A 140,768-nucleotide genomic window follows, 5' to 3' on the forward strand; every position below is an offset into this window, starting at 1 on the left:
GGAACTTCAAAGAATAGGCAGTAAGAGTGTGCCATAAAGGCCGGGTCTGCGAACTGTCTGGAATTCGGTCCTTAATGAGTTTACAACTGTCCAGCCCCAATTAGGCTATTCCACCAAAGCCCTTTCATTTGTTCATTTGTTCTGTCTGCCTCCGATAAAGCGGCTGCGGAAACAGCTCTTTTATTGGCATTGCCTCCTCTGCCGTAGATTCCGGGCTCCATGCAGACTTCCCGGGGACTAGGCCCTCGCCCCTGCTTTCGGAGTGGGGTGCGGTGGGCTCGCCCGCGGCTCCCAAAGCTCCGGCCCGGCGAGGAAGCTGGGGATGCAGTACCAAAAGGCGGCCAGCAGATGGCAGTGTGGCTCCACGCAAGAGGCTTCCGAGCCGCCATCTCCCGCCTTCGCGACCCTGGGGTAATTCCTAAGATGTCGACTTGACACGAGCCTTTCTGGAATGAGAGCCCCAGATTTTAGTGAACAGCCACCCTATATTTTCAGTGCTGCTCACTCCTGGCTAGAAGCCTCTCTGGGAAACAAGGAATCGGAGGGAGCTTGCCCGACCCTCACCGCTCACGCCTCCCAGAGCGTATCCCGAGGGCCCAAGGCTGCCCGGCTGCAGCTGTCCAGGCGGCCGCGAGGCTGCAGCTCCAGGCGCGGGCGCGGCTCCAGGGTCGCCGTCCTCAGCCGGGACAGGCCTGACACAGCCAGGCGCCAGGGAGCCCCGGCTGACTGACGGACACTGGAGGAACGCCTGCAGCCCCCAGATCTGACGACCTCCCCAGAGGGTGTGCACAGGGCGTAACGAGGGCTCACTCCGTGACCACGAGTCCCGCGGCCGCCCCGGAGGTCCCCGAACCCTGCGACCTGGGTCAGGGCCCAGCGAGCCGGAACCCAAGACAGAGCCAGGACCCCGGGACTGTGCCGGCTTGAATCGAGGCAATAAAATTAGGCGGTGAAAATTGGGTGTAACGTCAATCTCGGTGTCTGTCCACTGTAGGTTCAGGGGCCGGGCCGAGTTGGCTGGGAAGGAGAATCCCGGGGGACAGACCAGGAACTGCTTTAGTTATTCTTTTAATGTGATGTTTAATATAACGATCACACCGTAGCACCAAAAGTGTCGCTCACGGCGTGGAAGCCGCCCGTGCTGTCTCTGGCTGCGGCATGTCCTCCGCTGTAGAGGAACCGAGGCTGCTCTGGCGTTTCCTGCTTAGGAGGCCAGAAGGGAGGGGATCCCAATCCAGGCCCAGCCTCTCCCGGACCCCAGGCAGGGAACACGCTGCGGGCTCCTCGGGTGCGAGCATAGCCACGGATGCCGAATGGTTCCAGAGTGAAAACGCAAAAGCAAACAGAGAACCATTCGAAGCGCCCCGGAGTCCTGTGAACACGCGGCACAGTGCATTTATTTGGGTCGTAATAGTCTCCGCCAAACCCACAAAATGTTTACGACCCGCATCTCCGTGCTGTACATGCTGTAAAACTGGGGACTGGATTTTGGCTGAAGTCTCTCCGGGGTGTTTCTTCTCTCTCTCTCTCTACACACACACACACACACACACACACACACACACACTCTCTCTCTCTCTCTCTCTCTCTCTCTCCTTTCTCTCTCTCCCTCTTTGTCGCTCTCTCGTCTCACATATATGTATATATATACGTCGATATTACAGACACATGCCTTCATTATATTTCCGTATATAATTTCCCAACATCTAATTGTAAGAAGGGTTTTATAGCCTCCCCAGGAGTCAACCGTGGCTATGTATCCAAGCCGTAGATAGCTCTGTTTAGGCAACTACAAATAAATTGTGAAGTCGCAGATCTGAGGATGCAGAGAAAGCACAATTTGTGTAACTACAAATAAACGAAGTCACAGATCGGTGGTGACCGCGTCTCTCCACTGATCACGGAGGCCTCAGGTAGGTGCAGGCCGCCAGGGTCTCCCAGGCCTGGATGGACTGTCCAAAGGCGCCTCCCCTGCCCTTCGCAGGCTAGTGGCTGGGAGGCTGCTTTTCCTCTGGGAAGCCTGGGAGTGGCTTCCCCGCAGTGGGTCTTCACCCAGGCAAGACCCCGCACCAACTCAATCTCATTTGCACTGTTGGGGACGGGTTTGTCTTTGCGCCCAGGCCAGGGATCACTCACTAGGTGGGAAACAGATGCAGTCCCTGAGAGAGGCACGGGTGGAAACCTTAAGAGAAGTAATTCGCCAGCCACTCAAATCTCTAGAAGGCGCGATTCGCTGCCTAGAGCTGACTTTGCCTTCCTAATTCAATTTAAATATTGGACTATTTGGTAACAAGAAGCAGGGTGAACACACTGTCAGTAGGTAGGAAGGAAGCTCAGGGACAGCAGTGGAAAATGTCTATCTAAAGATAGCTCGGCTGATTAGAAACCCACCTACATGTGCCTGCTTCAGGCCGAGGGTGAATGAGTATTCCTGTCAAAATTATCTCACATAACCTAGGGCATTTGTGTCTTTTCAGTCAAATAAGTAGAGAACCAATGAATAGAGAACACGCAATTAAAGAAGCCTTATTGAAAGCCTGATTTTATCCGACCTTTTCGTTTTAAATCAGACCACAGAGGGCAGGAGGGGAGAGAGAAGCCTGGAAACGAAAGGGAGGTTTCGGTGTCCGCAGGACTTGGCCCAGTTGGCTGACTTGGTTCCAGAAGGGCCGAAGCCTTGCGGGCAGTATTCAGATCCTCCTTGGCCGGGGCAGAGGGGCAGTGCGTCCTGCCAGAACTTCTGGACGCGCGCCGGGCAAAACCCGGGCAGGGATCAGCTGGTGGCGAGGGAGCCCAGCCCTCCCTTGGCGAAGTGCGTTCCTTCCCACGATCCCCGAAATCGCTCCCCTCTCGGGCTGTTGAACTGGGTAGGTTCTACTTTAAACACCAGTGCTGTCGGCTCCTCCAGCCGCTTGAGTCTAGACAGACGGCGACGGCGGCGGGGGCCTTGGTCTTTTCTCTTTGCGTCTTGCTCTGTGTCATCCCAGGAACAATTTATTGGTCTAAAGCGGTCTAATTCTGCCTCTTTGATCTCCTAGCCTTCTTGTTTGCTTCATCTTCCTTTAACTTTCTTGGATTTTTATTTCCTTCCAGAAGGCGATGAGATTGGGATTATTTAAGTTTTTTCTTTTTGTCTTACTCCCTCTATTCTCCAGCAGAGACACGGTATCATCTGATCCGCCATAAAGGGCATCTCCGGATATCGTCCCCCGCCCCCCAGGGCTTCTGTGTTCCCGCAGGAGACAGCCCAGGGCCCACCTGCCCCAGCAGCCCCCGCCTTCCCACTCAAGCCCCGGTGGTTCACTGCGCAGGAACTGGGGCTCCCTGGCATCCCGATCTGAACCACCACTCCACCTTTTGTGTTCCCGGGACCCCCTGAGAGGGTGCGGTAAATTGGGGCGGCCTGGACCCTCTGAAAGTGATGGGAAGTGCTTTGTACACAAGGAACTAAACTCTATAATTTACAGAAGAATTTCCGGGGCAATTCCATTGTAAGGTCGGGTTTATGGTGTGTAATCGAGCTGGGCAGTAAAAGGTGGTCGGGCTTCCAGCGCGGCCTGGGCAGTTTATGAGGCATTTAGGGAAAGCGTTCTCCCCACCATCCTCCACCGAGCCGTGGGCAGCAGGGGCTTCAGCTGGTCCAACATGGTGCAGGGGTCGGAGGCCTGGAAAGGTAGGAATTGGAGTCCTGGATGGAAGGGACTGAGACCAATGTGCACTCAGCTCCGTGTGAGCTGGTACTTGGATAGGTGAAGCATCCACAGCTGGGTGGCCTTTGGGGGGTGTTCCCGTTATTTGTTTTTGGTGTCTTTAAAAGAAATGGAAGTCCACAGATGGTTGCGGTCCCCAGACGCCAGAAGCCTTTCTCCAAATCGGCTCTAAAGCATGTATTGTTCCTAGGCACCCAGGCCCACGAGGTGGAGGCCTAAGGGTGGATGAGGCGAAGGCTGCTGGAAACCTTCCAGTGTTGGGAGTGCCTGGAAGGGTGCTGGCCTGAGATTTCTCCAAGCTAGGGAAAATAGCCCTGGCTCCCGTGCGCCAGAGGGGAACTAGAAGTTGTGGCAAGGACAAAGGAATCTTTAGCCATTTATTGGTCTCTTGGAGCCAGCCAGGTGCCCAGGAGCGAAGGCGTACTGCCTGCAGCACTACAGCGTCCGGGAGGAGGGAGGGGAACCCCACGTTAATAAATCTGTTGGCAAATGAGGCTCATTAATAGATAAATATTTCACTGCTTCCTTTAGGGCGGATAAACAGTGTGCCGCCGATTAAGGAAAGGAAGCTGGAAGACGTTGACTTTATTCGAACCACATGGTTCCACTTTGCGGTGGCATTCTCGCTGCAGCTGCCAGCGACGCTGCGCCTTTCCCTTCGGGATCCGAGTCCAAGTCCGGCCTGTCGCCCACCGGCCCTGGGTGAGGGAAGACTTGGGCAGAGTCGATCTGCTCATAGCTGAGTCCTGTCCACAAGGCCACCGCGGGGCAGTCTGGTGCGCGGGGACAGAGACCCTACCAGGGGCTCGGCAAGCGTACAGGAGAGGGACGGGGAGGATCCCCAAGCTTGGTCCAGGGCTCACTAGCAGGAGTGAGGGGGCTGCGCGGAGCCGGCGCCGCTCGGCGTCCGCAGACCCCAGTGCCCGCATTGGCTGCCAGCTGGGCTCCCCTGCCGAGCCTCTGGGTCTTTTTCTGCAGGACGCACCAGGCCCGCCGAGCGCGGGCGGATTCGTGGGCCGCATATTTGAGCCTCTTCCCCTTCCATTCTAGGCGGCCGCGGGCCCCGCGGAGCGAGACCACCTGTGAGGGCTGCTGAGATTGGCGGAGGCGGTCATGTGGGCGGTCACGTGCTGCGGCGAGCTCCGTCCAAAAGAAAATGGGGTTTGGTGTAAATCTGGGGGTGTAATGTTATCATATATCAAGCTACCTCGTAAAACCGACACTGAAAGCTGCCGGACAACAAATCACAGGTCAAAATTATGAGTTCTTCGTATTATGTGAACGCGCTTTTTAGCAAATATACGGCGGGGGCTTCTCTGTTCCAAAATGCCGAGCCGACTTCTTGCTCCTTTGCGCCCAACTCACAGAGAAGCGGCTACGGGGCGGGTGCCGGCGCCTTCGCCTCTACTGTTCCGGGCTTGTACAATGTCAACAGCCCCCTCTATCAGAGCCCCTTTGCGTCGGGCTACGGCCTGGGCGCCGACGCCTACGGCAACCTGCCCTGCGCCTCCTACGACCAAAACATCCCCGGGCTCTGCAGTGACCTCGCCAAAGGCGCCTGCGACAAGGCGGACGAGGGCGCGCTGCACGGCCCGGCCGAGGCCAATTTCCGCATCTACCCCTGGATGCGGTCTTCAGGTAGGCGCAGCCGCTAGGCGGGCCGGGCGGGCGGAGCGGGAGTGGGAGCGGGGAGCGCTGCGCTGGGGAGCGCAGAGCGCGGGGCCGGGAGAGCGGATCCAGGCAGTTGCGAGCCGGCAGCGCCGTGACTCCCGGCGCAGCCTTTCTGGTTTTAATTAGAGCGGAGGCGCCATTGCGTGGAGCCCATAGCATTGTATGTAAATGAGGCTCATAAAACTTTTTATGGCCAAATTAATGGGTTCGATCCTCGTAAATTTATTTAACTCCATTTGCCTTGGAATTTTAACATTGAGTTTGTTCGCTGTTCTCTCTCCCTCCTCTGTCACCTCCCTCCCTTTCTTCTTCTTTCCCTCCCTCCACCTCCTTTTCCTTGCAGCCCGGCTTTTCTTTCTTAAAAGCTGGGAGATCCAAGCCCTCCAGGGCCTCTAATGCGACCCTGTGCCCTGGGCCATTTCAAGATGGGGGTGAGGAAATGAAGACAGAGGGTCGAGGTGCCCTAGGAAGGTCCTGGGGATAAGGGCTCAGGCTGTTGGGAAGGGTCACCCACTTGCCTAGCAAGGCCTGGGAACAGCCGGGTTCATCTTTGAATGGCAAAAGTGCAGCGTCTCCCGCTTGCCCACACTCTATATTTACAGTTTCCTTTGTCAGGGGAAGCAGGACATTGTGGACGCTTAGCTGGCTGGAAAGTGAAGTTGGGTTTCTGCGCCTTTGCTCATTACAGAGCTGCCTGCGTGTCTGGCCCTGCAGTTGGGGTCTTTCCCTAACACTCCCGCTCCTCCCCTATCTCTGTTCGGGGCCTGGGGCAGAGGGGGATGCCCGCCTGGAACTAGGCCAGGAGGAAGGTGCGGGCTCTGGGACAGCAGCCTAACGAGTGCCCTGTCTGCTTGTCTGTCCTGTGTTCATGTATCTGCATGTCTGTTCTCAGGACCTGACAGGAAGCGGGGCCGCCAGACCTATACGCGCTACCAGACGCTGGAGCTGGAGAAGGAGTTCCACTTCAACCGCTACCTGACGCGGCGCCGCCGCATTGAAATCGCCCACGCGCTCTGCCTCACCGAGCGCCAGATCAAGATCTGGTTCCAGAACCGCCGCATGAAGTGGAAGAAAGAGCATAAGGACGAATGTCCTGCTGCCGCCGCAGCTCCCGAGGGCAACGTGCCCTCTGCCGCCGCCAGCACTGCCGCGGACAAGGCCGATGAGGAGGACGATGATGAAGAAGACGACGACGAGGAGGAATGAGGGGCCGAGCCGGGGCCCTTGCTGCACCGGACAGTCGGAAAAGCGTCTTTAAGAGACTCACTGGTTTTATTTACAAAAATGGAAAAAATAAAAGAAAATGTAAAAAAAAACAACAACAAAAAAAAAACAGAAAACCCAGTCCCCAACCTGCATTCTACCCGCCCCATCACCCACTCCAGCTCCCAACTTTTCTGGACTGAGCGGCCACAGAGACTAGGTCGCCTTGGATTCCCTCGCCTCTGACGACCCCAACAGGCACCCCCAATCCCAGGCCAGCCGGCCCCGCGCTGGCGCGGCCAAAATACTACCTAGCACAGGCCTCCGCTTGAGGCACCCCCAAACTACCTATGTATCCAGCCCCAGAGGGCCTCCATTCCCAGGAAGCCCCTATGTATCCCAACACTGGCAGACACCCAGCACCACCCTCCCAGACCCGCAAGAACGTGAATCTCAGTACTACCTACTCCCCTAAAACTACCTATTTCGTGCTGGCTGGCTTGCCTGCTACCTAGTGCCGACTGCTCCCAGGCAAGGCCCCTGCTGCTTATAGCTGGCAGCCTTTGGGGTCCCTGAGGCTGCCCTGAGAATGTGCTGAGGTCCAGGACCAGGGTATTGGCATCTATTTAAATTGAAAAATAATATATTTATTCCAAAAAGCATTCTAAGTGCTGCACCCTAGAATCCCTCCTTTTCTGGCTTGGCACTCAAAGTTCAGGCCCATCACCCCCCACTTCTGGAGGGGAATGTTCCTGGGCTGGCTGCAGACCTCTGGGTTAGCTTCTGCTTAGTAGGACTGTGGAGATGCTCCCAGCTTCAGTGTCCTTTCCTCTGGCTCCTGTATCTTGCTGTTCAGCTGTGTTAAATATATACACCCTGACGTTTCCTATAATAGCAAATACTGTATATTTGAACAAGATTTTTTTTGGTCATTTCTATAGTCTTGGAGTTCATTTGTAGGGCAGTGTCTTGACTTGGAAAGGATGTGTTATTGGGGTGACTTTGTAGCATGGTGTGTTGTCTTGCACTAACTGTAGTGAGTGGGGAGGTCCAATGCCTTCCGCAATGCCCTTCATCCCCGTGTTGTCCTGTATCTCCCTCAGCTCCATCCTGGGGTTCAGGGAAGGCACACTTCCCAGCCCAGCTAACTGTGTTTTATGTAACAGAAAAATAAAGATGCTTGGTGACAAAGAAAAATGTGGACTGCTTTATCTAGAGGGGACGTGAAAGGGGAGGTGAGAATGGCTGGAGGGCAAGAGGCAGCGTGGAAGCAAAAGTGGGGTGGCTGTCCTTGTGATGGTCTAAGTGTTGGGTGCCCATGTATTGGTGTCATGTCTCTTTTTATGTATTTTATATGTGTATTTGAGTATGTGCTTATTTTTTGTGTACGTATCTGTGTGTGTATTTTTTCCTAATTCCACAATGGCGTATATTTTAGTGTCCATAATTGGGTGCATGTGTTTCTGTGTGTCCATAATTGCGTGCCATTCTGTGCCCACAATAGAGTGTATGCCCTTCCCTGAGTGCATAATTGTGTATGTGCCTTTCTCCGTGTAGAGACGTTTGTCTGGTTTTTGTGTGTGCGCTGACATCTTCTAGATTCCTTGAAAACGGAATCTTCAGTAGATAGGTTATATTCTATGAACCTCCCTAAAAACCTTCATAAATTCCACGGGGAAATTTCAAATCCACCCTTTCGTCTAAGACTGCGCAGTGGGTTTGGAAAGGGGCTTTACCGAGCGACTGATTTCGGATTTCGCAGGCGCCCTGAACCCAGCCCCAGGCTAGGAAATGGGATTTTAAGGCCCCCACCCCGCCTGCAGCCGAGGCGAGGGCGCCCCAGGGTCCGGCACTGCAGTAGGTGGCGCAGGGAGGGGCTAGGACCGCAGACCCCCGCTGGGTTGCACTGCCAGGGCAGGGGCAGGGGCGTCTGGGTGCGGGGATGAGGCGAGAGGCGAAGGGCGAGGGGTTGTGGTGGCAGCTCAGAGCATCCTGTGTTCTGCCGGTAAGACCTTGTCTCCAGTCTCCTGCCTGGGTTGGGCCCGCTTCTTAGGGCTCTTTTAATAAAACCGGGCCCAAAAGGGTCTATAAAACCTGAGGCTCCTAGTCGGGGCGGCCTCAGTGGTAAGATGGCGCCGATGTAAGAGCTGCCTCCTCTCAGTGATGGGGAAAGGGTCATAAATCCGTTGTTGTTTATGAAAATTTACAACTTTGCAATACAACTTTATGAGTTGTTCGGCCCTTCCATTGGCCGCTGTCGGTCATGTGGATGGGAACCGTGAACATGAACTTTTTTATAATTTCCCTTGCGAGAATAGAGCCGCATTCTTTTGCTCCGCTCCATCCTGCCTGCTTCGGAGCTCTGTCTTCCAGCCCGGCTCGGCTGCGCTTTGTCCGGCAATGGCGAGCGAGGGAAAGCCCAGGCCAAAGCAGGCCTGGTGGCTCCGGCTGGAGGTGGGGCGCGCCCAGTTCCCGGCGCGCCGTGGCGGCAGCTTTGCAACTCACAACCTGGCTAATTTCCTGCGTCCTCTGGCACCAGGAAGGAGGACAATTCGTCTCTCGGGCTGCCCAAGCGACAGCTGTCAGAGGGGCAGGAGCTTCTGGGAGCCGCCATCTGAAGGTGAGACATGTGGGGAGGAGATAGGAGCAAAGGTGGTGAGGTGACAGCCGGCAGCGGCAGCGGTGGGAGAGGGTACCCAGGGAGGCTTTAAGAGGGGCATACTCCCCCTCACCCGTACTCACCCATTCACACCCCATCACACACTACAGCCCAAACACGTCTCTCTCTCTCTCTCTCACACACACACACACACACACACACACACACACACTCCCTTTCTCTCCCCTCCTTGGCTCGCCTTGGTAGTAAGTACCCGCCTTCCCTCGGCCCTCCGTGGCACAGCGCCCAGGCACAGGGCAGCAGCCTTTGGGTCTTCTCTCTCCCCTTCCCCAGGGACCCCTTGAAGCCCAAAATGAAGTGGCCCGCACTCTGTGTTCCCCGCTAGCCCCTTGGGTTTGGATTTTATTTCCATTCATGGCCCAATTTGGTTTTGTTGGATTCTCCAACAAGAGACCATTCTCGACCTGGGAAGGTGGGAAGAGGTGAGGGCAAAGTGCATTAATCCACTGGCATTTTATTAGCATCATCACAGTACTTTCTATTCCGTGGGAAGTGGTTTCAGAGAGAAAGATAGAAGGGAAAACAGTCAAAAACTTACTAATTCAGCCAGAGTTCTCTGCTCGTTGCCGGCTTCCCTTCGCCCAGTTTTTCGATGAGAGAGGTGTCTGAAGCGCTGGGAGAGGGGAATAGGTGCGTGGGTGGAATTCTGTGTTGGAGGAGAGGATGGGGTTAATTGGGTGTTACTTGTTGGGAAGTTTCGGTGCAGAGGACGTTATGGTGTTAGCGCGGGTGGCAGGGACCCGCAGCTAAGGTTGAAAGAAGGACGCAAATCGAGTCTGGGCGGTAGGGGGACCCCCCCCTGCAATCCACCTTGGCGCAACGGACTGGCGACCGCACTCCCCACCTCCCGCGAGCGGGGAGAGGACTGTGGAGCTGCCGGGGAGGAAGCGCGGAGGGTGCTGCTGGCGGTGGCTTTGCTTAGCGCGGTGGCTCGAACTGTAGCTCGGCCTAGGTGCGCATCAGACCAGATTTGCCCCGGGAACTCCCCTTGACAGAGACAAGAAAGGAGCCCTGTCTTCTTTTTGTTTGTTTTTGGTTTGGGTTGTCGTTTCCCCGTCTTGAGACAATATCTTGGTATGCATTAGATAAATAGGAAGGGGCTGTGGATGTTTGGGACGTTCCTCTGTGCTCTGGGTGCGCTCGGGGCGGATAAAGCGGCGTATTTGCATCCTAGGGCCTCTGGCTTCCTGACTGCGGCTGCCGCGGGCCGATTATTTATTGCGACCGCGCTGGCGCTCGCTGCTGCCACGCTGTGGCCGTCGCCGGGACCGGCTCCAGCCGCAGCCCGCCTCTTACAGCCTGGCGCGACTGCTGTACGGGCCCCTCAGAGATTTCCAGCAAGCAGGGGAGAGGGGGACGAAAGGGGACCTGGGGGGCGATCACCCAGAGCCTATTTGGCCGGGAAATCTCCCTGCCTCGGACACCCCTGACCGGAGTTGGACGCCGGTATAGACTCGGGTCCTCCCCCCACCCCCACTCCAGCACCATGGAGACTGGTTGCACAGGCCGCCTGGCACGTTACGGCTGCTTCTGTCCAAATTGCGCGTCCCAAGGCGCCCTGGGGGCGCACGCTGGTTCAGGGAACGCTCTGGCTTTGGGACTGTGAAATCGGAGAGACTACCTGTAGTCCTGAGGCCTGTGGGCCTGGCTGCCCTGAGGAGGATTGGCTATGGCAAAGAAGGCCGGCTTTGGCTCCCGGCGAGGGCCTGTGAAGGGCAGAGGCCGCACCTGTGCGCTGTGGGCTGTGGCCTGGCTAGCGATCTGGCTGGACTGAGGTGGCCTTCAAGGTCCCACACCTACATAATCCCAGGCCACCGTCCAGGCTGGCGGAGGTGGAGCTGTTCAATGGGCAGCCAAGGCAAGGGCAGACACTGGGGCCCAGCTCGCCATCCTACCCCCTCTTGAAGAGAAACTGAAAGGTAAGTCGCTTTCTGCGTGGCTTTGGCAGAGAAGAGAGAGCCCTGGGGTGGCCATTCTCACCACTGCAGGAGAGGCTCTCTGGAGGGTGTGGGGTTCCTATTCTTGCTGGAATGTCTCTCTCTCTCTCTCTCTATATATATATATATACACACACACACACATATATATATATACACACACATACACACACACACACACACCCCATGTGTGCATATCCGATAGGAAAAATAAATTGGTCAGCTGCCAACATGATATGCACTAACCTTGACTAACATGTAAAGGTTCCAATGTAATGTATATTTTTCCATCTTAGTGCCTACAGAAGCTAGAAATATGTTTTCTGGCTCTTAGCTGAGAAATCAAATTCTCTTGGTAGTTGGAACAATGATTAGATCGAGAATCCTGGTCAAGACATGACAAATAATAATCATAGTAAATTGACACCGACCCCAACACTGTGTGGGACATGGAGGAATGCAAAGGAAATCGTCAATGTAAACATTGATTGACATCTCCAAAACAGTTGTTTTCATCTTAAATAATAACTTGCTTAAAATCACTGTTGTCTGATGATTTTGTTTAAGAAAAAAATAACACAAACATGATTTTCTTCAAGCAGCTATTTTTTAAAGTCTCTTTTAATTTTTTGACTCGAGTTTTCATTTTCACCTATTGAATTATTTCCCTGAAGTAATGAGTGGGAAATGTCCAATTCTATCCGCCCAATTCCATCCTCTCATTCGAGGCCCTTCTTTATCTGCACAGGAAACCCTTTCCAGGCTGGACTGACTGGGGAACAGGCACAAAGCTTCCAGGGTTGCCCCCATTGCGGGGCTAGCAGCCGCCTTCCAGGAGTGCCTCTTGGGCTCTGTGGAGGTCGACCTTAGGCCAGTCCTTTCCCAATTTTTTTCCTTTGCGGGAGGAGAGCTCACCGAAAGAATCGAAAAGCAAAGAAGACTAAGTCATTACTAGATTCCTACCGGAACACTGCCAGTTGCCCCCTCCCCACTAAGTTCTGAACCCTGAGAGCCTGCTCTGGCCAGGGTTTTACAGATTTGTAAACAATCTCCAGAAATCCATCCAAATCACGTAGTCTTTTTTCAATCTCCACGGAATTGAGGATTTTAAAGCTAATTCAAGGGGTTTTACAAGCCCAACAAACACAGTTGTAAAAATGCCATTGGGCTGCTATCGCATTTTACAAAACGAGATTGATCCATGTGCTGTAAAAGTCAACTATCTCGAAGGCACACCTCTCAGGCAAGAGTGAGCAGCCCAGGGCAGGCTTTTCCTGTCCTGTCTGGGGACAGCTAGGCCTGGGACAACAGTGAAATCAATTCAGGATTTCTGGAGCCAGTGGGACAACATTCCCGGTTCTGGAGCCACTGCAGGGCGGCAGCCCTCCGCGGTCCCAGGAAGAGCAGTAAAGGGGGCGGCCCTAGGACAGTGCCGGCTGTCGGGAGCCCCGGAAACCGAGCTCATCAATTATCCCCGCGGCCTTGGGCCCCGCAGGGCTGCCTTCTGTGCCCAGCTTGGCCAGGGCCCCTGCGCCTCCTGCGCCTCTGGAATGAGGACAGAGAGATTCCACACCTGGATTTTTATCTGCCTCAGCTCTGAGCGGTTCTCCCCGCGGATGCCAGTTCCCAGGCGCTGAGTAGGGAGCAGGTACCTCGGCTGGCTTAGGAGCCCAGTCTCACGGCCGGCTGCTGCTCTATCGGTTCTTTCTTGTGGAAACGAGTGGTTTCTGGCCTCTCAATTCCCTGGGTTCAAAGGTGGGATGGAGACGCCCAGCTGGAAGGGCTGCTTTAAGACCAGGCAGGCTCGGGTTATTGAGCCCTTTGGGACTCAACCAATATGTGTATGTGGAGAAGGGAATGGGTGGGAAGAACCTACGTTTGGCTGAGTCCTGGTCAGCTCGAGGTGAGCCTTCAGCTCTGGCCTGCGAGGCCCAGGTCCCTGGTGAGAGTAGAGAAGGAGAGACTAAGGGAGTTCACCGATTCCTAAGGCGCAGGAGTGAAGCGCAGGGAGTTCAGGCCTGGTTTTTCAGAGCCCCGGCTCCAGCTCAAGAACCCGCACCCACGAATAGGGGAGCGCTAGGGGAGGGGCGATTCGGGGCCGTGCCTGGAGTGCGGGCCGGCTGGGAGCAAAGCCACCTTTGTCACCGCCCCTCCTGGAACGGGACCTTCAGGTTTCCTGTTTGGAGGAGGAGGGGCGGGTAACCTGCAAAATTCAATAAAGCAAAAAGGGGAGGAGGAAGGAGGGAGCCTGGTGGGGCCTTTGCGGCGGCCCCAGCGCTAGTGTCCCTATTCTGGCCTGATCTCTTCGCCCCTGAACGGGCCGTGCCCGCCACTGGCGTTCGAGAAGAGAGCCGGGCCGGCTGGCTATGAGCGCCCATTAATCTGCCGGGCGGGCGGCGGGCGGGCGGGCTGGGGGCTGTTTGTAACTTTGCTGCCTCGGTCGCCGCGGTCCCCGGGGAGCGGGCTCCGGCGCTCGCTCCCATTGGCCGCTGCCGCGTCAGCTGGTGCGATTTGCTGCTGTCGCTTTTGGCGTTCGGCCATCCAGAAACAAACCAGTTCGATGACTACTAATAGTTATAGCCAGATGTACTAATACACAACAAATCACAGTCCTGCAGAGGGGCGCGCAAATGAGTTCCTATTTTGTGAATCCCACTTTCCCCGGGAGCCTGCCCAGCGGCCAGGACTCCTTCTTGGGCCAGCTGCCCCTCTACCAGGCCGGCTATGACGCTCTGAGGCCCTTCCCGGCCTCTTATGGGGCGTCCAGCCTCCCGGACAAGACGTACACCTCACCTTGTTTCTACCAACAGTCCAACCCCGTCCTGGCCTGCAACCGGGCGTCCTACGAGTACGGGGCCTCGTGTTTCTATTCTGATAAGGACCTCAGTGGCGCCTCGCCCTCGGGCAGTGGCAAGCAGAGGGGCCCCGGGGACTACCTGCACTTTTCTCCCGAGCAGCAGTACAAACCCGACAGCAGCAGCGGGCAGGGCAAAGCACTCCATGACGAAGGCACCGACCGGAAGTACACGAGCCCCGTTTACCCTTGGATGCAGCGGATGAACTCCTGCGCGGGTAAGGCACGTCCCAAGACAGTAGAGGGAGAGGGGAAGGGAGGCAGGAAAAGAAAGAAGGAGGAAACAGAGTAGAAAGAGGAATAGAGAGAAAGGAGAAAAGAACCAGCAAAGTTTCTTCAGCTTCTTAATAGAGAAGAAAAAATCTGCTCCCAATGGGGCAATCAGGCCATGGCAAAGGAAGGGCAGGACCCCAGTGTCCATGTAAGGCGACACCTTAGGGGAGGATGGGGACACTGCCACAAATGCGAGACCCATGACAGGGACAGCCTGAAGAGAGAGGGAGGCTGGTGGGGAGGACTGCCTTGTTCATGCATCCTAGGTACCCTGCTCAGCTTCCCAAGCCAGAGGGCCTTCTGCACTGCATCACTGATAAATATCTTTTGCTTCCCAATCTCCTCTCCTTTTAGCCCCTCAGATACTCATACAAAGAGAGGTGGCCATTTGGCCTCTTCCAGTGTCTCCCCAAAGCCTTGGAGGGCCACAGCCCCAGACTCAGGATTTTTTCTCTCTCTCCTCCCTCCCCTCCTCCTCCTTCCACTCAACTGCTCACTCTTAGCCAAGTTCTGCCTTCTTCTGAGCCCATGCCTGAGCTTCATACACCTGTATTGGAGGGACCCCCACCACCTTTGGGCATCTTTGGCACCAGATCAGACAGTTACACAATCCTACACTGCCAGAAATCCTAGACTACCTATAGCTGCATCTCTTAGACTCTGGTTTCCAAAGACTTCACAGGAAATCCCAAAGACTCCTAGGAATTCCAATTCCCTAGGACAGAGCCTAATGCAGATTGTTAAAATTACAATGTTTTGCATTAAAATCCACTTTATCCCTGGTGGATTTCTGCATTTCTCAGAAGGGTCATATAATTTGGGAGAATGTGTAAAGATTTGAGGAGGCTGACCATTTTTAACTTTCCAAAAAATGTGTTGAGTTCTGACATGGCTGGTCACAGTAGCATCCTGAGAGACCACTATGAATTCAGAGTGTGTACACTACTTACAGGGTTCCACACCACTCACCCCCAGACACACACACACACACACACACACACACACACACCCTGCATCCCCACAAAAACACGACTTGGGTGTCCCAAATTAAGAATGCCCATTCTATTTTGCTTGTAATGGTTTTCCTATGAGGCAGATTTTTCAAAAACAATAAAGTCCAACCTCAAGTCGTTTTAGGTGGAAAACATCTCGCTTGGTGTGAAATAATCTCCCATCCAGTCCGCTTTGGGCCCCAGATATAGTGGGAGAGGCTGGAGTGGACGCGGGGTGGTTTTCAGGCAGGAGGCCCCTTGTGGGAGGCACTGGGCTGACTGGGTCGGCTGTCAAGACCCTGGCTTACCGGCGACCGGCCATTTCTGCCCGCAGGTGCTGTGTACGGGAGCCATGGGCGCCGAGGCCGCCAGACCTACACACGCTACCAGACGCTGGAGCTGGAGAAGGAGTTCCACTTCAACCGCTACCTGACGCGGCGCCGCCGCATCGAGATCGCCAACGCGCTCTGCCTCACCGAGCGCCAGATCAAGATCTGGTTCCAGAACCGCCGCATGAAGTGGAAAAAGGAAAATAAGCTCATCAATTCCACGCAGCCCAGCGGGGAGGACTCAGAGGCAAAGGCGGGCCAGTAGACCCCTGGGCAGAGACCAGGCCAGCGCTGCAACCTCCTTCGGCTTTGCCCCCTTGCCCTCGCCTGCTCCCCAACTTTTCTCTCCGCCTGCTCCCATCTGGGGGCTTCTGCAGCTTCAGGGGAGCCCGGAGCTTTGCAAGCGTCTGTGCATTTATTTCTTACAAAACAAAACCTCACACACAGCCAATACCAGCGGTGGAGCGGGGCGCACTGCACACACACTGTCCCGCTCCACAAGGCTGCCCAAACCAGCTCCGGAGCTCCGGGGTGCGCCCTGAATGCGTCCGGAGCTCCTGTGCTAGTGCCTCTGCGCTCCCCGACCTCGGGACACGGGGCTACTAGGGAGGAAAGAGCCTTGGGCCGAGCCCCGTTTCTTGTCTGGGCGTCTCTGCCTAAGTCCCTCGCCAGGAGATCCCGAAGGGCATCATCAAATCATCTCTGGCCGGTGGAAAGAGGGGGTCTAAGTGCTGGGTCCCGGCGTTGTCGCGGCCTCCCAGGGCGCCTCCCAGAACAGGAAGCTTGAGGAACAAAGGGGGCCCCAACAGAGCCCAGTCTCTCGGCCCCGCTTGCGCAACCGTCAGTGGAAGAGAAGCTGCCTCAGATGAGGCGAGCTAACCTGGGCGCGAGTGGAACAGTACAGTCCAGGGACCGTCTGGGCTCCCTCAGGCTCCCGGCTCCGGATTCCCGCTCCCTGCCTCCGATAGCGCCCGCGTCGCCGCCACAGCAGCGTTCAGGACCCAACGAGGGGCCCGGGGCCATGGGAGCCTCCAGAGTCCTGGCTTCCAGAGGCGCCAGGGGCGCCTGCAACACCGGGCCTCCAGTGCAGAGACTCCACTTGCCTCTCAGCTGTATTTGTGATTTACTTGCGTCTTTCGGAGCCTTGGAAAGTAACTACGGGGATACTAGGCACTGCCACGAAATGCTTCCATTATCGCCCTCATTTTACTCCTGGAGGTCTAAGCAAGACCCCAGTAACCCAGCCCGCGGATCCTCAGACCCCAAGCAGCCTCTGTGGCTGCAAGGAGCCTGGGCCCACTCGCTGAGTTCAACGAGAACCCTCCAACTTGGGGCCCGGCTGGCTCGAGGAACAAGACCCTGTGATGAAGATTTTCCAAGCTGGATACGTAAGCAAATCAAATAGCAAACTAATGACACGAAAACCATACTCACACGAAAGAAAAATCGACTACGGTTATAAAAGTGTATGGAATTTGACCTCGCTTTGGAGAAACACTACACAAAAGCTATCTTTAATAGACGCCTGTCATTTAAGAGCGGCAGGGACACTGTCCCTCATGCGCTAGCAAAAACAGAGCCGTAATTGTAGCTGCTGCTGCTGCTGGCAGGATTTATTTCTCCAATTGGCTAAATGGCTTTCCCCCTTCCCCGAAGGTGGTATCTGTATTTTCAAAATTCAGAGCTGCCGGCAGGATGGGCAGAACCGACCCCAACCTCGACACAAAAATAAGAGGGGCTGCAAAACGGGGGAAATAAAGTTGTTGTAAATAAAATGCAGGTCACCACCTCCTCCCAATCCTCTGCATCCTCGCCCGGCGCGCGATCGGCAGCTGACGGCCTAACAATTGGTACATCCTAATGGAACTGCGAGGGAAATGCAATAATTTTGCCATAATGGGCTGTAACCTCAATTCGACCCCAGCCCTTGCAACCCCGGGTCGGAAGCGGGGCGATGCGCCCTGACTCCAGCGGGTGGCGCTCGAGTCCGACTGAACGGCGGCAACGGGCGGCGGGCACGCGCCCGGGGCGCGCGCGCCAACCCTCTCGCCTCCACCCAACTCCCCCATTAGTGCACGAGTTTACCTCTAGAGGTCATCAGGCAGGATTTACGACTGGACAACAAAAGCACGTGATTCGAAGTCGTACCCCATATTTGGGTGCCTACGTAGGAGGGAACCAAGTACATGTCCCAGTCATTTCCATAATTCATCATAAATTGTGCAAGGGTGCTATAGACGCACAAACGACCGCGAGCCACAAATCAAGCACACATATCAAAAAACAAATGAGCTCTTATTTTGTAAACTCATTTTGCGGTCGCTATCCAAATGGCCCGGACTACCAGTTGCATAATTATGGAGATCATAGTTCCGTGAGCGAGCAATTCAGGGACTCGGCGAGCATGCACTCCGGCAGGTACGGCTACGGCTACAATGGCATGGATCTCAGCGTCGGCCGCTCCGGTTCCGGCCACTTTGGCTCCGGAGAGCGCGCCCGCAGCTACGCGGCCGGCGCCAGCGCGGCGCCCGCCGAGCCCAGGTACAGCCAGCCGGCCACGTCCACGCACTCGCCTCCGCCTGACCCGCTGCCCTGCTCCGCCGTGGCCCCCTCGCCCGGCGGCGACAGCCACCACGGCGGGAAAAACTCCCTGGGCAACTCCAGCGGCGCCTCGGCCAACGCCGGCAGCACCCACATCAGCAGCAGAGAGGGGGTTGGCACGGCGTCCGGAGCCGAGGAGGACGCCCCTGCCAGCAGCGAGCAGGCGAGTGCGCAGAGCGAGCCGAGCCCGGCGCCGCCCGCCCAACCCCAGATCTACCCCTGGATGCGCAAGCTGCACATAAGTCATGGTAAAGCCAGCCGTTTTCTAAATCCACGCGACCGCGGGGACGCGGCTCTCGATCCCTTCTCTCTCCTCTGCCACCCTCTCCCAGTCTCTCTCCTGGTCTCATTTCTCCCAGCCCTGCGGAGCCTCTCCTTGCTATTCTCCTTCTCCTGCCTTCTTCCTTCCTCCTCTTCTTTGAAAACACTCTGCGCTCACAAATAATGGGGGAATCGGGCGCTGGCTGGGCCAGTTTAGACATTGAAAGGGGAAGGAAGCAAAAAAAAAAACCCCTCTGAACCCCACGCCTTAGAACGCGCTCCTGGGTCAGGCCAGCCGAGCAAGGCACAGAGAGGTAGAGGATGGCAGTAGGAGCCGTGAATCGGGCTTGTCAGGGCGGATGATTTATGAAGAGGGCTACGCTGGGGAAACAGCGTTACTAATTAGAGCCCCGGAAAAGGGGCTTGGGGGGAAAAATCGAGGCGAGAGCCGGCAGGATTCTGAAGTTTGGGGGCAGGAGGGAGACAGAAGGAAAGGGAAGAAAAAGAAAGCAGGCGCCCCAAGCCTGCAGGCTGGAAACTGGAGGCGGCTCGCGGGACTGGAACTTTGAGGGAGGGTGACCCGAAGGCCACTTGGGCGCTCAGGAAAGGGCCGTGCTTCCTGGGCTTCTGAGCAGTGGGCAGCCTGGGAGGGCTGTACCTCCCGATCGGGGCGCCCGGGGCAGGGCGGAGAGGGCAGGAGTGAGGCCATGGAAAGCCGGAGTCCTCCGGACACGGCCCCAGCCTCAGATGGGCGGATTGTTCCCAGGGTCCAAATCGTATTGTTTTCTCTCTAGAAAGGAAGAGGGAAGGAAATTCGGGAGGGGTGTGAGGGCTGGTAGGGAGAACTTGTTGAGCCTTTCGCCTGGGTTCCCTACTCAGGACACAAGCTTGTCCCCCTGGCGGACTTTGGAAGCCAGGGGGTGAGGAGTTGGTGGCTAAACCGCTGACTTTTCTATTGCAGACAACATAGGCGGCCCGGAAGGCAAAAGGGCCCGGACGGCCTACACGCGCTACCAGACCCTGGAGCTGGAGAAGGAGTTCCACTTCAACCGCTACCTGACCCGCCGAAGAAGGATTGAAATAGCCCATGCTCTTTGCCTCTCCGAGAGACAAATTAAAATCTGGTTCCAAAACCGGAGAATGAAGTGGAAAAAAGATAATAAGCTGAAAAGCATGAGCATGGCCGCGGCAGGAGGGGCCTTCCGCCCCTGAATATCTGAGCGTTTAAAGTACTGAGCAGTATTAGCGGATCCCGCATAGTGTCAGTACTAAGGTGACTTTCTGAAACTCCCTTGTGTTCCTTCTGTGAAGAAGCCCTGTTCTCGTTGCCCTAATTCATCTTTTAATCATGAGCCTGTTTATTGCCATTATAGCGCCTGTATAAGTAGATCTGCTTTCTGTTCATCTCTTTGTCCTGAATGGCTTTGTCTTGAAAAAAAAAAATAGATGTTTTAACTTATTTATATGAAGCAAGCTGTGTTACTTGAAGTAACTAACAAAAAAAAAGAAAAGAGAAAAAAACACACAAAAAGTCCCCCTTCAATCTCGTTTAGTGCCAATGTTGTGTGTTGCACTCAAGTTATTTAACTGTGCATGTACGTGGAAGTGTTCCTGTCTCAATAGCTCCAAGCTGTTAAAGATATTTTTATTCAAACTACCTATATTCCTTGTGTAATTAATGCTGTTGTAGAGGTGACTTGATGAGACACGACTTGTTCGACGTGTAGTGACTAGTGACTCTGTGACGAAAACTGTGACTCCAAGCGGTGTGTCCCTGCGTGCCTTTGTAGGACCCTTTGCACGAACTCTGGAAGTGGCTCTTATAAGTGCAGCTTCAGTGATGTATGTTTTTGTGAACAAAGTTACAAATATTGTCCAAGTCTGGCTGTTTTAAGCAAACTGTGATCAGCTTTTTGTTTTGTTTTGTTTTGTTTTTTGGTATTTGTTTTTAAGGAAAAAATACTGACTGGAACAAAAAATAAACTTTCTATTGTAAGTTCTCTTGGTCTGGTTTGTGCCAAATAGTGAGTGGCTCTGTCTGCTTTTCTGTCTGTCTGTTCAGTCCTGGAAGCCCGTAGGTCTGAGGCTACCTGAGCAGATGACCTGTGCAGAGAGACCTCAGACCAACACTGGCCCATCGCCTCCCTAACTCTGACCCATCACAAAGTTCAGGGCAGAAGGTGGGAAAAGCTGCAGGCGGTTCCAAAGCCCGAGGCCACCCTGCCCGTCTCTGAGGAAACCAAGTTAACTTGCTGGGTACAAAACAGAGAGACAGAGTCAGAAAGAAGGAGAAAACGTGCAGGGCTTTGTTAGCTGCCCTCGGGCCACACAGACCCTGCCTCTTTCCTAAGGCTGTCCTAGGCCTCCACTTGCTGGACACGCTGCTCTGCCTGGCTGTGGTCCCCAAAGCCTCTGCCCTTAACCCATCCCAGCACCCTTTCCCCACTCTTCACCCTGGACCCAGTTGGCTTCTTTTGCTACAATTAATTTGCTACAAATGGAAGGTACTTACCCCATCCTAGCTCGATTGGGAAACTCCTCAGAGCAGCTAAAGCGCAACTAGAGATTTGCACATTTACCGACTGCTTACACTGATGCCGTCTTTCCTTTTAAAAGTTATAAAACAGTAAACTTTATAAGCCCCAGTTCCGGCTATATGACATTTGGGTGCCAAATGAATAGGGTTTTGTCTATGAATTAGATCGTAAAATCATCCATAGCACAGACAGATCGGCTCACTGGCTATAAAACGTCACGTGGGGCCATTAAAGTAAGTTTTATGGTTTTGGGGAGTTGACATCCAACATTATATACCACATAACATATAATCTCACTAACGCTGGACTCCATTTGACTCTTTTGCAGGCTACGTGTGCTGCCTGGCCATTCAAACTGTCAATTTTAGGTCCAGAAGTGTCCAAACCACAAGTTCTCAAAACTCTGAAAAATGGCTCCCTCCGAGTTAAGGTAAGCTCGCCTCTTGAGCGCTTTCAAGTTTATTTGTACTTTGGAAAGTTTCTTCCTTGCTCTCTCTTTCTCTCTCTCTCTTTCTCTCTGGTTCAATAACTTTGAGGCTGCCTCTGAATTCGAAAAGGCAGAGCAAACTTTCCCCCTGCCCAAGAGAGCAGCGCCAGGAGCCAGCTCTGCGGAGGCAGGAGGGTGAGCAGCGCCTGTGACCGCGCCGCATCCTCAGGCCTAACTTTAATTGCTGCACAACCGCGGATGTTAATGACTTCCGCTGCTCCCGCCGGCGTGCAAAAAGATGATTTTTGTGTGCGAATGGGCCTGTGTGTAGGGACCGGGCAGGGCCGCAGCCCCAGCCCTCCGCGCAATTGCTGGGCCGGCCGGGCCGGCTTCTGGGGGTCCCGGAGCCTTGAGGTGGGGGCTGGGAGACAGTGGGGCGCCGGCCGCGGGCGGCGGGCGCTGCGCTGCGCTGCGCTCAGGAGTTTGAAAGAAAGGCCCGGGCAGGGCCGAAGCAGACTCTGGCGGGATTCCTTACGGGGCTGTGGCAATATGTCTTCGGGGCCGGGGTCTTTGGCAGAGCTGAACTGAGGCGGCGGCCTTCGGGGTTTCAGCCGGAGAGTGGCAGAGGCCGGCGAGGCGGAGGCTGCACCTCCAGGCTGGGCCCCTGGATTGCGAGGTGGAGCTTGGGCTGCTAGCGCCCACCGGACCCTGGGGACCGAGGGTCCCCACCCTTCTGGGGGGTGCTCAGCACCCCCTCCCCCGCTCCCGGGACCAGGCCGTGAACCCTGTTTGCCTGCACGTTCTTTCTATTTCGGTGGGACTGTTCTCACCCGCCTGTGAGTCTGAAGCAATAAACTTTATGGCCGGATTTAACTTTAGTCTTTGAATCCTCAGGCTAATTGAAAGGGGTTAAAGCGCTTTCTTTTCTTCCGCCTTGCCTTTCTTCTCCCTCCCTTCTTTCCTTTTTCTCTCCTTCTTTGTAGAATTAAAACATCTACGCACAGGACCCTCAAAAGGCAACTTAGGCGGCCCCTAGATCACATTAAAGATTGGAGAAATTCACTCCCCCTCAATATACAGGCGAATTCTCTGTTCCAAACTGTGCTCTAAAGTTTGGGGGGAAATTGAGGTGTCTTCAATGCCCAACTTAAAAATCCCCAGAGCCATTAGGTTGTTTTTCCTGACACATCATAAACGGTAGTTTAGGAAAGAAATTGGTCCTTTGTCAGTAGGAGATTTCCGCCTTTCTTTTGTTAGCTGCTCTTTCTGTTTGATCCCAGGAAATTTACATAATCTATGATTTCCAGAACAGTCTCCACAATTGCACCAATGGGTGAAGTAAGGTGAAATAAGTTTATCCTGGGTACAGTTCCATATTGGCTCCAGTCCCCTTCTGGCTCCAATCCTCCATATTCTTCAATGGCAAAACCCAAACCCAGTAACTGGGGACTATGTGGCCTGTCCTGGGATCTTTTTCTGTATGGGTACCCACAAAGGGACTCGGTATATTTCCCCCAATCCTATTTTAGAAATTAAGTCAAATTCTCCTACTGCATTCAGATATGAAACCAAAAATAGGATCTGCTTTTCTCCTTAAGAGCTGGGCAGTTTTTGGCGAGTATTAATTGGTAAAGATACCTATTAAGTGCTTAAAGTGAAAACACTGAAAAGTATAGATTGAAATTTCAATAAAGTTTCTTGTGCAGAGGCCACCTATACTCAACATAAGTCCAACAGATGTCCCCAAAGTCAGATGTCCCCAAAAAAAAGCCTAGAAAGTTTTTTTTTTTCCTTGAAAAATCGAAACCCTCCCACAAGCCCTACTTCTCATGAATTGTGGCAAGGTGAAGAGTCCTGAAGTCATTGTGTGTAACCTATGAAATGGACATTGGTATTTCAGCAGTCAAGAAGAGGTGTCCACATCTTAGTGGGAACAAGAATATAAACTCTACATGGGTATGGGCTCTTTTTCATAATGTTATGTGTCTGTGAGAATACTGGATTCTTTGGTTTGCTGCTCTGAATTTTGGGCTCCTTATTGGAAAATATTGGGTTATGGTTCCATTTTAGTTACTCATTTGGTGATCTTGCTTGAGTGATTTCTTGGTGAGTGAAATTAGAAGCAAAAAAAAAGAGAGAGAGAGAGAGTGACAGGGATTCTGACAGTTTAGTTGGAGTAACTCACACAGAAAGTGTCCACACTACCTTCATGGCTATATTCCACCTTGGGGTGTAGGAATGAGCAGAAAGCCTGTTGAAGTCATATCCAGCACCACATAACACAGAGAATGTTTCCAAAGAATGAGAAAAATTACAGGCTGTAGATATTGTCAGCTTGCTTATTTCTGTCTGTTTTAATCTTCACAAAACTTAAGTAGAATTTAAGGGAGTAGGACAACCCACATGGCCACATGGAATTAAATGACTTTTCAAAAATACAGCATGCCGTCAGACCTATGTATTATCGGAGAGTTTTTTTTTTCTTTCTTCCTATTTTCATAGGAAGCATAATAAAGAGGATGGCTGGTTTTCTGCTCATTCTGTAGATAAGTTATTTCTTTTGTGGATTCTTTTGGGTTGTGCTTTCAGAGGAACTTACTAAGAAAAAATATTTCTGTCACTGAGGGCTTTATGAAGACAGCCAGCCTTGGCCAGTGGCAGAAGTGTGTCTGTGCTTCTCCTCGGCAGCAATGTGCAGGGGCTCATTTGTTTCCACAAGCTGAAGAGACAATATTCCTGAACTATAAATACAACAGGAAGTTTCTGGTCACACTACTTACGGGTTTGTTAGGGTTTCCATGGTCTAATTTCACAACATTATGCCAAGATTCCTTTTCTCCTGCTCTTTCCCCTGCTTTTTTGTTGGCGGCTCTGGGAGAGCAAGACAGAATTTCCTACCAAAAACAGAGTCCTGTTCATTTGTTGAGATTCTGAGAGTATTATATCCAAATAATTGGTGAGTGGAAAGCAAATCACATCTTAAAAGATGGGCAATTAAGGAGGAAAACAATCCTTTTAATTTAAAAGATGCCCTTCTCAGCCTCTCCCCTGCCTTGGCTGGGGGTCTGTCCATGGCTTGCCCACCATGGAGAGTGCAGAGCATTATGGGCTCCATCCCTTTGGTTTCTAAGAGGAATTTCCTTCTAGTCAATGGCAAAACTATAAACGGGGCTCCCAGTCAGGGCTGAGGGGGTCAGCCTAAGCTCCCACCCACATAGGGGAGGGGATCCACAGCCCCAGCCATTCTAAGCCTCAGAACTTGAAGGTCTGCCCAGGTTTGTTTTGTTTGGTGTTTTTCACAAATAAATTTGTTCTTTTGCTACCAGGTCCCCTCCCCACAAACCAGTCTTTTCAATAATAATATTTGTTATGAAGGTTATTAGATAATTATTGCAATTTTGTGAAGCAGCCCTTGCTGGAGGTGAAGTCTGTCATCGCCTAACAAATGACGCCCGCGCAGTTCACTGCCGGGTTAAGTAAATGCAGAGAAGATAAATCTGCACACCCTAGGAATCGCCAGCAGAGCACGCTTTAGTACAAGTTCACAGTCAACTCACCCGCCTGCGCCAGCTCTCCCAACAATTAGGGCTGCATCTTTAGTTTTAAATAAAGGGAAAAAGTGTCTCTACCTCCCATTGCCTGCTTTCCCCCATCTTCTCTTTTCTTTCACTTTTTGCAAGGTTCTCCCCTTCTGCTCCAAATTTTCCTTGTAAAATAGAACTATGAGTGATTTCAAGTTAATCTAGTTCCTAGGTGCTGAGAAAAAGAGGTTGTAGGCTGATTTAACAGGAAATACAGTCACAAACACACAAAAACATCCATTTCACCCTCTAATTTCAAATGGCAGTGGCAGAAGCAGGGCATCCTGAGATGCTAGGGGGCCTCTTCCCCCTGAAAGAAGAGGCTCAGCTTTGTGTATCTTTGTGGTTAGTGCGTTACAACTGCAGGTCAAAAAGTTGAGGGTCAAAAGTTTACATTGTGCAGCGCTCTTAGTCATCTCTCCAGACAGAGTTTGATGTCAATGTTAGAGCTGTGATCTTGACTATCAGCACAAAAGATAAAATGGCTCGGAGTGACGCGTGTATCACGGTATGGACTCCAGGTGAACCCTAGTGGTTGAATGACCTCAATTACAGAGGGAAGGATAGAAAATTCCTCTTTTCAAGAGTAATACATGCTGTATTTCATCTTGAATTATTGCTCCCATTCTGAGGGAATAGCAGCAGGTAAATAGGCATAGATTACTGAAACACCAACACCTTAGGTGTTGGAGAACCAGGAGTCTGTGGGTTTGTCACAAAATAAAAATGCTCAAAACTCATCTGTGGAGCTTTAAAAAGTAATGTTGCAAGTTTCCAATATTTCATTATGCCTTCAAAGGCAACAGACCAGTTCAGGAAACCTCCTTTGTTTGAAAAGAGGGATTTTGATTGGCCAGTTTTTTGTCTTTTTAGTACATATGATGACCCCTAAAGTGTGTAAGAACAAATGCAAACACAGGCACTTCTTGCAAAATGTAATCTTTGCAGTTTTCAAACACAGAATATGCTTCTTCTGAAACTACAGTTCGCTGAATGCAAAGGGTTATGAGATCTGGGAAGGGGAAGGAAGTGAAATCCCTCCTGAAAACAGAGGATTCCCCCCTTCCCCCCTCCACCACCACCATCAGTGACAAAAAGCTTATTGGTGCCATGAAAATGTTCCTGTTTGGAAATTTTTGTTATGTTTACTATTAAACCACAATTGAATGTAAGAGAAATGCTACAAGCTATAAGTGAAAAACTGGACTGTAGGGAGTGCAGAAAGGTGTAATCCACAAATACCAGGCCACTTTGTAAGACCACCACACAGAATAGAATATTTTCTATTCTTCAGAAAGTGCTTTTTAATAATGCCCTTGGAATTAAAAAAAAAAAAAAAAAGCCAAGGAGAAGGGAAAGCAACCTAAGGAGAAGGGTGGGAGAGCAAAAAATAAAGAGAATAGCGTATTAAGGAAGCTGACTGGAACCATGCCTCATGTGTGAGTTGCAACTGAAGAGCTAAACAATATTTTATTTTTCATACAGGTAGGAAGGCTTTAAGTGTTGGTGCTGTAAGAATCTATTTTCCAGGGCACATATTTCCTTTATCTGTGAATTGACCTTCAGGGGATCAATTTGGGAAAACAGAGAAGAGAAAGGTGAAATATTTTCCCTAGGTTTTTCTTTTTTAACTTTGGAGATAATTCAACTACTCAGAATGTAGCTTCTTGCAGGAATGTTTAAGATCATCCCAATATATTTTGGTTGATTGGATTTAACAGTGCCAGGTATATTCAGTGGTAAAGTAAATATTTCCCAAACACTGGCTTCATGGAAGTAATCAGGGTGCTTCTGTGCAATGTGTAAAGTTTTCACTCTGGCCAAGAGTTAGAAGCCAAATGGGGGTTTGCCAGATGAAACAGAAGAAAGGAAACAACTGTGGTGCTTGCTGTTGCAGCAGTGAACATTTCACCACATTTGGGCTAGTTAGATGAAGAAAACCAAAACCCCCTCTAGGACTCACCAAGGCAATTATTTGTCTCTTTGGGAAAAACCTTTTTATTGTGTGTTTTGGTTAAAAACATGTGACACACCTTAGAAACACACCAGCTTCAAAAACCATAGATACCTCTTAGCCAGTCTTTAAAGTAAAAGAAAAGGATACTTGCAGAAGTTATTGCTCTTAGAGTGCTTGCTTCTTTATTTGGAGGATTTTGAATCTTGGGCCTGTCAAACAAACCCAGTTAAAATTCGTGTGTAATACCAATATGAATGTCAGTCCTCATCCCTGGGTTGTGTGCATTATTTTAAACTACTACAAGGAAATTTCCCCCAAACAATTAATTGGTCAAATGGCTGGTAAAGTGTTGCTCCTCTCAAATTTTGTGTCTAGTGTAGGTGGTGGGGAAGCCCTCAAATGCATTTTGAAATTCTGCCATTCCGCTGTTCAGCTCGAGACGCATATCTGATAGAGAACAGTCTGGGGGACTCTCGCTCTAAAGAACAAAGGACAAATACAGTCAATACATTCCATAACGTTTACATTTCCTTTGCCTTTTCCCCTTGGTTTTTCCTGAGAAGGAGTGACCTGGGCAAAGCACCCTGCTCGCTAAAAGACACTGTATAGACCTTTTAGAAGCGCAAAGTCCAAGGCCGAGGTGAACTTCAGGTCAGTGCGTCTAACAAATATGAAAATGTCGGCTGGTGAAGGGCGCGCCTTGTGATTTAACAAAGACTGTCAATGTGTAAGATTAATAAGAAACAAAATGCACACGGTGTCACTGTTCGGTCACTTTGAAATTTGGGACAGGGTTGCATTCAAGAGGGAAGGCTGTTACAAATATATTCAAAATGATTCAAATCAGATTCAAGCCAAGCTGCAAAACACTGCCTCCCTCTCACCCTCCCTCTCCCTCCGACTCCCTTCACTCTTCATTTCCATCTGGGATTCGAGGACATGAAGAAAAGTTATTTCACCTAATGGGATTTTAAGAAAGCTTTTGTTGGGAATATATGTTATCCCTGCACGTGGAAATGAGCAAATGTGCTTACCAGTTTCCTAAGGAAAGGATAACGCTTTCACCCCAATTGAGACTGGAACCAGTTGACGTGCGAGGATTAGCATGCTCACTCTCTGCTACATTTCAGGGCATCCCATCTTTTCTCGAGCGAAATGGTGCTGGTAAAGTTCAGTTTGTTTATTAATTGAGTTAGTTTCTTCCTGGCTTTACTTTGGTGTCTTGGATATTGTGTAAAGGCAAGGGGTATTTTTTGAAAAAAATGTTTTTCAAAAGATTATTTGATTCAATGGAATGATGCTATGGTTTGCAAAGGGAGATTGAGGAAGGTTCAGAAAAGGTACTGAGATTGTTTATTACAGCCATAAATCTTGCAGTAAAATGTCAAAATGTCGGTGTGTGAGATAACACTTGGTGGTCCTGGCTCCATTTGTGTTTATGATACGAACCACAAAGACAAGTTACAGGCCTTGGGGGATTCTGTGTAAGCCCATCTTCCTAAAGTAATAGAACCACACAAAACACAGGCACAGTTAACTCGTTAGGGTTGACCATATACAAAATGTGCCTATGTCTCGTTAATACTTAAAAACAGAAATTTGGTAGAAGGTTCTGAGGCTAAACAACATGAATTTTGTGGTTTAGTGTCTGTAAATATTAAACAGACATGGTTAGGACCCTAGTACTCAAGGCTGATGACATGAGGAGGAGGAGGGAAGGTTTCCTTGTCATGCTTTTTGTTCCCCCTGAAGCTTAGAGGGTTCAGCTTTGTAATACATATTATGTATGTACATATTATTTATATTACATAGTACATAACCTATGTGTATATCATTTTTTCTTGCTAGGGAGAGATATTGGTTCAGGTAGATGTATCACAGGCTAATTTATTCCTCAAGTCTAGAGAGGATGGCTAAGGATTACACTCAGTGTTGGTTTCTGTCTGTGGCTCAGATTTCACTAAAAACAAATTTTCAGGGTGCCTCATGTGAATGGACAGCACTCTTCACACACATATACACACCCACTGTGGAAAATCTCTTTGTACCACTTCAGGGTGATTCCAGTTAGAAAGCTAATATGATCCCCTTTTTAACCTCTTTTCTTAAATTAGTTTAAAGATTAGTCTCATATAATAAGCTTTATGTGGCTAAGCATTAAATTACTATCCATCAAATGGATATATTCCAGCATTTAGTAACTCATATGAGTAACCGATATAAATGAAGATAGAATTGACATTCCTTTTGAAGTGTCTCCAGGCTTAGGATATAATTTTCCTTGTCTGCATTCCAGACTCAGTTGTGAGAAGGCTGTTTATACTGCTCTTTGAAAAATTAACTAAGGTGCACCAGCTGAAAAATCCTTGCTTTTGCATGCCAATATGAAAATATTTTTAGAATGGTGACTATGCTAGTTTGCACTGCTTTAATCTAGGCTGAAAAGTAGAGGATCTAGATATGTCTGTTACCCAAAAAAGAAAGGAGGAAAGTACACAGTACAAATAAGGCATCAGTATTTACTTCAAAGATTTAGGTAGAATTAATAAGTAATTTATTTGTTAATAATGGCGTAATTAGTGTACCCATCAAATTTCAATTACCAAATGGCAGGCAACAGTCTCCTCTCCCTCCTTTCCGGAGCTTCTGATATCGTTAATATGCTAATTTTCAGCAATTCAGAAATTATAGACTGTCTTGTAAATATAACTCTAGCCTCAGATACAGTCTGAGAAAGTAGGATCCAAAAGAGAAAACATAAAACTCTTAGCTGGAAAAGACCTATCAGCGATCAGACCCGGCATGGTGTTTATTCAACCTTTAGCTTGTTTTTGTTTGGGGATTGTTCTGAAATAGGAAGTTATTGTTTTCAAAGCTCTGTTCTGTGGAGGTGTTGCTTCTATCCATTCCCATCGTTGGGCCACCTTCTCTCTCACAATCGCACCTAGTAAACGCGGGCATATTTAGCTCCGACATCGACAACTCCAGTCAAATTAGATGCTATTAGGAAGGTTCCAATTTTGCTAAGGAAAAAACGAAACAGATTGTCCCTGAAAGAAGGAAAAAATGAAAAGTGCCCATCCAGTTATAATGGAATGGCCTCGCTTTACATCCTAGGGTCGATTTCTCTCAGCTGCCCGCCCACCCCCCCACCCTTTGCAGCTTCTGCCAGCTTCTCAAGGCAAGGGCTCTCAGGCCGACAAGCAAGGAGCTGGGGGTGGGGAAGGGAGACCTTCGGCTGAGAAAATACTGGTGGCCTCTCTGGGCCTACATAAAAACCAGGATGCCCCTCGGTCCCAACGCCCTTCCTTCCCCCAGTTAGCCTAGAACCCCTGAAGGACGCGAAGCCTGACTGGGTTGGGCCCGAGGTCAGCGCTGAGTCGCGGCCGCCAGACTGCCAGAGGCCTAGGCCAGCAGTAGGGCAGGCAGAGGGCTCCCGAGAGGACCTACAGCCCGGCAGGACCCGAATTCCCAGCGGGAATCAAAGTTCGGGGGCTGGGGTCCAAAGCGCCCGCTCCCTCCCCCAGCCCAGGGACCGGACAACAGCATCCATCACTAACCCGCGCGTTTCCTGATCCGGGTCTGCGCGCGCGGTGCGCCCATTGGTGGGGGCGCTGCACGTGGGGCACGGGGCGGGGCGCGCGCCGGGCTGGGGAGGAGCGGCTTGGAACTTTGGTGGCGGCTTCGGCGGGAGGGGGAGGGGGGAACACTTGACAGCGGGGGGAGGGGAAGGGCGCAGAGGAAAGGGGGATGGGAAGCGAGGCAGGAGGGGGAGGGGCCTCGGCGAGCCCAGAAAAAACGACAACGCGAGAAAAATTAGTATTTTTGCACTTCACAAATTAATGACCATGAGCTCGTTTTTGATAAACTCCAACTACATCGAGCCCAAGTTCCCTCCCTTCGAGGAGTACGCGCAGCACAGCGGCCCGGGCGGCGGAGACGGCGGCCCGGGCGGGGGCCCCGGCTACCAGCAGCCCCCGGCGCCCCCGACCCAGCACCTGCCGCCGCAGCAGCCCCAGCTCCCTCACGCGGGCGGCGGCCGAGAGCCCTCTGCCTCCTACTACGCGCCGCGGGCCGCCCGCGAGCCAGCCTACCCCGCCGCCGCGCTCTACCCCGCTCACGGGGTTGCGGACACCGCCTACCCCTATGGCTACCGCGGCGGCGCCAGCCCCGGGCGGCCGCCCCAGCCGGAGCAGCCCCCGGCGCACGCCAAGGGCCCAGCGCACGGCCTGCATACGAGCCACGTCCTCCAGCCCGGGCTGCAGCCCCAGCCGCCGCCGCCCCCGCAGCCTCGCGCGGCGCCCCCCGCGGCTCCGCGACGCTGCGAGGCGGCCCCCGCCACCCCAGGCGTCCCAGCAGGGGGCAGCGCCCCCGCGTGCCCACTGCTCTTGGCCGACAAGAGCCCGCTGGGCCTGAAGGGCAGGGAGCCCGTGGTGTACCCCTGGATGAAGAAGATCCATGTCAGCGCCGGTACGTGGCGCCGCTGGGGAGGCACGGGAGGTGGGTCTGGGTTCGAGGGTCGGGGTCAGGAGGGAGAGGCTCAGGGGAAGGGGGCCTCGGGAGGGGAACCCCCATCTGGCCTGGGCTGCGATGAGATGTGGGTATGTGCGCGCCAGCCAGCCGCCTGATCCCAACGTGAGAACCCTTTTGTACCCAGGGTCCCTTTATCAGGAGATTTACGAGACGCCAAACTGTTAGGGCAGTAATTATAGCCCCCATAAATTTAATTGCCCTGGCAGAGGCTTCAGGCCATGTGTCTTTGAAGCTTTTCTTCAGCCCCAATGCCCAGCACCATTCTTTATGGCTCTCGGGTGTTTCCCGTTGTCAATAGCCTGTGAAACATTTTCTTTGCCGTTTTTATGTATCTTGCGTGAACTTGGGTGTCAGGTTATTATATAATGATGATGTCCAATTGCTCTTCCCCACCCCACCTTCTCTCTCCTCCTCCTTTCCCTCTCTTCCACTCCCTCCTCCTTGGCCTTCTCTTTCGGGGTTCTGGGTGTTCAGTCAACCCCAGTTATAACGGAGGGGAGCCTAAGCGCTCTCGAACCGCCTACACCCGGCAGCAGGTCTTGGAGCTGGAGAAGGAGTTCCACTTCAACCGCTACCTGACCCGGCGGCGCCGCATCGAGATCGCCCACACGCTTTGCTTGTCCGAGCGCCAGGTCAAGATCTGGTTTCAGAACCGGAGGATGAAGTGGAAGAAAGACCACAAACTGCCCAACACCAAGATGCGATCCTCCAATTCGGCCTCGGCCTCTGCCGGCCCGCCAGGGAAAGCACAAACTCAGAGCCCGCACCTCCATCCCCACCCCCACCCGGGCACCTCCACACCCGTTCCCTCCTCCATATAATCTTCTAGAGACCTTGACCAGTTTCTATGCCTAACCTCTCTTCTCCTGCTGCTTTCCTCATCCACCCCTCCCAGTCTGGACCATAATAGACACCAAAACAAACCCAACTTGGTGAAAAGGATAACCAAAAAGAAGACATTATCCGGGTAAGAGTATGTGCTGGTTGCCACCCATGAGAGGACAGTTGTCCAGGATGCTGGCTGGTGGAACAACCTGCTGGCCTGAACAAGGCTGCCAGGTGTCAATACCTCAGAAGAACTACTTGGTATCAAATACTTTTGAGATGGCTACAGTCAGCTAGCTGGACGGCCCATGCTGACTGGGAACATATACTTGTATCTTTGTTGAAAGCAGAAGAAAACAGACCCTTTCCCCACCTTCCTTACCTCTTTCTCCCCCATTAAGGCAGCTCATCCAAGCTTGTATTGAACTGAATAAATGAGTAGACATTGTGGACTTCACAAGATTATTTAATTCTTAAGATGTGTAGACCTTGATGTAGGTGTGACATGTTAGTTTCCCTTACTTGCATTTATTTAAGATACTGTCACAGAGACATTGTTGTCCCATTCTGGGTCATGTCTTTGGGGAGAGGGGAGTGCATTTAGACTCATGTTGAACTGTACAAATTGTGATGTGGCTGTATAGAAAGCCATGTGCTAAGAATAAACTCCATTTAAAAAAACGTTAAAAATCTAAGATTCATGTGTTTTCTAAGCTTTTCATTAAGGAGACAAAAATCCTCTGGATTGACATACTTGACCTTGCATGTAAAAACTTTGTAGATGGCTTGAGCTGTGTTCACTTGGATTCTGACTACTCACATAATTTGTGTGTGTGAGAGAGTTGTGTGTAGGTATGTTCAACTTGAGCTGAACTCTTGTCAAGCTTGGCCTACTGTGGAAAAGTTCCAAAGAACAGGAAGGCTCTTGAGCTCTGAGAGGGTTCCTCTTCTTCCCAAACTTGGCCAGGCTTTCAGGCTTCAAGTCTCTGTAAGGCATAGAAACGTGTCCTTCCCTGCAATGAAAGTTGAAACCATGCAGTGCTGTGGGTCCAGGAGTTTCTGCAGCTGTTCTACACACTGAACTCTGAGTACACTTGGAAAGAAGTGGTCTCTTTGGTATTTATTGCACCTTCACACTTAATCTGCCTGTTTCCCTGGAGGAAAAAAAAATAGTTTGTGCAAAGGGTTGAGATTACTTTTGTTTCTTGGCTGTTCTTAAGGTCCTCTTCACTAACTGCAGCCTGGGAATTTTTGTTTGTTTGATTGTTTGTTTCTCTTTTTTTGAAGAAAGAGCTTTCAAATAAACTGAATTTTCCAAGTACACTCTCCAAAGTTTATTCTGAGGAAAGAAAAAGCATAATATACCCCCAAAGTTCACCCCAAGCAAAGTAGACCTGGGATAGTTTACTGCTGGAAAATAGCCAAACTCTGAACTGGGGTCACTTTCCTCAAATGCTTTGTGACTTTTTCTGCTTGATTCCAGAGATCTAGATCCAAAAGGCTGAAAATCAAAACCCATTTCTCAATCTCTATAACCCTAGTATTTGGTTATTGATTTACATTTGGTGCTTACTACAGGAAGTCCCCTATAATAAGATAGCAAAAATCAGTGTACACTAGCCCCAAAATATTAGACCTGTCACCTGGCCTTGAAAAAATGCAGCTTTTAGATTGTGTAGTAATTTTAGCATAGATGAGAGTAGGTGCTCACCTGCCTCTGCAATATCAGAGAATTTTAAAATACATTCCTTTCTTTAGTGGTAAAACTCTTTAGGCAGTGTCAGAGCTGGTACCCCTTTCATCCCTGCTGCCCTGTGTGTGCTACAAACAAGGGTGATCAGTTCTGTACCCACAAATCAGATTTGAGAGGAAAGTGATAGATACCAGTCTCTGAGGAGCCAAGAAAATTAGGGAGCAAACAAATACACATTTACCTTCCCAAATCAGGATAAACCTGGCATAAAGTACATTTTACAAGGTGTGAACGGGTGCCAGGGATTTCTGGAGGCAATGCGACTGCTGCTGAAACTTATTAACCCTCCCCCTACTACACGTACTTGTAAAACGAAATTAAATCATGCTGAAAATAGCAATTTTCCCAGGAATCATTAATCACCTCATACAATAAATACTTCTTTGTAATTCAACAGCAATTCTGAAAGGCATTCTCTGGGAAAAGTCTGTGGAGGAGAGAGGGATCTTCCTGCAAATAATGTGGTCTCAGGCAAAGACACAGAATCTTGGCTGTCTGCTAAAAAAAAAAAAATTGCCTAGACTCCTTTGGTGGAAATTGAGTGTCGAGCTGCAAAATCTCTAATGGCAGACTATCATCATTTAAGGTAAATTCTTTTATTTCTCCTTTGTGGGGAAAGAGGGGTATGGGAACATTCATTAGCTTCATGCTGGAGGCAGTTGTATAAGGATAAAGGGGATGACTTTCTTTCACTTGCACTTATAAGTCTATCCAGAAAGGGAAGAGAGAGGATTGAGATCATTTTTCTGATATTCTGGGATAAGATGGCATTTTTGTCCCAACTGTATTGATTATTAAGGTACAAAACCAAGATTATCAGAAATGGTCCAAATGATTGTCATTTCTTCAGTGTTATGTTTTGCCTGTTTCACATTGGCTTTTAAGGGAGCTTGTTATAAGAGATTAGAAAATCCCACTTTGTGCTTCAAAATCATGCATTGTCTGCCCTTTGCTAGGGCAACCATAAGAGTTCACCCAGAGGACAAATTTTCTATCTCATTAATTGTTTTTTTTTTTTAAGCAAACCCTATTGGCCCCTCAAACCCTTGACCTTTAAAGACAGTATTTTGTGTAAGCTCTCTAATTCTATGAAAATAACCCTTACACATGCTCTCCTCCCTTTCTCCCTCCCTCCAATCTCTCTTTCTCCCTCCCTCCAATACACACTCATCTGCTTTAGTCACACAGCCAAGCTGTGCATGACTCCGGAGATAAAAGTTTTGTCAACATCTGAAATCAACCTAAATCGGATAGGAGACACTTTAATGGTCACAGTTTGAATTAAGTACTTAACACTCTCCCCCTTGAAGAAAAATGGCACTTTGCAGGCTTCCTTCCCTAGTTTTGCTGAAATCTACGATATACCCGGTGTTTTATTACAGCAGGAATTCAACTGTGACAGGCATAGTAGAGTACTTAATACCCAGGATGAAGCTCATGGGAAGATTACCTAGATAGATGGGGGAGGAGGGAAGTCCCTGTGTATAGCATCTCCGACTTCATACGCAGTTGTCCCAGGGTGCCCCATTCCCCTACATCTCAGCCTCCTCCCTGTAGGGTGGGGTAGGGTGGATATCACTATCTTTCCTCTGTCCCCCGTTTCCCTAAGCTTCCAAACTCTGCTGCTCTCCTCACTGTTGCCTTCCCCCTAGCAGTTCCCACATAGAAACAGATCAATGACTCTTTAGAATGGAAGAGAAGAAAAACCCAAAGAATCAATGTAGCAAAAAAGCCTGGGGCTTCTCATCTGAATGAGTGGGTTCTGTGCAGGCAGTAGGTTGTCCTTGGCACTCCTTTGGTCTCTGCATACCTAGACACAGTCTTGTATTGAAAAACACAGGCTCACCTTTCTGAACTGCTGCTCCTGTTGCCCCTTCTCTATATTATACACTGGCCCAAGAATAATTCTGCTATGTGTTTCAAAGAAACACATGGGCTGGAAACAATAGGAGGAAGAGACGTGTGTTCTGTTCCCTTGATGGTATGAGGGAGGCTGCTGTGGCTGTCTTGAAACCCTCTAGTCTGCAACTCACAGAACTCTGGCACCTTTTCTGAAGACTCCAAACTTATAGGACACCCCCTCCCTTTCAAGCCAGCTCCACTTTCTCTGGGATTGATTCGTCGGGTTGAAAGAGATTCCCAGATTGAAAGATTGTCCAAGGTGAAAGAGACCTGGAGGCCATTTTGGTTCAATCTTGTTAATTTACAGATCAGAAAACTGAGGCAGCTGAATAATCCTCCCTCTATGGTTCCTTATGTTAATGAGTGTGAGGGTGGAATGCAACCTTTAGTCTTACTCTAGAGAGCAGTAAGGTCACAGGCATCTTTCCTCTTGGGAAACTATTCTGCCAGGAATGGATGTATCTAAGCTTACACTTGACTTGGATGGCCACAGGTGTGTACAGCCAGAGAAGAATGATGGGTTCTTGCCTCATGTGCCATCGAAGCTGCTTGGGGAGATTTTTGTAACCAAACCACTCTAGCCATGGAGCTCAGACAGGTGGTCTGGCCACTGGGCTCAGGAGGGGACAGACGTCAGGGTGCCTCAGAGAGCAGTGAACTCCTCACTGTCCACAACGTTTATAATCCCATAATGACTAATTCTGTCATGCTTGCCCTGCTATTTCCATGGTGGTGGCTTGCCTCGGACCAGGGCAAGGGTGAATGCGCTCCGGAGGCCTGCAGAGCCAAACAAGGACCCTGGTTGCAGCTGATAAAGGTGTAGCGCCTGTTCGAGGGAGATATTGAAATTGTAATCTTTGAGGTCACGTGACTCATTAAATAATTAATGCAGATCGTCAGGAATGGATCGGAGTCGTCAGGGCCTCACTAGGAATGAATCTCTCAGAAGTGAGACTCCAACTTCCCATTTGATTTTTAAAAACACACACCCTCAGATTTATCTCCAGAAGCTTTTAACTCCTTCAGGAAGGCAGGAGAGAATCCTTCGGAGGGGAGGACAGAGCTGGCGGGCCCTCGCCGGGTCTTGGGGCTTTTTCCGCAGGGTTTCTGCGAGTCTGGGGAGCGCGCAGCGTCCGGGGAAACGTGAGTTCGGGCTTGGGTTTTCTGCGGTCACATCCTGGCTTTGGTGATGAAGTGGGACGGATGCGCAGACAGTTGGTAATATTCTGATTCACGCTGGGGAAGGCTGCAGAGATACCACAGGACGGGCGCGCGGCTTTGTTCAATTTTCCCGGCGTTCATAAATCACCCGCGCCGGGCGAGTGAGGGAGCAAGCGAGCGCCAAAAACGCGGAGAGGCCACGGCGGCGGCGGCGGCGGCGGCCATTGCAGAGCGAGAGACCCGGGCAGCATCTCTCTGTGACTCATTAGTCTGAACGATTTATGGGGGACAGCAGCCATGAATATTAGACTTGGGGATAAGGAAAGAAAAATAATAATAACCATAATAATTACATACTCCTAAGTGTCGCGCAGGGGGGTGGTGGATGGCAGCATAGTGGATCTTTCTGGGGTGAAATTGAGAGTCAAAGTGCAGGATGGATGAGTACACACCTTGCTCTAGGTCATGCCAGGGGCCCCTTTGGGGACACAGATAGCAAGTTTGAACAAGAGAAAGGGGGCGCAGCGTGGATCTTGAGGCCTTTTCCTTTGGTTTGTGGGGGCTGCGGGTCGAATGGTGGCAGAGCGCAGCTGCCCATGTGCGACCACTTGTTCAACGTGCTAGGGGGCTCCGAAGCCAGGGGTCAGGGGACTCCTCAGCTATTTGATAGCGCCTCTTAGCACTATCTACAGAATTGCAAGGAGGCAGACAGACAGTGGAGGGCTGATACGGGGCAGGCTGGGATAAGAGGAGGTTACCTGGGTCTGGGTGAAGGGGGAGTGGGGACAGGGCTAGGTCTGTAGACGAAGAGAGCCCGCAGAATCCCAGCGGAGTGCAGAACTTCTCCAAGCCAGGGTCCGGCGCGCGGATGATTCTTTGCCCCTTCCCTAGCGTCTCCCACAGAGCTGACTGCCTGCTCTTTGCCCCTTCCCTAGCGTCTCCCACAGAGCTGACTGCCTGCTCGGTGGTCATTTGTTGGTTAGAGGGCAAGAGAGGGTTGCAGATATTGTGAGGGACGAGATTTGAGTAGAATCAAGGCATCAAGTCGGCTTGTGGCCACTGCGCAAGGCCAGGCTGGAGCAGGGTCCCTGAGCAGGTATTGTACCAGCCGGCGCCCCTCCCAGTTTCCAGCAGCCTTAGTTGGCCTGCTCTGAGGGACTAAGCACTGCGATAGTCCCACCAGCTCATTAGGACCTAGAAGGGACCTACCCAGGGTTAGATAAACCAGAAGATAAAACCTCCCAAGACTGCCTCTGGCCAGCTGACTGAGCCCGGGTCTGATTTCGCGCCAACAGAAATGAACGCTATTAGTGAGGTTCCAGGAGAGTCCGTGATTGAATGCTCCCAGACAAGGCTTCCTTTTGTTAGGAAAAGAAAATAAAGCGAGCATTCACATTCTCCAAGTTGGGGTGCCTGAGGAGAGCTCTCTGAAAGCAGCCCACACCACCAGCAAAGCTGCTTCCACCTTCTCAGCTTCCTCTCTTTCATTTTCTTTCCTCTCCCACCCCAACCCCCTCCCCCAAAAAAGAAAGAAAAAGGAGAAAATGTGGGTGCAGAGATGGAGTATGTATTTATTTTACAAAAATAAATCACCATCTTCGGGCCATTTGTAGACTGGAACATTTCGAGCAATGAGTGCACCGCATGGACGAGTGCCCTGGCGACTCCTTGGTGTTCGCGTCACCCTCAGGGCCACCTTGGCGCTCACAGGAGCCCCGCTTCCCACTCTGGGCCTCCAACTCCCTTCTCTCGCAGCCGCCGTTCACCCTCTGCTGTTTATTTGTCTGCAGAGCGCCTGGACACTGGAAAAGGCGATTCCCTGAGCGCCCGGAGTTGGAGACAATTCCTAGTTCAGATTTAAACATCTTTCTAGGTAAGCGCTGCTCCAAAACTCTTCGCTGCGTGGGACTTTGCACCAGGGGGGTTGGGAGGAGTTGGCTCTCCACGGCTCCTGGCAACCGCGGCCTGTTGAAAGAGGTTCTGGTCAATATTTAACTTCAGAGGAGTTTGGAGTTGGATTCCTTTAAGCTGCTTGCCCTGTGAATGCGGGGCCTCAGGCAGACAAAGAGTCTACCCCAAAGCCAGCGATGGTCAGAAGAAGTGGTTGCAGAAGGCAAAGATGGGTTGTGGAGAGTCAGAGGGGGTGTGTTTATTTCTTTCTGCAAGCCCCGAACAAACCACTACACTGAACTTCAGGGCAAAAGCAAGTAAAGGCCATGGGTATGCGCGCCGCGACCGCTGCGTGGGCTGCTCTCCTTGCTGACCGAGGCGACTGCGGAGGCTGGGAGTTAGGAAATTGTCGCCAGTCCCAGCTCAATGTTGAGGAAAACTTGTCTCACCGCCTTGCAGTTTCTTAGATCCTTTTGCCTTTTCTCAGGCATGAGAAAGATGCTGTGTTTCTAACCTTTGGGCCTTTGCAGGCAGCCGGTCTTCTCCCTTCCTTCATCAGGGCTCATTCTCGGTTCTTCCTACGGGAAAAATATGCTCTTCTATGTCTTGGCGTTTTCTTTTCCTATGTGGAACAAAGGAAAACTCTTTTAAATTCTTTTCAAGTTCTGACTTAATTTGTTCTCTTAGTTTGGGATGCAGGGAGGTAATTACTGTGGTTTATTACCTTGTAAAAGATCCATAAATTACATGCCTGTTTGGGGGAGGGGCTGCTGGAATAGCTTTCAAAACCATGGTATGAAGGAATGAGTTTGCTTTGTTCTTTCAGGAATTACTTATTTTTAAAAAGTTTTGAGATTTTGATTTTTATTCCCTAGGCCTCAAACTTCCCTTCAATTTGCTCCCAAATAGATATCAGGTTGTTAATTAATTGCAACATGATATTCAGTGGTGCTCTAAGGCTGATACGGTGCTCTGGATACAATTATTATTTTTTCCGATAGAAGGTAAACAGAGCAATAGTCAAGCTGGGTTACTTTCTCAGCTACTGTATGTCTGTTTATATCAAATGTAGACAAAACGTTTCAGGAATTCGTAACTCCGTGTATATGATTTCCATCTCTGCAAACAACAGAACAATTGCATGTGTAAATAGTTGCAGGAGTTTGGGGCTGTGTGTATAACACAATATACACATCCACATGTGTCCAGAGAACTTGGCTCATTCGTACTACACTTGCACTCACAGGAAATATCTCATCTTAAATAAGAATCTATCATACACACACACACACACACACACACACACACGGTGGGCTAAGAGAGCCTTGCGTGATGCTGAGTAAAAAATCCACTAGATTTAAGTAATGGGACAAAAATGTTAAGTGAATTTTTGATAGAGAAATCAGATTACAGTGTTTGAGTACAGATATATGTAATCTGCCAACAGCCTTGCAAATATTGACTAACAGTCTGTATCCCTGATTGCCTACTTTTTCCAAGCCAACTTTCCCCCTATTTTGGCTCTGCTGACTAGGACCACAGCATGAGTCCCAGCCTAGGCCAGGTTAGAGGCCAGTGAAGTGAGTGAGGAGGGACTGGTAGCTGGATTTTTAAAAGGCCTGTAGCTTTGCTCGAGGAAACTGGATTGCAGAGTGGCAAAGGAGAACTGTCAGCTGCTGGTTCCCCAGATAGGCTTCCCAGGCCAAGATCTCTCATAGAGAAACAGTTTTTTACCTCAAAAGTTAAATGTCTTTTGACTTCTCAGATTTTTCCCTTCTCATCCCACCAAATCACCCATTCCTACCCCAAGTCATTAATGTTAATCGTTAAACAGCAGTTGGAGCATTAACTGGGATGTTAGCAGCCCTGTGGAGGCCCCAGGCTGGAGCTGAGAGATGCCTCTGGGCTTTGCTGGCATTAAGGCATTTCTCTGAAGCAGTACCAATGACTTCTCTCATTGATTTATGGCTTTATTTATTTATTTATTTATTTATTTATTCTGAGATGTAGGTAGTCTCGCTGTGTCCCAGGCTGGAGTGCAGTGGTGTGATCTCAGCTCACTGCAACCTCTATCTCTGGGGTTCAAGTGATTCTCTAGCCTCAGCCTCTCGAGTAGCTGGGATTACAGACATGTAACACCATGCTGGGCTAATTTTTGTATTTTTAGTAGAGATGAGAGTTCGAGACCAGCCTCCATGTTGGTCAAGCTGGTCTCAAACTCCTGACCTCGTGATCCACCTGCCTTGGCCTCCCAAAGTGCTGAGATTACAGGCATGAGCCACTGCGCCCGACTGACTTATGGCTTTAAGAGTTTTGATTTGCTCAAGACTCTTCCAAGAGTTTTGAAAGGGGTCCCTTCTCATCTTTGAGTTGATGCCTCTGCAGAAACTTGAGGGTGGGGAGGAGTTTGCCAGCAACACCTCCAGGTCCTTTTCTGGGGTATCTGGAGAGCTCATTGTGAATTATTGGTGAAGGGGATGAGGGAGGTAGATAGCAGTAAGCATGAGAGGAGTGAGTTCTTGGGGGACAGGACAATGCTTTTTGGAAACCAGATCTTGCTCCTGTCCTCTATCCCCCAAACCTGAGAGGCAGGTTTTCACTTTTACTTCTTACTTTCCAGCTTATAACATAGGAGCTGGAAAAGTTCACATGGAGGTTTTCTTCCAGCTACACCACAGATTGAACCTTATTGAAATATTGTCACCAGTTTAGGCCAGGACTTGCTTTCAAGGGATTAGGTCTCTTCTTTTATTGTCCTTCTGATTTAGATAATCCATGATCAGGTTCTCTTATTAAGGGCCTTACATTTTCATCAGACCCCTTCTGTTCCTCTGCAAGGGAGGAGTGAAGGGGAGGAATCATGCACAGCTTCCTGAAGCTGCTACAAGTGAGTCCTCACACTTAGGTATAGCCAGCTGAAGACCCATTCTCCAGAAACAAAAGAATATGACCTGAGGATCTTGCTAGCCTCACAGCACTCTCAGAAGTTCAGAAACTAAGAACAGGAAAGAGAAGATTTTTAGACAGCGCATGAAACAGTACTATGCTGAAATCGGTGGGCAATGTCACCAGGCAGAAGACAGGAGTAGGGGTGAAACTAGGGGTGGGGGCAGCTTATTCGTTTCAGTTAGGTTCCTACTGAGCACAGTTCTCTACTGGTTTTCTCCTCAAGATTATTTTCAGAGTTCTGAAGGGGGATCTTTCTCATCTTTGAGTTGATATGTCTGGGGATGGGGGCAGAATTTGCTGGTGGACACAGAATTGTCTTGGAAAATGGGTGGACAGACATGCCTGTAGAGAGGGTTCCAGGTTGCCTTGTTAACTCAAGGCACTCCAGTGAAGGTTGGTTCTTTTTCTTATTTTTTTTTTGTGTGTGTGTGGGTCTCTTGCAGATCAATCAGATCATTTCCTCTGATATTTTTCATCTTTAGAAACCTATAGTTTCATGTATCACTCAGCTGTGCACTGAGGAAATGCTTAAGTTTGGTCAGGGCACTAGGTTTCTCCAGATTTTGCAAAACCCGGACCACCACACTATAGCCAAGCACATCTTTCCTCGTAGGCTCCCATTGAACAAAACCAGCTGGACTTGGAGGAGATGTTTTAACCTTTTGTCAGGTAATTATGGGCCTTTCTGGTTTCTCTAGTGGCTGTGGTGTATGGTGTGGGTGTTAGCAAACTCCATACAATGGCAGGCAGAGAGGAAGTCCGCTATCCAGGCCAGTTGTTTCTGGGCCTGCCCCTTGCCTTTTGATATACTGGCCGGTGAGCCAGAGGAGACTGAGATAGGTGCACGGGTGTGCAGGATCCAGCTTGTCCGAGGGTGGGAGGCTGTAAGGAAAGTTAAGTGGATTCTAAAAATAAGAATAGCATTGCTGTACCCTTGTGTTTGGAGTGTGTGTAAAGAAGTATAAGTGGAGATAAGCTGTTTTGTATGGTATTCATGGGGGGATGGCCCCCAGCATCCTATTGCTTAGACAGAACTCTTAAACTCAAAATTGCTGGTTGAGGTCCCCCACCTACCCTCCCTCAAAGCTAAATATTCTGTTTGGAAACCTAGTTCCTTTAGTGGTTCCCTATTTCAAATAAAAGGATTTAAGTTGACGTATGACCACGTGAGCACATAATACAGCGCATTATTGTGGCATTTGGAGCGGAGACCCAGGCAGGCTTCGCCTGTGATTACGTTTTCTAGATACTCTACAGAGCTGGAGCTTTTCCCCAACCCCCACGCACCCACCTCCTCCTTCTCCTTCCCCTTCTCCGGAGAGCATTCTCTGAGCAGGTTGCAGTTTTCAGCACTCATGGAGTGGTTCTGGGAGAGCTAGCCGATGGAAGTCGAGGCCATACCAGGAGGATGGAATTTATTTTAAGGTATTTCCGCTGATTGTTCATATCTAGAGTGAGTTATGACTGTGAGAGACAAAGGTCAGGCGAGGAGACCCTGGCTCATGGACAGGACCCTCAGCCTGTCTCTTCCTTTGTTTCTCTTTTAGAACTGAAACCATTTGAAAGATTCCCAGTAGTGCCTCAGAAGTGTTAGGGGTGTAAATTAGGGGTATTGGGGGGCTACTAGGTGGGCCCAATGGCCCCCAGTGCAAGGGTGGCTTTGTCCACTGCAGCTGAGCAGGGCTGGAGTCTCAGGAACTGAGCCCAAGGCAGAAGGAGGGTCCTGAAGCCCAGTGCAGGCCGAGGTGGCCCGGCTTGCAGGGCTAGACTGCCTAGGAGGGGTGGGGGATGGGTGGGTGAGAAGGGGAATCTCTCCCCGGATGGCAGTGTTTTCAGGCAGGGGATGGAGGGTTAGGGCTGACCTGAGCAGCCTGAGCAGCTGGAAGAGGGAAATCAATGAGGGAAATGTGCAGACGCGCTGCCATTTTATTGATGATGCTTCCAGACACTTTGTTTAGTGCCAGATTGCAGAGCATGCTTCCTCACAAGCTGGACCCAAGAAGTCAGACCCGAGGATCTGAACCGGAGGGCCTGCCATTGTTTCCCTGAGCACCCTCTGCCGCAGAGGGATGAAGAAAGACATCTCAGACCTAGGAGAGCCTTGGGGTAGGGTGAGCTTGCTGGATGCCCTGAGGCTCCTTATTCTAACATTCCGGAGACAGAGTAAGGAGGGAGCCAGGATTAGGTTTGGACTTCATCAGTGTGTCTGGTCTGGGCATTCCTTGTATAGCCCCAACTGGCTGGAGAGTTCCAGAACTGGCCAGTGGGAGGGAAGTCCTGAAACAAGATTCCTCAGGAAGCGAAGGCAGACATCTCTACAGCTTCAGAGCTCCCAAAACAGAGCTGTAGCCAGGGTGGAGGCAGATGAAGTTAGACTGCATGTTTCCAGATTATTGGGAAAGCCCCAGCTAATTGGGCTTTGGGGACCCCACACTCCTGGGAAGGGTGGAAACTCCCTGGAAAGGTACAGGAAACTCTATTCTGCTCCTTGGAGTAGAGAAATGGATGCTTATAAGGAGTCAGAAGTCGGATTTGTCCCTTTGACTTCTTAAAATATAGATTATTTATTTCTGTACTTGAAAAAAAAATCAAATCAGGCATCTCCTACTTGAGTGGGATTTACTACCCCAGGACGAAAGGGCCCTTCTGCCCTCCCCAATGCCGGCCTCGGCAGTAACTGTGTTTAACTGAGGCCCTTTCAAGTGCTCTAAAACACCCCTTGGAAATAAAATGTAAGCTTTAATTGCTGTTCAATTACTTGTCAGCATTTCATATGATTTATGACCTAGTTCTGGCGCATTTTTGACCCAGTTAAAGACTCATAAATAATATAGTTTCGCTAGAAAGAATGAGAGAGGGAATAGAGGTTTGTTAGAGGCATCTTTTTATTGTCGATTCAGTGCCAGTAAGCTGAATAAATATCTAAGGATGGACTCTGGCTCTATATAAAAGCATGCACAGTGAGAAGCCAAGAGCCACATTTATAGAGCTCAGATTCGTTTTTCCTTCCATGAAAGTGCTAAAGTCAGTCCAATATATATAATGCTAAACTATTAGGTATCAAAAAAGGCCGGTCCCCTTCTACCTCAAAATGGCAGCTTCACCCTCACAGGCAAGTACATTTCCTGAATAATTTTCCTCCCCTTCTGGGATTTTGATGCCTTTTCTTGCCGGCATTATTCCTCACCTTCCTCCCCGGCTGCATAGCCTTTGAACCGCCAGAGGCCCTCTCAGACGCCTTCAGGAGCACACCCCCTTGAATGGTAGAAAGGCACCACGGGCACCTTTGCTGCTCCAAGTATTCTTCTAGTGCTGAGAAAATGTTTTCTTCTAGTCCTCCCTGGATGAGAGATGGGGAGCCACGGGGATCTGGGGGAACTGGTGGAACCAAGGGGTCCTCTCAGTAAGGAAAAGCTCTGCGTTTTTGGTGGAGCCGGGCGAACTGCTGCGGGATTTGTCTAGAAAGGGCTCAGCGGCGGCGGCCAGTAATTTCTGGAGGTGGAAATCAACAATCGGTATTTTATCTTTTAAAAAAACAAACACCAATAACAAACCTACAAATAAAAACCTTCCGTCAGTATAAATTATTATTTTAAAATCATCTCGCCTACGCTTGCTCCAAAGCCAGTCCTTTGGATTTCAGCAGAGCGGCTTGAGACTGGGGCACCGACCATCTGCACGCCAGGACGTTGGACCTTCGTCTTGAGGTCGGAGCCCCACTTCTACCCGCTGAGGCCCGCATCCCGGGAGCCACCTATGGGGCGGATAGAGGCCCTGGCCGGAACCGAGCTTCTGCCCCAGATATCCCTGGGCTCCCGCACCTCTTCAAGTCGGGTCCGCGAATTTTGCCCTGCAGGGTCTTGGCGCCAGCGAAAAGGTATGCATTCCAGGCGCCCCAGCCCTTGCTCCGGCGCCCTCGGTCCCCTTGGCTCAGAGAGTTCCTTCGCCGGGCGGGTTTTCACGGAAAGCTGGCCTTCCCGGCAGCTGGCTTAGCTGAGAAGGCGGTGAGAGTCGCGTCAGCAGTTTGGAGGAGAAAGTGCGGGTTGATTATTGACCCACGCCTTCTTTCTTCAAATGCCACATCCGATCGGGCTGGTTTGAAGAGAAAATGCCACCGAATGGATTTTTGCAGCGGCTCTCACCTCCTACTCGGCCGGCTCCCCCTTTCAAGTTGCGCTGCAATATGCCATAAGGAGCAAGTGTTTGCTGTTTTGTGCTCTGTTTACAGCTTTGGGGCGCCGAGTCATAAATCTTGCCCAGCCATAAATGACAAAAACCATTGGTATGCATGAGGCCACCCTGGCCCGGAGTGCTTTTTGATTTCTCCCTTTTCCCCTGGCTTTGTTTTTGCTCTAAGGTGACACTTTGGCTCCTTGACAGTTTAAACATACTACTTATATTTTTAACACCTTCCTTTGAGAAGGACCCGCCGTTGACACCTTGGGATTGCAGGAAATCTCCATTTCTCTCTTTTTGCTACACTCATACCCTTGCAGAGTTTGCTTCTGAAGCTGGGGAGCTAAGGAGGCTTTGGGAGGACAACCATCCTCTTTCAAGTTGTGGCAATATTACCAGGCAAATTCGGGCCTTTCTTTTGCCCAGCTCAGCGTTACTCCATCCTACTAATTAGGAATATATATATATACACACACATAAAATGTAGGAATCCATTTGAGAAACCATGTATTCCCCTGCCGTGTGTGTGTGTATGTGTGTGTGTAGATATATATATTTGGAGTCAGAGCTTTATCTGTCTTCCCTGTGGGTAAGCTGCATGTCTGCACTGTGAAATGGGCACACGAGCCCTGCGATTCACGTTTCTAAACACCCTTGTGTGTTCCTGAGCCCAGAGCATCCCATTTCACTGCTGGAACAAGTGTCTGTCTTTCCCAGGGTACTTCCCTCCTGGCTGCTAGGATGTTAGGTGTTTCTGCCTAAAAATATAACCGAAGAGAGCCCAGGTGGCTCTTGGGGGTCTCTAGAGAGCCTTATCCCAGCTCCCCAAACCCCGACTCAAAGATCTGTTTGGGGATGGCAGGTGAAGTAAACTGGGCAAAGTCTGGGAAACTCACTTCTCTTGGTTCTCTTTCCCCTCACCGCACAATTGGAAGTGTCCAGGGCAGAGGAATACGTGGTTTCTCAAACGGATTCCTAAGAAATAGAGCCCAGCAAGAGAGCCCTTTTGTGAGAGCTGTTTGTCCTCATTAGCATAATTTTCCTGGACTTTAGTGACGCCTGGGAGTAGGCGAGGGAGGGAGTTGGGGGTGGGGGGGAGGCTGCCCTCCTCTCGCCGCCGCCGAGCTCCCCTTCTCCCTCCGGTCCCTCCCCTCGCTTCAGCCCCATCCCCCACACCGGCCCGCGCTTCCCCAGCCGCCTTGGTCTCCCCTCCCGCCCGCCCCAGCACCCCCCACCGCACCCCCAGACCAGACGCTGCTCCGCGTGTAATATTCATAAGAAACATACCCAAGTCGGTGCCACTAGCCCAGGCAGAGCCCGGCGCCGCGCTAGCGCTTATCTCCGGGCCGCGGCTGCTGCCCTCGGAAAGGGCAGGGGGCGGGGGTGTGGGGGAGGGGTGGGTGGGTGGGGTGGGTGGGAGGGGGGGGTCCAAGCCGCCCCAGTCGGCCCTGGGCGAGCCGTGCCGGAGCAGCGAGGCGGCCACGCTCTGCGCAGCGGCGTCCGGGCCTCGGGGTCTCCCGCCAGCCTGCCGTCTCGGCTGATGCTGAGGGTCGGTGCCCATCCTGCGCCAAGGGGACCCGGCCGGGCCGCCGAGCCGGGCCGGGGGCCGGAGCGGGTGCCCGAGCCTCAGCCCGAGCCTGCGCTCTCGGCGCTCGTCAGAAGTTAAGGTAAGCAGGGCCGCAACCGGCCGCTCCCGGCGCTGAATGGCGGAGTTTACGTCTCGGTGATTTATGGCTGCAGACTTAAATCTCGGTTCAAGAAGAGTTCACAAGCCGGAGCTTCCTTCCCGGCAGTGACTGATACCCTTACACTTCGAGTTCAGGCCGCTTTCCCATCCCCGCCCCCACCTCTTGCCTGTCCCCTAGCCCAGCCTCAACTTTTCTGGGTTGGAGAGGGAAGGAGGGTAGGTAGGAGACTCGGGGCTCCGGTCCGAGGAACCTGCTCAGATGTGGGGCAAGGGAAGGCTAAGGAAGTGGAGGGAATGGGAAGAGAGAGCGATCTCAGAAGGACAGAGGTTGAATTTGGGCACATCTTCCAGAGAGACAATAGGGCTTGCTTCCTGCACTCAATGTAGCCTCTTCAACTCTCTTTCGGCTCTTGCACCTGGGGATTATTGTCCAGAGACGGATCTTTGTAGAGAAATCTCCCCTCATCCCCAGCTCTTGCTTGAGGGTACAAAGCAAAGTTTCCTGGCTGGCAATTCTCCAACTTCTTTACTAGGTTGCAAACTTTGGGGGCTGGGTTGGGGTGAGGGGATGTGTGAGCTCCAAGGTGGTGGTCTGCCAACCTCAAACAATAGGGAGGATTTTGGTGGGATCTCAGAGTCAAATTCATGTGTTAAGTTTGTGGGGGCTGTTGTATGCTCTTTGATTTTCACAGATATTTTTGTTATTTTGCAAAAAATGCATAACTTGATAAAAAGGCTTAAGTAAGTAGCAGGCTGGTATAACCTGTGATAATGGATTTGCAAGTCACTAGAAATATTGCATGTGCAAAGTCAACTTAATTTTGTTTTATTTAATATCTTGCTGTTCGAGTGTCTAATTTTCTTAACCTGATTTTTTATTTTACACAAGCTTGGTATCTAAAAAAATTATAATGCAGACATTAACACTGCCAAATGTAATAAGAACTGTTTTCAGTAAAAGAAAAGGAAACTGATACATTAAATTGCTATTCAGTTTTAAGTTTTATTTTATCCTTTATTTACTTTCAATCATGATATGTGTAGCTTCCTATTTCCAAAAGAGAAACAATGCTCCAGGGCTCATGATCACTGACAGTAACTCTGGATAAGGGATGCTGTAATTTTTAATTGAGGTTCTGGAAAATTCATTGTGCCTGTTTTGCAGATGTTGGTCAGATTGTTGGCTTAATAATGAAACATAAAGGAGTCCATTATTAGCAATGAAATTATAATCATCTTCTGGTAGATGCAATACATTATCTTTTTTCTATTTAATAAAGCATCTAATATTCCTGGCAAACTTGAATAACTCTGGCACTCAATATACATAGTTGGGTTGAATGAAACCATTTTCTTTTGAATTCGTTATAATTTTCTTAAGTGGTCGAAGGGACTGACATTCTGAGTGTGTGTGTGTATGTGAATATTTGAAACTCACATGGAACTTTTCTGTGCTGAGAACTAGAGGTTGACCCTGCAATCGTTGAAAACAAAAAGAAAACAGGTATAACTTTTGCAAACTGCTTTCTAAATGAAAGAGGGTTGAGAAGGTTTTCAACTGCTTTTTAGATTTTCAGTTATCCTTTACCTGGTATTTCTGAAGCAGGTAAATAGGCCAAGTAACAAATATCAACAACAACAGCACACAAAGATCAGGAAACTCTGGCAGGATTTTATGGCTTGTGGTTCCATCCCTCGTCCGGAGCCAAATGACCCCCATACATCAAATTACATAGCAGTTTCTAAGACAGAACCTATTATCGTTAAGTTGGAAGGAGAGTTCAAGCCGTGGTCATGGAGATGAACGCTGGTTTTTCAGGTTCCTGGTGGGTTGTTTTTTTTCTCTAATCCATCATGTTTTAACAGGTAGAATTTGATAGTTGCCCTGAATAACAGCACCTCAGAAAGTCCAAGACAGGAGGGTCTGGGAACCTTCTGTAACTGAGGGAAAGAAGTGAGGGTGGCTTCCTGGAAAGTGCCTGAGAAACAGGGAGAGGAAAGGAGTAAAGAAATCTCTAGGATTTGAGTTGCAACTTGCTGGTGGTGGGGGGGTGTTATTGTTGGTCCCTCCCCCTAAACACACACACAACACACACACATGTAATGTGTGCCACCCAAAGTTTTCCCTCCCCCGCTTTTTGGCCACGAGGGTCCATTTGGAGGAGATGAATCATATCCCCAACAAGGTGAATAAACTGTCTTACAAGCTCAGCTTCTGAAATCCAGCATGGTTGGATGGGGCAAGTTGCCTGAAATTTTTTTTGTGCAGACCTCTCTTGGGGGCAGGAAAGTCTAAGAAGGAGCTGGGTGGGAAGTTACCCCATCCCAGGGCTCTTTTGGCAAACATCAGTCCTAAATCGGAGAAAACATTGGCAACTCAAGCTCCCCTTTGCCTCAAGCTCCCCTTTGCCTCTTCGCCCTTCCCAAGATTCCCAGAGTGGAGGAGTCCTGGGCCCTCTGGAGGAGGCCAAGGAGCAGAAACTGTGACACCCCAAGTTTCTTCTTCCCTGGAAAAGAAAACTCCCAGCCTTGTTTCTTTCTAGCCTATCAGGCCTTTCTCCTTTTGGACCCCGGCTTCTGAGAGTCAGCTTCCAGCCCTCACTGATTTTCCTTCTCTCTCCCCGGAAAATCCCCCAACTCCAGACGCAAGTTAAGCAAATATTTGTAGCTGCCAGTAAATTCCAGCGGTTTTTTATAGCGCGGCTCCCTGCGCCTGGGGCCAAGTCGTGCTGCTAAATATTGCTGACCACTTTTTCTTTTATGGCTTTCATGTCACTTAGCTATTGAGAGTAAGATGGATTTGCGCGGAGCCCTCACCGCGCTGCGCTTCTCGCCCCCGCCCGCAGGTCTGCGCGGGGCGGCCATTGGCGGCGGAGTGTCACGTGACCGCGGGGGCGTGCCAATGTGCGCCCTCACGGGTGTCAAACCCCTGTCAGAGTGTGCGATCAAGATCGTGAAACAACGCGATGCAAAAAGCGACCTACTACGACAGCTCGGCGATCTACGGTGGCTACCCCTACCAGGCAGCCAACGGGTTTGCTTATAATGCCAATCAGCAGCCGTACCCGGGGTCCGCCGCTTTGGGCGCCGATGGCGAGTACCACCGACCCGCCTGCTCACTCCAGTCGCCCTCAAGCGCCGGGGGCCACCCCAAGGCACATGAGCTGAGTGACGCATGCCTGCGCACCCTGAGCTGCCCACCTGGCCAGCCCCCAAGCCTGGGCGAGCCGCCCTTGCCCCCGCCACCGCCCCAGGCCGCGCCCCCTGCCCCACAGCCGCCTCAGCCCCCACCTCAGCCCCCTGCACCCACCCCTGCCGCGCCTCCGCCCCCCTCTTCTGTCTCCCCCCCTCAGAATGCCAGCAGCAACCCCACCCCTGCCAACGCAGCCAAGAGCCCCCTGCTCAACTCACCCACAGTGGCCAAACAAATCTTCCCCTGGATGAAAGAGTCTCGACAAAACACGAAGCAGAAAACCAGCAGCTCCAGCTCAGGTAAAAGAGTGCCTTCTGGAAGAGGGTCCTCTGGCCTGGCTGCGGTCCCCAAGCTACTGCCCACCATATCCGGCACAGCCTAGGAGCCATGGAGCGTGTCTGGAATTCACTGCTCCCACACCACTCCCCAGCAAAAAGGTTTTCAGAGTCTTTGCAACTTAGGGAGGTGATAGGCCTCTGTGGGCTGGAAAACCCCAGAGACCTGCGGGAGTCTCTCTGGACTTCTCCAAGGGCAAGTAGGGTCTAGTGTAGTTGGAATCCCTTCTTGCTCCACTCTTGGAGTTAGGACCTCTGTGCAGAAACAAGCTGAGCTCCACTGTCCATCTTTTTAGCACAGCTCTTCTAATGAAACAGTGACATCCTCCTCATGCTGAAATGTGGCAGAATAAAAACAGGCCTAATCACCCTCCAAGTCAGAATCAATGCTTTGCCTATAATCAGAGCCAATTTTTGCTCCAGCAGATGGAGTGGCTGCCTTACCTCTGGGAAGACCCTACTCAGACTTAGTACAATGAAAGCAGCCAAAGATCTCCTGGGGGAGGGGGATGCAGACTTGTCCTCCTAATGGGAACCACATGGGCCTCTTGGAAGTAGGCTCCACTAAAGGAAAGGCCCCAAGCCTTAGGCATCTTAGCATTTTGGTTACCTTTGCCCCTGCCTTCTCCAGTTGCCAGTGCCCTGCTCTGAGCCTGAGCATCTGGGACCTCCAGAGCTAGGATTTAGGGGGTCAGGGAAGACAGAAGGGTACAAGATTAGTGGACAAATGCTGGGGCAGACTGCTTGACAACATAGGAAACCCTAAAGAATAGAACCTAGCATGAAGGGCCTAGGCCTCCCCACCAGAAATGAATACCTTCAATGGGATCTCTTCCTTTGGGCAGAGAAGGCTTTCCAGTTTGAGGTTTCCAGTCTGCCCATCTCTTGGAATGGGCAGGAGAGACTCTTCCTGGGTAGAGAGAAATAAGTGGCCAGTAGAAGCTACTGCCTAATTATTGTCAGACAGTGTGGGAGGGAAAGAAGGTTTGAGTGTGTACATTAGGTTTCCCACATTTCAGTTACTGTGAAGGGAATGGAGATGCTGAGACCGGCCCACAGGGAAGCTGTTGTCTGATAGGCCAAAGAGACTAGTAAATGTCAGAAAGTTAATAGCTCTAAAAAGAAAATCCAGACCAGGAAGGCAAACTAGGGGTGCTACTTCTCTGTCCTTTCCCCAAGAAGCTTGTGATTGCTCCTTGGCTGAATGAGGGACTACCACTGTTTTACCCACCAGGAGAGAAGATAGCACCTAGTTCCTACTTCTCTCTGGGCCCTGACAGAAGGAGAAATCTTTGGGGCCTGAAGGAAGGAGGGGCCGGGCTGGGTCAGGGGCTGGGCGGGGCCGCGGCAGGCCCTGACGCCGCTCTTCCTCTCTCTGTCCTCGCAGGCGAGAGTTGCGCTGGCGACAAGAGCCCGCCGGGGCAAGCTTCGTCCAAGCGCGCGCGCACTGCCTACACGAGCGCGCAGCTGGTGGAGCTGGAGAAAGAGTTCCACTTCAACCGCTACCTGTGCCGGCCGCGCCGGGTGGAGATGGCCAATCTGCTGAACCTCACCGAGCGCCAGATCAAGATCTGGTTCCAGAATCGCCGCATGAAGTACAAAAAGGATCAGAAGGGCAAGGGAATGCTGACGTCATCGGGGGGGCAGTCTCCAAGTCGCAGTCCTGTGCCCCCTGGCGCCGGTGGCTATCTGAACTCTATGCATTCGCTGGTCAACAGTGTCCCGTATGAGCCCCAGTCGCCCCCGCCCTTCTCCAAGCCCCCCCAGGGTGCCTACGGGCTGCCTCCTGCCTCCTACCCTGCGCCCCTGCCTAGCTGCGCACCCCCGCCACCCCCACAGAAGCGCTACACTGCGGCAGGGGCGGGCTCAGGGGGCACCCCCGACTATGACCCGCACGCTCATGGCCTGCAGGGCAACGGCAGCTATGGGACCCCACACATACAGGGAAGCCCCGTCTTCGTGGGGGGCAGCTATGTGGAGCCCATGAGCAACTCCGGGCCAGCCCTCTTTGGTCTAACTCACCTACCCCACGCTGCCTCGGGCGCTATGGACTATGGGGGCACCGGGCCGCTGGGCAGCGGTCACCACCACGGGCCGGGGCCTGGGGAGCCGCACCCCACCTACACGGACCTTACCGCCCACCATCCTTCTCAGGGAAGAATTCAGGAAGCACCCAAGCTCACCCACCTGTGATGGTGGGCTCGGGGCTACGCGCCAGGAGAGTCTCCTCCACCCACCTTTTTGCTTTGGTTGCTTTTTTTTTTTTTTTTAACGTTCTTCCTGCCCTTTCCTTCCTTCTCCGCCCCCGCACTCCGTTTCCCGGTTTCCCCGCTCTTTGGTAACGCATTTTTATAGTTTATGTGACGTAGCAATCTTGGTTGCTGGAATGGCTGTATCAGTAGCGATATTTATCTCTTCCTGCCCCTCGCTAGGCCACTGGCCCTGCATCCTTTACCTTCTCCACTCTTTGATCAGAAACAGGGTATATGAACAAATTTTCTAGTCGAGTTTTCAATGTGAATTTGTTCGTACATTATGGCTCCCGAGGGGAAGCGATTACTTGGTTTTTTTTTTTTTTTTTTAACATTTTTAGTTTTTTTTTAATTGCACTTGTAAAGAGAAAAAAATCAAAGGCGCTTTGAAACAGGGGCTCCCTGTGCAAGGATGACTAAGTGTACGTCTTTCGTGTGTGTATGCTGGTGAACAGTCAGATTTATTTATATTTTTTTTGCAAGCATTGAATAATCTAAGTTTTAAATATTATTTATCCCCATCCGTATTTATATTAAAGAAATTCTGTGCCCTGATTATTCAAAAGGGTTCTTGGACCTTTTGTTCAATTGTGTATTGGCGTACATAGAAATTTTTTTTATTTGAAAGGGAAATAGAATTCCTTTAAACGGTAATGATGCAATAAAACCAGAGAAGATACAGCTTTTGAAAACAATGACTTAGGTTTGAATCAGGCAAAACTGAAAAAAATAATCTGTAAACGCGAAAAATGCTAGATTTGTTTTGAGAGTTCTACATTCCTTGCTGCTCACATTCTGAGAAACAAAACAAAAAGAAATAAAGTTTTTATTCTGAATAATATCCTTGTTAAGAAGAGGTTCTTTGGCCGAAGACGTGGGTCTGCGTGGAATTCAGGCCGAGGCGAGCCGGCAGAGTAGGCCGGGCTCAGCAGCCCTCCGGCTCCAGCACCCGGCCTGGCCAGGCTGTTCGCCTGGAAGTTCCGCGAATTCTCAGGATGGCGGCTGGGGCGCCAGGCGGCTGCGGCAGCTCTGGTAACGCTGGGCAGCCCGCTCGCTGGGCTGTCTGGTTTGCAGCTGCTGCGGAGGCAGGCCGAGGGCGCTGGGGCTGCCGAGTGCTGAGGATGGAGGAAACAAAGGCATCCCAGCCCATCGCGCAGCGGGAGCGCACAGGTGCCCCGCAGCCGGGCCGGGAAATAACGCAAGGCAGTCTTCTGCTCCACACTCTTCCTCGGGCCAAAGCTGACCAGCTATTGCCTAAATCCCAGGATTAGACAGCCGCACAGAGGATGCTGAGCACTTTCTGGGAGCAGTCGGACTCCTGTTCTCCCCTGGGAATGCTTCGCAGTCCATTATCGTGTCAGGAGGAAAGAATGGTTCCTAAAATCTGCATGCGGAGCGAAACAGTTTGAAAGGGATTGAGGCTCACCCGGGTCTCCAGCAAACGGAGGATTGAGCTGGGGAGAGTCACCCTGAGCCAGCTCTTCCCGACTGCCTAAATCCCAGCATCAGCTTCCTACTGAATGCAGTATTTGGCATTCTCTGAATTTATTTCCTCTCCTCCTTCCCTCCCAGCTTTCTTTTTATGGCCCCAGGGGGAGGGGGGAGAGCAAGGAGATCGGTATCTTTGAAATAAAAATGCAATTTAGAAGTACTTTTTTCATTTGATGCTACAAGAGCTAAATATTACATTTCCACTCCTGGATTTAAGATAGGGCTGCCTACTGACTGGCTGGTAGAGGCGAAATAAGGCGCAGTAAAGGGAAATATTTTAATCTTCAGATTTAAGGATTCCTGGAGAAAGGAACCAAATTCAGAAAATGCAAACCTCAGACCTGCCTCCGCATCATCACCCCCTTCAGAGCTAGGAGTGAGGAACCGCTTTCACCTGGGGATCAGGAGCATCGGATGTGAGGAATAAAACCCTGTTCTCCCTGGATTGTATCTTTCAGAGGCAGAAGTGGAAAATGTCGCCATTTTGTTTGCAATCCAAAATATCCATCATCATGGCCTCTATCTTCCCCCTGTGAAGCTCCCTCAGATGACCCTTAGAAGCAGGCACTGGAGCCATTTCTGGGTATCTGCTGGGTCCCATCAAGCTGCTTTTAGAGAAACTCCTCACGGTTTAAGGAAAAGGCTCAGAGGATGTAAAGCCAGGCTGCTGTTTCACTCACACCCAGAGGTGCTTTCTCCATATCTGTCCTGAGGCTGTTGATAGATATACATAAATCCTTTTTAAAGAGTTTGGGCTGTGGGAGAAGTAGATTTGCTCCCCACACCTCAACCTCTGTGCCAAAATATGGCGCACCTAAAAATGCAGAGGCTGCACAACCAGGCTTTGTGAGAACTAGAGCTTCCCTTTTGGTCATGCTGACCAGATACAGGAGTCTTCTTTTAAGAATTCAGTTTAGAGACACGTGTAAAATTACCTGGAAAAATAAGGAACAGCTGGGGGAGAGATCCACCTAAGGATGAAGATCTTTTCAGGGATACCACTATTTGAACCTATTTCTGAAATCTACTCTTTAACTGAGGGAGGGATGGTTTGGAGGCGTCCTCCTTCCCCCAGGGCTAAGGTTTTAAAATGAGTTTCTAATATGATTTCCCATATCTTACTGGTCAAGATATTCATTTTGGCTTTCAAAGAAAATATTGATTCACCCCCCAGTTTCCTAGATATTAAAAAGAAATCCTTATTAAAATATCTCAGGGTTAAAGTAATAGATTTGGGAAGATTTCAGTGTTGAGTGGTCAAAGAAAAGGGTTTCTTCCAGATGGTATTGGAATTAAGGCGGCTGAGGCGGGCCGAAAGCTCTCACCCACGCAGCCCCTGACAAAGCCTCAGAGATACGAAGGCAGCGCTGCTCCCTCTCTGCACCTCCCTTCCCTTAAACCTGTAATATTTTCTGGTAAAAGCAAATGCCAACAGCCACCATCCCAGAGTATGCAAAGCACCCTTTTTAAAAGCAGCCCTATAACCCTCTTCACTGCCAAAAAATATTTTTTAAAAGACTAGTTTTCCTTATTTACTTGCGTTTCTTGCTCTCCTCTTTGCTCGGCCACATTTTATCTTGGAAGGAGCTGGAAGCTGAAATGTGTTCTTAAGGGCTAGAAGCTGTCAAGGCTTTTGGTGAGCAAGATTGATCGCGCCCAGACTTCCTTCGGAGCTTTGTTTGGAATAAAAGCAAGAAAACTGAAAAACCTCACATTTTCCAAAATAGCATCTCTATCTGCAAGGCAAAACTCTGGGCTTGTCAATGATACAGGCCACTTTATATCTGATTTCCACCTCAAACCCTCTTTGATGCCGGCCTCAGAGATGGGGTCCTGTCTCTGCTCCTTGGTTGGCCTTTCTTGTTTTCTACGTAGATTTTTCTCTCCCTCCATCCTCTCACTCCCTGGCCATCAGAATGATTTATTTTCCTGCCACTGATGCCTGCCGGCCTGGGGGAGTCTGATCACTTGGTCCATTTCAAAGGAAGCAAAAGCGAATACCCATCCTTAGGGTTTGGGGGGGGCGGTGAAGAGGTACCTCCAGATCTGTCTCTCAGCCTCCTACCCTCTTTCTGGCTTGGTGGATTTTTTAAAAGTTATTGTTTGGAACCTAAAGGTGTTATCTTTTGAACCCTCTAGCACCGTCCAAGATGCGCTCAGTCTCAAGTCTCTGAATTGGAAAAAAGAGAATGAAGGAGAACGAAAACCTTTATAATTCCTCCTTGGGTCGCCTCCTCTCCCCGCAGTGCTGTTTCTCACAACAGAACCCGGAAGCAAAAGTCCCGGTGCCCAAGGATCAGGAAGGTGTGGGAGGCAGTTCAGGCTGCCAGGGAGCATTGGCTGTATCTGAACCAACCCCAGCCCTCAACCAGAGAGACAAGGACAAGAAGAAGGGTAGAAAAAAAGAGAAAAGGAGTGAGAGAGAGGAACAAGCATCTTCTCTTTCCCTGCTGGTAACTTCCAACAGACTTCCTGGAAATCGGAAATACTCACCGCACCCGAGCCCTACGGGTATGAAACCCAGAATGCCAGGAGCCGCACGCGCCTGCTCGGGGCGGCATTTCTTTGGCTGGTCGCCGCCCTGGCTACGGGGATTTGGACACATGGACCTGGGATTGTTGTCTCGCTTGGCACATGCATCTTTCTCCAGCCACTCCTGAGAAGTTGATGGCGCAGGAAGGTTGGGAAGCTTCGAGAGCCTCCTCCCGTTTTCCGCTTCCCGCCGGAGCCAGATGCAAAGCTGCGTGGAATAACCCTGCTAACAATGGGCCGGGGGCGCAGACTCTGGGCTGGACACTGGGAGGGGGGCGAGAGGCTGCGGGGAGAAAGGGAGGCGGACAGAAGAGAGAGGGAGGGAGAAAGGGGGAGAAGAGGAAAAAGAGGGAAAGACAGACAGGAAGGAAAACAGAGACGAGAGAGATCAGTTTTGAGATCCAGGAACCGGTTTTAGGAAAAGTGAAAAAGGAAATGAGAAAGAAAAGGAGGTACCCCTCCCAACCAAACTCTTTCTTTTCTTCTCTCTTTTCTGTCTTCTCTCTCTCTCTCCATCTCTCTCTTCTTCCCTCTCTCTTTATTCTCCCTCTCTCATCTCCTCTCTCCCTCTGTTCCTTTCTCCTGCTTTAACAGAACTTATGTGGCTGGGATGCAAGGCCCTCGGGTGTCAAAACTTTGAAGATTAATGGATTACTTTGTTAATGACTGCAGGCGTCAGACTGAGGTGCTTAAATGATTTGTGAGGTGCGAGGCGTCTTCCCGACAGTCCCAAACAATGCACGGAGTGTGCGGGGGAGGCAGAGGGCAGCCGCTGGCGGGACCGACAGCAGGGCTCACACTCACACACATTCACACACTCACACACACTCCCAGGCACACACACACCAGATCCTTGCAGATCAGGAGGTGCGCAGGCAACCTCGCCCCCACGCACTCCGGGACATCCCCACTCACACCCACATATATGTATTTTGCCCTGAAAAAAGTGTAAATAAAGCCTCGCTGGCCCCCAATGAGGCGTTCCTTCCCGACTTTTTTGGATCAATCAAACAGACAGTGGCTTCTTTTGATTAAAGCCCAAATTGTCATTGGGCAGAAGCAATCATGTGACAGCCAATTCGGTCCAATTTCAACCTTGTCTCCATGAATTCAATAGTTTAATAGTAGCGCGGTCCCCATACGGCTGTAATCAGTGAATTAGAAAAAAAACACCCCAGCAGCGATCTTCTATGATAGATTTTTTTTTTCCTCTGAGCTCGCCTTTTTCCTGGGCCTTGCCCCCCCAAAGCCCCTCCAAAAGAGGGAACTTTTTCTCCGAGGGGGCTCCAAGGAGAAGGCCATGAATTACGAATTTGAGCGAGAGATTGGTTTTATCAATAGCCAGCCGTCGCTCGCTGAGTGCCTGACATCTTTTCCCCCTGTCGCTGATACATTTCAAAGTTCATCAATCAAGACCTCGACGCTTTCACACTCGACACTGATTCCTCCTCCTTTTGAGCAGACCATTCCCAGCCTGAACCCGGGCAGTCACCCTCGCCACGGCGCTGGCGGCCGCCCCAAGCCGAGTCCCGCGGGCAGCAGCGGCAGCCCAGTGCCCGCCGGCGCCCTGCAGCCGCCCGAGTACCCCTGGATGAAGGAGAAGAAGGCGGCCAAGAAAACCGCGCTGCCGCCGGCCGTCGCCGCCGCCGCAGCAGCAGCCACCGGCCCTGCTTGCCTCAGCCACAAAGGTCAGTCCAAAGACTTGGCCCCAGGTCCCCGGGATCCTCTTCCTTCTCCGGGCTGCGCCGAGAGCGGCTGTAGGGGGAGGGGAGAGTGGGCTGGGAGAGAAGGAGGAGAGGGAGAGATGCTTGGTTGCCTTGTCCCTGCCCCTGTGGGCTCAAGAGTGGGTTTGATGGAGAGGAAAGGGGATCCTGCGCTCTACAATGAGACATACATATTTTTAGGAAGTGGGGGGAAACTTTCCCGAACTTGTGTAATGTGGGATGATTTATTTGAGTTGGAACTGACCTCCTCTTGTCTAGTAGTCCTAGAGTTTGGCTTTTTGACAGTAATGAAGAGTGATAGATCGCTCTTGCTCAGCTAAGCAGCTGATGCATTAATTATAAATTGTGTTGTGGCTGATATAAAGTTTGCTCCCGTATGAAGAGGTTGAGGGGAGCCAAAGGCATGAATTCGAGAGAGGTGGAGGAGATGGGGTCTCCCCCGGCTGGGCTCCCAGGAAAGGCAGTACAATAGCTCTACTGCATCCAGGGGCGGCCATTTTGTTGCAGTTGATCTTTTCTGCTATATTTATTCTCCAGTGGAATAACCCCACTCGGACCCCTCCACCTCCAACTGTGAGTGTGTCTCTTGTTGGTTTCCCTTTCCGCAGAATCCCTGGAAATCGCCGATGGCAGCGGCGGGGGATCGCGGCGCCTGAGAACTGCTTACACCAACACACAGCTTTTAGAGCTGGAAAAAGAATTTCATTTCAACAAGTACCTTTGCAGACCCCGACGGGTGGAGATTGCAGCGCTGCTGGATTTGACTGAGAGACAAGTGAAAGTGTGGTTTCAGAACCGGAGGATGAAGCACAAGAGGCAGACCCAGTGCAAGGAAAACCAAAACAGCGAAGGGAAATGTAAAAGCCTTGAGGACTCGGAGAAAGTAGAGGAGGACGACGAAGAGAAGACGCTCTTTGAGCAAGCCCTTAGCGTCTCTGGGGCCCTTCTGGAGAGGGAAGGCTACACTTTTCAGCAAAATACCCTCTCTCAGCAGCAGGCTCCCAATGGACACAATGGCGACTCCCAAAGTTTCCCAGTCTCGCCTTTAACCAGCAATGAGAAAAATCTGAAACATTTTCAGCACCAGTCACCCACTGTTCCTAACTGCTTGTCAACAATGGGCCAGAACTGTGGAGCTGGCCTAAACAATGACAGTCCCGAGGCCCTCGAGGTCCCCTCTTTGCAGGACTTTAACGTTTTCTCCACAGATTCCTGCCTGCAGCTTTCAGATGCAGTTTCGCCCAGTTTGCCAGGTTCCCTCGACAGTCCCGTAGATATTTCAGCTGACAGTTTTGACTTTTTTACAGACACACTCACCACAATTGACTTGCAGCATCTGAATTACTAAAAACATTAAAGCAAAACAAAGCATCACAAAACAAAAACCCCTTTGACCAGGTGGTTTTGCCTTCTTTTATTCCAGGAGTTCCTATTTTTATTTTATTTTCTTCTTGAGCTACCCCTTCCCTCCTTTAAATGTTGAGGATTTTCTGTTTAGTGATTCCCTGACCCAGTTTCAGAGCCATCTTTTACAGATTATTTTGGAGTTTTAGTTGTTTTAAACCTAACTCAACAACCTTTTGTGATTTCCTGCGAGCAATATATGAGGCCTGCAAGAAAGTGATCATATAATTGTATCTTCACTTTCTTTTTATTTTTGTATTACATTAGGATGCACTGTCATGCATATTTTTTCATAGAATAAATTCTCCTTTGCTATAAGTAGCTTTCTTATTTTTCTCCCCCTCTTTTTTCAAGGCTCATATGGTTTTTCTTTTAGTCTAACTTGGTAAATAAAATTATAGTCACAATTTATCTTCTTTTTTCAATTTTAATACATTTATTAAGGTGGCATGTTCAAAGTCTTCAATGGACAGCAACAAAACAGAAAACAAAAAAAATGGCTAGGGCTTTTAATAAGTGTTTTTGCTTTTTTGCTGCTTCTTCTTCTCCTCCTTCTTTTTAAAGGGAATAGATCTGATTTTCAATGCACAGGTTCAAGCCATAGATTTAAATTGGTAATAGAGACAGGATTGGGCAGTCTAAGATTTGGGCCAAGTCCAAGCTCTTGAAAGTGGAGAAATAAAGTGCCTACAGAAAGCCCCAACTCCAGGAACGAGTAACATGGAGTTTCTTCAATAAGCTACCAGTCTCCAGGTCAATAACTACGTTATCAACAATTCATTTATTTATACACTTTTGTTTCAAACATCTACATGTCAACCCCCTCCCCCATATATCCCTCCACATTTTCAGTGTGGTTGATTAATCTCCCAGCTGTTGATGGGTTCAGGCAAAACAGACCTAAAAGATAGAGAAAACAAAAAATAAAACAAAACAGTGATTACTATCTGGAAAATGCACCCCAGAAAAGGTTCTTTCCAAACCTGTGGTTCAGTCACTCTAGTATTCTTTTTTTTTTTCCGGGTCAGAAAAATCAATATTTCACTCTTAAAACTGTTTACATTGCTAATAATGGATCACTAAGGCTTCGAAGTCAGCTTAGCATGTTGAGATTTAAAATGGTGTGTTTCTACACCCTAGGTTATAAATTAAGCCAGTTTCTAGAAAGAGAGAAAAGCACTTTAAATGAAATATCAATAAAACGTGATCTAGGGTGTGTCACTGGGTTGTTGCTTTTTTCCCCCTCCCTTAGGTATCCCCATGTTTATTTTTCCCTTTCTGAGCTCTGTTCTTACTTACCGTGAGAAAATGCAGCATGTAAGCAACATGCGTGTGGGGCGGGTTAATTTAAGAACCCAGCTCTTATCAGTAAAGGCTTGAAAGTTCCAATGAAAACGCGATGTTTCTTCGTAAATTTGCTCCCTACCTTCCTTTGCCCCTTCCTCTACTAAATCCCAGTCGCGGCGGCGGAGTGTAGGGACTAAGGCTGGTTTCCGGCCCCAAGCTCAGCGCGGAGCAGGGCGTCCCGGCCGCGGCCAGGGCTGCGCAGCTCCTGGATGCGATTCGTCCTACGCTCATAAATCAAACGTTTTCTATGAATGAGAATGTCATAAAAGAGATCAATTGCAGGAACACATGCACAAATAAAAATCCTCTTACGTATTTGCCGGGGATCCCCGTCCGAAAGCATTAAGTTAGAAGGCGTTTAGTCATAATTCATTTTTATTGCTCTTTTAAAACAACAGCTTGGCTGAGCTGCGGATGCCACGAACAGCTCAGGGCCTCGGCAGCGTTTTGTTTCTTCCTTATTCCTTCCCATTCTAGTAAAAGCCCTGAGAGAGGCGTTTTGAGCCAAGCAAATCGCTTGCAAGCGATCATTTTAATCGTGACCAAGCTTGCCTTTCACCCACTCTTCCAAGGCGTTGTAAGAGACCAGCTAGAATCTTCGGGCGCTGACCTACTTGCCTAGAGGGCCAAGGGTCTCCTACTCCGTGGAATGGCCCCCAGGATTTCTTGGGGGATGGAGATTGGGAAAGAATCGAGCTACAGAAGCCTAAGGGCTCAAGGCCAGGGGAGGCTGACTTTGTGTGCCGTTCCCGGAGAGCGGCGCTCTGGGCTGCTAGCCGAGGCATAGCCGGCCCAGCTGCGAGCACCCGGCCTGCCGGGAGCCGGGAGCAGTAAACAGAGGAGGGCGGCCGCGGGCCTGTGTGCTAGTGCAAGCTCGTAATCCCAAGAAAAACACTCTACCCAAGATGCCCCCGAAAAGAGGCCAGGAGAGAGGAAGAGAGGCTGAAGGAGAGCAGCGCCGAGACAGCGAACTAGCAGAGGAGGGAGTGCCTCCAGCCGGGGTCGGCTTTGTGGCAGGCGCCCTGCAGCCGAAGGGGTCCTGAAAACCCAGGCTGAGGAGGACAACCAAGGTACAGGAATGAGGCAACGAGGGAAAATGTACCAACTTGCTCTCTCAGGCTTGGAGGGAGGAATACTCGCACAGCCTGCACCTACCTCTTCACGTCCTGTCCCCTCCCCCACAGGAGTTCCTTCTCTCCCCGCTGCGGGAAGCTGGCGCTCCCAAGGAAGCCGCCTCCAGGATGACCACCTTGCCTTTCCCCTTCTCCAAAACCAGGATTCCCAGGAGCTGAAACTGGGGCAGGGGTGACCTTTCCTTCCTGTGCTCCCTCTTAACCATGCTTGGGATGGATGCAAGTCACAGAGAAATACCATTCCAAAAGGAAATGTTTGGGGAGAATGTTTCATTGCTACTGAGGGAGCCCAGGGTCAAAGGTCTGCATGGGTTTTCCTTCTTGAGGGGACAGGTTGGGGGGAACTTCAGTAGTGAAGAAGAGAATACAGAAGACTGAAAGGGTGACTAACATATTTGAAATGTGCCTGCCTTGAAAAAAAAAACTTCCTTGTTCTAACAGGGGAGGAAAGGCTGACGGTGAGTGGAAACCCCAGACCCACATATATTCCTCACTATAAATTTCATCTGTCTGATTCCAACTTTGTACACATGGTTGGAGTAAAATTTATACAGCATTGGCTGCAAAGCTTCTTGCATGATCTCTCGATTTCTCCTACCCAAGATTGCATCAGTTCTTGATCTGTTTGGGTTTTTCTCTCTACAAGCCCAGGGTTAACGTGAAACCTCATACTAAACAACAATTAACTACCCCATCAGCCTCAGGGTAGAAGGAGGGTGATGGGGAACAGGACCCCTGGCCTGGGATGACACTCAGATTTGCACGTGTCTTTCTAGGCAAAGACTAGAAGGTTCTCATAAGCAACTACACAGTCCGTTGGAAAGGGGAGGAGGTGTCGTTGGGGTAAAGTGTTCTGTCCACCATCAGCCATCTGTCCACCGCCACTCCCACCTGCCAGTCCCCAGACCCACTCCAGACATGCAGCACAATGAGGGGGGTTATAAAAGGAAGCTCTCTCTTTCTTTTAACGTCCCTCTCCAGAAAAAGAGGAATGCGAGGGGAGTTCAGCGTACTTTGTTGGAGCTGTGGACCGGCCCTGTGAGGCCCACGCGGGAGCACGCAGGCTCCTAGGTCTCCGGGAGCCGGCAGATGGCCTGCAGCACACGGCCCGGCCCCCACGCTGGCCACGTCATCTCTCTCCCCCGCCTCCTACCCCTTAAAATCCGCCAGCGTCATCTCTCTCCCCTGCCTCCTATCCCTCAAAATCCAGCGGCCGAGCAGCTCCGCATCCCGGAGGGTTCCCCGTGGAAAACTGAGTGGGGGAGACAAAGGGGCGGAGGGGGAAGAGAAAGGGGCGGAGATCGAGGAGAGAGGAAGGGTGGGGAAGAAGAGCCCGGCCGCCCCCGGCGTTTTCGGGGCTCTTCCGCCCCCGCCCCCGCCCCCGCTCCCCCACCCTCGGTCGAATTACAGAAGCTCCTCATTGCCATGCTAATGAAGAGCAAGGGTAGTTGGGAGAGAGTTCGGAGACCATCCTGGAGAGAGGAAAGTTTCTTTCTTGCCCTCGTCTCCTTCACGCTTACCCGAGTTCCTCCCAGTCAGCCCTCTGCGCTCTTCCTTATCCATTCCGAGCTTGGAGAGCCGGTGGCCCAGCCTCGCCCTCCGCCACGGTTTTCTGCTCTCCTCACAGCCCCGCGGCCTCCCAGCCCATCCTCAGAGCAGAGGAGGAGCCCTGGGAACCCGGGGCACTGTGTCAGCCGGATTCCCGGTCTTCCTGCTCGGCGCCCTCCGGGCTCGGCCCGCGTACTTGCGGCCACCCGACCACCTGGCCCACTGATTCCCGCCCCAAGAGAGCCGAGAGGCCTCTTCCCTTCTCACCTCTCGCCAGTTCATCTTTCAGTGCAGGGTGGGGAGGAGGAGGGGACAGGGGCGGGGGATGCCTCCCAGCCCCCACCTCCCGGAGGCCGGAGGGGGAGGGAGCAGCGGAGTCGGGCGCGCGCAGAAGGCAGTCTCTGCTCTCCTTCGCCGCAGCACTCCGAATCGGCCTTTGCAGTCGCCGCCGCAGCTGCCGTTGCCTGGGGGGGCGACTGCGCGTCACCTAGACGGAGGAGCGCCGGGGATTTAAATGCCACTGAAATGGTGATCCATCACCGCGGAAGCCGGCAAACTTTTGCAGGAGGCACAGCCATTGGCTGACACAGTCACGTGCCCCTCCCCTAGCGTCCTCCGCCCTCCCGCCCCCCCTCCTGCGCACTGTACATTCATATCATTTTTCTTCTCTGGTCCCATGGAGGAAGTGAGAAAGTTGGCACGGTCACCCAGGGCTTAGCAGGACCAGGTCACTCAGTGACAGATGGACAATGCAAGAATGAACTCCTTCCTGGAATACCCCATCCTCAGCAGTGGCGACTCGGGGACCTGCTCAGCGCGAGCCTACCCCTCGGACCACGGGATTACAACTTTCCAGTCTTGCGCGGTCAGTGCCAACAGCTGCGGCGGCGACGACCGCTTCCTAGTGGGCAGGAGGGTACAGATTGGTTCGTCCCACCACCACCACCACCATCACCACCCCCAGCCTGCTACCTACCAGACTTCCGGGAACCTGGGGGTGTCCTACTCCCACTCGAGTTGTGGTCCAAGCTATGGCTCACAGAACTTCAGTGCGCCTTACAGTAGTCCCTACGCGTTAAATCAGGAAGCAGACGTAAGTGGTGGGTACCCCCAGTGCGCTCCCGCTGTTTACTCTGGAAATCTCTCATCTCCCATGGTCCAGCATCACCACCACCACCAGGGTTATGCTGGGGGCGCGGTGGGCTCGCCTCAATATATTCACCACTCATATGGACAAGAGCACCAGAGCCTGGCCCTGGCTACGTATAATAACTCCTTGTCCCCTCTCCACGCCAGCCACCAAGAAGCCTGTCGCTCCCCTGCATCGGAGATATCTTCTCCAGCGCAGACCTTTGACTGGATGAAAGTCAAAAGAAACCCTCCCAAAACAGGTCAGTCCTGCAGGTTGGTGGATGCTCCTTGATTAATCTGGAAGGAGCTGATATGATTAATTTCTAAATAAAATTAATAATAATTTTTTTAATAAAAGAGTTTTGTATCGAACTAGTGTTGTAGTGCATGAAGAGCATGGAGAGGGTGCCAAAGAAGCCTCGGGGACTGGTGTGTTTTCAAGGATTTTATACATTAGGGAAGTAGGAAGTGGGTGGGGGTGGTGATTGTGAAGGTAGTGTTCTGTTAATATCTCCAGGCTCCATTAATCACCATCTGACCACGCTAATGGTTGACTTCAGGTTAACACTTTACACCTCATCACTCACCCTCCACAGCCCGATTTGTGTTGAGTTCTTGATCTTTCCTTTACCTGAGTGTTGCAACGAAGTGTGTAGGGGATCTCAAGTAGATTTTAAAATTTTTACCTTTCCGTCTCATGGCTTCCCACTTTGCTCCAGGGAAAGTTGGAGAGTACGGCTACCTGGGCCAACCCAACGCGGTGCGCACCAACTTCACTACCAAGCAGCTTACGGAGCTGGAGAAAGAGTTCCACTTCAACAAGTATCTGACGCGCGCCCGCAGGGTAGAGATCGCTGCCTCCCTGCAACTCAACGAGACCCAAGTGAAGATCTGGTTCCAGAACCGCCGAATGAAGCAAAAGAAACGGGAGAAGGAGGGTCTCTTGCCCATCTCTCCGGCCACCCCACCAGGAAACGACGAGAAGACCGAGGAATCCTCGGAGAAGTCCAGCTCTTCGCCCTGCGTTCCTTCCCCGGGGTCTTCTACTTCAGACACTCTGACTACCTCCCACTGAGGCGGCTCCAGCCCCAGACCACAGCCCAGGCATCTCCTTGGGCTAGGACTTCTTACCCAAAGCACATGCTTAGCTTATCTTTCTTTCCATTTACAATGTCTTTCTTTCTGATCCTATCTGGGGAGCTCCTGGCCAGGATAATATGTTTGCAGATAATTCTGGACCAGAGACTTGGTGAGGGTTAACACCTTAATCCAGATTGGGTGCCAGCATCAATTTTCTGGTGGGCCTTAACATCCCTCCTGCTTTTAGGAGAATTCACAGAACCTGCTGTTCCTTTCAGATGCCCTTTTGGAAAATAGTTCCCTTTGCCAACAGAAACATGCCAGAGGGAATCTTCTCATCTTTTTATCTAACTACATGTACAGCTCTTCCCTCCCTTGCCCTTGAAAGTAGGATATAGTGAAAGGAGAGTCCAGGAGCTCACGAAGAAGAGATGCACTATGTGTTTACACAACTAATTCATCCCCTAATTTAATTCAGTTTCATGTGTGTGAGTTTGCTGGTTGTAAATACTTTGTCCTGAGAGATTTATCTTTATACAGATTTTCTAGAAATGTTTAGATTAGGTTACTAAAACAGGGTGGGCAAACTCTCAAAACTGGTACAATTTTATATGTGCTTATAGGTGAAAGAACAAATTCCCTCATTTAAACCCAATCAGATGCCTCAGAGGGTAGCCTCAATTTGTTCTTACAGTTAAGAAGCACTGCAGAGCACAAAGTTCAGAAACCAGGCTTCCTGCGCTAAGTCTCTCCTAATCCCTACCCCTTTCTTCTCGGGCCACCCTCTGTTTAAAATTCATGCTGGATAATCCAGAACCTAAAAGTATTATTCGAACCAACTTCTTCCTTCCACAGTTATCTTATCTGGATATGTTGTATTTTCAGCTCAATTGTTAATGTGATGGATGGCACAATGAATGTATATTTTGTGTGATTCGTGAATAGTCTTTTGCATGTCGCACAATGTTTGATGTTCCCGAAGTACCACACTGAGTTCTATCAGTTATCCTTTGTGAACCTATGATATTCCCCATTTCCTGTACAATCATGAACAGCTCTGAGATTCTAGAGTGATATGATCCAGAGCAGAGTTTACGGGTCTTAGGATGTCTATAATAAATAAATATACTCAAGTTTCAGGTATGCTTAAGCATCTGTGTATTTGGCTGGGCTACAATTTGTTAATTCCTACATTGGCACATTTCATGTGGGAAAAGGGAGAAGGGTGGTAAATATTTTCAAAGAGATGAGACTTTTCTTGAATAAAAGTTAATGTTTTCCATTATCACGTAGCTGAAACTCCCCCATGAGTATAATTTCCCCTAACCAATGTCTGTTTAATAGGTTGATTCTCTTTAAAATAACAGCTCCTTTATTATAATCAAAGCTCATAATGAAAAAAAAAAAAAGACTGGTGAAGAAATTTATGAAGCAGATTTATTTTTGAAACAAACATGGATACTTCCTGGGTCAAGTGCTAACCTTTTCACCTCCAACTGGATGTTGACGTATATATAAACAGAACTCCCTTCAAAAGCCCAAACTGTCTTCAGTCAGTCTTTCCTCACATCAGTGAACCAAGAGCTAAGAGATTCACATTTAATTAGCTCCAGTATAAAGCTGTTGTGAGGATGGGGCCCTCATTCCACTCCTTTTCCTTCTTTTTGGGTTGTTAGGCAGAGTTCCAATATATTCCACCCTTTAAATGTAGTGTTTTTGTAAACCCTTGCATCCCTTCCCCCATTCTTCCTGTCAACATATATCCCTTCCTGTAGCTCTTCCCCGCTTCTTCCCCATCTCTGGGTTGCACATCTCATTCCCTTCAGACTCAGCTTTGATTTTATAGCCATCATGGCTGTAGTGGATCCACAGTTTTAATTCCATGCCACATAACCCAGAAAAAAAAGTTATTTTCTTCTCTGGGCTCAACAGGTACTTCCAGGTGAACTTGCGGAAGCCACCCTGAAGTCTTTCAATATCCAAGTTGTTTCTGACCAAGGCACATATCTGCTCTTAAAAGAGGAAGCCAGCAAATGATAGAGTTCAAAGTGGCTCTCCTCCCAGACCTCTTTATCACTTTCCTTTACTTTCACATATTTTTGGAGGCATTTTATTTAGCCCAACAGTAGAGCAGAAAATTTACAGCATTGAAAACAAATACAGACATATGACTTCCTTCCTCTTCAAAGAGTGTTTTACAAAGGATAGGCTGGAGGAGAAAAATCCTACAAAAAACTTGGAATTTGCAGGCCTTCTAGAGTATTTGTGAGAATTCCTGCACTGCCCTGTCAAAGGAGAGAAGCCTGAACTTTGCAGGCGCAGTTGCTGCGGCCATATCAAGGGCGCCGGGTGCCCTCCCCTCAGCTGCTGGGTTCTGAGGTTGCCTGTAAAAGACTCAAGTGGTTGGAGAAGAACTTCAAAGACGGTCAATCCTTTCTTTCATTTCCTGCTTGGCCTTATACTGTATCTTTTGTTTATTAGTGTAAGGCCACACAGCAAAACAGATGGCTGGTTTCCAAATACTTTAATGTGTTAAAGTGTCATTTGCATGCCACTGGCTCCATTTCAACATCTAAAAGCGGGGCACACTGGAATCCCAGAGATTCCAGTCTTCAAGGTGATTTTAACACAGCAGAGAGAGAGAACAATAAATTATGGCTAACCATCTCTAGCTTTCTCTAGATCATGGAATAAATCAGTTAACAAGCAATGCATTTAGGAAACATTAATACACCTTTCAACAAGGAAAACATTTGTATCTTTTTAGCTGTCCCAATCGATTAAATCAAAGGCGCTTAACACATCCTATTTCAAGGTCTCTCTTTTTCTGCTTTGGTCCCTGAGCACAGTTAGCTACTTGAAAAATGACAGTGATGGTAACTGAAACAACACACAGTGGGAAAACTGAAAATAACATTTTATTGATACATTTAAATAGAAAACAAGGGTCTCAGGCACCTGGGATAATTGCGATATAAAATTCTAGTTTTCTAATGTTTTTTCCTCACTTCCTCTACATTTATCCAAAGTACTCCCCAAATACAGAGTGTCCCCAAACTAGGCTGAGTGGAGGTCTTGCTTTGGCTCTGAAGTCTGCTCTGAGTTTCACCTTTGAAAGTTTACTTTTGGAGGCTATTCAAATGCAGTGGTGTTTTCCTCAGGGGCAATCAGATTCTAACCGATCAATATTTACTCAGTCTGAAAGGGTTGTTGAAAAGGCTGCTAACAACAAACTGCTTAGCTGCTCACCCCTGTTTAATCTCAGGTTCACCGAAAGTTCAAGAAGAGATGAATGCAGTGATGGGTCACTTTAGAATGAGTCCCAGCAGTTTATCTGAGCTCTCAGTTAAAGGCAACAATTATAGTTCCATCCCTCTTTGGGAAAGGGGCAACTTTCCTATTATTCTTTTGCTAAACAATGTTTACCAGAAACTTAAAACACTTTCCTCTCCCCTCCTGGTTCTTTTCTTTTCTTCCTTGTTTTTTCTTTTTTTGGAAGCGTCCAGCTGCCCTTTCTGCCCCCTCTTCTAGTTTTCTGCTAATCTATTAGGTTTCATTTGACTTTAAATAAATTACATCAAATATTTTTAAAATGTTAAATTAGTCTGACAGAAAAGATCTGAATTATTTCAGATGCCATGAGCTATGAAATGAAGCTCTTTGGGCCATTAGAGTTTATCTTTGTGAAAGTACAGAGCAAGATTGAATTGAAATCCATTTGTGTTTGAGTAATATTGACAATTAGAGCCCCAATATCAATCTGAGATGGCTGTTGAGACAGGAGTGGGAAAGCGGGGAGGGAGAATTGGCTTGCACAGAAGCAAATACCTCAGGTGGAAAGACAACTTTAAAATTTTACGCCTTCCTAATGCATGAACTATTGAGAGATGAAAAAGGAAGACCCAAGAAAGCCAGTGGGGAATGGTGAGTAGAAGATGCTAGACACTGAAGCTAATTGCTACAGCTCTTCAGAGGTCAAAGTTCATGTAATCACTGCATAAATGCATACTAAATAGGGATTTATTAAGCTTTCCTGATGGCTGAGCACGTCTGTGAAAAATGGTCACTGCTGTTTGTGTTTCCTCCTTAAGAATAATCATTCTTAAAGTAGGCATTTCAGGCTTTTATTTCGAGAGACAGGCAACCTCTCTGCTTAAAAATTTTGAAATTAGTGCATGAACAGCATCTTTCTTTATATTGATTGGATGGGGCTGTAAAATACCTCTCTCACGCTTAGAAACGCTATGGCTTTTTCAGTACATACAAGAACACACATTAGCATGCCACTATTGGATAAGCTAGTCACTGGTCAACTTTGGTGACCCTCTGCCTTAGATAAGTCTCCTTTGTGCCTGCATTTCTGACAACACACAAAAATTCTGCCTTAGGACTCCTTGTGCCTAAATGACCAGACTTGAATGGGATCCATATCCCTAATCTCTTACTCTATGGATCAGAAAAAGGCACCCAGAGGTGGATTGGTTTGACTGAGAGCACAGTCAGTATCCATACCCTTACTTCCCAAACAAAAAACAGGGCAGCTTAGAACCTGAGTCCAGTGCACTTTTAAATTCTAAAATTCTGATTCGATTTTGTCCCTCCCTGATGTATTCTATGCAATTTATTTCAGGCTAGATATGATTTATTTTTTTCTATTTCTGTTTTACTGACCACTCAGTCAAGTACTTGACTTTGGGACTACGGAATCTTTGAAACAAACTCTGAGTCGAATACTTCTGCCATCTTTGAATAATAAAATGTGCTACTTACGTTTAAAGACACACATTCTTAAAATATAAAATAGAAATCTAGAGGGCAGGTAAAGTTCAACACACACATATACTTTCATTTTTAAACTTAGATGGGAAAGAACAAATGAAAGAGGAGCTGCCTACACACAAGTTCAACCTCCATTAAATTGTCAGGAAGTATCATCTAGAAAGGGCTTCAATATGCAAGGGACATTCCAGGAGGGGTTCTAACTCTGAAACTTTTAAAAATGTGTTTGCTTTTTCTGGCTAGTTTGTAGCGCAGCATACCTCCTAAATTGTTCTGACTCATATTTCTTAATTTTTTCCAAGACTGACTCATCACACACACTCGCCCCACCAAGCCCAAACGATTAACATAAAGTTTCCTTGCAGTACAACTTTCCACATTCTCCTTCATCTCATCGCCATGGGATCCTACTGATCTCAGCAGAACCTGTTGCCCAAAGGGACATCAATGGTTGTCAGTGTTTGAAGAGCTAAGCTGGAATCCTCAGCGTTTTAATGCCTTATTTTTAACAACACCAGCCATCAGATACAGCTGACCTTCGATTGCAGAACTACAAACAAAAAATCAATTAAACAAGTATGTTCAGTTGGCGCTAGCCTCTAAACACCTTTGTTTCCCGCCCCCCCTTAGGCAACTCTAAATCCTCATCTTGTCCTCAAAACATTCTTAAATGACTGCATTTTTAGTTTATTGGAAATAAATGAAAAGACAAATGTCTCCTTTTCAACGTGTTCAGACACAACTAAAACACGTGTCTCCATTTTTTAATCAGCTCATTAAATTTTACTCTTGTATTAAAAACGTGTTGGTAAAACGTCTAGTCACAAGGCTAATCTATAGAAATCAGATTGTTTTGTATTTTCATTTAGGCTTGTGTGGTTAATTGGCTGGGGAAAAAATACACAAATACTTGCAACAGAAAATAAAAGAAAAAATATTTAGCGACTTTTGTTTCCTTTTCAAACTGAGACACTTTTTAGCCACGTTGGACATTTTTACGATTTATGACCCACTGCGTTCTAAGTCGCCACAGAACCGTAACAAGAATGCAGAAAGCCACGATTTAAAAAGGTACCCCCCCAACCTCCAACCACCGAAATATCAGCAACACGGTTCTGACAAAGTATGCATGGGAATTTTCCCATTCTGAGGAAAAAATGAGATCCTTCCTTTAGGACGTACAAGGGGCAGCTGTCCAAGGCTTGGGAAGAGGTTGGTTCGGGCGACTGAGTCGCTCCGGCAGCGGCTGCTGGCGGGAACTCCGGCTCTGCCGGGGCGGCGGGGAGCGGGCGGCCGGGCCGGGGCAACTGCTGGAGGAGATGCCGCGGCCCTGCGGGGATGCAAGCGAGCCCCGAAGCCGAGATCAGGAAAGCTTTCTTCCCTTGGCTTCCCAGCCTTCTCCCTCTGAGTTCTTGACCCAACGCCGCCGCTCCGTTTCTCCAGTTTCCTGGGCCCCTCGCAGAGCACGAAGGGAGCAGCATCCGGGCCTTTCCCTGGCCTGAAGCCGTCGCGCCTCTGGACGGACTCCGGCCGGCACAAGGCGGGAAAGGAGCAGTATCCGGGCTCTTCCCGAGTTTGCGCTCAGGGCCCAGCGTGGGGCCTGCGCAGTTCCCGAGCGGCGCCGTTGGGTGGCTTCGGAGGGAAGGGAAAGTGAGTCCTTGCACGTCCCCGAGGCCGCGAAGAGTCCCGCTTTGTCTCAGGAGACAAGGAGGCCTCGCGTTTCCTCATTCGGTTCCTGCCAGCGTCTCCCGGCTTCTAGCGTTCGTGAGGCGCGGTCTGAGCTGCCTGCAGCCGCCACCTGACTGCCCGGCGAGGGCCTCGAACCCAACACTTGAGGAAACCCAGGTCTGAGGCCTCGCCCCTCATCCTGCTCTGTAAGATGAGAAAGGGGAAGAGAGTTTTGATTCCCTGTCCACCCCCTACCCCAGATATGTTCAGAGTGTACTTCATTGAGTAACAAATTCATTCTTCTAGTTCAATTGAGTGGTTTTAAACAGTAGCTGTGGGGGTTTCCGAACATTAGATATTCAGGGACGCATCCTTGCCTTGCTTCTTAAATGCCTTCTCCTCCTCCAGTTGCGGAGTCAAATGCCTTAACGCCTTGCCTCAACTCACTTATTTCTAGAAAGTTTCCAAGTACTGCTTCCCCCTTCTAACAATGGCACTTTTTTTAAAAAGTTTTTTTTAGACGGAGTCTCGCTCTGTCGCCCAAGCTGGAGTGCAGTGATGCGATTTTGGCTCACCGCAACCTCTGCCTCCTGGGTTCAAGCGATTCTCCTGCGTCAGCCTCCCGAGTAGCTGGGATTACAGGCACCCGCCACCATGCCCAGCTAATTTTGCATTTTAGTAGAGACAGGGTCTCGCCATGTTGGCCACGCTGGTCTCGAACAACTGACCTCAGGTGATCTGCCCACCTCAGCCTCCCAAAGTGCTGGGATTACAGGCGTGAGCCACTGCACCCAGCCACAATGGCACCGTTACCCGGGAGGCTTTGTTACACAGCGCCTGACTGGAAATGTGAACTGGACTCCCCACAGGGATCTTAAATTCTAATAACACGAAGAAACAAGCCCCGTGTACGGCTGGGCGTGGTGCCTCACGCCTGTAATCCCAGTACTTTGGGACGACAAGGCGGGAGGATCTCCTGAGCCCAGGAGTTCGAGACCAGACATGCAACATGGCGAAACCCTATCTCTACTAAAAGTAAAAATACAGAAATTAGCTGAGTCTGATGGTGTACACCTGTAAACCCAGCTACTTGGGAGGCTGAGGTGGGAGAATTGCTTGAACCCAGAAGGCAGAGGCTGCAGTGAGCTGAGATCACCCCACTTCACTCCAGCCTGGGCGACAGAGGGACACCCTGTCTCAAAAACAGAAAGACACAGTCCTGTGTAGTGTAAAAGCTTGACTAGAATTCAGGACGCCTGTGTTTTGTACTTTTTTCATTTCACCTTATGAGCCTGGATAGGATGCTTAAGCTTACTATGCTTTCAAGTTTTTAAATGATAAAGTGACTTTTTGTTGACTTTCAGGTTGTCCTCTAAAATTTACATGGTTTTTCAGATATTACAGATAAGGAAAAGGAGAGATCCAAGATGTTAAGTCAATTGTCCATTGAATCCAGAGCCCAAACTCTTACCCACTTTGTTAGAGCATTTATCCTAGGGCACGGGACTGGGTCATTTACAAAGAGGCTACCATTTTGTGATTCGAGTGCTGCTGTAATGGATAGTTGCTCACTGGTAAAAAAAAAAAAAAAAAAAAAAAATTAAAGAGCCAGAGAAACTGTTTAGTATCAGGCATATATGCAAACTATGGCTACATATTTTTTTTACACATTTATTCTATTTTAGATTTTGGAGGCAACGTATCACTCTGTCACCCAGGTTGGAGTACAGTGGTGTGATCACCACTCTTTCTACCTCCCAGGCTCAAGTGATTCTCCCACCTCAGCCTCCTGAGTAGGTGGGACTACAGGTGTGTTCCACCACACTCTGCTAATTTTTTGTAAAGATGGGCATTTGCCATGTTTCCCAGGCTGGTCTCAAACTCCTGGGCTCAAGCAATCCATCCACCTTGGCATCCCAAAGTGCTGGGTTACCCATGTGAGCCACCGTGTTCAGCCAAGAACCCTTTATATTTATAGATTATGTCTGTGGCATGCCTAAAGTGGACAAAAATGGAGCTAGTCAATATAAAGTATGATGTTATAGCTCCATGAAAGCTGGCAGCCTTACGGTTGAACTTGAAATAATATGTTCTAAGGCCTAATGTCTTTGGAAACCAGTCATTCTCAGAACTCGTTGACACAAAGTCAGATTAAGAGTTGTGTGTAGAAGAATGTACTGCTGCTTTCTCCTGTTTTTTTCTTTTTTTACATTTATTTTTTATTTAATTTATTTGTTTGAAATGGAATCTCGTTTTGTTACCCAGGCTGGAGTGCAGTGACGTGATCTTGGCTCATGGCAACCTCCACCTCCCAGGTTCAAGTGATTGGCCTGCCTTAGCCTCCTGAGTAGCTGGAATTACAGGCACATGCCACCATGTGGGGCTAATTTTTGTATTTTTAGTGGAGATGGGTTTTCACCATATTGACTAGGTTAGTCTCAAACTCCTGATCTCATAATCTGCCCGCCTTGGCCTCCCAAAGTGCTGAGATTATAGGCATGAGCCACTGTGCCCAGCCTCTCCTGTTTTTTCTTTTTTAACTTGCATAAGTGAACAAGGACTTGGTATAATTATCAATATTAGAAATTACTGACATTGGCCAGGCATGATGGTTCACACCTATAATCCCAGCACTTTGGGAGGCCAAGGCAGGCAGATCTCCTGAGGTCAGAAGTTGGAGATCAGCTTAGCCAACATGGTGAAACCCCATCTCTACTAAAAATACAGAAATTAGCTGGGCGTGGTGGAAAAAAAGAAAAAAAGAAAATACTGACATTATTTAGTTTTATCTAGAATCACAGAATCAAAGAAGAGACTTTTAAATTCATCTAATCTGGCTTCTCCATCTTGCAGGTGAAGAAACTGAAGCCCAGAAGGGTGTTAGCAGCAATAACGGTAAGAAAAAAAAATTACTTATATCTTTAATATGCACTTTACGTATGTATTTAATAAAACAGGAAAAAATTAATTCCAGCCTAGGTATATTAATAACAATAATTATGATATTAAGCATACTAATTATAGTAATCATTAAATATTGAATAACTTAAAGTTATTAAAAATAAGCAAGTTTGAATAAACAGATATTTGGCCAGAGGGTTTTTTCTTCCTATTTGCATTCATAAAACCTGTAGGAAGGGTAATAGCTTAGGAAAGGTAACAGTTCTCCTGCTCAATGGGTAAAGAGAAACTGGCTGATCTATTTTATGTCTTCCATTTTGCAAATTCCTTACATGATTTTCCAGATGAGGCAGAGAAAGAAATCAAGAAAGCAAGCTTTATAATTGCCCTACCTAGCCGAGCACGGTGGCTCATGCCTCTAATCTCAGCACTTTGGGAGGCTGAGGCAGGCGGATCACGAGGTTAGGGGTTCGAGACCAGCCTGACTAACATGGTGAAACCCCGTCTCTACTTAAAAATACAAAAATTAGCCGGACGTAGTGGTGCGCACCTGTAATCCCAGCTACTTGGGAGGCTGAGGCAGGAGAATCGCTTGAACCTGGAAGATAGAGGTTGCATTGAGCTTAGAGCAAGGCATTGCACTCCAGCCTGGGTGACAGAATGAGACTCGATCTCAAAAAAAAAAAAAAATAAATAATAATAAAAAAATTGCCCTGCCCAGGCAGCTCAGATGGCATGTTAGCTCCCTGGTCAACTGTTTGATTCAGGAACCTTGGAAATTGAGGGCATTCTGACTTCATTGATGAACCATAAAGACTTAACTTGCAGTTCATTATCTTATGTAAAATATACTCTTTCCTGTCGGACACGGTGGCTCACGCCTATAATCACAGCGCTTTGGGAGGCCAAAGCAGGAGGATCACTTGACCTCAGGAGTTCAAGACCAGTTTGGGCAACATGGAGAAATCCTGTCTCTACAAAAAATACAGAAAATTAGCCAGATATTGTGGCAGGTGGCTGTAGTCCCAGCTACCTAGGAGACTTAGGTGAGAGAATCACCTGAGCCTGGTGATCAAGGCTGCAGTGAGCTGTGATTGTGCCATTACACTCCAGCCTGGGCAACAGAGTGAGACCCTGTCTCAAAAAAAAAAAGGAAGAAATACTGTTTCTATGAGAGAAATCTAGACTTCAGAAAATTGTGACAACTTCTATTTTTATGTTAACTTTTATTGAAGACTTTTTTTGGCACTAGATGCTGAGTTAAGGGTTTTATATGTGTTATCTCATTTTTCCTCACAGTGTCCTTATGATGTGGGTTTTATTATTCCCATTTACACATGGAGAAACGGAACTTAGGGAAGTTTTTGTAAGTTCCTCACCACTACACAATAAGTGATTAGCAAAGTTGAAATTTGCAGCCCGTGCATTTCATTCAATTATCACATGTTGAAATCTCATTTTAGGGCTGCAAAAGTAGAAATGTAATTAGAACTAATCAAATTTAATTTCATATTTAAAATATATTTATATTTTAGAAGCCTGGTGTTAGGTTATTATAAATCTATACAGATGGAGCATCCCTAATCCAAAAATCCAAAATCTGAAATACTGCCAAATCTTTAAGTTTTTGTGTGTCAACATGGCACTGCAAGAGAAAAATTCCACACATAACTACTTAACAAAAACTTTGTTTTATGCAAAAATTATTTAAAATATGACACAAAATTACCTTTAGGCTTGTGTGTATAATATGTATATGAAACATAAATGAATTTTGTGTTTAAACTTGGGTTCCATCCCCAAGATATCTCATTAGGCATATGCAAATATTCCATAATCCAAAAAAATGAGAAATCTGAAATGTTTCTTGTCCCAAGCATCTCAGATATGTAATACTCAACCTGTGTATACAATATAAATGATCTTAGTTTTGTACAATAAAATATATATGACTATATACACACATAGAATAAAGTTTAATTTTATTTTTATTTTTTGAAATGGAGTTTCTTATCACCCAGGCTGGAGTACAATGGCATGATACTGGTTCACTGTAACCTCTGCTGCCTGGGTTCAATTGATTCTCCTGTCTCAGCCTCCTGAGTAGCTGGGATTACAGAAGCCCACCACCATGCCCAGCTAATTTTTGTATTTTTAGTGGAGATGGGGGTTCACCATGTTGGCTAGGCTGGCCTTGATCTTCTGACCTCAGGCAATATGCCCACCTTGGCCTCACAAAGTGCTGGGATTACTGGTGTGAACCCCGCACCTTGCCAATAAAGTTTATTTTTCTATCTGTGGGGTTGCTGAGAGAATTGAAGCTCTCAGAATAAAAATGACTTGCTTACAATACTGACATGTCAGTGGAGGAATAGCATGATTCCATAACATATTATACATATACAATTATTATAAAAAATAAGGAAAAAGTATCCAGTTACCATCACATTCCCTGAAATGCAGCTTTTTTCTATAGTCCAGTCTTTGTCTCTAAGTATACTTTTACTTAGAAGCAATTATGTTACCACAATGTTGAATTTGATTTGTTTTTTTTTACCTTAATGATGCATCATAAACATAGTTTTATTTAATGACTGGTTAAAGCAGTGTATGTACCACTACCTATTGTATGAGAAATTTTTCTTTCTTTCTTTCTGTCTTTTTTTTTTTTTTTGAGATAGAATGTCTTTGTCGCCCCATGCTGGAGTGCAGTGGCACTACCTCAGCTCACTGCATCCTCCACTTCCAGGGTTCAAGCGATTCTCTTGCCTCACCCTCCTGAGTAGCTGTGAATACAGGCTCCCACCACCACACCTGGCTAATTTTTGTATTTTTAGTAGAAACGGGGTTTCACCATGTTGGCCAGGCTTGTCTCAAACTCCTGACCTCGTGATTTGCCCTCCTCAGTCTCCCAAAGTGCTGGGATTGCAGGCTTGAGCCACTGCGCCCAGCCAAAATTTTTTTTTTTGAGATGGAGTTTCGCTCTTGTTGCCCAGGCTGGAGTGCAATGGTGTGCTCTCAGCTCACTGCAACCTTCACCTCCTGGGTTCAAGCAATTCTCTTGCCTCAGCCTCTCAAGTAGCTGGGATTACAGACCTGTGCCACCATGCCCAGCTAATTTTGTATTTTTAGTAGAGATGGGGTTTCACCATATTGTTCAGGCTGGTCTTGAACTCCTGACCTCAGATGATCTGCTCACCTTGGCCTCCCAAAGTACTGGGATTACAGACGTGAACTACTTTGCCTGGCCTCTTTTTTTTTTTTTTTGAGATGGAGTCTTGCTCTTGTCATCCAGTCTGAAGTGCAGTGGCACGATCTCAGCTCACTGCAACCTCTGCCTCCTGGGTTCAAGCAATTCTCCTGCCTCAGCCTCCTGAGTAACTCGGATTACAGGTACTCGCCATCGTGTCTGGCTAACTTTTGTGTTTTTTAGTAGAGACGGCATTTTGCCATGTTGGCCAGGCTGGTCTTGAATGCCTGACCTCAGGTGATCTGCCTACCTCAGCCTCCCAAAGTGCTGAGATTACAGGCATGAGCCATGGTGCCCGGCCTCCTTTTACTTTTTTGAGTGGGGTTGACTACCATCTGAACCTTTCATGTTTAGGGAATTTTTTAATTGTAAGTCTGAGAAGCCATATCCTTGCTTTCTCAGTAGCCTCATCTATTTCTAGCACAACCGTGGTAAAGGTGCTAGAGATGGCATTCGGTAGTGACTAGGTCTAGTTGTTTGACAGTGCAGATGACAGCATAAGGTTTGGGGCAGGAGCAGTTGTCTCCTCACCAGACTGGCTCTGTGGTGACTGTTAGCCCTGGATCTGACTGCCAGGCTTTTCATTTTTCAAGCTTGATTTGAAGTATTTCTAGCAATGTTCTGAGCTACCCATCTGTTCCTCTTCCAGTTAAAATGCCAACATTCGGTTGCTGTTGCTTATAACTAGGAAAGCTGATACATGTACCATATAATATACCAAATAGTTGAGCTTTGAAATTTTTTAGGGCCTGTGGACTGTGGTCTGGAATTGCGGGAGGAAAATTGGACTATGTGATTTAGTGAATATCTATAGAAGGTGAACCAGAAGCCAACTTCTTTATATTCCATTTTTTCTCTTTACCTAGCTTTGGTCTATTTTAATGCACACTCTCTTTGCCTTGTCAAACCTATGCAAATACATGAAAACAGTGAATAATGGACCTTTTCTTTACCCACCAAGAAAACTCAAATTTATCTAATTGAGTTGGAGAGCATAATTTATTTTCTATTTTATTTTACAGCCTTCCAATCTTTTTTTTTTTCTCGAGATGGAGTTTCGCTCTTGTTACCCAGGCTGGAGTGCAATGGCGCGATCTTGGCTTACCACAACCTCCGCCTCCTGGGTTCAAGCAATTCTCCTGCCTCAGCCTCCCGAGTAGCTGGGACTACAGGCGCGCGCCACCATGCCCAGCTAATTTTTGTATTTTTAGTAGGGACAGGATTTCACCTTGTTGACCAGGATGGTCTCCATCTCTTGACCTCATGATCCACCCGCCTTGGCCTCCCAAAGTGCTGGGATTATAGGTGTGAGCCACTGCGCCCGGCCACAGCTTTTCAATCTTATTAGCTTGAGTATTTATTCTTCTGAGGCTCCTATAGCAGTAGTTGACGCTTGTTGATCACTTACATTGTGCTAGGCACTGTGCTAAGTACTTCACATGGATTGACTCATTTAAATGCTCTTCACAACCTTATGAGGTGTAAGTGCCATTATAACCCCCATTTTACAAAAGAGGAAACAGGATAAGAGGTCACCCAGCTGTGAAATAGCAAAGTCCACTTTTAAACTCAGCGGTCTGGCTCCCAAGCACTCATTCTTAGTAACACTCTCTACTCTTTCCCCTAACTGATTTGACTGACTAGAAATTTCTTTTTCTTTTTTCTTACCTTTCCTCTTTCTTCTCTTCTCTCTACTTTTTTTCTTTCTTATTTGAGAATGTCATGAAGGCATCTGTGGAGACCCTGATGAGTGTCTATAATTGTGTAAGGTGAGTGGTTTGGTACCTGTCAGCTGCAGGTACCCTTGACAAGCATGTATAGATTTGCTTTTCTAGCTCAGGAATTCCTCCCCGCATCCTCTTTGGAATTTCTGCTCTTGTCTCCTTATTCTGGTTTCTATCTTGCTGCCTCTATTTGAATTATTTATCATTACTTTGTCTTTTATTACTTAAAACACTTAAGGGATAATATGAAGTTTTTATAGATAGAAGATGCAATCTCTTTTCAAAGAGCTTACAAATCATTGTGCAAGAAATAACCTATTACCTACTATATATTGTAGTATATAGTTTAGTAATATCTTTATTAGAATTCAATTAGATATTTAAACTTTTAGGATTTTATTATAAAAATTCTGTAGACACTTGAGGCTAAGAGTTTGAGACCAGCCTGGGCAACATAGCAAGACCCTGTGCCTACCCGCAAAAATTCTATAGAGTAATTGGAGGTGACATTTCTTTCTCCACAATATATGTAACTTGAAAGTAAACCTTTAGTTCTGGTTGGGGCAGTATAGTCAGTATGTGATACGGTTCAACTGCTAAGATTTTTTGATAACACTTGCCTGAAAAAACAAAGCGTATAGGAAATATTAACATACATTTCATGCCCCCAGTTTGTAGAAGCCAAGGGAATGGAAAGCTAAGGAGTAAAAATTATAGAAATTTGAGGCTTTTCAAGTTTTTATGAGTCAGAAAGGATGAGAAAAGAGGATAAAATTGACAGAAATGACCCTGGGAAGATTGTGTGTTTAGGGAAACGGGGATCTGCTTTTGGGGAAATTCTGAAGTTTAAGGATGTTACCAAGTCAGACAGAGTTCTTATGGTTTCAAGGTGATTAGTTTTTCCAGACCCAGTGCTGGGATATGTGAGTGACTAGAGGAAATTCTGGTTTAAAAAAAGAAAACAGAGTGAGGAACAACTATAAAAGCAAAGATAATTTACCTATAATTTTATTTAATGTGTATGTGTCTATACAATGATGTATATATGCATATGTATATCTCTCTTTAGGAGAAACATTTCCTCTTAATATCACACTGCTCACATTGTTTACCTGTCTTCTTGAGCTTGATTCAAAGAGCCAAGCTCTTTCTTGCCTTAGGTCTTTGCATGCCAGAATGGACTCCTTCTCCCCATTTCTTTCTATGACCTTGAGGCCTTAGCTGAATGATGCTTCCTCAGAGAGGCCTTAGTGGACTGTTCCATTCAGAATACATCCCTCTTTGTTATATTCTACCTCAGCATTCTCTTTGTTTCCTTTACATATTTAACACAGTTTGAAAATTTAGTTTTACATTTTATTAGTATAACTTTCTTTCTTTCTGTCTTCCTTTTTTTTTTTTTTTTTTGGAGACAGAGTCTTGCTCTGTTGCCCAGGCTGGAGTGCAATGGCATGATCTCAGCTCACTGCAACCTCTGCCTCCTGGGTTCAAGCAATTCTCCTGCCTCAGCCTGCTTAGTAACTGGGATTACAGGTGCCCGCTACCACGTCTGGCTCATTATTTTTGTATTTTTTTAAGTAGAGATGGGGTTTCACCATGTTGATCAGGCTGGTCTCGAACTCCTGACCTCATGATCTGCCCGCCTCAGCCTCCCAAAGTGCTGTGATTAAAGGTGTAAGCAACTGCACCCAGCCATTAGTATCACTTTCTAGACTAAGCTTGTCCTACCCATGGCCTATGGGCTGCATGCAGTACAGGATGGCTTTGAATGTGGCCCAACACAAATTTGTAGACTTTCTTAAAACATTATGAGATATTTTTTTTTGGTATGTATTTTTAGCTCATCAGCTGTTGTTATTGTTAGTGTATTTTGTGTGTGGCCCAAGACAATTATTCTTCCATTGTGGCCCAGGGAAGCCAAAAGATTGGACCCCCCTGTTCTAGACTATAAGCAACCTGTGTCCTGGGAACTTTTCTGCTTATTCACCACTTTATGTTTACCCAGAAGACAGTTCTTATCACATAGTAAATGCTCAAAAAGACGTTGAATAAATATTTATATTAACTAGTGTCCAGCTAAGCTGCTGTCACAAAGAAACCTAAATATAAAGTCGCTTAAATATGGCTGAAGTTTAATTCTCTTGCATGTAACATTTTAGAGGAATGTAAATGCCCACACTGTTGGGGTGACTCAGCACCATGAAGTCATTCAGAATCTGTTTCTTTCACTGTGCTCCTCTGACATTTTCTTGTCTTGTCTACATGGTTGAAGCTGTGTCACCTCCATATCCCTGTTTCAGTTTTCAGGAAGAGTAGTAGAGGAAAAATGGAGAGCAAGCAGTTTCCTGTGAAGTAAATGACTTGTAAGTTGCACACATCACTTCCATTTACATTCTATTCTTTTTCATGTTTCTAGAATCATAAAATTGATTTTTGATCCAAAACATATAGATAGATGAAATATTATTCAAGATAAAAAGCTAGGTCAACAAACATTTATTAACATACTCAATACTGGATGGGTACTGTTGGAAATAAAATATATGTAAAGACAGGGTTTCTGATCACCAGGAATTTACAATATAATTAGAAAATTCACTGATATTCCATTGTGATAAACTTAGCGTGGCCGCACCTAGTATACTAGGAAATGTCTCTGGGTGGGTGGCCATGAACCCAGCTAAAATGGAATAAGAGAAAATGGGCATTGGGATAACTAACCCATTGCCTCACTGTTGGCTAAATGCTATTGAAAAAATGAATATATTTTTAAAAGGAGTAAAGAATAGATATTCATTATTACATGATCAGAGTTTGGAATAATGTAGGGGTTTGAGGGCTATTTTGTTTTTGTTTTTTATTTTGATTTTGTTTTTATTTTTTGTGACGGAGTTTTGCTCTTGTTGCCCAGGCTGGAATGCAGTGGTGTGATCTTGGCTTACTGCAACCTCTGCCTCCCAGGTTCAAACAATTCTCCTGGCTCAGCCTCCTGAGTAGCTGGGATTATAGGAGCCCACCACCACTTCCAGTTAGTTTTTGTATTTTTATTAGAGACCGGGTTTTGCCATGTTGGCCAGGCTGGTCTTGAACTCCTGACCTCAGGTGATCCGCCCTCCTCAGCCTCCCAAAGTGCTGGGATTATAGGCATGAGCCACCACGCCTTGCCTCGAGGGCTATATTTTAGAACTCCAAGAAATATGGGTGTGATAGAAAAATATTAGACACTAACTAACATCGAATATGCTTCATGACAACCTATTCATCTGCACATTTTGGGGCAAGGGAGTTAAAGAGCTAAGAAAGTTGCTTAGGCCAAGAAATTGTGCAAAAGAGGTCAGCACTGGGTATTGTAGAGATACACCTGGCTTTGCTAGAATTTGGGGAGGATGGAATAGGAGCTTCTTTGCCTTCAGCAAGCTTCTAGGAATAATCCTTTATCTGCTATTAGCTAGGCAAGACACCCTCTAATACTTCCCTGGCTAGAAGGAAGCTATGTTGAGGCAAGGACGTTGTTTGATTACAAAACTTTGTTATCCTAAATTCAATACCAACAAAGGCTTTGAAATTTTTAGTCCAAAAACAGGGCAAAACTTGTAACTATTTTAAAGGATGTGGATAAAATTAATGTTCCAATGATATATCCTGATATAACTTTTTAAAGAGTGTAGGCTGAGCATGGAGTTATATGAAAATGCTTGCACTTGTCCTCCCCTAAAGTGGCTAAAGGCATCTTGGCAAAGTTTGTCATCAACTGTCTTCTCCATGTGACTGCAGATAAGAAAAAGGGGCCCTGCTGCTGCCACGGCCCTTTTTCTTTGTGGCCACAGTAGACACTGGGCTTGGCATTTGCTTCTCTGGCCTTAAATTCCCTCTGTACAAAGAAAGGTAACTCATTCCCCTCCTCTCATCTCCTTTCATATTTGGCTGAAAGTTTGGGAAGCCCATTTCAACCCTTTCTTTGCCTTTCAACATGTCACATTCCTTTAAGCTGAGCTCACAGGTCTGTCCTTATGAAACCTGCGTTTGATTCTCCCCAGGGGGAGTGAATCCCATCTCTCCTGTTCTTTTTCAGTGTTTTCTACTTGTCAGAGCACTTCTCACTTTTGGGATTTAAATATTTTTCATCTGTTTGTGACTCCTCTTTGAAACTACTTCAGGATAGAGATCTTATCTTACTACTCATTGATTTTCTCTGCCTTGTACAATACCTGGCACATGGTAGACCCTTGGTAAATGTTTACTGAATGCATGAATGAGTGAGTAAATGAGCAAATGATCCTTTGGGTTCTTTGTGTAGCCTCTCAGCTATTCTAATGTGGTTTATGACTCCTCAAGGCTAGGAATACAAAGTGTGGTTGCAAGTTCTTCCTTGTTTCTAAAATATTTTCTTACTTGCTTACTGAAGTTAAATTGAAGGTCAGAATTCTTTAATGGAGAAGCAATTGACTTTTCATTATACAATAAGGGGTAAATGGCTTAAAATGTCAATATTGCATGAATTAACATACTGCTAAAACGTACTGGAACTAAAGTGGGCCAGGTGTGGTGACTCACACCTGTAATCCCAGCACTTTGGGAGATTAAGGGAGGATTACTTGAGCCCAGGAGTTCAAGACCAGCCTGGGCAACAGAATGACACCTCATCTCTACTAAAAATAAAAAATAAAAAAAATTAGCAGAGTGTGGAGTTGCGCACCCATAGGCCTAGCTACTTGGGAGGCTGAGGCAAGAGAACTGCTTGACCTGGGAAGTCATGGCTGTAGTGAGCAGTGATTGAGCTACTGCACTCCAGCCTGGATGACAGAGTAAGACTCTGTCTCAAAAAAAAAAAAAAAAAAAAAGGAACTAAAGTGTAACCAGTCAATCAAAAAGTATAAATAACATACTAATGTCTTTTCTATTTTGGGGGTGGAGGTCAGAGAGAAGTTGGTGTTTGAGCTTTAGTGAGGATGGGAGGGGAAGGGGGGTCAAAAGGTCATTTAGATAGCTACAGGGCATAGAAAGAGAAACTAGGGACCACTTATTTAGCACTTCCTTACTGTTTCAATTTTCAAGAGATTGAAGTATGGCCTAACTGCTCTTGTTCACAATTTTATGAGAATATTGTTGGGACCTGTATAGCACAATAAACACCATCTTATAGAATTTGTTAAGGTCTGTAGTGTTTGCCAATGTGTGCACTTAAAAAAGTTGATTTTGTTTCAGAGGAACTAAATTTTCAGAGGAGTTAATTAAGGAGTTATATAATCTAGATTGTACCCTAAAATGTCTCTCCTAGTAGTAGATTAGTATGGGTACTTTGCATGACTAAGTGATACTGGAGATGGCCCCAGACAGGAAGGGGCGGATGGTATGCCAAGATTTAGTTTTGAGTTGGAGCTCCCTAAATGGAGGCTGTCGTATCTACATTTTTGGGTAAATTGCTATTATCAAAGGATCACTGATAACTCATATATATAATTTTTTTTCTTAGAGACAGAATTTTACTCTCTCACCCAGGCTAGAGTACAGTGGTGTCTTTGGAAGTGGAAAGCAAATGTAGTCATATGTTGCTTAATGACAGGACTATGTTCTGAGAAATATGTCATTAGATTATTTCATCTTTGTGCAAACATCATGGAGTGTATTTACACTAATCTAGATGGTATATAACCTACTACACATGTAGGCTATTTGGTATAGCTGTTCCTAGGCTACAAACTTGTACAAAATATTACTATACTGAATACTGTAGGCAGTTGTAATACTGCGGTAAGTATTTGTGTGTCTAAATGTTGAAAAGATACAATAAAAATCCAGTATAAAAGATAAAAATTGTATGCCTGTATAGGACACTTACTATGAATGGGGCTTGTAGGACTGGAAGTTGCTCTAGATAAGTCAGGAAGTGAGTGGTGGGTGAATGAGAAGGCCCAGGACATTACTATCCACTGTTGTAAACTTAATAAACACTATACATTGGTTGGGCGGAGTGGCTCACGCCTGAAATCCCAGTACTTTGGGAGGCCAAGGCGGGTGGATCACCTGAGGTCAGGAGTTTGAGACCAGCATGACCAACATGGTGAAAACTGTCTCTATTAAAAGTACAAAAATTAGCCAGTCATGGTAGCAGGCAGCTATAATCCCAGCTACTTGCGAGGCTGAGGCAGGAGAATCACTTGAACCCGGGAGGCAGAGGTTGCAGTGAGCCAAGATTGTGCCACTGCACTCCAGCCTGGGTAACAGAGCAAAAGTCTGTCTCAAAAACACTAAAAAATAAAACAAAACAAAAAGTCATTGTATACTTAGTTTACTCTAAATTTATTTATTTGTTTTAAAATTCTTTCTTATTTTTTGAAACAGAGTTTCACTCTTGTTGATCAAGCTGTAGTGCAATGACACGATCTCAGCCCACTGCAACCTCCATCTCCTGGATTCAAATGATTCTCCTGCCTCAGCCTCCTGAGTAGCTGGGATTACAGGTACGTGCCACCACACCCCGCTAATTTTGTTTTGTTTTTTTTTTTTTTTTTGAGAGAGTTTCACTCTTGTTACCCAGGCTGGAGTGCAATGGCGCGATCTCGGCTCACCACAACCTCTGCCTCCTGGGTTCAGGCAATTCTCCTGCCTCAGCCTCCTGAGTAGCTGGGATTACAGGCACGCGCCACCATGCCCAGCTAATTTTTTTTGTATTTTTAGTAGAGACGGGGTTTCACCATGTTGACCAGGATGGTCTTGATCTCTTGACCTCGTGATCCACCTGCCTCGGCCTCCCAAAGTGCTGGGATTATAGGCATGAGCCACCGCGCCCAGCCTAATTTTTGTATTTTTAGTAGAGACCAGGTTTTGCCATGTTTTTGAGGTATAGTCTCACTGTGTAGCCCACCCTGGAGTGTAGTGGCCTGACCTTGGCTCAGTGCAGCCTCTACCTCCCGGGCTCAAGCGATTCTCGTGCCTCAGCCTCCTGAGTAGCTGGGACTACAGGCATGTGCCACCATTCATGGCTAATTTTTTGTTTAGTAGAGATGGGGTTTCACCATGTTGCCCAGGGTGGTCTTGAAGTCCTGAATTCAGGTGATCTGCCCTCCTTGACCTCCCAGAGTTCTGGGATTACAAGCCTGAGCCACCGTGCCTGGCCCACTAAATTTATTTTTTAAAAATTAATTTCATTATATCTTGACAGCTATAACATCACTAGGTGACAGCAATTTTTCAGCTCCATTATAATCTTGTATATGTGGTCTATTGTTGACCAAAACATCTTATGTGGCACATGACTGTATATGGAAACAGAGGCCCAGTACTACACAACTGGTTGAAAATTTACTACTTCTGTAGTGTCAAATGATGAGTTTGACTTTTTAAAAATCTCCCAGGCCGGGCGCGGTGCCTCACGCCTGTAATCCCAGCACTTTGGGAGGCCGAGGCGGGTGGATCACGAGGTCAAGAGATCGAGACCATCCTGATCAACATGGTGAAACCTCATCTCTACTAAAAATACAAAAAATTAGCTGGGCACGGTGGTGCATGCCTGTAATCCCAGCTACTGAGGAGGCTGAGGCAGGAGAATTGCCTGAACCCAGGAGGCAGAGGTTGTGGTAAGCCGAGATCGCGCCATTGCACTCCAGCCTGGGTAACAAGAGCGAAACTCTGTCTCAAAAAAAAAAAAAATTTCCCTTGAACTGGAATTGAACTAGAATCTGAGAGTCAGATGTCCTAGGTTTTCATTTGTGCCTCCACAACTGACTGGCTGTGTGATATTTCATAGATAATTTCTCCTCTCTAGATCAAGGTGAGATTATGTGAATTTAAGCACCCATTCCAGGCCTAGCACTTTCTATATTTTTATTCAGTAGCAACAATTAAAGCATTTCACATAACAAACTAGTAGCAAAGTCTGGACTGGAATGCATGTCTTACAACCCACTTAACCTCTTTTTGTTTCTTTACCTTTCAAACTTTTAAAAATCAAGGTATAATATACACATAGTATAGGAAGTACATAAAGTATACTAATCTTAAGTGTATAGATTGTTGAATATTTTCAAAGTATGAAATGAATTATAATTGAGCTATGATAAGATTCATCCTTTTAAATGTAAGATAACTATAGAGTCAGATAACCACAACCACAGTCAAGATATGGATCATTCTATCATCCCCAAAAGTTTGCTTGTAATCCTTTGTAGTTAGTTCCCTTCTTTTATGCAAATATTCTGGCAACCACTTATCTATTGTCTATCCCTACAATTTTGCCCTTTCCAAAATGAAATCATACTACATATAAGCTTTTGCGTCTTTTTTCTATAATGCTTTTAAGATTCATCACATACCTGTATTTGATGTGTATCTTGATCATACCTGATGTGATGTGTATCTGATATGTATATTGATCACCTAGATCTAGAACTTTTCTAGCACCCCAGAGGATTCTTTTATGCCCTTTTCCAGTCAGTTCCCACCCCTCACCCCTCACTCCCACTATTCTGACTTTTACTGCTGGATTAGTTTTCCTATTTTTGTATTTCATATAAGTGGATTCATACTGTAGATACTGTGTATCTTTTTTCTTAATGTAATATCTGTAAGATTTATTCATGTTATAGCTAGTAATAATCATTTATCTTTTAAAAAAATCACTCTGTACTATTCCATTGTATGAACATAGTGTGTTTCATTTATCTCTTCTACTGTGATGACATTTTGGTTGTTTCTAATTTTTGGCTATTTTTAGCAAATCTTTTCTTTTTCTCTTTAGAAATGGAGTTTCACTATGTTGCCCAGATTGGCCTTGATCTCCTGGGCTCAAGTAATCATTCCACCTCAGCCTCCTAAGTAGTTGGGACTGCAGTGCAGCATGCTACCACACTGACTTTGAGTAAGTCTTTTATGAACACACTTGTTAATGTCTTTTGGTGAGAATATGTATCCATATATATCTCTTGGCTGTATTCCTAAGAGTGGAATTGTTAGATCATAGGCTAGGTATGTGTTTAGTTTTCATAGAGGCTACCAAACAGTTTTCTAAAGTACTTGTACCAATTTTTAAATTTTTTTATTTGAGATGGAGTCTTGCTTTGTCACCCAGGCTGGAGTGCAGTGGCAGGATCTTGGCTTACTGCAACCTCTGCCTCCCAGGTTCAAGCAATTCTCCTGTCTCAGCCTCCCAAGTAGCTGGGACTATAGGTGCCCCCACCATGCCTGGCCAATTTTTGCATTTTTTTTTTTAATAGAGACAGGGTTTTATCACATTGGTCAGGCAGGTCTTGAATTCCTGACCTCTGGTGATCCACCACCCACCTTGGCCTCCCAAAGTGCTGGGATTACAGGCATGAGCCACCACACCCAGCTGGTTGTACCAATTTAATACTCTCACCATCAATGTATGAGAGTTCCCCTTATTTCACATCCTTGCCAACGCTTGGTATTGCTAGTCTTATTAACTTTAGCTTTTTGGAGGGTATACTGTAACCACTGATTCTGGAGTGAAATTGCCTGTACACCACCAATACTGTCATTCAGAGATGAAGAGAATCAGGAGTGATCAGTTAGATTCTTTGTATTTCTGGGCAGAGATTTAACAAGGCAACCAATAGGGATGAACAGTGGTAGAGCCACCTTATATTGCCAGGAAGACCTGGTCCTTATTTACCATTCCACCATAGTGATAGTACTGGGGAGCCATCCCTCCCTAATTCTATAACTCCAATCCTCTCATTTAATATTTATTTAATAGCAGTTTCCTTAGAAGAAAATATATGGGGGATTGGTTGGTGAGGACTGCCCATGTTCAACCTTCTTAAACAAAATCAGTGAGCTTATTCCTCCTTCATTTAAGATGACCTTTGGAAGCCTGTATTAAATCTCCATTGCAATTGGAGTAATCATCAAGAATGGCAAGGCAATTGTAGAGAATCCAGGAATAGAATGTGGATCCATGTGCATGTGTAGAGCAAAAATCTGCTTTTCATTTGCAAAGATAGTTGTCTCCAGGAAACACATTGAGGATAAAAGGTCCGTTTAAGATTTGGCTGTTATTCTTGATGTTGATAGTAGCAGTTGGGTTTGAGCTGGTGGGTTTTGTGTGTACCCTGCAATGTGGTTGTTTGTCTAATAATAATATGCCTATGAAAATAAAGCCAAAACTGCCAGATGTTTTTTACTCTAAACCTGATGTAGACTGTATAATGGGGTTTTTATGTGTACCTAAGAATCACTATGCATTTTAGAGTACTTCTGGCCACTCTACAAATACATGAATCAGATTAAAGAAAAATCAGTCAGACTTGAATTAAATATATATTCCCATAATGGTGATTATCTTTTTTCTTGTTTTGGCATTATTATAGCAAGTTAAAATAATAGGAGATAAGTAGCTATTATAAATGAACCATTAAAAGCAGCAGTAAGCCAAAGTTATCATTGATCTCTCCCTGTCTCTTACTTTATTAAAACTAATGTGAATTGCTGTGGAGTTACCTACTTTAATAATAAATCTGTTGTGTCAGGGTAGTGTGACACAACAGATTTATTTTTAGGTTGTGTGACCTAATTTTTTTTTTACATATAATTTATAGTCTATTGATTTAATCTTCTGAATATCTCATCCTATTGGCATAGCATACAACCGTTTCTTTTTCTTTTTTTTTTTTTTTTGAGACTGAGTCTTGTTCTGTTGCCCAGGCTGGAGTACAGTGGTGTGATCTTGGCTCACTGCAACCTCCGCCATCTAGGTTCAAGCGATTCTCCTGCCTCAGCCTCCCAAGTAGCTGGAATTACAGGTGCGTGCCACCACGCCTGGGGAATTGTTTTTGTATTTTTAGTAGAGACGGGGTTTTATCGTGTTAGCCAGGTTGGTCTCTATCTCCCGGCCTTATGGTCTGCCCACCTTGGCCTCCCAAAGTGCTGGGATTACAGGTGTGAGTCACCACGCTCAGCTAAAACCTTTTCTTAATTGAAAGACAAAAGCAGCTTGAGATAGAATCACCTGGAAAAATATTTTTATTGATGATATCCATTTGATCAATAATCAAATAAATCTGAGCTTATTTTCAATTACAGTTTCAAGTTTAAAAGACCAAAAAGGAGGCCAGGCATGGTGGCTCACGCCTGTAATCCCAGTATTTTGAGAGGCCAAGGCAGGCGGATCATGAGGTCAGGAGATGCAGACTACCCTAGCTAACATGGTGAAATCCTGTGTCTACTGAAAAAACAATAAATTATCCAGGTGCGGTGGCACGTGCCTGTAGTCCTAGCTACTCGGGAGGCTAAGGCAGGAGAATCGCTTGAAACCAGGAGGCAGAAGTTGCAGTGAGCTGAGATTGTGCCACTGCATTCCAGCCTGGGGAACAGAGCAAGACTCCATCTCAAAAAAAAAAAAAGAAAAGAAAAGAAAAAGAAAAGTGAGTTATAAACTAGAATGTGGAAAATGAACTCAAGAAAAGAAAAGAAAAAGAAAAGTGAGTTATAAACTAGAATGTGGAAAATGAACTCAAGTAGCAGACAGTTTAATGTGACTATATAAAACAGTGTTGCTGTGCTGCTAAAACTCTTCCTTCACTCAATTTGTGGAAGAGAAATCAGTAGTTTATGCTATTCCAGCCAATACTTGGCATCTTGCCATTTGGCTACACATGCCAGGATGCCAAGTACCACACCACTGCTTTGTCAGTTGAATAGAGCGGCTGGCTTCTTCTTACTGCCAGTTTCAAATTTCTGGCAATGATCAACTACCATAGTCCTCTTATCCCTCCTGTTCATCTGCACATATCTTAAGCTTAGTGTTCAGCTCCTGAGCTTTTATTACTTGTCTTAGGCAAAAGTATAATGAACATCTTTAAATATTACTGAGAAAAAACTGAGAAATAGCACATGAAATTAACACAGGGTGATTTGGGCAAGTGTTTTTCTCTATTTTTGTCCACTTGTCTACTTACTCATTTGTTGCTTTTCTTTAGATATCACAGATCTAACCCAGTTATTCTAAAAAAAATGACCAGGCATCGCTGTCATATCATAAACATAACTCAACTTGGAAGGAAGCAATTTGAGGATGACTATCCTATTACTATGCTTTATTTTTTTCTTCACCTAATGCATGTAGCCATAGAGAATATAGAAGAAGATCTGAATACTCACCCTTTGAAGAAAAAGCAGTGATTTTTTTTTTCTTTTCTCTTTTCTTTTTTTTGAGACAGAGTCTCACTTTGTCACTCAGGCTGGAGTATAGTGGCACGATCTTGGCTCACTGCAGCCTCTGCCTCCTGAGTTCAAGTTGTCCTCCTGCCTCAGCCTCTCAAGTAGCTGTGATTACAGGCAAATGTCACTATGCCCAGCTAATTTTTGTAGTTGTTGTAAAGATAGGGTTTCACCATGTTGGCCAGGCTGGTCTCGAACTCCTGATCTCAGGTGATCTGCCCACCTTGGCCTCCCAAAGTGCTGGGATTACAGGCATAAGCCACTGTGCCTGGCCAGAAAGCGGTGATTTTTTAAGTGGTCCTTATTACTCATGCTATCAATTTTATCTGTAATAGGTTCCTGTCAAAATCAGAGTAATTAAATGGAATGACAATCCTGTTAAATGTGTTCATGCCATTGCATTGGCAATAAAGCATGCACAAATTTACAATTAAGGCTTGTCTTTTTCCTTTGCCATGGAGGATTGTGACGAACATTAAGTTTCACAGGCGTGGGGATCCAAAAGGATATTCATCAAAAACACCAGGTGGATACTCTCAGGATTATAATGTCTTCTTTTGCAATTACTTTTTTTCACTGCGTATTTTTTGACTGAATAATAATTATCTTTGCACTGGGAAGAGGCAGAATCAGCTGGTTTCAACCTTTTATTTTAATCCCCCTTTTAAAAATTTGTAGCACAGCGTAGAACCATAACTATTTATTCAAATATATTTGTTCCAGTTCTTAGTTTTTAAAGGGTAGCTGACTTTCACATACAGCACACTGAGCTTTTAATACAATTACTTTGGTGCTATACAACAAAACATTAAGATGCATATTGATAATATGATTAATTTCTTAAGCTACCACAGGAATCATCAATGTAATAGAGATAAAGGAGACTTGAAACCTAGCCTAAGCAGTGAATTGACAGCCATCTTTAACCACTATGACCTAAGAATGACCCTGAGCTCTGCTGGGTGCAAGAGCTGGATCTGTTGCAGAGCACAGGAATCAGGTATCTCACAGGCCTAGAAACTCCCACTGTGCAAGACTGCAGAATCACTTGCAAATCTGATATACACATAGGTGATAAACAGTAATGCAAACGCCATGCTCTTTTATTATATATTGTGAAATAACTAGAGTTGTGAGTGGTTAATGTTTATTTTATTTGCTTTTTGCTTTGCAAAGTTAACATTTATAAAATAACAATTAATAAGTTTTAAACTATTATTTAAAATTTTCTAACTTGACCAGGTTTTCAAATGATTGGTACTATATATATATATATATATATATATATATTTTTTTTTTTTTTTTGAGACAGTCTCGCTCTGTCACCCAGACTGGAGTGCGGTGGCGCAATCTTGGCTTACTGCAATCTCCACCTCCCAGGTTCAAGTGATTCTCCTGCCTCAGCCTCCTGAGTAGCTGGGATTGTAGGCAAGTGCCACCATACCTGGCTAATTTTTGTATTTTTAGTAGAGACAGGATTTCACTATGTTGGTCAGGCTGGTCTCGAGCTCCCAACCACATGATCTGCCTGCGTTGGCCTCCCAAAGTGCTGGTATTACAGGCATGAGTCACCGTGCCTGGCCACTATATGTAAATATATATATGTTTTCTTTTTCTTTTCTTTTTTCTTTGAGATGGAGTCTCGCTCTGTCACCCAGGCTGGAGTACAATGGCGCAATCTCAGCTCACCGAAACCTCTGCCTCCTGGGTTCAAGCAATTCTCCTGCCTTAGCCTCCCAAGTAACTGGGATTGCAGGCATGCACCATTTTTTATTTTTTTTATTTTTTGAGACAGAGTCTCACTCTGCAATCTCGGCTCACTGTAACCTCCACCTACTAAGTTTAAGCGATTCTTGCGCCTCAGCCTCCAGAGTAGCTGGATTACAGGTGTGCACCACCATGCCCGACTAATTTTCATGTTTTTAGTAGAGATGAGTTTTTGCCATGTTGGTCAGGCTGGTCTCGATCTCCTGACCTCAAGTGATTAACCTGCCTTGGCCTCCCAAAGTGCTGGGATTATAGGTGTGAGCCATTGTGCTCGGCCTGTAAATACATTTTGTACACCTACACACATGTCAATAATTAATTTTATGTCGGTGGAATAATATACTCTAAAGTGCTTAAATAATATACTCACATGTGGCATTTTATGATAAAATATACCCATTGTTTTGTTTTGGTAGCTCTTTACCCATAAGGTGTGCTTCTATTTAAACTTTCTTACATCTTTCCAACTAGATCAATGATGATAGTTTAGGGGGGGAAACATACATACAGAGCTGTAGAGTATGGATTTGAACTTGATTGCCATGCTACCTTGTTGCAGAAATGCTATATGAGACAGTCATTTTAATAAAGCAGAGTTGTTAAAAGGGGGATAGACATTTAGAGGAACTAAATAATAGGAATGCAGGCTACTTCGTTAGCTTTTATTCATTAAAGTAGAGAATTTGGGGGTTGTTTTGTCTTTGGTAACACTTTTTCCTCTAGGGTTCTCACAAATGAAAAATAGATATACTCACTTAAAAAAAGTTATACGCAATATTTTGTACTATTAGCATATGTATAATAACTAAAATGTTTACATGTCATTCAGTGAAAATGCAAATGGATAATTTCAGTACCATCTTCTCCAGGTATAGAATGCATTTAATAATTATTCAACTGTAGGCAACATAGTGAGATCCCTTCTCTACAAAAAATTTAAATATTAGCCAGGCATGGTGGTGTGCTCCCGTGCTCCCAGCTACTCAGGAGACTGAGGCTGGAGAATCACTTGAGCCCAGGAGGCCAAGGTTGCAGTGAGCTATGATTATGCCACTGCACTTCAGCCTGGATCACAGAGGAGACCCCTATCTTAAAAAAAAAAAAAAACTATTCACAAACAATGAATAATCATAATAACCCTCTGCTCCTCAAGTTTCTCTGACTTTCAATTTTTCAAAGGCCACTGCAGCTTGCAGATAGATTCTGCATTGGGAATTTGCTGGAGTCATTTTGGGAGTTCCATGGGTAGTTCCATGGGAGATGGACTCCCAGGTCTTTTGGGAGTGTAAGACCCTAAGTTAGTGCTAAACACAGGATAGAGCTGGAGCTCCCAGCCTGACTCCATTGGAGGAAGAAAAAGCCCTTACCTCATAATTGTAGCACTGAAAAGTGATAGAGGTTTTTAATTAAATCCTAACAAATACCAATATTAGCTGAATCACCTTCCCTCCAGGGGCATTAGAGAATGTTAAGTTCAACTTTCGTATTTACCTTCAAGCCCATCCTTTTCCCAGGATAGCATTTTATGGTTTTTTGTTCCTTACTGTGTTTTCTATGAGAGAAACAGGTAATGATCCGCATATTCTAATTGGTAATGCTTTCTAATAATATTGTAATTATTATAACAGTTCTATAACAGTTCTCTGAAAACTGTGGAGAGATCTGTGGCTAAGGTAAGAGCATTGTCTCCCTGGCTCTATGACAAATGAGGATTTTAATCTGATTCATAACCTTTTACAAACAGCTCCATCTTGACCAGACCACTGTATTGGGCAACCTATTCAATTCATTAATGTTTCACATTGGGCCTAAGTACCTACAATAGGGAAATGACAACAAGTGAATACCAGTGACCTCATTAACTTAACTAACCCTGCTAAATGAATGGCTTGGCATTATGGAAGTTTGCCCCATAGAAACCTGTCTACCTGAGGACAGTAACACAGTCTTGCTATTGGCTGCTTCAGAGATTTATATGCTCTGTCACACTTGCATATACCCCAATGCTTTTTCCAAGTAATATTTTTTTGTGTCCAATTCACACCTCCCTGTAAATGAGATGCATCTTTGGTTTGACTTGTTTATCATCACGTATCTATAATGCTTTAGAAAGTCGAATGCTTCAGGGTTAGTTTCAGGAAGCAGAAATCATTCTAGATCTTTTACAAAGAAAGAAATTTAAATATAGGGAATTAGGTCCTCATAAAATTGGAGTAATGAGCTCAATATTTGGCTTGCAGGAGTGACTCCCAGAATAATACTGATAAACTGGTCTAACATTTTAGCTGCTACTTGATGATGAAGATGAGGAATCAGGAGACTGCCATGGAACTGTAGAATAGAAGAACTCACAGCAATAGCCTCACAGCGCTAGTGATAGGACACTGGAACTCTGCTGCAGAAAAAGCCAGCATCTCTCCTCTCTAAACATACAGAGAGGGCAGCAGGGTGATTGCCATCATATCCCTTCCACCTTTCAGATCTCACATGATTCCATTTAATTGGTGGGTCCTGATTCTAGAACTCTTGCTGTAGGGGAATGTAGAGAAAATACGAATTTAGCGTTCTAGCTTCTGCAGTACTGAAAGGCATATTAGAATGATGTTGGAATGGTGTGGTTAATTTCCCATTTCCATCTAAAGAAGCAGAATTATGTAACAGATAAGAAATCTGAGGCCAGGTATGGTGGCTCACACCTATAATCCCAGCACTTTGGGAGGCTGAGGAGGGTGGATCACCTGAGGTCGGGAGTTCAAGACCAGTCTGAACAATATGAATAAACCTCATCTCTACTAAAAATACAAAATTAGCTGGGTATGGTGGTGAATTCCTGTAATCCCAGCTACTTGGGAGGCTGAGGCAGGAGAATCACTTGAACCCGGGAGGCGGAGGTTGCACTCCAGTCTGGGCAACAAGAGCGAAACTTGGTCTCAAAAAATAAAAAAAAAGAAAAATCTGTGGGTTCTCTTCCTCTTCTTATTACCTTTGATTTTCATTTAGATGAATACATTTTTTCACTAAAGTAGTAAAAATTTTTAAATGGCTCTCTAATATTTTTCTACTATTTATCTGAAACAGCTTAGCACTTCCATAGCCCTTTCCCAAGTATTAATTGAAGATGTAGTAACCAGGGTCTCAGAAGTTTTCCATCTCCTTCCATCTTCTGTTACAGCCAGTTACTCCTGATTTCTCCACTGACTCCCATTTATTTTTCTCTTACGCTAGGTACAGTCCCCTCATATTGTTGCTTTGGTGGGGTTGTGTTGCTTGTTCTCAGCTTTCTTTCTGGAAGCTATCTTTGGGATCTTCATTGTTTCTAGACTTAGCAGCCATAGAATTTCTGACTCAAATTCCCACCCCTGTTCTTAAAAACCTAGCCTGAGTATGTCACTTGGACCCCCAAATATCTAGGAGGGAGTCTGATTAGTAACAGTTATGTTACTGAAATGCTCTTAAAATGTTTCATTACAAAAATTTCAAAAAGAACTAGATATGTCAATTGAGCAAATTAGAACATTTAGAGGCTGCATTTATTTTCCATTGCTGAGCTGCCCTTATCTTGCTAGAATCAGCACTTAGCACAGTCATAAAATAGTCATGCAATATTGGTTGAATTAATCACAGAATTTAATGACCATGAAGCCACAGTTCCAGAATTCTTTCATGTATTTTGATAAGTAAGAATTAAGCTTTAAGTTTTTATGCATCTTCTTTTGGCATGCAAACCTTAGAAAGTGCGATATTATTAAGCCATCTGACTCTGCAGTATGGCTTAATTATAAGAGGAAGCAATTAAGCTATGGATTAGTCAGCTCTCCTCAGGTGATTTATTGGCTCACATAACAGAAAGGACAGGGACCATCTTCAAGGGCAGCTGGTCAGAGCTCACATGATGTTTTTAGAACCTATCTTCTTTTCACATCCATTGGCTATATTGCTACTTTCTGCTGTGTTTAATTCATTGTCAGGCTATCCATGATGGCTTCAAGCCCTGCAAGAACACCTTAGCCCAGTACCAAATCACATGAGAAAGAGATTTCACTTCCTGGCAGCACAAACATAGGTTCAAGTCTAAGACCTGAACCTCCCTTCACCCTGATTGGCCTGACTTAGGTCAGGTGCCCATCTATGAAAAATTCAGTGGCTGAGGGAATGGGATAATCTGATTGACTTAGTCTTGATCTTAAAGTCCATCCCCAAATCCAAAGGTAGAATCAGCCTCATCATGGACTGAGAATGGGGCTAGGGTGGATCCCCAAATGGAAATCTAGGGATTTTTATCACGGGAAACAGTGTAAATCCTGGACAGCAAAAGCAACACATGTCCACCACAAATAGAAAGCAAGCTACCCCTACCATGAAGATACTGTGTCCCCAGAAACTTATGAGATATGAAGTCAAGAAGCATCCTGAAATTTCTGGCTGTGTTCCATTGCTCTGGACCACAGGACATCTCACTTGGTTGAGATGGACTTTCTGAAAAAACATTTTTAAAATGTATTATTATTATTATTTTTAGAGATAGAATCTTGCTCTGTCACCCAGGCAGTGGCACAATCATAGCTTATTGTAGCCTCTGTCCTGAGTCACCTTCCCAAATAGCTGGGACTATAGGCACATGACATCATGCCTTGCTAAAAAAACACTTTTTTTCTTCCCCAAGAGGGAGTCTGCTCTGTCACCCAGGCTGGAGTTCAGTAGCATGATCTCAGTTCACTGTAACCTCCGCTTCCTAGGTTCAAGTGATTCTCCTGCTTCAGCCTCCTGAGTAAGCTGGCATTACAGGGGCATGCCACCACACCGGCTAAATTTTGTATTTTTAGTAGAGATGGAGTTTCACTATCTTGGGCACGCTGGTCTTGAACATCTGACCTCAGGTGATCCACTCGCCCCAGCCTCCCAAAGTACTGGGATTATAGGCATGAACCACCGTACCCGGCCAACACTTTTTTTTTTTTTTTTAAAGGAAACAACAAATCCAAGAGCCAATGTGCAAGCTTTAAGGACATGAGTCTAGAATTAAACTGAGATACACCAAGATGGAATACACCCTGCAGTTCTCAAGAATGATTCAGGACTCTAGGCATTGTTTGTCCAGATTTTTGTTTTTAATTTAAAATTGTTATTATAATGTAACATTCAAAAAGAAAAAATCCAAACATACACAAATGTTAGAGAGTAGTAAAATGAACTCCCATCTACTCACCACACAAATGCAATTACTATCTAGATTGTCATTTTTTTCATCTATCATCTCCTTTTTCCCTTTTGCTGAAGTAGTTTAAAGAAAATCCCAGATACCACGCCATTTTACCCCTACATACCACAGTATCAAATTTTTTTTTTAAAGAAAAAATGGCCTTGTTTTGTTAGTTATTTAATACATCTAGAAAGGATTCAACTACAAATCCAAATATGCTGAGATATCAGAAGCTTAAACTAGTTTTTCCTAAAACCCTAGAAGCCAAATACACCTTTGACCCAGTATCAGACCTAGAGAGCATTCACAGTACGGCAATATTACAGCATTCTGTAAGAAATGAATTAAAAAGATAAGTTTGTTCTGTGTCTGAATGGACAGAACTTTGGCGGCCTTCCTGTTGAAGCAGTTTAGACATTTTGAAAACTACTGCAGCTGCCAGTTTTGTGGATCTGATTGTCTTTAACAGTTGTCTTTTTTTTTTTTTTTTTTTTTTTAGGAATTAAGGGTTTCTCCCTTGGGATTTCAACATTATTGTTTCCTTTTCTGGAAACTGAATTCCTTAGAAAACTACTTATAAATTGCATGTGAAGTTCAAAGTTTATTTTAATATTTTAAAATACTATCTTGAGTTTTAACACAGGCAACCTAGTCTGGTTAGCCTGAACCAGTTTCTTATGTATGGATTGATATGCTGGCATAACCAGTTTCCAAAAGAAACTGGTGGTTGGAATTTTTACACTAAAAATTTCAATTAGGACTTTTGTCAGAAAGATTGTAAATCAAAATTTAGACCTGTGGCTTAACAGTATCTTTTAAGTAAAATGTCTGGTATAGTTTCTACCAAGTTGCCACAAACCTTCCCCTCTCCCCCAGACTATAATTCAAAAGGTCCCATTGAGTCTTTGATCTTTAACAGCATGACTATTGATATTGATCTAGGTAAAACAAGGGAGGATAGAAAGAGCAGCTGGAAATAGCTATTGATTTATTCATTTGATAAATATTTTTGGAGTTTTTGTTACATGCCAAGTGCTATGTTAAGTTCTGTGGGTAATTTAAAGAGGAAATGACAAGAACTCTGGTTACAAGTGCTTATCATCTACTGGAGATAAGCCCTTACACTAAGTAGAATATGAAGTACTGGAAGAGGACAATGGGAATTCTGAAAAGGAGAAAATTTGTTACTCCCAGATTGTGAGATCTGGGAGGCTGCAAGGAATTGAAATAAGCTGAGGAATATATATTGGATTTGTATATGCAGAAATATGTAGGAAAGAACATAAAGGCCTTGCAATTATTATAAAGCATTGCATTGCTTATTATTATTATTTTTTATTGAGACAGAGTCTTGCTCTGTCACCCAGGCTGGAGGGCAGTGGCACGGTTTCAGGTCACCGAAACCTCTGCCTCCCAGGTTCAAGTGATTCTCATACTCAGTCTTCTGAGTAGCTGGGACTACAGGCTTGTGCCACCACGCCCAGATTTTTGTGTCTGTAGTAGAGACAAGGTTTCACCATGTTGAACAAGCTGGTCTTGAACTCTTGACCTCAAATGATTTGCCTGCCTCAGACTCCCAACTGCTGGGCTTATAGGCATGAGCCACCGCACCTGGCCTGCATTGCGTTTTTTAGGGAAGTTCCATAGGGAGGCTACTGCCTGAACAAGTAATTTTGCTGTTTGTCAGCTTATGTCTCCTTTTTTTTTTTTGAGACAGGATCTCATTCTGTCACCTAGGCTGGAGAGATAGTGGCATGATCATGGTTACTTCAGTCTCTGTCTCCCAGGGTCAAGTGATTTTCCCACCCCAGCCTCCTGAGTAGCTGGGACTATAAACGTGTGCTACTCCTGGCTAATATTTTTTGTATTTTTCTTTGTAGAGACAGGATTTTGCCATATTGCCCAGGCTGATCTCAAACTCCTGGGCTCAAGCAATCCTCCTGCCTCAGCCTCCCAAAGTGCTGAGATTACAGGGGTGAGCCACAGCACCTGGCTGTCAATTTATGTCTTATATAATACATATGTATCATGTATAATTTATCTCTAAGTTATGTCTTACTAGCTGTAAAAGGGACAAAAGAAATGACATGGCAATAGCCGGGCATGGTAACACCTGCCTGTAGTCATAGTCACTTGGGAGGCTGAGGTGGGAGGATCCCTTGAGTCTGAGGCTGCAGTGAGCTATGATCATGCCACTGTACTGTGAGTGACAGAGTGAGTGCCTGTCCCAAAATGTTAAAAAAAAAAAAAAAAAGGGCTGGGCGCGGTAGCTCACACCTGTAATCCCAGCACTTTGGGAGGTCAAGGTGGGTGGATCACTTGAGGTCAGGAGTTTGAGACCAGCCTGGCCAACATGATGAAACCCTGTTTCTAGTAAAAATATAAAAATTAGCTGGTTATGGTGGTGCATGCTTGTAATCCTAGCTACTCAGGAGGTGGAGGCAGAGGCAGGAGAACTACTTGAACCCAGGAGGTGGAGACTGCAGTGAGTTGAGATCATGCTACTGCACTCCAGCCTGGGCGACAGAGTGAGACTCTGTCTCAAACAAAACAAAACAAAAGAAACAAACAGAAAAGAAACAAAAAGATATAAAAAGTAAAGAAAATGAAATTACATGACTAATAATTTATTTATTTAAATTGACATAATAATTGTACATATTTATGGGGTATATGCAGTGTTTTGATACATACAATGTATAGTGATCAGATCAGGGCAATTAGCATTGCATCATCTCAAACATTTATTATTTCTGCTTGTTGGGACATTTCATATCTTCTCTTCCAGCTCTTTGAAAACACATATGATTGCTAACTATAGTCATCTTAAGGTGCTATAGAACACTAGAATTCATTCTTCTTATCTAGCTGTAATTTTTTATCCTTTAAGGAGTCTCTCCTTATTCTCTTCTTCCCCATGCTCTTTCCAGTCTCTGGTAACCTCTGTTCTCCTTCTTATTTCGAGGAGATCTTTTTATTATTATTATTATTTTAAGCTTTTCCACATATGAGAGAGAAAATGTGGTGCTTACCTTTCTGTTCCTGGCTGATTTCACTTAACATAATTGTCCTTCAGTTCCATTCATGTTGCTTTGAATGACAGGATTTGGTTTTTTTTTGTTTTTTTGGTTTTTTTTTTGAGACAGAGTTTTGCTCTTGTTGCCCAGGCTGGATTGCTGTGGCGTGATCTCCGCTCACTTGAACCTCTGCCCCCCGTCTTCAAGTGATTCTCTTGCCTCAGCCTCCCTAGTAGCTGGGAGGCATGTGCCACCATCCCCAGCTAATTTTTTTTTGGTAGTTTTAGTAGAGACGGGGTTTCTTCATGTTGATCATGGCTGGTCTCGAACTCCTGATCACAGGTGATCTGCCCACCTTGGCCTCCCAAAGTGCTGAGATTACAGGTGTAAGCCACTGCACTAGGTCTGGATTTCATTCTTTTTAATGGCTGATTTGTATTTCATTGTGTGTTTATACCATATTTTCTTTATCCATTCATCTATTGTTGGACACTTAGGTTGATTCTATAGCTTGGCAATTTTGAATAGTACTGCAATAAACATGGAGTGTAGATATCTCTTACACACACTGATTTCCTTTCCTTTGGATAAATGCCCAGTAGTGGGATTACTGGATCACCTGATAGTTCTACTGGTAATTTTTTGAGGAACCTCCATACTGTTCTCCATAGTAGCTATAGTAGTTTACATTCCCACCAACATTCCTTTTTCTTTACATTCTCACCTGTGTTTGTTATTTTTTGTCTTTTTTAATACTAGCCATCCAAACTGGGGTGAGATAATATCTCATTGTAGTTTTGATTCCCATTTCATTGGTGTTTAGTGATATTGGGCATTTTTTTTTCGCATATTGAACATTTGTATATGTTCTTTTGAGAAATGTCTATTCAGATGGTTTGCCCATTTTTAAATTGGATTTTTTGTTTTATTTTGTGCTTCTGTTGAGACGTTTGATTTTCCTGTATATTCTGGCTATTAATCCCCCTGCAGGATGAATAGTTTGCAAGTATTTTCTCCCATTCTGTAGATTGTCTTTTCACTCTCTTGATTGTTTCCTTTGCTGTGCAGGAGCTTTTTAGTTTGATATAATCTCATCTGTTTATTTTTGCTTTTGTTGCTTGTGTTTTTAAAGTCTTACTCATAAAATCTTTTCCCAGACCAATGTTCTGAAGTGTGTCCCTTATGTTTTCTTCTAGCAATTTTATGCTTTGTGTCTTTAAGCCATTTTGAATTGAGTTTTGTATAAGGTGAGACGTGAGAGTCTAGTTTCATTCTTTTGCATGTGAACATCCAGTTTTCCCAGCACCATTTGTTGAAGACACTGTCCTTTCCTCAGTGATTGTTCTTGGAATATATGGTAAATAGTTTGATGCTACATCTAATCAGTATTCTGTGAATCTGTTGAAAGCTTTGCTTCCATAAATCCTCCAAGATTTTGAAATGAATAGAAACAAGATATTATTTCCACCAGTATTTAATGTGAAATAGCTTTAGTTTGTAAACTTTGAACCTCCTCTCTATATGTAAAATTACAAAAAGTATAAGTAGAAGGGGTCAAGATAAAATAAACAGCACTGATTAAGTTCTGTTTCATCACCTTAAGTCTTTCCAGAATCTGCTAGTTTTTTCTTATGTTCATTGCCACTATTCAATTTTAGGTGGGTAGCTAGCTCTCATTGGTGACTCCCTGTCTTGAGCCCTGATATCATTCACTGCATTCTCCATCCTGCAGAATGAAATTTCTAAAATACTAATCTAATAGTTTCTCGTTGTTTTAGAATGCTTTAATGGGATTGCATTGCTCTTAAGATTTGATTTCTATTACACGATTTGCAAAGTTCTCTATGATCATTTTATCAGGGTTGATGTATGTGATCAAAGAGTATCTAAATATAATGCAAGCCACTGAAAAAATCAGTTGAATGTTGTTATATGGGTAGTAGGCAGTAATAGATATCACATGATAATACATTTACTCCGTCTTGTTTGACACTTTTCTTATCCTGTTTCTTACATGAGCCATTAGCTGAAGCTTTCTTTATGAAATAGGTGGATTCTTTAAATCTTCTCTATAAAGTCAATTTCTGTACTTTAAGTCTTTTCCACACTAAATTTTATTATAGAATTAGAAATGGATCCTTCTGTAAGGACTGTTGACCTTAAGATAAAAAAAATTAAACTTTCAAGCATATATTGAAAGGAACTGAAAATATGATATACTAATTTAACTCATTTTAATATGTAAACATATATTGAATACATGAATTTAAATCAAGATCATTTCTATTTTTAATCTAGTAAAATAAAGGTTAAACTAAAAATATGTCAGTGACTTTATTAAATATAATACAGCAGAATGAATAATCTACATACTTTACCAACTTCCAAGTCTCAATAATTTTTAGCAGAATAGCATGTGATTTTCATGTCCTGCTGAAAATTTTTGAGACTTGTTTTTTAGTACCTTTAGAAATTGTTGACTTTGGGAAACATAAGTTGATCTGGGTAGATGATGTAAAATCACATTGACTTTAACAAATGGCACAGAACATTTATTGGCACATATTCAAAGATAAATAGAGTGATCAGAGAGTAATATCATATATATGTTACTAAAACATAGCTCAGGGTGTTCTTGAACTTTTCAGTAGTCTATCATTCATTCATTTAAATGCTTATTCACCATTAATTCAAAAATATTTACTGAGGCCCTGTGTGGTCATTCACATCTGCAATCCTAGCACTTTGGAAGGCCCAGGTGGGAGGATCACTTGAGCTCAGGAGTTTGAGAACAGCTTGGGCAACATGGCAAAAACTCATCTCTACCAAAAAAAAAAATTAGCCAGGTGTGGTGGTGCATGCCTGTGGTCCCAGCTACTTGGGAGGCTGAGGCAGGAGGATTGCTGACATCAATGCAAAACATTTAAAAATTAACTGGATATGGTGGTATATACCTATGGTCTCAGCTACCTGGGAGGCTGAGGTGAGGTTTTTTATTACTTGAGTCTTGGAGATCAAGCCTGCAGTGAGCCATGATTGCACCATGCTGTACTCCAGCCTGTGTGACAGAGCAAGCCCTGTCTCATTCAAAAAAAAAGAAAAGGTGATTTCTACCTTTTATCAATTGTTCTCAGTTCTGACTCTTAGAATTTATAATTTAGTGTAGAGGTGGGCAGGAACAGACAATAAATAAGTAGACAATAAATAAGAAAGTTAATATCTGGTAGAGATAAGTTCCATGAAGGAAATAAGACAGTAGGCAGTGATAGAGACTATAAAGGGAGTGGCTATTTTTATATAGGCTGGTCAGGGAGGGACTTTCTAAGTACAGAGTAGAACTTCTCTGGTGAAAACGAGCCAGAGAGGCTGGGTGTGGTGGTTCATGCTTGTCATCCCAGCACTTTGGGAGGCTGAGGTGGGCGGATCACAAGGTCAGGAGTTCGAGACCAGCCTGGCCAACACAGTGAAACCCTTGTCTCTACTAAAAATACAAAAATTAGCTGGGCATAGTGGCGCATGCCTGTAATCCCAGCTACTTGTGAGGATAAGGCAGGAGAATTGCTTGAACCCGGGAAGCGGAGGTTGCAGTGAGCCGAGATTGTGCCACTGTACTCCAGCCTGAGTGACAGAGCTAGACTCCATCTCAAAAAAAAAAAAAAAAAGAGCCAGAGAATAAAGGCCTGGGAGAAGTGTATCTTGTAGAGGGGAAAATAAATGCACAGGCCTAGAGGTAGGAATAAATTTGGCATGTTTGCAAGACACCTGGGGGCAGTGGGGAGGTGTAAGGTGGGCAGGCTGGGGAAAGATCACACTGAGTCATTAAGCCATGGTATGGAGTTTGGATTTTTATTTTATTTTATTTTAATTAATTAATTTTTTTTTTGAGATGGAGTTTCACTCTTGTTGCCCAGGCTGGAGTGCAATGGCACGATCTCAGCTCACTGCAACCTCTGCCTCCCGGGTTCAAGCGATTCTCCTGTGTCAGCCACCCAAGTAGATGGGATTACAGGCTCTCCACCATGCCTGGGTAATGTTTGTATTTTTAGTAGAGATGGAGTTTCATCATGTTGGCCAGGCTGGTCTCAAACTCTTGTCCTCAGCTGATCCACCTGACTCAGCCTCCCAAAGTGCTGGGATTACAGGCATGAGCCACCGTGCCTGGCTTTTATTATTTCATATTTGTGAGCAGGGTTTTGCTCTGTCACCTAGGCTGGAGTGCAGTGGCGCGATTACAGCTCATTGCAGCCTCAACTTCCCAGGCTCACGTAATCCTCCTGCCTTTGCCTCCCAAAGTGCTGGGATTACAGGTGTGAGCCAACTTGCTTGGCCTGGATTTTTATTTTAAATGAAATTATTTGGTACCTGTTATAGTTTACCAGAAATACAGAGAAATAATGTTAAGTCAATGTGATAAATTTGGAAATAACTGATTTCTACCTATTATCAGTGGTTCTCAGTTTTGGCTGCAAAGTAGAGAAAATTAGGAACTATACATGTCTGGGTGCCATAATCAAAATTTCTGATTTTTATTGAGTCAGACTGGAGTCAGGCCTCCACATGTTTAAGAAGCTGCACAGGTGATTGTAATGCCATCAAGGTTGCTAACTGCTGAGGACAAAGGCTTGATTCCAGTGGGCAGATGGTAGTTTCCAGGAAGTTCACTCAAGGAACCACAAATGCAGCACCCTGAAAAGCTTATCTGAAGATCAAGGCTGGAACCAGATAGCACATGCAGTGTTTATAAGTTAATGTTTATAAAATGTATTCAAAAGATAATCACAGAGCTGGGGCTGGGTGTGGTGGCTCCTGCCTGTAATCCCAAAACTTTGGGAGGCCCCTGGGTAGGAGGATTGTTTAATACCAGGAGTTGAAGATCAGCCTGGGCAGCAAAGAGAGACCCTGTCTTTCAAAAAAAAAAAAACAAAAAAGTTAGCCAGGTGTGGTGGTGTGCACCTGTAGTCTCAGCTACTATGAAGACTGCACAAGAAGACTTAACTCTTAAACTCGGGAGTTCCAGGCTGCAGTGAGCTATGATCATGCCATTGCATTCCAGCCTGGGTGACAGAGTGAGATACTGCCTCTAAAAATAAATTAATAAAATATTAAATAACAATATATATTAATGAAAATTTAGAGGCAATACTTCAAGGATGACTCTTTAGGCCAGGTGCAGTGTAATCCCAGCACTTTGTGAGGCTGAGGCGGATGCTTGAGTCCAGGAGTTTGAGACCAAGGCTGGCCAACATGGCAAAACCCTGTCTCTACTAAAAATACAAAAATTAGCTGGGCGTGGTGGCAGGTGCCTGTAGTCCCAGCTACTGAGGAGGCTGAGCCACAAGAATTGCTTGAACCTGAAAGTGGAGGTTGCAGTGAGTCAAGATGGCACCACTGCACTCCAGCCTGAGTGACAGAGACTGTCGCAAAAAAAAAAAAAGAATGACTCCTCACCTTAGACTTTGACAATAGAATTTAACAGAATATACTTAATATATTGAGTTGATTCTGGTATCTCAGTTCAGTACAAACACACTAACCTTATTAGTTATACAATCTCTATGTTGTATAGGTATGTGTATGTGTTTGGGAATAGCTTGGACCATTTAAACTTATATCCTTCTCATTTTGTTTATATTTTATATTTTCTGTATTAAATCACTATATGCAATAGTTTCTCCTACTTATTTTTATTTTTTGCTTTTTCTGAGAGAGTGTCTTGTTCTGTCACCCAGGCTGGAGAGCAGTGGTGCGACCACTGGACTCAATGGATCCTCTCACCTCAGCCTCCTGAGTAGCTGGGATTACAGGCATGATCCACCAAGCCCAGCCAAGTTTCTCCGTTTTATAGTGAAGCTTTTTTTTTGTTTTACATTTTACTAAATTACCTTTTCTAAAGTCAATTAAGAAGATATCAACAAATAATAACCATCAAATCTATTACCAGTATACTACTCCAGTCTTATCATTCTGTACTCAGAGATCATTTCAATTGCCTATAGAATTAAATGTATACTTTTCTCTCTTTGACCTTTAGGACAATAGTTTATAAACTTTTGGATTTCATGTACTTGTAAAATTTTAAAATAAAGTTAGGAAACTCATATATGTTTGCAAAATTTTTATTTTCCTAAGTAAGGCCTCTAAAGAAAACAGTACCATCTAACAGAATCATCATTTCACTTAAAAAGTGTTAACTCAAAAAAGTAAGGACTCACTGCTTTAATATTTCTTAATTCTAAAATTCAATTTTAAATGCTGATTGTATAGAAGTGATAGTTGTCTCTCCACATTCCTCTATAATAATTGCCACCATATTTAGCGCAGTGCAAAATACATAGGTGGTGCCCACAAAATATTTTGAAACTGATATTCTAGTTGTTTTAGACTCACATGATATTGGATAGGTAGCAGTAGCTATTCAAAAAAGGTTTATAGAAATGATCAGTGAATAAATGAATGAATGTTTATTGTAAGTATATCCAGAGAGCTTGGACACTGATTCCCAGCCCTTTGAACAGGTAGATATCATCACCAAAGCATGAAGAATGGATTCTTCTCTCTATCTGTCACTGTGTTGCTGTAAATAAAATAGCCACATTCAATGGAATATGAACTTTGATTACAAATGGTTGTGTTTCTGCTATTAGCTCATTTTATATAGATAATTTTTGGTAAGTACAGAAAGATTTTCCAATTTAATTTTTATTCTTATACTTGAATGTGAACTGATCAGTAAATTTATAAGCAGTTTTGATATTTTTCATCTATTCCATTCTTTCCCCTAAGTACAATAATCTTTTCTTTATCCAACACTCTGCCGTTAAAGAGTTGATTTAAAAAGGTAACTTCTTGGAGAAATGATCCATGTGTTTAAACATGTGTTTAAACAATTTCCCAATTGTGTTTTGATTTACAGGCTGCATGTTTCTGTTGATTGTTACATTGGACACAAGTGACTTCACTCATTATTCTTTTATTGAAAGTTATAGCAATTAGAAGCAAGAAACTGCAAATGGACCTAGGTCTCAGTCCAATAAAAAAAAAAATTGTGACAGTAGTACCAGCTTACTGAGAATATTTTTGTTTGTTTGTTTGTTTAGAGACAGGGTCTTGCTTTGTCATTCAGCCCAGAGTGCAGTGGCATATCATAGTTCACTGTGAGACAGCCAAGAATAAAGGGGTCCACGGAGAACATTTGACCAGCCTGTGCACTGGGAGAATGGGGTGGAGCCCCGGGGTGTTTGTGCCCTTTGCAGGGAGGGAGGAGCTTGGCCTCTCCTGTTCCTGGGTGGTAATCTGGGATTCAGTATGTGAGGTGGGAAGCCAGCTAGCAGGACTCTTTGCTTTTCTGAGACTCCCTGTTTCCCTTTTCACCCAATAAACCTTGCCTTTTTCACCCTTCAAAGGGTCTGAGAACTTAATCTTTCCTGGTTGTATGACAAGAACCCTAAGAGAAAGTCCTACAACAACTGCAACCTTGAACTCAAGGGCTTAAGGGATCATTCCACCTCAGCCTCCTGAGTAGCTGGGATCATAGGCACCAGTCACTGTACCCATACTTAAAAACAAAACAAAACAGCTTGGGCAACATGGTAAAACCCTTCTCTACAAAAAATACAAAAAATTAGCCAGGCATGGTGGCGGGTGCCTGTAGCCCCAGCTACTCGAGAGGCTGAGGTGGGACGATCGATTGAGCCTGGGAAGTGGCAGTTGCAATGAGCCAAGATCATGTCACTGCATTTCAGCCTGAGCAACAAAGTGAGACCTTGTCTCAAAAACCAAAAACCAGAGAGAGATCCAAGATGGCTGATCACTAGCAGCTCGGGCTCGTAGTTCCCAGTGAAAGCGCAGAGAACGAGAGGATGCCACACTTTCAGACGAATATTTCTGGCTCACGGACCAGGAGATTCCCAGCAGAGGAGCCCCACGTGTCACCAGGGCGACTCTTGTGGCCAGCGCGGCGGTTTTGCTGGTGCCTTAGCGCGCCAGTTTTTGGTGCAGAGTCCGGAGATTCCCGGGCAGAAAAGCACCATCAATCTTAACACCGCTATTTTGGCCAGCGGAGTGGATTGCTCAGATGTCGGCGGTGGGAATCAACAAGTTGGACGTCTGCTCAGAGACCTAGTTAGAAAGTCGGAAATTACAAAGACAACAGATGGATAAATATATAATGAAGGGAAGAAATCAGCGTAAAAAGGCAGAGAATACTCAAAATCAGAATGCCTCTCCCTCTACAGGGGATCGCAATTCCTCATCAGTAACGGAACAAGGCTTAATAGATTACGAGTGTGTTCCAATAACAGAAGCAGACTTCAAAACGTGGGTGATAAGAAACTTCTGTGAATTAAAAGAACTTGTTCTAACCCAATGCAAAGAAACTAAGAACCTTGAAAAAAGGTTTGACGAAATGTTAACGAGAATGGACAATTTAGAGAGGAATATAAGTGAATTGATGGAGCTGAGAAACACAACACGAGAACTTCGCGAAGCATCCACAAGTTTAAACAGTCGAATTGATCAAATAGAAGAAAGGATATCAGAAGTCGAGAACCAGCTCAGTGAAATGAAACGAGAAGACAAGATTGGAGAAAAAAGGATGAAAAGGAATGAGCAAAGTCTCCAGGAAATATGGGACTATGTGAAAAGACCTAATTTACGTTTGATAGGTGTACCTGAATGTGATGAAGAGAATGAATCCAAGTTGGAAAATACTCTTCAGGATATCATTCAGGAAAATTTTCCCAACCTGGCAAGGCAGGGTAATATTCAACTCCAGGTAATACAGAGAACACCACAAAGATATTCTTCAAGAAGACCAACCCCAAGGCACATAATTGCCAGATTTATTAGGGTTGAAATGAAGGAGAAAATACTAAGGGCAGCCAGAGAGAAAGGTCAGGTTACCCGTAAAGGGAAACCTATCAGACTTACAGCAGATCTCTCAGCAGAAACCCTACAAGCCAGAAAAGAGTGGGGACCAATATTTAACATCCTTAAAGAAAAGAACTTTCAACCCAGAATTTCCTATCCAGCCAAACTAAGCTTTATAATCGAAGGGAAAATTAAATCCTTTGTGAACAAACGAGTACTTAGAGAGTTCACCACCACCAGGCCTGCTTTACAAGAGCTTCTGAAAGAAGCACTATACATATAAAGGAACAACCAATATCAGCCTTTCCAAAAATATATCAAAAAGAAAAGAACATTAACACAACGAAAAATTTACACTAACTAATGGGCAAAACAGCCAGCTAGCATCAAATGCCAGTATTAAAGTTATATATATTCTAATCGGATAAAAAGCCAAAACCCATTGGTATGCTGCATCCAGACCCATCTCACATGCAACGATACACAAAGACTCAAAACAAAGAGAAGGAGGAAGATTTATCAACCAATCAGAGAGTAAAAAAAAGAATAAATAAAAAGCAGGAGATGCAATTCTCGCCTCTGATAAAGTAGACTTTAAAGCAACAAAGAGCAAAAGAGGCAAAGAAGGACATTACGTAATGGCAAAAGGATCAATGTAACAAGAAGAGCTAACGATTTTATAGATCAACGAGACAGAAAATTAACAAGGACATCCAGGACTTGAACTCAGACCCGGAACAAGTAAACTTAATAAACATTTACAGAACTCTCCACTTCAAATACACAAAACATACATTACCACCTCACACCTATTCCATAAGTGACTACATAATTGGAAGTAAATCACTCCTCAGTAATCGCATAGCATTTCATAGGTTTAAATGAAATATTGGTTGGCTGCTCGTTTGTTATTTTCTTCCCTTATTCCTTCCTGTTTACATCAAGTATAATTATTCGTATAAAAGAGGTTTTCAATACCCATTACTAAACTGCATTCTAGCCTGGGCAAGAAAGCAATACTCCCATTCTCTCTCTCTCTTTCTCTTCCTTTTTACTCCTCTTCTTTATTCTTTTTCTTTCTTTCTTTCTTTAAAAAAAAAAAAACCAAAAACCAAAACAAAAATAAGATCAATCTACCTTCACTAATAGGTATTTGCTTTTTAAAAAATTTGATTATATCTGAATACCTTTCCTTTATGCCTTCCATTTTTTAAAAAGTAAAATTTATTTGCTTTCAGTTCCCAACCCATTTTCTATCATTATAGAAATACTACATTCTCATTATAAAATGTTTGGAAAGTACTGAAAAGTAAATGTGACGAAGTAGAAAAAATTCACCCACGATCTCCTCAAACTAGAAGCTACTATTGTTGTTATCGTCGTTTCTTTTTTTTTTTTTTTGAGACGGAATTTTGCTCTTGTTACCCAGGCTGGAGTGCAATGGCGCGATCTCGGCTCACCGCACCCTCCGCCTCCTGGGTTCAGGCAATTCTCCTGCCTCAGCTTCCTGAGTAGCTGGGATTACAGGCACGCACAAGCGTGCCTAGCTAATTTTTTGTATTTTTAGTAGAGAAGGTGTTTCACCATGTTGACCAGGATGGTCTCGATCTATTTTTCTATTTGGTCTTTTTTTTTTTTAAATCCACTTTCCTCTCCTCCATTCCTGTTTAGATGGCAGAGCACATATAATTTTGTATCCTGCCTTTTTAACTTAACATTTCATCATAAGCATTTTGGCTTGTTGTTGAAAAATATTTGTACAAGCCAGGCATGGCAGTGAGCTATGATCATGTCACTGCACTCCAGCATGACTGACAGAGCGAGACCCTGTCTCTTAAAACAATTGTGTATATATATATGCATGCAAAGTTTTTTTTTTTTGAGACAGAGTCTCGCTCTGTCACCCAGGCAGGAGTTTCACCATGTTGGCCAGGCTGTTCTCGAACTCCTCACCTCAGGTGATCTGACCACTTTGGCTACCCAAAGTGCTGGGATTACAGGCGTGAGCCACTGAGACTGGCCAATGCATGTGTAATTTTTTTTTTTTTTTGAGATGAAGATTTGGTCTTGTTGGCCAGGCTGGAGTGCAATGGCGTGATCTCGGCTTACTAGAACCTCTGCCTCCCACGTTCAAGCGATTCTCCTGCCTCAGCCTCCCGAGTAGCTGTTATTACAGGCATGTGCTATCACGCCCGGCTAATTTTGTATTTTTAGTAGAGACAGGATCTCTCTGTGTTGGTAAGGCTGGTCTTGCACTCCTGACCTCAGGTGATGTGCCTCCCTTGGCCTCCCAAAGTGCTGGGATTACAAGCATGAGCCACTGTGCCTAGCCGCATGCATAATTTTTAATAGCTGCAAAATACTCGATTCTTTCCATCACCATAATTTGCTTAACATTCCTTTTGTTGGACTTTTAGAACATTTCTGGCATTTTGCTATTATAAACATCTTTGGCACGTTTTGGGAGTAGTCAGTATTTTGCATCCCTTCCCAAGGATTGACTCCTAGAAGTAGTAGTACTGGGTCAAAGAGTGAGATTATTTACAAGGCTCTTGATTCATTTTAACCATAGTGCTTTTGGCTTCTCATAGTGACTCACGTCTGTAATCCCAGCACTTTGGGATGCCAAGGCAGGTGAGTTGCTCGAGCTCAGGAGTTTGAGACCCGCCTGGGCAACATAGCAAGACCTAATCTCTACGTTAAAAAAAAAAAAAAAAAAAAAAAAATTGGCCGGGCTTGGTGATTCACACCTGTGGTCCCAGCACTTTGGGAGGCTAAGGCAGGTGGCTGAGGCAGGTGGATCACCTGAGGACTGGAATTTGAGGCTAATATGTCTCTACTAAAAATATAAAAAAATGAGCTGGGTGTGGTGGCAGGCACCTGTAGTCACAGCTGCTCAGGAGGCTGACTCATGAAAATGGCTTGAACCTGGAAGGCGGAGGTTGGAATGAGCTGAGATTGCATCACTGCACTCCAGCTTGCATGACAAAGTGAGATTCTGTCTGAAAAAAAAAAAAAAGGAAAACAAAAAGAAAAATAATTCATGTATTAGACTATAGAAGCACACTATCTGAACTGGGTCTTTATGAATTTACATTCATTTCTCATTTTCACTGAAAGCTCTTAATATAAATATACTCTAGATATTTTCTAATTCAACAATTATTATTTCTTTTGAAAGAGAAACAGAGGTTTAAGTGCCTTGCTAGGGCCATAGAGCTAAGAGGATGTTACTAAGATTGCTAATTCAATCCTTAGTCATTAGACCAACTGTTAGTATATAATGATATATAACAATTGTTAACCTTTTGAGGCCTTTGAAAAACACACATATGCATATGAAAGGGAGCATGTTCTAAAATCAATACAAAGCTAAACCAAGATTTGATTAAGGAAGAGCTTTTTAAAAAGGAAGCATTGATAACTACAGTATTTTTTGTTGTTATCTCAGTGTGCTTGCCGAGTATTACCTTATGATACATACATATTATAATTTTCTTTTCCTTTTCAAAATGCAAAATGAATTTCTTTTAAGTTCAGGGGTACATGCACAGGTTTGTTACATAGGTAAACGTGTGTCATGTGGGTTTATTGCACAGATTATTTCATCACCCAGGTGATTAAGCGTGTTACCCTAAGTTATTTTTCCTGATCTTCTCCCTCCTCCCACCCTCTGCCCTCTGATAGGCCTCAGTTTATGTTGTTCATCACTATGTGTCCATGTGTTTTCCTCATTTAGCTCCAGCTTGTAAGTAAGAACATGCAGTATTTGGTTTTCTGTTCCTGTGTTAGTTTGCTAAGGATAATGACCTCCAACCTTATCCATGTCCCTGCAAAGGACATGATCTTGTTCTTTTTTATGGCTGCATAGTATTCCTTGGTATGTGTATATATCTGTGTGTGTGTATATATGTATATATACATATATACACACACACACACACACGTATATATCTATCTCACATTTTCTTTATCCAGTCTATCACTGTTGAGCATTTAGGTTGATTCCACGTCTTTGCTATTGTGATTAGTGTTGCAGTGAACATACATGCACATGTGTCTTTATAATAGAATGACTTGTATTCCTTTGGGTATATCCTCAGTAATAGATCGCTGGGTCAAATGGTATTTCCATCTTTAAGTCTTTGAGGAACACTGTTTTCCACAATAGTTGAACTAATTTACACCCCCACTAACAGTGGGTAAACATTTCTTTTTTTCCACAACCTCACCAGCATCTGTTATTTTTGACTATTTATTTATTTATTTTGATACGGAGTCTCCTTCTGTTGCCCAGGCTGGAGTGCAGTGGTGTGATCTCAGCTCACTGCAACCTCCTCTTCCTAGGTTTAAGTGATTCTCCTGCCTCAGTCTCCCAAGTAGCTAGGACTACAGGTGCATGTCACCATGCCTGGCTAATTTATATCTATATCTATATCTATACATATATATATATTTTTTTTAGTAGAGATGGGGTTTTACCATATTGGCCAAGCTAGTCTTGAACTCCTGACCTCGTGATCTGCCCACCTCGGCCTCCCAAAGTGGTGGGATTACAGGTGTGAGTCACTGTGCCCGGCTATTTTTTGAGTTTTTAATAATAGCCACTGACTGGTATGAGGGGTATCTCACTGTGGTTTTGATTTGCATTTCTCTAATGATCAGTAATGTTGAGCTTTTTTCATATGATTGTTGGCCACATGTATGTCTTCTTTTGAAAAGGGTCTGTTCATGTCCTTTGCTCACTTTTTTATGGGGTTTTTTTTTTCTTGTAAATTTGTTTAAGTTCCTTCTAGATTCTGGATATTAGACCTTTGTCAGATGCATAGTTTGCAAAAATTTTCTCCCATTCTGTAAGTTGTCTGTTTACTCTGTTGATAGTTTCTTTTACTGTGCATAAGCTCTTTATTTTAATTAGATCCCGCAAAATGGATTTTTTTTTAAGAAAAGAAAACAACTCCAAAATTACATTACTCTAACTTATTCAATTGTATATGAAATATATTGCTGTTTGTGGATTGTTTTTTAGAATTTGCTTACACCCATAATTTTTTCTTTACACAATTGCAATTATAATATACATATAATTTTTTCTATGGAGTTTTATAATTTTATTTTGCATTGAGATTTAACTAATTTCCTAAGGATCCATATGAATTGAAAATTTGCAAACTCATAAAGTCTAAGCATTCTCATAATCTGTCATATACTGAGACCATTTTGCAGCACAGATACTTTATTAAATTTTCTTGTTTTCATACAGAGAACTTGCTGGAATCATGAAATTAATTCATTATAGTTGTGAAAGGAGAACAGCAATACAAAAATTCTCAGTGACGTTTCAGAATAGAGTCAAGTATGAACAGACCACTTGGCGCAGAACTAGCAGAGTGGGAAAAAATAAGACTGTAATTGACCTGAGGACTTTGAAATGATCATTATCATGAGAGACTCTGGGTGAATCAAGAAAGGAAGTCCATGCTGATGGGCACTCTATAGTATGTAGATGAAGTAGGAGATATCCCAATAAAATGTTGTGTATTTTGAAAGTCCCATGAAGGGATAATGGTGTTCCTCAACAGGCATGCAAAACATAGATATAGAGAACCCAGAAGCTTGTGATATTTGAAAACAAGCATGGTCAGTTTGTTAAACCCTTGGTTCAGGACTTATGATCTGCTGCAGGATTCTCTTCCCTGCTAGGGGCATGACAAGAGTATGGGAGGGTTCCAATTTCCAAGGACTAAAGTACCAATTTATGTTCAGGGAATGAGACCATCAAGGATTCACTTACTATAATTGGAAATTTGGATGGACACTGATGACCTATGGAATAAGACCAAAGTGCTCTATATAGAACTGGGCTATTTGAGCCAGGGATAAATTGAGCTTGGTTCCATAGTAGTGAGTGAAAACTCATTAAATCACTATTATCTAAGGTCAGAATTGATGGTAGACACAGGAGTCAGAGTTGAGCCCCAGAGTGGGGATGTAGGGGAAGAGAATGAGGACCAGTGTGGAATGCTGTCGAAATCAAATAGCTTGAACTATATAGAGGGGTGAGAAAGAATGGGGAACCTGGCAGGAGTGGATTGTCTAGATGTGGCTGAAATATCCTGGATACTTTAAATATTCTTTACAACTGAAAATGGAAGTCAGAAAATTTCTTAGTTTTGGGGATATTTAGGGTAAAAATTACCTGAGATTTTTCAGTAAAGGACAAGTATTCAGGCAAAATAATGTAATTACTGTGCCAGTTGTGCAAAGTTCAGTTGCCATTTTTAGTGTCTTGTCTTAACAATCAAACCAGCTTTTTATTTTTCCTGGAATAATCTATTTTCTTCTAAGTAAGTACTTGAAATCTTCTTCATTTAGTGATTATTAAAATGATAGGCATGATTTGATTTTCCCCTTTTTGACTTTTACTCTCTTGTGCTATTTGATTGATTCAAACTTAACTGTAGATATCAGCAGTACTCTGACCAGGCAGATAAATTTTTTAAGAATTGTAAGTATGGTAATTGTATAATTTCTTGTTCAAACTGGTACACTTGCGAGAGTGAAAAGGGGTGCTATTAATGATTAAGCTGAGACAACCAGTATTGGTTAGGACTGTCACAAGCAAACTAGGATATATGATCACCCTAGAATTGGTACATAATTCTCCTTGGTTCTCTAACATTTATGCATGCCTTGTGAGCAGAGGCACTGCCAGCCTCTTATTCTGGACTTTTTTCTTGTGAATGTTGGTATAGCAAACAGCCTTGGAAGAGAGAATGTCTTTGTCCAGAATAAAGGGGAAATATTGGGATTTTCTAAGCTCAGGGTTCATCTTCTGTGATACAACCCACTGTGTTTGCAGGTGTCTCCTAGCCCTTATGTCACCCTGTGGGACCTGGGGCTTGGGCTGCTGCCACAAGAAAATGAAGATGCTCTGGCTACTGCTATTGCTATTAGTAATAAACTGCCACTTGTCTTTGATCCAAGAGCCTTGTGTCTTCTGCCAGAACCCATGAAACTAGCAGACTAGTTTGCAGACTAGTAAGGTAAAGTCTTAAACCTTCACAGGGCTTGCTACCTGGTATAATTATAAATCATTGTGTAAGCATAAGGTATTACTACTACTGTTATTGTTGTGCTTATTAATTCAGTAGACATTTTATTCTGTGCATTTAAGAATTTATCTTTCAAAAAGTATTTTAAGGCTGGATACGGTGGCGCATGCCTGTAATCCCAGCACTTTGGGAGGCCGAGGCGGGTGGATCACGAGGTCAGAAGTTCAAGACCAGCCTGGCCAACATGGTGAAACCCCATGTCTAAAAATAAAAAAAAAAGTTATTTTAAGACTTTAATGGCAGGAAAAAAAAGGCAAAGATAGGCATTATTGAATCTGGTTTCACTGATCTCAGATAGCTTCTTTCAACTAATAAGATTAAACATATAAGTATTATGAGATACATTATAACTATCTTAATCCATATTTTAATTGCTTAGTTCTATTATAGATTGATTTCTTAAAACTATGTAGCATATTTTGAATTCAAAATGTGTGTGACTAAATATTTTCTTCTAGCATAATGATCTATAATTTCAAGAAGCATGTAATATGATGTAACAAAAAGCATGTAATAAAACATGTCAGATTCTGAATTTTCCTTTCTTCTACTCTACCTTAGCCTACATGCTTTTTTTTTCTCCTCTTGAACTTTCTTTAACCTTTTGTAAGTATTTCAAGAGAGAGGCACCCTTACAAGCCACAGCATTTTAAGGTGGCAGATAATTGCAAAGAGATATACAATGTACACTAATGATAACATTTAGTACTTAGGCAGTGCTTTAAGTGAATTAACCAATTAATTCAGACAGCACCCCCTATGAAGCAGTAAGTAGCATTATCTCCACTAACATAGTGTGAAAATGTGTAGACAGAAGCTGGCTTACTTTCCTGAGACACTAGAGCTAGTGAAATCTTGAAAACAAATAAAAATTCTCCTGTGTTCAAACTAGTGAAATAGGCTCTGTTCGTAATAGAAATTTATTTGAGAGTCCTTGGGAAAAAGGTGTATTTTTAAGACTATATGTCTTATTTCCATTCAGTTTCTTTCTTTATTTTGCAAAGCATTTTATTGAAATTCCCTTATTCAAAAAATAGAAGTCCTTTTATTAGCCAAATGTTTTGAATTAAATGACTTTTTGTAGCAATCACAGGAAAATAATTATCCTCATGAGAACTCTGTGACAAACTTTACAGTTACAATAAAATGATAAAGGAGTTGTGTATTAGTTTGTATTACTTTAAGGATCAGCAGTTAATATTATTATTTTACTATTATAAGTAAATCTTACATACTGAAGTAATTGGAATTTTTCATATCAAAAGGAGCACAGCTCATTTATTACCTGTTTAATTTCTAAATTATCTGTGTTAGAGTGGTGATGAATTGTGTTAAACTATTTTTTTCTCTCTCTGCTTGTCTAATTCTCCTTGTAGTTATAGGAGGGATGGCTTTTTGGAACAAGGCATGAAATTGTGACTAGAATAAGGCCAAAGGATCCTTTCGGGAATAGAGTCCTTGACCTCAGTTCCTAGCACTAATAAACCAAGCTAATTAGGTACAGTGCCTGTTGTAGTATGGTACAACTTGGCAGTTGCTTTTCAGTAAGTTAACTGTATTGTGGTATCACTGGTTTAACAAACACTTCTTAAGCACCTAAAATGTGCAAGCAATTGGGCCAGATACCTAGTGTACAACGGTAAAAGAAATACATGTCTTGGCTCGGTGCCACACCTTTAATCCCAGCACTTTGGGAGGCCAAGGTGGGTGGATCACCTGAGGTTGGGAGTTTGAGACCAGCCTGACCAATATGGTGAAACTCTGTTTCTACTAAAAACACAAAATTAGCTGGACTTGGTGGCACATGCCTGTAATCCCAGCTACTCAGGAGGCTAAGGCAGGAGAATCTATTGAACCCAGGAGGCGGAGGTTGCAGTGAGCCGAGATTGCACCATTGCATTCCAGCTTGGGCAACAAGAGCAAAACTCCATCTCAATATAAAAAAGAAAAATAAGAAAAAAAAATTTCTCATCCTTGAAAGGACTAACGAGTATCTGTAGGCAGCAAGTAAAATTTCCCATTTGTGAATTAAAATATATGCTTTCATGTATTAACTCCATTTTAGTTTAGAAAGGTTTCAGTGAATATGTATAGACAAAATAGTCAAACCGTTCTGTAGACATGAACTACTTTGTCAGCTTGTCACTGTTTCTCTTATTGGTAAAACATGTATGTGCCAAAGAAATGGTGCATTTTGGCATAACAGGAACTGGTTTATCTTCAGTGCATTTTGTTTCCTCTTAAAATAGCATCACTTGCAGCTCTTATCCTTGACCTGATTTGGGCACTTGATAAAGCATTTGGGTCAGTTAGATGTGAGTGAACAAATTCAATAAAAAGACGTATTCATAAAATTAACTTGGGAAAGAGCAAATAAAGCAGTTTTTTTATTCAAGTGCTCTAAAAGGAAGATTTGGGTTTGGAATACATTTGGAAAGTTTGATTTTTTTTCCTCCTCGGTAAAGACTGTTTGCTATGTAAATTAAATCAATATAGATATTACTAAAAAGAGAATGGGAATTGCAACCTCTAGTAAGAGATGTGCTTTTAAAAGTACGTTAAAAGTACCAGAAAATGAAAAAATGAAAAGCAAGTATTTTGAATTTTATGTTTAAGATAACACAAAATCACTCACATTAGAAACATGACTTTATGGAATGAGATTTTCTGACAAATAGTAGACACTTTCTTTTTTCTTCTTCTTCTTCTCCTTTTTTTTTTTTTTTTCGAGACAGGGTCTTACTCTGTTACCCAGGCTGGAGTGCAGTGGCACGATCTCAGCTCACTTCAGCCTCTGCCTTTTGGGCCCAAGCGGTACTTCCACCTCAGTCTCTTCAGTAAGTTGGACTACAGGCACAAGCCACTATGCTTGGCTAATTTTTAAATTTTTTTTGTAGAGACAAAGTCTTGCTGTATTGCCCAGCCTAATCTCAAACTCCTGGGCTCAAACGATCTACTGGCTTTGGCCTCCAAAAGTGCTGGGATTACAGGGGTGAGTTACCACACCCTACCCCTCTTCTTTTTTAAAAAAAAATTTCCCCCTGTATGGAAACATTAAGTGCCACTGAGTACATTTGAAAAATTTGTGAACCTTGACATTTGATGATGATCTAGAAAAATGCTCAGGCTTGCTGAACACGTGGGCAAATATGATTCTTTCAAACAGAGCAACTTTACTTAAGAAGGATAATGTTCAGAAGTGAGTGAAAGTATAAGGTAGCTTTGGATTCTGAAATACTCTTAAAGATAACATAGCATTTATGACACACCTATACAGATAGAAGACAGGTTCTTAGAGTGAGTGAGAACATATTTGAGTAATAAAAAGGAAAGGAGTGACTTTTTTATTTACCGGTTAAAATTATTGAAATTATTTTTAAATTCAGACAAAAGAAATCTGGTTTAAATTTTATTTTATATTTTATTTATTTATTTTTGCGACACAGTCTCACTCTATTGCACAGGCTGGAGTGCAGTGGCACCATTTCGGCTCACTGCAACCTCTGCCTCCTGAGTTCAAGTGATTCTTGTGCCTCAGCCTCCCAAGTAGCTGGGATTACAGACACTTGAGATTGACTTCATCAAGTCAATATGCAGTAATATTTGAATAATAAAAAGGAAAGAAGTGACTTAGCCATTCCCCTTTGTTGGGTGTTTAAATTATTTCACACTCATTATTACTTAGCCATTCCCCTTTGTTGGATGTTTAAATTATTTCACACTCATTATTATTAGATATAATATCTGAACATTGTTGTGCTTAAAATTTTTCCATGTTTACATTTTTTCCTTAGGATTAATAATTGGAAGTATAATTAGTGAATAAGAAAAAATGAGGCCGGGTGCATTGGCTCATGCCTGTAATCTCAGTACTTTGGGAGACCAAGGTGGGAGGATCACTTGAGCGCAGGAGTTCAAGACCATCCTGGACAACATAGTGAGACCCCGTCTCTACGAAAAAATTAAAAAGTAGCCAGGTGTGATGGTGCATGCCTATAGGCCTAGCTACTCAGGAGGCTGAGGTGGGAGGATTGCTTGAACCCAGGAGTTTGAAGTTGCAGTGAGCTATGATCATACCACTGTACTCTAGGCTGGGTAATAGAGTGAGACCCTGTCTTTTTTTTTTAATTTTTTTTTATTTTTAGATGGAGTCTTGCTCTGTTGCCCAGCCTGGAGTACAGTGGTGTGATTTCAGCTCACTGCAGTCTCCGTCTCCTGGGTTGAAGCAATTCTCCTGTCTCAACCTCCTGAGTAGCTGGGATTACAGACATATACCACCATACCCAGCTGATTTTTGTATTTTTAGTAGAGACAGAGTTTTGCCATGTTGGCCAGGCTGGTCTTGAACTCCTGACTTCAGGTGATGCACCCACCTCAGCCTCTCCACCATGTCCAGCTGACCTTGTCTCTTAAAAAAGAAAAAAAGAAAAGATTTAAGGCTTTTGATAAATATTTTCAAATTGCTTGCCAAAGAATGTGCTATGGTCTGAATGTTTTTGTTCCCTTGCCAAATTCATATCTTGAAACCTAATCTCCAATGCAATAATATTAAGCAGTGGGGTTTTGGGGAGGTGATTAGGTCATGAGGACTCTGTCCTCATGAATAGGATTGGTGCTCTTATAAAAGAGGCTTGAGGGAGCCTTTTTGCTCTTCCACTATATGAGGACTCAGCAAGAAGGCACATCTGTGAAGCAACAAGCCATCACCAGACACTGAATCTGTGGCTCTTTGATCTTGGACTTCCCAGCTTTTAGAACTATGAAAAATAAATTTCTTTGTATATTACCCATGTAAGGTATTTTAAAAAATAATAGCCTGAATGGACTAAGACAAATATGCAGTAGTTTTCAAAAACACTTTGACCTATTACCTGATTTGATGGTATAACAAACTGCAGGGCAGATATTTTTAGGCTCACTTGCTAGATGAGAAAACTGAGGTACATGAAGTGTGAATGTATTAATCAGGCTTATTCACCTGTTGCTTAACAGAATTTGAACTAGACATTGTGTGAAATACAAAATGAATAAACTCAAAGTCGAGTTGATGAGATAGATATAGGCACCATTAAGTATAAAACAAGGTGGCCTAAGGGAAGGCGAAGAAGAGGTAAGAAGGGCAATGAATTAGTGTCCAGATTTCTCTGGGTGCTGAGAGCTCTTTCAGCCAGGGCCATGTGAAAATACTCTGGGGTGCAAATGAGGGTAAGGAGGCATGTGGGGGAGGTGGTGTATCTGAGCTGGGCTGTACAAAGCTGAAAAGGATTTCCATAAGACCTGCATGTTACAGAGATAAGGGATGGAGTGGAGGGGTGTGGCAAGTTATTCCAGATAGTCCAAGCAAATGAACGTGGGGAGAATAAAAGAAGTTATCTATATATAATAAAATATAATATATTAAGCATATATATATATATATATATATTTTTTTTTTTTTTTTTTTTTTTTTTTGAGACGGAGTCTTGCTCTGTCACCCAGGCTAGAGTGCAGTGGTGTGATCTTGGCTTACTGCAGCCTCCACCTCCTGGGTTCGAGCAATTCTCCTGCCTTAGCCTCTGGAGTAGCTACACCTGGGATTACAGGTGCCTGCCACCACGCCTGGCTAATTTTTGTAGAGACAGGGTTTCATCATCTTGGCCAGGCTGGTCTTGAACTCCTGACCTTGTGATCCACTCACCTTGGCCTCCCAAAGTGCTGGGATTACAGGGGTGAGCCACTGTGCCTGGCCAAAGGTAATATTTTAAAAATAATTTTTAGTTAAACAACCACTTTTGTATTTTAGAAATTATTTTCTTGGACTTTGGTAGAAGGATTTTGCTAAAAATATTGTTTCATCTTATCCTGTTATTAGCTTTCAGTAAATCACAGTGTTCACTTGTAATACTTTAAAAATAAACATCCCAGGATTGTTTTCATCCTTTTAATTAATTAACTCCTAAGCATGGTGCTAAAATACTGGGCTGGTTTTTTGTACTGCATGACCAAACTCCTATATTTTGAACCCACTTAAACACTTCTCTTGAGAGCCAGACATCCCTAGTAGTGTGTGCTCACAATAGCTAATGGCTTAGCAAGCAGTGTCAGGCAGCCTCCCATTTCAGCTGCTCATTTTGCTGAAGGCAGATAATTTATGCTACATCCCAAAGCACAGACCAAGTACATAAAACCAGAGAGGAATGTTAATGGAAAACATTACAAATTCTTAAAGTGACAGGGCTTTTATAGTTAACTCTTTTAATCAGTTTGCAGTGTTATCAGATCATGTGAAAGTTTGAATGAAATGTGGAAAATGATAAATGAAAGAACTTTTTAAGAATCAACAAATACAGTGTATTTGATTTAAAAATAGGACAGTGTTTGGCACATAGTAGGCATTCAGAAATGTTTTTTGAATGAATAAATGAGTGGGTGTATTTTTATTTTCTGATGTACTTAATATACATTTTATTTTGTTACTACTAAATTGTACTGAACTGGCAAACTCTTTAAATATGTGAAATGAATTGTAAGACTGATAAATCTTAAAGCAAATGTAGTTTAATTTTAACTAGAATTTTTTGAGATATTTGCCTTATTACTTTTACGGCTATGACTTAATTATAAATATGGTCAGAATATTAATCATAGCTCTCAGACAATTCAGATTTTTCAGTTACCTATAAATGTTCTGCTTAGTTTAGTTAGAGCACAATAGTAAGAGCCAGATTGTAGGGTGGGCCAATCTAAAAGTGTTATGATACCCTGGGTAAATTAGTTCTTCCTAGGAAAGACTGATACATTTTCTTCAAAGAGAAAATAGTTACTTCTGGTGAGAGCAAGAACTAATTCTTAAAAAAACCGTATTTTCCTTTCTCTGTTCAAAAAGTTAGGCTTTAAATTTGATTAACAAATAGCCCTCTGATTTATTTTTGTAATAAAGGAAACAATACCTACTAATTATTAAGTACTTTTCATTGGTAGTGACTGTACTAAGGCCTGTACTGAGACAGGCATTATCTCATTTATTGTTATTCTTACTCCAACATTATGAGGTATATACTATTATTATCATCTTAATTTTACAAATATGGAACAGAGGCATAAAGCCAAGGGCACAGAGCTAGTAAGAGATGGAGCTGGAATCCAAACAGAGCTCTGATTCTAGTATTTAGTCACTGAATATTTAGTCATAGTCTTTCTAAATGTATGTTAAGCTTATCTAAAATAGTTCTTAAAGGTTCATTTGAAACTTATCTCACTTGCCAGTGAATGTTAGTGGTTGAGGTTACAGAAATGTTTTCACTTTTTTCCACTCTATCTTCCTGTTCTTTAGGCCTTAGGAACTAGGTAAGCTAATAAACTTTCCTTTTGAAACAATACTGTAATCGCCAGCATTTATTGGCTGTTCATGTTGTGCCAGGAACTTCCTAATTATTTTATAAACATTATCTTATTTATTACAGCATTCTTCTACTATTTATTTGCCCCTATGTTACGGATCAAAAAATGAAGCTTAGTCAAGTTAAGCAACTTTTCTACCAAAGTTAGGAAATGTTGCTACTAAAGTTAAGCAATTGAGCAAAATTAAGCAACCCCAAATCACGTAGGTTAAGTAAGTAAACAGTGGAATTGGGATTTGAACTCAGGTTGTTTGACTGACAGTTGGCTTACTTAACCAATCTGTTCTACTACCTCTTTTTGTTTTGAAACAGAGTCTCACTGTCACCTGGGCTGGAGTGCAGTGGCACAACTTTGGCTGGCTGCAACCTCCACCTCGCGGGTTCAAGTGATTCTCCTGCCTCAGGCTCCTGAGTAGCTGGGATTACAGGAGCCTGCCACCACACCCGGATAATTTTTTTTGTATTTTTAGTAGAGACAGGGTTTCACTATGTTGGCTGGCTTTGAACTCTTGACTTCAGGTGATCTGCCTGCCTTGGCCTCCCAAAGTGCTACAATTACAGGCATGAGCCACTGCATCTGACCTTCTACTGTCTTCTTTTTTTGTTGTTGTTGAGATGGAGTCTTGCTCTGTCACCCAGAGTGGAGTACAGTGACACTATCTTGGCTCATAGCAACGTCTGCCTCCCGGGTTCAAGCAGTTCTCTGCCTCAGCCTCCTGAGTATCTGGGATTACAGGTGCCCACCGCCATACCTGGCTAATTTTTGTTTTTTGTTTTTTGTTTTTTTTTTAGTAGAGACAGGGTTTCACCATCTTGGCCAGGCTGGTGTTGAACTCTTAACCTCATGATCCATCCGCCTTGGCCTCCCAAAGTGCTGGGATTACAGGTGTAAACCACCATGCCCAGCCTCTATTGGCTTCTTAAATGAAGTAGTGGGCCTGTCTCTGAGCAGGTTCAGACACCACTTCCCCTCCATTGTAAAGTGTGCCTCTCACTGGCATTCCTAGTCAACCAAGTGAGAAGCCTGCAAGACTCAGACTCCCATAGAACATTGCTCTGAGATCTATCAGGCCTCCACATGTTGGAATGTTCTGTCTAGATTTTTTTTTGTTTTCTCATGGCTAGAACATTGACAGCCTTCAAGATTCCTCTAATGGAGGACAAACTTTTTTCTGACGTGTGAGCCACTCTCTGATTACAGATGGAGGGTGTGGATTGCATCTGTCTTGGGGCCGCTTCTCTCTCTTACTTACCAGCTGAAATGCCCCAAGCACTTGCCTGCTTATTTTTGTTCTTCCACTATTTCCCACAGTTTTTTTTTTTTTTCTTAAGGTGAAGCACAGATCTTTCTGTTTCGTGTTGCAACAGCTGTCTGGTTTGCTCCCTCTGTACCTGTTACCACCAACTGGAGCAAATGGGAAAGAATACATTTGGTAGAATTGGGCTGACCCATGAGGCCTATGTCTGTTAGCTCAGTGGGTACCCTCCACAGGGGAAACAGTGTGAGTTTCTGCAATCTTATTGCTACTCTCCCTTGGAGGTCTTTTAAGGGTTGAGTACCTAGAGATGTTTTTCTATCAGGTCTTTTTTTTTTTTTTTCCACCTAAGTTCCATCTTCCATTCCACTGCTAAATCATATTAATAAAAAAAAACTAATACCCGTGATGGAACTTTACAGTTTACAACTGCTTTTTATATTCATTCTCTCATTTAACCCTTACAACCACCTGGTGATAAGTATTATACATACATTTAGGAATGAGAAAACTGGCCTAGCTAGTGGTTGAGGTGGCTCATTCTGGGAAGCTGAGGCAGAGGGATCACCTGAGCCCAGGAGTTTGGGAACAGCCTGGGTAACGTAGGAGATCCTATCTGTATAAAATAAAAAGAATTTGGCTGGGTGTGGTGGCTCAGCAATCCCAGCACTTTGGGAGCCTGAGGTGAGTGGACCACTTGAGGTCAGGAGTTCAAGACCAATCTGGCCAAGATGGTGAAACTCCATCTCTACTAAAAATACAAAAAATTAGCTGGGCTTGGTGGCAGACACCTGTAATCTCAGCTACTCAGGAGGCTGAGGCAGGAGAATTGCTTGAACCCGGGAGGTGGAGGTTGCAGTGAGCTGAAATTGTGCCACTGTACTTCAGCCTGGGCAACAGAGCAAGACTCTATCTCAAAAAAAAAAAAAAATTAACAAAAAAGAAAAGAAAACTGTCATAGAATAATTAAGTCATTTGTCCAAGATCATGCAGCCTAGTATATTTTTGCTAGGGAATCCCTGTGTTCCTTTCTACTATCTGATACTATAGTAGCTTATTTTTTTTGAGACGGAGTCTTGCTCTGTCACCCAGGATCTCGGCTTACTGCAAAATCTCCACCTCCCATGTTCAAGCGATTCTTCTGCATCGCCTCCTGAGTAGCTGGAATTACAGGCCTGCACCACCACGCCTGGCTAATTTTTGTATTTTTAGTAGAGATAGGGTTTCACCAGATTGGTCTCGAACTCGTGGACCTTGTGATCTGCCTGCCTGGGCCTCCCAAAGTGCTGGGATTACAGGCGTGAACCACCACGCCTGGCCTATAGTAGTAGCTTTTAAGTAGCATGATTATCAAGTTGAGTGAAACTCTTGATAGGTGTTTTATACCATGTAAACTCTGTAGCAGAGAGCATTTGGAATTTGGAGGTCAGCACAAGTGGCCAAGAAGTGGCAGGTGTTCAATAAATTGTTGTTGAAATGAGCTGGTCAGATATTGTCACTAACATGAAATATGCAATTTAGCCTCAGGCAGCCCTTTTAATCTCATTTGCCTTGTATTCTTCAACTGCCTGATGGTCTCAAAGGGTTTTTGCAAGGATCAAATGAGATAGCCTATAGCTTTAGAGTGATATAGAAATGTAAGGAATTATCTTTATGCCAATGTTTTAAATTCAGAATTTTTCTGGCAAACACCACACTTTCTAGTTCCTTTATGAATATTTTTCTTTGAGATGATCTTGTCTCAAAAATTCTGTGGGAGTATTTTAGTAACTGATTGTATCCCTTTTTAAAAAAGAAAGGTAGAAGGAAAGTGGAGAACAAAAAGAACAAGGGTTAATGGGAAGTGGGAAGGGTAAGTTTTAGGCCTTGGAGGCTGTACTTTTAAAGAAAGACAAACAGCAAAACAGTTGAAGAGCAAGTAAAAGAGCAAATATTTACAGAGGTATTACTGAGAGCAAGGTGCTGTTCTACATGTTTTGGTGTATTAACTTGATTAATCCTCACAGTGACCTTATGAGGTAGATATTCTTACCTCCCACTGTATAGGTGAAGAAACAAGGCACCATGTGGTTAAATAATGTGCATAGGTCATACAGCACCTGAGTGGTAGAGCTTGAATTGAGGCTATCAGCATTGCTCCAGGGCTCCAGTGCTTCCCTCTTCACCATGCTGCCTTTGTAAACCAGGATATGAGAGAAGCAGAACGTGGGATATCTTTCAGAAAACTGAAGAAAATGCTTAAGGAGAGAGCCTTTGGTCCTGCTGTAATGTTATTTGTCTTCAAAATACTTTTTGCTCACTGTTAAAACATAGATGAATCAGCAAAGCCATAGGATTGGTAGATAGTATTTTGGTCTTTTAGCCTGTCCTTCAATCAGAACCAATCGTAGCTGCTTTTACCGGTGATTTTCTAAATTTTATTTTTCAGTTTCCTGATAATTTATTCTTTCCCTCAAACTATAGTGACAATAGCCTGAGTAAGAATGAGACTTTCTTACTTAGTATAGTTCTTCTTTCTTTTAGCCTCCTTGCACTGAATAAAGCTATTATTTCTTTCTTTTTAAATTGAAAATTTTGACTAGGCAATATAGTTCAAAAATAAAAAAGATAAGAAGGCATATCATAAAAATTCTCCTTTCCACTCCTGTCTTTCATCATGCTTAGTTCCCAAACACCCCAACCCCAATAATCAGTTTTCTTAGTTTATAATCTCTTTTTTCATAGTTTCTTTATGAATATAGAAGCAATTGTGATTTTTTTAACACAAAAGGTAATACTATTCTGATTCTTACTTTTTTAACTTATTATATCTTGGAAATCTTTCCATATTATTACTTAGAGAGCATTTTCACTTTTTCCTTTCTTTCTTATTTTTTATAAGGTATAGTAATTCATTTTGTGGAGTATACATTATTGGACCAGTCCTTTACTGATGGACATTGGAGTTTTTTAGTCTTTTCAAAGCTGCCATTTAAAATGCTTCAGTGAAAGGGGCAGGAAAGGTAAAACTAAGACAAGGAGCATTATCTAGAAAATCTCCAGATATGAAGTTGTGATCTAGGAGGCAGGAATGAAAAAGTTCTGGCTCTGTCTTGTGATGGAGCACATCTGCAGTGCCAGAGGCTTGCATTTTGACTACACCTGTTCTAGTTGGAGAAAGAAGGGAAACTAGTATGGTGAAACCTCAACACACCTGAGCTTGTTTTATTGCAAAGTCTCGGGGCGAGGACAGATTGACAGCTGGTGTATGAGCTGCCCAAAGGTAAACTCTTGTAATAAAGAAATTGATGGCATGATAGATAGAAGTGAGATAAGGGCTATTATCCACAGGTAAAGTTCTTTCAACAGACTGCTACCAATTCTCATATATAACTTGCAGTAGAAAAAAATTAGTTCAACAGCTCTATCTTTTCTTAAACCTTTAAGTAAGCTCTGTCACCTTATCAAAGAGCAAAAGAGAAGATTTGTCTTTGTACCTTGAACACATGTCAAATAAAAAACCTCAGCCAAGAGTAAAGTGTTTTAAAAAAGAAATGAAATATCTTAAACATATGGTATTTAGTACTTTATTAAATGCTTATTTTGATGGCAGTATCAAGGAACAGTTTAATCTTAGGCTTTCTAAGGTTTATAATCACATACGTGGGATGTTATGTCATTTTTGATATGGATTCATGGCTTTACACTGTTGATAAATAAGAAATAGCTTGTAAGCTATTACAGATCATCACTGTACTTTAAAAAAATGCAATATAGCTGAAAATGCAAATATATGATTTACATCAGTGTTACACAAATGTGACTTTAGGGATTGACAGTGAAATGTAAGGTTTTTTTTTGTTTTATTTTTTGAGATGAGTAGAGTCTCACTCTTTTGCCAAGGCTGGAGTGCAGTGGCATCATCATGGCTCACTATAGCCTCGATTTCCCTGGCTCAAGCAATCCTCCATCTCAGCCTGCCAAGTAGCTAGGACCATAGTTGCATGCCACCACACCTAGCTAATTTTTTATTTTTTGTAGAAATGGGGTCTCCCTATGTTGCCCAGGCTAGTCTTGAGCTCCTGGGCTTAAGTGATCCTCCCGCCTTGGCCTCTCAAAGTGCTGGGATTACAGATGAGAGCCTCCGTGCTCAGCCTAGTATTTTAAAATGTTAATGTTGCAAAGGATTTTCTGATCTGCTGGTTAAGAAAGAAAACTTAATACTACTTCTGATATTCAGCTATAAACTCGAGGGTTGTTTTGGAGGGACTGATTCTTTATTTCAAAAAGATAGTTGTCAATATTCAGTATCAAAACAGTTGCACTATTGATTTCTCTTTCTCCCAATCACCCCAAAGAGACCACATCAAAGGAGAGTATGTTTTAAGCAAATAAGTTGCAGGATGTACACCTAACAGACCTCATAGAAACCTTACCAGAAAATGGGAACTGGTTAGGGAAAGAAACTTTAAAAGATCAGCAAACTGCCAACCCATGGACTGCAGAGGCTGTCACAGCCAGATGGGGGTGGCCAGGGTGCCACAAACCCAAAGAAGCAAAGTTTCAAAATAATATAAAAATTTAAAAAAGTTTTATACATAAGGTATTCAAGATTTCTCCAGCACTGACTGATACAAAACACAATGAGATGGCACTTTTAGAGAGAGCAGCTTCAAACTCAGAAAAGGGTAATGAGATGAGTTTCATATGGCTAAATCAGTGGCAAAAACATAATCTTTCTTTCTTTCAGGGAGGTAGGAAAGCAATTAAGTGGTCACCTCAACGTAAGGGGCACATGATCCGTTCTGTAAGCAGTTGGGAGGACAAAAATTTTGTCTCAGAGGTCTTACCATCTTAATTTGGTCACTTCTAATAAAAAAAAAGAAATAAATAAATTTATTTATTTATTTATTTATTGCGATGGACTCTCTCTCTGTCGCCTAGGTTGGAGTGCAGTGGCATGATCTCATCTCACTGCAACCTCTGCCTCCTGGGTACAAATGATTCTCTTGCCTCAGCCTCCTGAGTAGCTGGGATTAGAGGCCCGCACCACCACACCCAGCTAATTTTTGCATTTTAGTAGAGACGGTGTTTTACCATGTTGGTCACGCTGGTCTGGACTGACCTCGTGATCCACATGCCTCAGCCTCCCAAAGTAATGGGATTACAGACCTCTGCGCCTGGCCGTCCAAATATATCTTAAAGCTGAAAACATGAACAGCACATTTTTTTTTTTTTTTTTTTTTGTTGTTGTTTGGCTAACTCCTCCTGGAATCACCTTTCTGGTTTGGCTGGTACTTTGTACAGTGTGGGTCAAGATGGCCAGGGGGACACCTATGTTAATTCTAGCTAAATAATTATAAGCTTGCTTGGCTCATAGTACACTGAAGTTTAAACACCAAACTAAACTATATTATTGGTGCAGTTAATTAGAAATCAAGTGGCAACAGGAGGCCTAAGGTAAAGACCATCCAAAAGCACAGTAACACCAGGGAACACCTCTGGGTGGTTGCAGAGCAGGGAATACTGCTCTGGTCCCACGAATGCCTTCTCAACATGGAGACTGTATGAGGGCCTCCTAAATAGGGCTTATGTAAAGATCTCTGAGAAGGGAGGCAACCTCTGCTCACAAGATCGGGGAGGGTCTTTGCAGATGGGAGCTGACAAGGAGGAGAAAAGCCTTGCAGGGCAGAAATCACGGAACACCTCAGGTTCTGCCTGGGTTCTCTTGGAATATGGAGTGATTTTAATTGCTCTATGTACTCAATGCTCCGTAGATAAAAACCTCTTGATGCATGGGTGTGGCTTCTGATCGATTATACTTCTGATGCAGCTGCACCCTGATAACAATTGGTGATAAACTCAGAGTACTAGTTTAGCATGAATTAGAAGGATCTCAAGTGCTGTTAATGCTCAGAGCACTAGTTTTGCATGTCTTAGAAGGATCTCAAGTGCTCTCTGCACTCCTTTACCCTCTCGTTCCACACCCATAAGATCAATGAGATTATGCACATAATAAAAGTGTTTGGAGCCCAGAACTCGCGGCCAACGTGGTTCCCATGCTTGCACTGGTCCCCTTGACCCATGCTGTAAATTCTACTCTTTTTTCTCTGTCTTTATTTCCTTTTCTCAATCCCTCGTCACCGCCAGGACTAAGGGCACCCATGTATGGGGTTGGGCTGGTTCCCAACATACAGAGCAATGAGATTTCTCATAGTGGAGTCTTTCCCTGGGCTCTATTTGGCTCTCAGTAAGACAGGCCTATACCTTTTCTTGTTTATGAAGAGGGCAATATACATAAAGCTGAAAAGTTACCTTCTAAAAGTGAGAAGGGGCTTAGATTGCTGCTTCAGAACTGTGGAATTATTTGGAATATTTTGCAAATGGTTGCTACAAAACAACAAAAACGGTAATTACAAAATGTGTACATCACAACATGCTTTTAAAGACATTATGCATCGTGCTCACATTCCCTTAAATGTTGTTCCCAAAGGTGCTCAGCCTCTAGCCCAGCTGGAATCTCCAGGAAGAGGCAGAGACAGTTTGGCAAAAAAGAAACAGGGGAAGAGGGGCCACGAAAGTAGAAAGCAGCCCTGCAGTTAAAGATCAGCCCTCAGTTAAATGTCAACTTTGGGCAGGCTGGCCTCAGGCGGAGTCAGGGACAAAGGGAGCTGCAGCAGTAGGATAGGACTGGGGTGTTCTACCTCATTCAAGTCAAGCAGAGTCTGGTCCAGCATCCTTTGTGTACAGAGATTCTCCTCTTTGGTGTATTTCAGTTTGTCTTCCAAGTCATCAGTTGTCTTTTCCAGCATGGCTACCTATCTCTCAGCAAACTCAGCACAGGTCTCTGTTTCCTTGAGTTTATCAGTAAGAATCTTGATCTCTTCCTCATATTTCTCTTCTTTTGGAAAGTACTTTTCTTCAGCAGCACTCAGACACTTCAGATTCTTGTCCGTCAGTCTGATCTGCTCATCTGTTTTTTGGCAACGGGACTCTGCCAGTTCAGCTAGTTCCTCTGTGCATTCCAGGTCTCCTTCAGTGATCACCAACTCACGAACCACCTCTTCATACTTCCTATCTGCCTCTTCTGCAGTGTGCTTAGCTACTTTGAGTTGGATTTCCTAGAGTTCCATCTTTTCTTTATCTTTTAAGGCCTGGTTACCAATAACCTTCATACCTCTTTCACTCTCATCAGCAGCTTTTTCTGCTTCTTCCAGGTTTTGCAGGGCAGTGGCCAGGCACTCCTGAGTGTGATTTAGCTCCTCTTCAACCTGCTGGATCCTGTAGTTCAAGGAGGCCACCTCAGCCTCAGCCTGTTCCAGGCCCACCTTTTTTCCTCAGCTTCTCACTGGAGGTGCTTAGCTCTCTCTTCTGCATCATCAGCCTGCTGCTGCTGCAGAACCTGAATCTTACACTTCGCCGCCTCAATGGTGGTGATCCCAGCCATGGTGCCCACCCAGCTGGCTACTATTCACACTCTGGTTCCTGCCTCTTCTGCTTGGTGTTGCAGCTGCTTCTCCTTTCTTTTCTTCTTCTTCTTCTTCTTTTTTTTTTTTTTAAAGTTTTGTTCCCTTTTGTTTTTAAAGCAACAGATGAAAGGAGATAAAAATGTCAAGGAAATATTGACTTGAACTTTATAAATATTGGTTTTGAGTGGCGATGATAAAGCAGATAAAAGAAAGGAGCTGAAGTATGACTGAAGCAATCAGATTTCTCCAAGCTTGATTTTCAAATGGTGCATTCTATGGATATAATTATAAATGGCAAGATTCTTTAGCATTTGGAGTTAATTAAATTTTTTTTTTTTTTTTTTTTTTTTTTTAAAGAGAGAGAGAGAATAGGAAGAAGAAAAAAGGAAGAGAAAGAGAGAGAGAGAATGGGGAGGAGGGAGAAGGAAAAGAAAGAGGGAGAGAGAATGGGAGTATTGCTTTCTTGCCCAGGCTAGAATGCAATTTAGTAATGGGTATTGAAAACCTCTTTTATACTGATAATTATACTTAATGATGTAATCAGGAAGGAGTAAGGGAAGAAGATAACAAACAAACAGCCAACCAATATTTAATTTAAACCTATGAAATGCTATGCGATTACTGAGGAGTGATTTACTTCCAATTATATAGTCACCTTTGGAATAGGTGTGAGGTGGTAATGTATGTTTTGTGTATTTGAAGTGGAGAGTACTATAAATATTTATTAAGTTTACTTGTTCCAGGTCTGAGTTCAAGTTCTGAATATCCTTGTTAATTTTCTATCTCGTTGATCTATAGAATCGTTAGCTCTTCTTGTTGCATTGATCCTTTTGCCATTATGTAATGTCATTCCTCGCCTCTTTTGATCTTTGTTGCTTTAAAGTCTACTTTATCAGAGGTGAGAATTGCATCTGCTGCTTTTTGTTTATTAGTTTATTTTTACTCTCTGTTCAATTGGTAAATCTTCCTCCTTCTCTCTGAGTCTTTGTGTATTGTTTCATGTAAGATGGGCCCGGATGCAGCATACCGATGGGTTTTGGCTTTTTATCCAATTAAAATATATGTAAGTTTAATACCAGCATTTGATGCTAGCTGGCTGTTTTGCCCATTAGTTGATGTGAATTTTTTATTGTGTTAAAGTTCTTTGCTTTTTGATATATTTTTGGAAAGGCTGATATTGGTTGTTCCTTTATATGTATAGTGCTTCTTTCAGAAGCTCTTGTAAAGCAGGCCTGGTGGTGGTGAACTCTCTAAGTACTTGTTTGTTCGCAAAAGATTTAATTTTTCCTTCGCACATAAAGCTTAGTTTGGCTGGATAGGAAATTCTGGGTTGAAAGTTCTTTTCTTTAAGGATGTTAAATATTGGTCCCCACTCTTTTCTGGCTTGTAGGGTTTCTGCTGAGAGATCTGCTGTAAGTCTGATAGGTTTCCCTTTATGGGTAACCTGAACTTTCTCTCTAGCTGCCCTTAGTATTTTCTCCTTCATTTCAACCCTAATAAATCTGGCAATTATGTGCCTTGGGGTTGGTCTTCTTGAAGAATATCTTTGTGGTGTTCTCTGTATTACCTGGAGTTGAATATTACCCTGCCTTGCCAGGTTGGGAAAATTTTCCTGAATGATATCCTGAAGAGTATTTTCCAACTTGGATTCATTCTCTTCATCACATTCAGGTACACCTATCAAACGTAAATTAGGTCTTTTCACATAGTCCCATATTTCCTGGAGACTTTGCTCATTCCTTTTCATCCTTTTTTCTGCATTTTTGTCTTCTCGTTTCATTTCACTGAGCTGGTCCTCGACTTCTGATATCCTTCCTTCCGCTTGATCAATTCAACTGTTTAAACTTGTGCATGCTTCGCGAAGTTCTCGTGTTGTGTTTTTCAGCTCCATCAATTTACTTATATTCTTCTCTAAATTGTCCATTCTCATTAACATTTCGTTAAACCTTTTTTCAAGGTTCTTAGTTTCTTTGCATTGGGTTAGAATAAGTTCTTTTAATTCACAGAAGTTTCTTATCACCCACGTTTGGAAACCTGCTTCTGTTATTGGAATACCGGTGTAATCTATTAAGCCTTGTTCCGTTACTGATGAGGAATTGCAATCCCCTGTAGAGGGAGAGGCATTCTGATTTTGAGTATTCTCTACCTTTTTACGCTGGTTTCTTCCCTTCATTATATATTTGTCCGTCTGTCGTCTTTATAATTACCGACTTTCTAACTGGGTCTCTGACGTCCAACTTTTTGATTCCCAGCGCCGAAATCTGAGCAATCCACTGAGCCGGCCAAAAGAGCGGTGTTAAGATTGATGGTGCTTTTCTGCCCGGGAATATCCGGACTCTGCACCAAGAACTGGCGTGCTAAGGCACCAGCAAAACCGCCACGCCGGCCACAAGAGTCGCCCTGGCGACCCGTGGAGCTCCTCCACTGGGAATCCCGTGGTCCGTGAGCAACTAATATTCGTCTGAAAGTGTGGCGTCCTCTCGTTCTTTGCGCTTTCACTGGGAGGTACGTGCCCGAGCTGCTAATCATCAGCCATCTTGGATCTCTCTCCTCTGGAGTTAATTAAATTGTGAAGAGCTTATCAGGGCACATTTTGTGTTCTTCATTACTTTGGGAAACTTTTCTGAGGTTCATTGAGAAAAATATTTTTAAACTCTGAAATCCAAGTAACTCTGGAGGAAAAGCAAATTGAGCAATTTGTTCTTTCCTCTTTGAGGTTTGATAAGGTGTAAAAATTTATTTAGCAAAACAACTTATTTTTCCTTAAAAAATTTAGATCAATAACCCTGAAAAAGTGTTTTTAAAAAAATTCAGTATGATAACTTTATGCTTTCCGTAAATACATATTTTTTTGAATATTTAAAGTGACAGTTTCAGAAACATAACTGAATAGCTTGCTTGTTCTTGAACTAAGAGTTTGAATCTATGATGAATTAAATTAAGTTATGTCTTCCCAAGTAGTCCACTTAGACACTGACTTGTTACCCTCTTTCACAAGTCCAGTTTTTCTGAGACTGGACCAGTTACATTAGGATCACTTTGGGTTTTTAGGTATGATTATTGTATTGTGATAATGCCAAAAAAATTGCATTCTTTTTAGAGATACAAACTGAAATATTAATGGATAAAATGTCAAGATATCTGGGATTATTTTAAAAATAAATTATGATGAAGGGTGAGTGGCAATGTAGATGAAACAAGACTGGCCATGTGTTTATTTATGGAAGGTGGGTGAGGAGTATGTGGGTAATGTTATAGTATTCTCTCCAATTAAGTTTAAAATTTCTATTGCAGATAATTAAAAGAATCACTGTGGTCTTGTTAAAAAGTAGAGTCTCAAGGATGAGAGATAGAAAATGGCATTTTAAGTAGTCCACTTGTGCTCACTGAAATTTGAGGATCACTGGTAAAAAGTTTCCTTGTGTACCTCACTCATTGTATTCATGTCATCCACGTATGTATTTCTTGGTTTTCATCATTCACCCTATTTGCTGAATGCAATAGCAAATTAAAGCAATTATACTGAATTTGGATAATTCAAACTTAAAAATTTTGTTCCAAAGGGTTCAAAAAGTGAAGCCAAATAAAATCTTAAAAACCCTCTATTTCTAAATGAAATATTCAGATAAATAATGTTGGCTTTTTTCTCACTTTCAGCTGGTAATGGATTACTTTTGTAAATGTCTTAAATTTCTTCTCTTACCAGGGCATCAGCATCCTATTCCAGACATCTACTTGCTTTCAACACTAGTTTCTTGTTCTTTCTTAGATGTACCATATTACTAGGCACCTCTAAGACTTTACCTATGAGATTCCCTTAATTGAAACATTCATCTACCCCCTTTTTACCTGGTTAATTTCTGTACCTTCACCCCACCACTAACACCTCTCACTTATTCAGGGAGGCCATGTTGGATTGCCTTCTATTCTTTTGTGGTCCTATAATACACTGTAATACGATAGTGCTATAATGCTGAACATGTCGTATAGCACTTTATACTTTGTCATAAGACTCTATTTTTCTACCCTCTTCTCTCTCCTTAGCTAGATTATAAAGTCAGTTGGTTAAGGATTGTGTTTTTTATGACTGTATCTCCACTGCTGTGTACTGTGCCAGGAAATACTTACTGTATAAATGGCAAACAACTGAATGAGTTCACAAAATGTCTATCTAACATGTCCAAGAATCTTAGGAAGTGTTGCAGTCATTCTTTAAGGCAAAAAGAAGGAAAGAAAGAAAAAGAAAGCTTCCTGGATATAAGACACACTTCTTGGTCATAAATATAGATCTTGGAAAAAAGTTCCTGAAAGGAGGACTAAACTGCAGCAAGAATTTGTCTTGAGTATAATGATGTTAATAATCACTTTGATTCCATGCTTAGCCTTTTTCATGTATCTTTATTAATTTCTCATAATTAAATTATATCTCTTAACCCTATTTTTTCCCAATATTTTATTGTGAAAAATTTCAAATGTCCAAAAGAGTCAAAAGAATTGTGTAGACTGGGCACAGTGGCTCACATTTATAATCTCAGCACTTTGGGAGGCTGAGTCAGGCAGATCACTTGAGGCCAAGAGTTTGAAACCAGCCTGCCAAAATAGCTTTGTTAGTCCTTTTTAACACTACTGATAAAGACATACATGGGACTGGGCAATTTACAAAAGAAAGACTTAATGGACTCACAGTTCCATGTGGCTCACTCTATCACCCAGGCTGGAATGCTGTGGCACAATCTTGGCTCACCACAACTTCCATCTCCCAGGTTCAAGCAATTCTCCTGCCACAGCCTCCCAAGTAACTGGGACTATAGGCACCCACCACCGCACCTGGCAATTTTTTTTTGTATTTTTAGTAGAGAAAGAGTTTCACCATGTTGGCCAGGCTGGTCTTGAACACCTGATCTCAAGTGATCTGCCTGCCTCGACCTCCCAAAGTACTGGGATTACAGGTGTGAGCCACTGTGCCCAGCCAGATTTAAGTCTTTTAATTCATTTTTGTTTGATTTTTGTATATGGTGAGAGATAGGAGTCTAGTTTCATTCTTCTGTATATGGATATTCAGTTTACCCAATGCCATTTATTGAAGAGACTATCCTTTCCTCAGTGTATGTTCTTGGTAGTTTTGTCAAGCATGACTTCACTCTAGGTGTGTGGATTTGT

At 44.8% G+C, this 140,768-nt stretch overlaps 7 protein-coding genes and 3 long non-coding RNA genes across 18 annotated transcripts; 7 read left to right on the forward strand and 3 right to left on the reverse strand.

Moving 5' to 3' along the window:
* The first annotated feature begins 4,839 nt into the window (after nt 1-4,839).
* Nucleotides 4,840-6,721, forward strand: HOXA7 (homeobox A7). Its single transcript, XM_012447740.2, has 2 exons — nt 4,840-5,348; nt 6,274-6,721. The coding sequence occupies exons 1-2, from the start codon at nt 4,970-4,972 to the stop codon at nt 6,585-6,587; spliced, it is 693 nt and encodes a 230-aa protein (XP_012303163.1). The 5' UTR covers nt 4,840-4,969; the 3' UTR covers nt 6,588-6,721.
* Nucleotides 5,580-21,199, reverse strand: LOC135276530 (uncharacterized). Of its 2 annotated transcripts, none has more exons than XR_010344094.1 (3): nt 21,024-21,199; nt 9,803-9,910; nt 5,580-9,198 (listed from the first exon to the last, which is right to left on the reverse strand). It is a non-coding gene; the product is annotated as an uncharacterized LOC135276530 (long non-coding RNA). The 2 variants fall into 2 exon arrangements; XR_010344093.1 differs by lacking the exon at nt 21,024-21,199 and adding an exon at nt 14,169-14,410.
* On the forward strand, nt 9,130-54,533 carry HOXA3 (homeobox A3). 5 transcript variants are annotated; one of them, XM_012447812.3, is made up of 6 exons: nt 9,130-9,204; nt 21,377-21,478; nt 34,522-34,710; nt 38,978-39,407; nt 50,736-51,381; nt 52,805-54,533. In XM_012447812.3, exons 5-6 carry the CDS (start codon nt 50,856-50,858, stop codon nt 53,608-53,610), a joined length of 1,332 nt encoding a protein of 443 aa, XP_012303235.2. In that variant the 5' UTR covers nt 9,130-9,204; nt 21,377-21,478; nt 34,522-34,710; nt 38,978-39,407; nt 50,736-50,855; the 3' UTR covers nt 53,611-54,533. The 5 variants fall into 5 exon arrangements, with proteins under 5 accessions (XP_012303235.2, XP_012303229.2, XP_064236598.1 ...); XM_012447806.3 differs by having other exon boundaries at nt 38,978-39,060; XM_012447809.3 differs by lacking the exon at nt 9,130-9,204 and adding an exon at nt 11,051-11,183 and having other exon boundaries at nt 38,978-39,060.
* Nucleotides 13,729-16,641, forward strand: HOXA6 (homeobox A6). Its single transcript, XM_012447815.1, has 2 exons — nt 13,729-14,273; nt 15,655-16,641. Exons 1-2 carry the CDS (start codon nt 13,832-13,834, stop codon nt 15,912-15,914), a joined length of 702 nt encoding a protein of 233 aa, XP_012303238.1. The 5' UTR covers nt 13,729-13,831; the 3' UTR covers nt 15,915-16,641.
* HOXA5 (homeobox A5) lies at nt 17,730-20,511 on the forward strand. Its single transcript, XM_012447814.2, has 2 exons — nt 17,730-18,498; nt 19,473-20,511. The coding sequence occupies exons 1-2, from the start codon at nt 17,937-17,939 to the stop codon at nt 19,721-19,723; spliced, it is 813 nt and encodes a 270-aa protein (XP_012303237.1). The 5' UTR covers nt 17,730-17,936; the 3' UTR covers nt 19,724-20,511.
* HOXA4 (homeobox A4) lies at nt 30,832-33,051 on the forward strand. The gene is made up of 2 exons (XM_021670143.2): nt 30,832-31,483; nt 32,021-33,051. Exons 1-2 carry the CDS (start codon nt 30,856-30,858, stop codon nt 32,365-32,367), a joined length of 975 nt encoding a protein of 324 aa, XP_021525818.2. The 5' UTR covers nt 30,832-30,855; the 3' UTR covers nt 32,368-33,051.
* Nucleotides 48,873-52,324, reverse strand: LOC105713978 (uncharacterized). The gene is made up of 3 exons (XR_001106703.2): nt 52,235-52,324; nt 51,301-51,460; nt 48,873-49,868 (listed from the first exon to the last, which is right to left on the reverse strand). It is a non-coding gene; the product is annotated as an uncharacterized LOC105713978 (long non-coding RNA).
* Nucleotides 54,534-58,766: 4,233 nt separating the features above from the next.
* HOXA2 (homeobox A2) lies at nt 58,767-61,754 on the forward strand. The gene is made up of 2 exons (XM_012447813.3): nt 58,767-59,368; nt 60,019-61,754. The coding sequence occupies exons 1-2, from the start codon at nt 58,993-58,995 to the stop codon at nt 60,762-60,764; spliced, it is 1,122 nt and encodes a 373-aa protein (XP_012303236.1). The 5' UTR covers nt 58,767-58,992; the 3' UTR covers nt 60,765-61,754.
* Nucleotides 61,313-65,409, reverse strand: LOC135276531 (uncharacterized). 3 transcript variants are annotated; one of them, XR_010344096.1, is made up of 3 exons: nt 65,116-65,409; nt 64,821-64,969; nt 61,313-62,412 (listed from the first exon to the last, which is right to left on the reverse strand). It is a non-coding gene; the product is annotated as an uncharacterized LOC135276531 (long non-coding RNA). The 3 variants fall into 3 exon arrangements; XR_010344097.1 differs by lacking the exon at nt 64,821-64,969; XR_010344095.1 differs by lacking the exon at nt 65,116-65,409 and having other exon boundaries at nt 64,821-65,108.
* A 107-nt stretch (nt 65,410-65,516) lies between these two features.
* Nucleotides 65,517-68,209, forward strand: HOXA1 (homeobox A1). Of its 2 annotated transcripts, XM_012447818.2 has the most exons (3): nt 65,517-65,941; nt 66,145-66,239; nt 66,699-66,779. In XM_012447818.2, exons 1-2 carry the CDS (start codon nt 65,591-65,593, stop codon nt 66,202-66,204), a joined length of 411 nt encoding a protein of 136 aa, XP_012303241.1. In that variant the 5' UTR covers nt 65,517-65,590; the 3' UTR covers nt 66,205-66,239; nt 66,699-66,779. The 2 variants fall into 2 exon arrangements, with proteins under 2 accessions (XP_012303241.1, XP_012303239.1); XM_012447816.2 differs by having other exon boundaries at nt 65,517-66,239; nt 66,699-68,209.
* Nucleotides 68,210-140,768: the final 72,559 nt, after the last annotated feature.

This window comes from Aotus nancymaae, unplaced genomic scaffold, assembly GCF_030222135.1.
Source record: "Aotus nancymaae isolate 86718 unplaced genomic scaffold, 86718_ANA_hifiasm-v0.15.2.pri h1tg000025l, whole genome shotgun sequence".
Taxonomy (NCBI): Eukaryota; Metazoa; Chordata; class Mammalia; order Primates; family Aotidae; genus Aotus; species Aotus nancymaae.

What these genes read in the sequence shown, in the direction of transcription:
- HOXA3 (XM_012447812.3), top strand. Translation starts at nt 50,856, where the DNA reads ATGCAAAAAGCGACCTACTACGACAGCTCGGCGATCTACGGTGGCTAC. An exon ending in AACCAGCAGCTCCAGCTCAG is followed by an intron (nt 51,382 to 52,804) that starts GTAAAAGAGTGC and finishes CTGTCCTCGCAG; the next exon opens with GCGAGAGTTGCGCTGGCGAC.
- HOXA6 (XM_012447815.1), top strand. Translation starts at nt 13,832, where the DNA reads ATGAGTTCCTATTTTGTGAATCCCACTTTCCCCGGGAGCCTGCCCAGC. An exon ending in GCGGATGAACTCCTGCGCGG is followed by an intron (nt 14,274 to 15,654) that starts GTAAGGCACGTC and finishes TTCTGCCCGCAG; the next exon opens with GTGCTGTGTACGGGAGCCAT.
- HOXA1 (XM_012447816.2), top strand. Translation starts at nt 65,591, where the DNA reads ATGGACAATGCAAGAATGAACTCCTTCCTGGAATACCCCATCCTCAGC. An exon ending in AAGAAACCCTCCCAAAACAG is followed by an intron (nt 66,240 to 66,698) that starts GTCAGTCCTGCA and finishes ACTTTGCTCCAG; the next exon opens with GGAAAGTTGGAGAGTACGGC.
- HOXA2 (XM_012447813.3), top strand. Translation starts at nt 58,993, where the DNA reads ATGAATTACGAATTTGAGCGAGAGATTGGTTTTATCAATAGCCAGCCG. An exon ending in AGCCACCGGCCCTGCTTGCC is followed by an intron (nt 59,369 to 60,018) that starts TCAGCCACAAAG and finishes TGGTTTCCCTTT; the next exon opens with CCGCAGAATCCCTGGAAATC.
- HOXA5 (XM_012447814.2), top strand. Translation starts at nt 17,937, where the DNA reads ATGAGCTCTTATTTTGTAAACTCATTTTGCGGTCGCTATCCAAATGGC. An exon ending in CAAGCTGCACATAAGTCATG is followed by an intron (nt 18,499 to 19,472) that starts GTAAAGCCAGCC and finishes TTTCTATTGCAG; the next exon opens with ACAACATAGGCGGCCCGGAA.
- HOXA4 (XM_021670143.2), top strand. Translation starts at nt 30,856, where the DNA reads ATGACCATGAGCTCGTTTTTGATAAACTCCAACTACATCGAGCCCAAG. An exon ending in GAAGATCCATGTCAGCGCCG is followed by an intron (nt 31,484 to 32,020) that starts GTACGTGGCGCC and finishes CTGGGTGTTCAG; the next exon opens with TCAACCCCAGTTATAACGGA.
- HOXA7 (XM_012447740.2), top strand. Translation starts at nt 4,970, where the DNA reads ATGAGTTCTTCGTATTATGTGAACGCGCTTTTTAGCAAATATACGGCG. An exon ending in CCCCTGGATGCGGTCTTCAG is followed by an intron (nt 5,349 to 6,273) that starts GTAGGCGCAGCC and finishes GTCTGTTCTCAG; the next exon opens with GACCTGACAGGAAGCGGGGC.